This window comes from Panicum virgatum, chromosome 5N (genome assembly GCF_016808335.1).
Source record: "Panicum virgatum strain AP13 chromosome 5N, P.virgatum_v5, whole genome shotgun sequence".
NCBI classification, from domain to species: Eukaryota; Viridiplantae; Streptophyta; class Magnoliopsida; order Poales; family Poaceae; genus Panicum; species Panicum virgatum.
Window position 1 is genome coordinate 12,569,116 of NC_053149.1, and position 140,874 is coordinate 12,709,989.

At 47.2% G+C, this 140,874-nt stretch overlaps 7 protein-coding genes, 6 long non-coding RNA genes and 2 pseudogenes across 15 annotated transcripts; 4 read left to right on the forward strand and 11 right to left on the reverse strand.

The window, feature by feature from the left end:
• The first annotated feature begins 5,281 nt into the window (after positions 1–5,281).
• LOC120676498 lies at positions 5,282–9,412 on the forward strand. The gene is made up of 3 exons (XM_039957817.1): positions 5,282–5,805; positions 7,697–8,116; positions 8,742–9,412. The coding sequence occupies exons 1-3, from the start codon at positions 5,509–5,511 to the stop codon at positions 9,273–9,275; spliced, it is 1,251 nt and encodes a 416-aa protein (XP_039813751.1). The 5' UTR covers positions 5,282–5,508; the 3' UTR covers positions 9,276–9,412.
• A 169-nt stretch (positions 9,413–9,581) lies between these two features.
• LOC120676591 lies at positions 9,582–12,821 on the reverse strand. The gene is made up of 2 exons (XR_005675912.1): positions 12,442–12,821; positions 9,582–9,813 (listed from the first exon to the last, which is right to left on the reverse strand). It is a non-coding gene; the product is annotated as an uncharacterized LOC120676591 (long non-coding RNA).
• Positions 12,822–13,430: 609 nt separating this feature from the next.
• LOC120676504 (flavonoid O-methyltransferase-like protein Os11g0303600) lies at positions 13,431–15,095 on the reverse strand. Its single transcript, XM_039957824.1, has 2 exons — positions 14,198–15,095; positions 13,431–13,979 (listed from the first exon to the last, which is right to left on the reverse strand). Exons 1-2 carry the CDS (start codon positions 15,017–15,019, stop codon positions 13,674–13,676), a joined length of 1,128 nt encoding a protein of 375 aa, XP_039813758.1. The 5' UTR covers positions 15,020–15,095; the 3' UTR covers positions 13,431–13,673.
• Positions 15,096–23,285: 8,190 nt separating this feature from the next.
• LOC120676475 (sugar transporter ERD6-like 5) lies at positions 23,286–27,293 on the reverse strand. Of its 3 annotated transcripts, XM_039957780.1 has the most exons (18): positions 26,971–27,293; positions 26,706–26,768; positions 26,545–26,634; positions 26,318–26,377; positions 26,161–26,226; positions 26,023–26,088; positions 25,862–25,937; positions 25,605–25,669; positions 25,106–25,198; positions 24,929–25,009; positions 24,764–24,848; positions 24,598–24,644; positions 24,457–24,519; positions 24,325–24,384; positions 24,174–24,227; positions 23,993–24,052; positions 23,771–23,885; positions 23,286–23,642 (listed from the first exon to the last, which is right to left on the reverse strand). In XM_039957780.1, exons 1-18 carry the CDS (start codon positions 27,253–27,255, stop codon positions 23,503–23,505), a joined length of 1,569 nt encoding a protein of 522 aa, XP_039813714.1. In that variant the 5' UTR covers positions 27,256–27,293; the 3' UTR covers positions 23,286–23,502. The 3 variants fall into 3 exon arrangements, with proteins under 3 accessions (XP_039813714.1, XP_039813712.1, XP_039813713.1); XM_039957778.1 differs by having other exon boundaries at positions 23,993–24,227; positions 26,971–27,281; XM_039957779.1 differs by lacking the exon at positions 25,605–25,669 and having other exon boundaries at positions 23,993–24,227; positions 25,106–25,179; positions 26,971–27,281.
• Positions 27,294–28,182: 889 nt separating this feature from the next.
• LOC120676590 lies at positions 28,183–29,175 on the reverse strand. Its single transcript, XR_005675911.1, has 4 exons — positions 29,128–29,175; positions 28,952–29,011; positions 28,709–28,823; positions 28,183–28,623 (listed from the first exon to the last, which is right to left on the reverse strand). It is a non-coding gene; the product is annotated as an uncharacterized LOC120676590 (long non-coding RNA).
• Positions 29,176–29,300: 125 nt separating this feature from the next.
• LOC120676593 lies at positions 29,301–33,719 on the reverse strand. Its single transcript, XR_005675914.1, has 3 exons — positions 29,704–33,719; positions 29,508–29,554; positions 29,301–29,430 (listed from the first exon to the last, which is right to left on the reverse strand). It is a non-coding gene; the product is annotated as an uncharacterized LOC120676593 (long non-coding RNA).
• A 124-nt stretch (positions 33,720–33,843) lies between these two features.
• LOC120676584 lies at positions 33,844–35,330 on the forward strand. The gene is made up of 2 exons (XR_005675903.1): positions 33,844–34,167; positions 35,148–35,330. It is a non-coding gene; the product is annotated as an uncharacterized LOC120676584 (long non-coding RNA).
• LOC120676568 lies at positions 34,215–66,960 on the reverse strand (annotated as a pseudogene).
• A 2,865-nt stretch (positions 66,961–69,825) lies between these two features.
• Positions 69,826–71,143, reverse strand: LOC120676522 (pathogen-related protein-like). Its single transcript, XM_039957848.1, has 4 exons — positions 70,890–71,143; positions 70,666–70,798; positions 70,249–70,547; positions 69,826–70,104 (listed from the first exon to the last, which is right to left on the reverse strand). The coding sequence occupies exons 1-4, from the start codon at positions 71,028–71,030 to the stop codon at positions 69,967–69,969; spliced, it is 711 nt and encodes a 236-aa protein (XP_039813782.1). The 5' UTR covers positions 71,031–71,143; the 3' UTR covers positions 69,826–69,966.
• A 40,134-nt stretch (positions 71,144–111,277) lies between these two features.
• Positions 111,278–112,711, forward strand: LOC120676502 (annotated as a pseudogene).
• Positions 112,712–112,908: 197 nt separating this feature from the next.
• On the forward strand, positions 112,909–113,851 carry LOC120674564. Its single transcript, XM_039955728.1, has one exon. It carries the CDS (start codon positions 112,909–112,911, stop codon positions 113,539–113,541), a length of 633 nt encoding a protein of 210 aa, XP_039811662.1. The 3' UTR covers positions 113,542–113,851.
• A 9,537-nt stretch (positions 113,852–123,388) lies between these two features.
• LOC120676589 lies at positions 123,389–124,591 on the reverse strand. The gene is made up of 5 exons (XR_005675910.1): positions 124,458–124,591; positions 124,328–124,372; positions 124,145–124,240; positions 123,648–124,015; positions 123,389–123,564 (listed from the first exon to the last, which is right to left on the reverse strand). It is a non-coding gene; the product is annotated as an uncharacterized LOC120676589 (long non-coding RNA).
• Positions 124,592–124,690: 99 nt separating this feature from the next.
• On the reverse strand, positions 124,691–126,128 carry LOC120674565. Its single transcript, XM_039955729.1, has 7 exons — positions 125,818–126,128; positions 125,646–125,734; positions 125,444–125,557; positions 125,314–125,365; positions 125,154–125,228; positions 124,915–124,964; positions 124,691–124,711 (listed from the first exon to the last, which is right to left on the reverse strand). The coding sequence occupies exons 1-7, from the start codon at positions 125,993–125,995 to the stop codon at positions 124,691–124,693; spliced, it is 579 nt and encodes a 192-aa protein (XP_039811663.1). The 5' UTR covers positions 125,996–126,128.
• An 819-nt stretch (positions 126,129–126,947) lies between these two features.
• LOC120676594 lies at positions 126,948–127,497 on the reverse strand. The gene is made up of 3 exons (XR_005675915.1): positions 127,461–127,497; positions 127,321–127,374; positions 126,948–127,229 (listed from the first exon to the last, which is right to left on the reverse strand). It is a non-coding gene; the product is annotated as an uncharacterized LOC120676594 (long non-coding RNA).
• Positions 127,498–130,116: 2,619 nt separating this feature from the next.
• LOC120676521 (expansin-A8-like) lies at positions 130,117–132,036 on the reverse strand. Its single transcript, XM_039957847.1, has 3 exons — positions 131,910–132,036; positions 131,527–131,789; positions 130,117–130,482 (listed from the first exon to the last, which is right to left on the reverse strand). Exons 1-3 carry the CDS (start codon positions 132,034–132,036, stop codon positions 130,117–130,119), a joined length of 756 nt encoding a protein of 251 aa, XP_039813781.1.
• Positions 132,037–140,874: the final 8,838 nt, after the last annotated feature.

Sequence of the window (140,874 nt, forward strand, 5' to 3'; positions counted from 1 at the left end):
TGACTCTCTTCAATTGATCATGGTGAGCCTCAATTCTCCCAAGAACATTCTCGGCGGTGAAGTGCTTGAATCCGCTTTCGGCTCTAATCAAGCTAGGTAGAGTAACATCCCTAGCCATATACACGGTCAAGAGCTTGTCCACGATCTCACGGTCACCCCACTTGTCACCACCAAGAGATTTGATTTGATTTGTGATCTTATTCATGCGGTTATACATCTCTTTTACACCTTCATCCTTCTTCATGGAGAATAAGCTCAATTCATCTTCCAAAGTTTTGATTCTTGATTCACGTACTTTTCTTGACCCTTGATGATTCGCTAGGAGAGTGTCCCAAGCATCTTTGGCGGTTGGTGCATCCTCTATCTTGTCAAACTCTTCGGGACTCACAGATGTGTGCAGGATGTTGCAATGCTTGAAAGTTCATTTGTAGCACATATGCTTGAATCGGTGTTGGAGTTTCATCTTCATCCGGAATTTCACATCCAACCTCCACAACTTTCCAAAGATCCTTGTGAATTGCATTCATGTAACTGAACATCTTAGTCTTCCATTGGTTATATCTGGTGCCATCAAAGAAAGGTGGCTTGCCCATATGAATTGATGCATTGTGCTCACTAGGTAGTGAAAATGTATAGTCATGAGCAACTCTTCGATAGTCACCTTTGCCTTTTGACCTTGATGAGCTGCCCTTGTTTGAAGAGCGTGAGACTCTTTTCTTGAGATCGGTATCGGAGTCATCACTAGAATCTATGATAACTCGGGAGCTAGACTTTTTCTTCCTTTGCTCCTTCTTCTTTTTCCTCCATGCCTTCCACTCCTCATAAGACATCTCATCATCGGATGTCTCTTCTTCACTTTCTTCTCCACCATTCTTATACTTTCCCTTCTTGTATTTGTTGGATGGCTCTACATTCTTGTCTTTGTCTCTTTTATCACTGGGATCACCTTTTTCACCTTCATTAACCGGATTCTCTGGATTCTTCTCATCATCCGACATCTTGACCTCTCCGGACGGTTAAGCCCCTTGAATGGAGAGTCTTGCTCTGATACCAATTGAAAGGATCTTAAGATGCCTAGAGAGGGGTGAATAGGCAATCTATAATTTAAAACACTTAACAAAAATGTTAGACACAAACTAGCTCGGATACTCCGGGTAAGAGCCTGGATACTCCGGGTTTTGTGATCCGGAGTATCCGGAGATATCCGGAGTCTCCGGGTATGAATGACCTGGAAGAAAACTGCAAGAATCTATGTATGAAAAGTAGATCAAGCTAAAGTAAGAATACCAGGGGTTTCTTAAGATTGATATCCAACCAACAGAACTCACTAGAAATTCAAGAGTGAGTAGATCGAGCTCAAACCCTGGAAAAGAAGTCTCACAAGCAACTAGCAATGAAATCAAGTAAACTAGCACAAAATAGACAAGGATTTGTTTCTCGAAGTTCACACCCAAAGGTGCTACATCTCCGTTGAGGAAGGATTCAAGTGACGGTGCTCAAGAATCCCTATGCTCCTCTTCCAAGGGCGAGATCACCTCTCAACCCCAAGGTTACTTACTATGGATTCCTCGGCGAGGAATGGAGCTTACAAACTTCTTGTGCAGCTCACAATCTTGATTGAGCAATCACAAGCACGCCTAGCCGTCTAGGAGCACAAGGCTCCAAGAGTAACAAACTTGAATCCTGCGGGCTTGACCAAAACCAAGTGCTCAAGAGATGGGAATGAGGCTCACTTGCTCGAATCCTTGCTCTTGCTTGCTTCTCACTCAAATCCCTCAATGGAATCACTCAAGAATGGAGAAAAAAGGAGTGAGAGAGCTCTTTCTTGGCTTAGGTTTGAGTTTAGCTCGTCAAAGTGGCAAGAGAGAGGGCTGAAGGGGTATGGTGGGGGTATTTATAGTCTTCAGCCCAGAAATAGCCGTTGGGCGAAAGGGTACCCGGAGATTCCGGGTATATGCCCGGAGACTCCGGGCAACACAAGTTTTTTAGCCCGGAAATAGCACCCGGACACTCCGGGCAAAGAGGTCCGGATTATCCGGTTCTATACCCGGAGTATCCGAGTTAGGCAGGGAAACTTCGATTTGTGCTCTCTTGAATTGTTTTGTGGCTCACAAGTATTTGTCTAGGTTCTCTTGAGCACTAGTTTCAAGTCAACACCTTTGAATTAAGTCCCTCTTGATAGTACGGCGTCCCTATACTCAAATTTCAAAAATAAAATCTAATTCCATGATTATGCTTGAACACCGCCTTTTTCATTTCCTTTTTGAGGGGCCATACGCCATCACTTGATTCACCTATACATATTCATCACCTGCACACATGCTTAATTACACAATTAAATATACATGTGTTTTGTCATTATTCACCAAAACCCACTTAGGGGCCTTGATCACTTTCAGGCAGCCACTTTAATAAAGAGGCTACCCATGTTGCTTGGCAGCGCCGTCGGCTCGAGTTTACGACTCACCGGACTGATATCGGGTGACAAGCTCTACAGGACCCTCTCAGTAGTGGCGGATGCAAGATTGAGCTCAAGGGGGAGCTCTCCTCTTCTTCTTCCTCCTCCCACATCCCCTTCTCTCTTTCTTCCTTCTCAAATTTGTAGGGGGGGCTCGTGGGGGCTGCAATGGAGTTCTTGGGTGTAGGGGGGCTGGAGCCCCCCCACTCACGCTAGCTCCGCCCCTGCCTCTCAGCCCTCGTCCCATTCGTCATGAGCATGCTCGTCCTCCCCCCCTTTTCGAGTACCTCGAGAGGAAGAAGAAGGCCCTTGCCGCGTCCAGCCAGTAAGTACGACCTTAATTGTTTTTCTTACTTTGTTCAACGGTGTCAAACTGGTAACTGACAGTGCGTGAATTGCAGTGGTAAAGGTGAAGCTGAAGCCTGGCAGCAGACAGCACTACTGCTTCCACTCTGCCTACCTCGACTGATGACTGCTTTAGTGATCGACAACTATCTTTTTTTGAAATAAAACTCTGCTGCTATCTTTTGTTAGTAATCCTAGCGCACAAGGGCGGATCCACATGGGGGCTAGGGGGGATTAAGTCCCCCTACCTCCCTAATACCCATAGATACCCCCCCTAAGCCCTCCTTTGATTTTTGGGATGAAACAATGAAGAGGAAGAGGGGAGGAAGAAGAAGAGAAGAGGAGGAAAAAAAAGAGAGTGGACATGATCCCCCTCTATATTTTCGGGCTAGTTTCGCCACTGCTCGCGCATTAGTTCTGCATGTTTCCTATTTTGCAATGCATGTGCACGAGCAATGACCTGTGGGCAGCCGTGCACGTAGGAGGCCGTAGCGGGAATAGCTAGCACGACCCTAGAGTGATCGGTCGTGGCCACAGCATTGTGAATGTGTGGATGGACGCATTCAGAGCGCGGTGTGCGGAGGTCCACCGAGAGCTTCTGCTCTTTGTATTACCAGAGAATAAAAGGAGAAGCAATGCATACAGAAAAGCTTCTGATTGTTCGCAGCACCAAACCTCCTGTGTTCCAGGTGATCGTGTTGAGTTTGTGTGTTTGAGTTTGTGACTGTGTTCACGAGTTCGCTGGGCGTCAAGAACGCCGGTCAGAACTAACAATTGGCATCAGAGCTGAAAGAGAGGGACCTACGCCCGCGCCATGGCGTCACCGAAGCGCACAGGCCGCTCGCCGACGCCGGCGGGCAAGAAGGTCGTCGGGAGCTGTTCCGGCAGGACTCCATCGCCACGCCTCTCCCCCAGCCGCTCTCCACCGCGCCGGTCGCCGCGTCGCTCCCGTCATCCTCGCCGTTCACGGACGCGGCAGCCGAGTGAGGTCGTCGTCGAGTGCGTCGTCCGGGAGTTCGGCGCCTCAGGGAATCGGCCCTAGCTAACCAAAACGAATTGAGTTAATTTCCTGAATGCCATTAAAATTTTAGCCAATTCCTTCAATGCCATCAAAATTTAGATCATTCAAATATTTAGTATCTTCCAATTTTACCCCTTTGTATTCTTATCCTGAGCCCCGGCCACATCGTCTCCCCGATCTTCATCTGCCGCCCTAGCGCCTCTTCCGTGCCGCAGGCGCAGGGGTGCTCCGAACGCCGAGGGAGCAGTGGCGCCACCGCGTCTGAGACCTGCCCCACCCCCACACGCTCCCCCACGCGCCGAGCAGGGGCGCCGCCTGCCCCACACGCGCGCACAGGGGCGCCGCTAGGTCCACCCACGCGCCGTGCAGGGTGCCGTCAGCCCCTCCCCCACGCGCCGTTCTGGGAGCGCCGCCGACGGCCTGTGCACCCCTCTCTTGCGTGTGTGGCGTGCAGCGAGTGCCGGCGGCGGCCGTGCGCCCCTCCCTCGCATGCCGGGAGGTGCGGCTGCTCCTTGCTGCTCTGGGAGATGCCTCCACCAGAACGGGGTACCTCTGCGAGACCGAGAGGACCTCTGCAGGAATCGACGCCGTCGCCGTCGGGAGGATCCGATACCGTTGGGATTTCACGCAGATCAGAAGGAGGATGCGAGGCAGACAGCCGTGTCCCTGAGGGGCTGTTTGGTTCTCTTCCTAGGCGAGCCTGGCTCGCACCAACTAGCCAGGCTACCGAGGGTCAGGCTGGGCGCATGCAAGGGGTCCATGTTTGGTTACTTGGATGTGCGTAGCCTGGATGAGTTGAGATGATGTTTGTTTACCTGTACGAGTACACGTAACAAATACAAAAGTGCCAAAATTAATACTAAAATAATAAATATTTTATAATATTATGTTATAATAACATTTACTTTATCTTACCAATCCTTAATCTTCTTTGAAACAATTTAAAATAATTTATATGCATTAAACATGTGCTAATAATACCATTAGTTTAGCTAATGCCCGCATGGCGTGAGCCTGCATCCCCAGGAACGACCGATTCTCTCGTTTCCCCAGAGCCAAGCTCAGCGGTGCTTTTTGCATCTGGGCAGTCAGGCTCTGACGCGAGGACAGGCAACCAAACAAGTGAATGTTGCATGCGGGGAGCCTGGTCAGCCTTGATGCAGGCTACCAAACAGCCCCTGAATGAAGCGGAGTAAACTTGTCCTTTCCACTTGCTTCCTATCAAAAAAAAAAAAATCATCAATGGGGGTATATAAGTATTTTCCGCCTTATTTAGTTGTCATTCTAACAGCATCCTCACAGAATGCCATCAGGGATGAAAGTAAAATTTTAGTAGCAATGAAGAAACAGTTTAATTTTGATGGCATTGAAAGAATTGACTAAAATTTTGATGGCACTGAAGAGAATTGACTCAAACGAATTACGATTTGTGGTCACTAATTACAAGAAGTGTCCGTTGGTGACGAGACAGCCAGACTGGTCACAAAAGGCAGCCTACCCTATACACTTGGGAAAGTATATTTTTTTATACTGTTTTAATGCTAGCATTTTATTCCATTTGCAACGGCAACAAACGCAAGCAGAGAGAAGAGTTTCCCAGTGCCTCTAGACTTCTAGAGAGAGATCATCCGCTGCAGGGCAGAGACCACAGAGCAAGGCCAGCTGGCCACACGGCGAGGCGGCAATGAGCAGCATCACCGCCGGCACCTACCCGGAGAGCGTCAGCTCCTGCCACCCTCCCACCCCACCTTCTTCCCCTCCCCATCATCCGGCACCGCCATCAGCCATCCACGGGGCCCCACTGAGGCGGCGGTTCGACTTCGCCGACGCCAACTCCGGCGGCGACCTGGACGATGACGACTTCATCCGCGCCGTGGAATACATTGAGCGGGCCCCGTCGTGCGTTTGCAGGCGCGGTAACTGCGTGGTGGAGCGGGACGAGCAGCGCGGCCGCTGGGTGTACGTCTGCCCGTCGCAGCCGGTGAGCCTCCGCACACACCTCCGTAAAGATTCTCCCTCACACCCCCCCCCCCCCCCCCGGGTTAACTACTGCAGTATTTAGTTAAAATGATGTTCTTGTACTGCTTTGGGTGTGGGAAACGCAGTCCGTGGGGAGGATTTTACTGTTTAAATGGGGGGAAATTTTGGTTCTTGAATCACGACTGTGAAACCTGTTACTGCGATAGAAGAGGCGGATTTGAGGATGCTAGATAATCTGGGGGAGCAGAATGCTGGATTGCAGGGAGTGTTTCGTGGGTTCAAAAGCTCCTGGAGCGGTTTTGCATTGGTTCTGGTTGAGGACTTGGATGGGATGTAGTGGTTCCAGAGTTCCAGGTGAAATTGCTGTTTGTCCGTGTCCAATTTGGCAATAATTTGTCGCTTTTGGCCAGTTTGGATGAAGTTTAGGAGTACTAGTTGTTTTTTTCCAAATGCCTCAAATGGATCTTCCCAAATGCCTCTAATCTACTAATTTTCTTTTGAAGGAATTTAGGACATCTTGATCACCATGTTTGTTTTGTCCTACTTTATAGTGTATACACCTTGGATATAGTATAGTTATTCTTAAATGTATTATAGCAACCGTTTTTATACTGTAGTTATTAGCAGAGGTCTGAAACTGGGTAGTTAATCAAAGGTAGTGTGTTTCGCCAGCTATCTGTCTGTCACTTCAATATGGAATAAGTTCTTGTTATGTCTTCTGCTATTATTACAGGTTTACAAGAGGGTATGAGCAGTAGAGCATTCATGTCTTCAAAATTGTTTCTCTTTTTTTTTCCAATTCATGTCTAATGTATAGCGGTCAAACCTGTGCGGCTGTGCCTGTGCTCTCTTTCAAAGTACATTGTCATAATATCCAACCTTCCCTAATTTAAACTACTACACTTCCTAAACTCCTTAATGCATCTCCTGTGCCTGTGCTCTGTTTTGACCAATTTTTTCTCAACTCAAAGATTTCTAACGGGAAAGTACCATTATCCTTGGTGTTCTAATTCTATAACTTCGGCACACTTATATTAAGTAAAATCACAAGATGATCACATGGCCCTGCTAAATTCGTGTGCTTGCCTCCATCATTTGACTCCTTAATGCATCTCAATCATTTGCCTCCAAGCAACATCTTTTTGTGACCTGAGCAAGTATCTTTGTATCTTGTAAGACATTGTATCAGTATACAACTAATCAGGTTGAGGCACTTTAGGAATTAGAAAGACTTATTCATATCTCTTCTTGGAATCCTATAACACCAAATAAAAAGGTCACCTTTTCACTCCTAAAATGATAAACAAAAATGCTCATCATGTATATATTTTGAAGATATTCCAGGCTTTCGGCAGGTGTAAGGACCAATATAATGATACAAGTTTTCTCTTTACTAGAAATACATATGGCCTCAGATTTCACCATGTTTTTGCAAACAAAAAAAAACTTGGCCAGTGAACAATCACTTATCATGGAAATTTAGTGGCATGCATTCAATGTGATGTTTATAAAAAAAATACAGTGTGTGGCATTTTTCACTGAATCATTTTTTTTCTGGAACACGAAAGAGAGCTGCACATCTTTATATAGAGAAGAAATAATGGTTCCTTATGAACAACCTTCCCATCTCAACTTTGAAGTAAAGTGTTTGCATTATATCGTTTTCTGAAGCTGCAGGTTTATTCCTTATGTAAGATTGTACAAGTTTTATTCAATTGTGTAGAGATGCTCCTGTGAACCCCATTGTGTTTATTTGTTGCTTTATCTTGTTTAAATTGAAGTTTACATTCTTCAGTTTTTCAACATCTTTTGACTGACAATAACTTGCACATTATTTTGACTGACAATATTTATGTTCTTTCATGTAACTACACTGATTTATGTTCTTGCAGAAGTGCAACCACGTTTCCTTGTGTGAAGAAGTAGGTCTTGATCCTGAATTACAACCTACTGCTAGGAATCATCCTAAATCAAGAAATAATTGTGTGATCAACATCTCAAGCAATCATGTGGCTGAACCTACAACAATAATTAATGATGTTTATCTCCGAGGCGCTGGTGCCACAACTCCAAATATTATCAGCCCCCAGGCTACTATTCCTAAACCTCCACTCAAATCCACTTTCCAAAGTGCTGGTACTACAATGCCACTTCATGTTAGTCCAAAAGGCCCAAGTGCTACAGCTGCGGTAAAAGTTCGTCCCCAAGGGGCTAGATCTAATGATAAAAAGCCAATCTGCAAGTGTACTGCCGGGAAGTGCAGAGTATTGAGAGTGGGCAGCGAAGACTACTATGTATGTCCTATACCCAAGGTAACGTTTCCTATGGTAAACACATTCAATTTTCTGTTTATCTGAAAATGGTTTAGTGCACCTTGATATTATTTTTAATAGATATACTTTTTCATATTAATTAGATACTCTGTATAATATAATGCAGTTTTTTGTTTTGGTTAGTAACTTGGTATTAGTCCCCAAAAAAGTAGTTAATTAAATTGTGAGAAATGGTTTCAAATTCGTCTTGTTCGTTTTTCAAGTAACATGTGCTGGCCTACTGGCAAAGTATATGTCATGAAGAAGTGCTCCTGTAATCGTACCATTTGCATAACATAGCATACCACGCCAGCTAACAGTCGGTGGTAGCAGAGGCCTATTTAAATTTTCATTCACTTGAGTTTGGGCCCTAGAATGAATTTCAATCTGAATTTCTGCAACTATACTTAACTTTATGTATACTACATACATGATATTTTGTGATGATTTTTTGAAATATTAGAACATGATATTTTAGTTAATGAGGTTGCGAACACCCTAGGTGGCAAATCTGCATTGGCTTGCTTGTTATCGGAATCTACCGTAGGACCTCTACAGTAACATTCTGTATGGTATTGCTGTTAGTTAGGAATAAATGTGGGTCGTATTACTGTTTACTCTGCAGGGACATGGCGCATGTAGTTACATGATGCATGTAGTTTCTGCTGTTAATGAACCAACACAAACTGGAACAATGGGGGATAAGCATTTGAAGGACAATCATATCGAGAAGGAAGCTAATGAAAGCAATCTAGCTCAAGCAGAAGAAGAAAATGATACAAATGAACCAGTCAATCCTTCTCAACCTGTTGAGAAAGAAGCTCATGGAAACAATCTTCTTCAAACAGGAGATAACACTGCAAATGGGTCAGTCAATTCTCCTCAATCTGATGATGAATGCCCAGTTGATGCCGTCAACAACGAAATCGTACTCGCAGCCCAAGCAATGCCAAGTGCTGAAGTTTGTCAGGCATCACTAAGTATGAAGTGTGAAATGACCGCCGAGGCGGAAGCACCCACAAAATCACCCGCGCCACCTTATGGTACCAGCAGTCCCATTAATCCACGATCAGAAAACCGTGTGTCCCCAACTGGGAGGATATTAGAAGCATTTGGTGAACTGATGATCTCGTTCTGCTCTGGGCTATGTGCCCCATAAGCATTTGGGCTCCTGCTTACTAACCGTAATCGGCTTTGGCATGGTAGTGAAATATATAATATAGAGGAGGGGCATTATCTGCTTAGTTAATAATTTAATGTAGGTCATAATTCATAATATCATTGTACATATATGTAGTAAGTATGTGTGACAGAACCGCCAAGTTAAAACACTTAATTAAGCATAACCGCCGTCATTTGAACACATCAGGCGCATTAGCTTAATTAAGTGTAACTTGACAGCCTGTTTTCAACCCACAGGCCGATCGAAACACACCAGAAGTCTCGCGCGACGGCGAGCGCAGACGGTACCAGCATGATACAATTTTACAAAATAGTAAACAATATTAAGATATTTACAAAATGACTTTTACAAATTAAAGTTCACATAATAGATAATAGCAGCGGTAGAGAGAGTCTAACCAGAGGAAGATTTTCATTAGAAACCAACTGAAATAAAATGAAGTAAAACGATAACTACGGAGACGTGAGGACGTCACATCGAGCCCACCGATGTTAATCCTGGTTAGCTTCTATACCTGAAACAGGGTAAACAACAAACCCTGAGTATACTAATACTAAGCAAGACTTACCCGACTATGGGTATACATAGCCCACTATCTAGACATGCACGGACTTTCTGGCTGTGGGTTGTTTTGCGGAAAAGTAACTGAGAGTGAGTCCTTACTTTCAATATTTTAGCTCAAAATTAGGAATGAGTACCTATTTTCTACTGTTTGCATTTCTACACCAATCAGTGTAAAAAACAATTGATTAGGCACAATCATATTGATCATTTCATTCCCTTTCCATGTTCTTACTACGATGTGACTCGGAGATCAAGGTGCTCATGTCCGAGAGCTGACTGACGGCGAATCGATCCGATTTAACCTTGCAAGGTGGACCTAACCAACACGGCACTGTATTAGTCCCCGTCGGACCATACGGACCAACCCTTCCCCTCCCCACCTCGAACTACAGAACCACCCCACCTACATATAGTCAAGCCGGGCTCAATGAGAGACCACCAAAAGTAAACATATGCATCCCAATTCTCCGCGACTACCCTGACTCGCCCTAAGGGGTGGTGATGAAGTTCTGTACTTTCAAAACGAGGCAGTACTAGGCTTACCGGTTTCGACTACCTCCTACTCCCGGCATGCAGTTAGTACAATTCAAACATGATCAGCAGGGCCAACAACGGTACGGTCCTCAATTGACTCGGACGGAGCTAAGACACCTAGGAACCCTGTCCTGCTGTCCATACCTATACATCATCAGTCATTCCCCGCCCGGTCTCATATTTCCATGTCAATTTCAACAACTCAGGTACTGTATATAAGTATATAACCTATATCTCGCGAGTAACCGGAAATTACTCGACTTCTAAGTATCATATATCTCGCGAGTGTCAAAAAGTCACTCGACTTCTATCGAGAAGTATTAAGCATAGCATTTCTATCGTCCTATACATGCTAGTATAATTCAAGGAAACCTAGGGATCATGCAACTAAGATTCCAATCAACTCCTGAAACGTAATGCACAAGTAATAAATACATATATAGGTGTCATAATTTCAAATAATAGGATGTGCACCGGGGCTTGCCTGGGATTAATACTAAGTCAGTGTTAGTTAGATGATACTCGCTTGGCGAGCATCTTCCTTTGGTCATGCACATCGGGTTCCATCCATCCTGTCATTCGGGATATGTCCACCAACATCGTCTTCGGGTTCGGCTCCAGTAGCACAGTCCTTCATATGGTTCATCTATCGTACCTAAATGAGATGCGATAATGCATATGTATGAATGCATGGATGTGCAACACGCTAGGCATTCATAAAAGTACAACATACTAGCATAAGCACCTAGAGCTATTTAACTTAACCATCACTCAAGCATCTCATAGAAGATGACAAGCACATCAAGCATGCCACACAAATTAACTTAAATTAAACCACTTGCAAGCATCCACCATTCAGGAAATTAGCCAAACCTTCTAGCCAACAAAATTTAACATGATTCACCCAAAAATGACATACTTGATGTATCAAACCATGCAGAAAAGAATGGCTTAAGCAATACTTTTGGAAAGTGAAAGATATAACTAGAAACTAAATAAATGCAAAAACTTAACTTAAGGACTTGATCTAGCAACCAAAATTTACCAGCATGATGAGCTATTGATAAAGCATGCAACAATATTTTGCCAACATTTATTGACAACAGAAAATATTTAATTTAGCCCTAGCAAAACAAACAGAACAAAAATAGATTTACAAACTATGCACATAGCTTTCTGATTCTGAAATTTTTATAGTGAACTAAACATGCAAAGAGTAAGCTACTGCATAAATTTCATAATTTTTGAACATCGAAAACTGCAGATATTAAATAGACAAGCGTAAACAAGCATTAACCATGATTAAATCAATACATTATGAAAACATTAAACAAACAGCAGGTTAAATATTTTTCCTAAGTTCTACATGCCAAATCAAAGCTAATCCAACTGGGTTTACATTTTTACCATTTTTCTACTATTTACTATGCATTTTCAAAGCTTGCAACCACTTAAACTAACATTTAAATTAGAGTAAAAACTATTTAGAAACTGAAAATCAACCTGTAAGGAAAGTTGTAGATCTTAGGACAGGGAATCCAACAAATTTTAGTTTGTATTTTTCTGATTTTTTCTATGATTTACTATGATTTTTCAAAGTTTCAGCCAATTATTGCAAAACAACCCTTCGCAGCACTATTCACCTGAGTCATGGACTTCGCAGAAAGGCCCCTGCACTTCTTTCTATTGTTTCCTGGGGTCCCTAGCCGCGATTTTTGGAACAGAAGAGGCTCAGGGAGCTCGGTTCCGGCGACCTCGCTCACCGGCGGCGAGAGCTAGGTGGGGGAGGAGCAAGAGGAGGTCACGGGCTACCTTGGGGTGGTCTTAGCGCGGCGGAGGGCGGCCGGAGGCGTGCTGCCCACAGGAGCAGTGCACGGCGGCGGTCGGCGATGGCGTGTGGCGGCGCTCCGGTGAGTGGCTGGCGACGGGGCGGCCATGGGAGGATTCAGCAAGGCTGGGGGAGTGGGGGCGCTCGGTGGCGCGGCACAGAGGCGCGTGCGCATGGCTTGTGGTGAGCAGCAGCATGCCGGCATTAGTGCCTCACCTAGCTTCGATTTGAGCCGCTGGACGAAGAAAACGGTGGCCAGACGATGGAGTTCGACGTCGAGGTGGGGCTCGATGGCCATGGATGGCCGGTGGCCAGAGGATCCGCGATTCCCGGCTATACAGGCGGTCGGAGCTCAGTTCCAAGGGGCTGGGGAGGGAGCTAGGGAGGTGAGGGAGCTTCGGGTGCGAGTGATTTGAAGAGGGTGGAGCGGAGGCCAGGGATTTGGCCAGCGGAACGCGAGCTGCCCGAGCTCGTTCGAGCTCTGCTCGAGGAAGAAGAAAGGGAGAGGAAGGAGAGGGCGCTGGGCAGGATAAGGCCGTGGGAGGTACAGGACGAGGCGACGACGGCGTTGACGTCAACGTCGGGGATGGCCAACGCGTGGCGCCGCACGCGAGAGAGGCGATGGAGGGGGAGAGAGGAGCAGCGGCAAGCAGCAGCGTGAGACGCGTGGCGCGTGCAGCGCTCTGGCGGTGCCGTAGCCAATTTGGCTTTGGTGACCCCGTGCAAAATATCGGGGCGTTACAGTATGTCTCTGAATGGTAGCTTTCAATCCCTGCTTGTTCTCTTGTGTCCATGACCCCTCGTGCTTGGCTGGCAACTGGTGCTAAATGTGTCCGAACGTTAGTTTAGTACTGTGGTGCTGAACTATTGAATAGAGTGTTTTCTGGAGTATGTTTCCAGCCTTTCTGCAAGAGAGTTTACAAGTTATGTAAACCTGTCCTGGGAAATTGTGATGGATGGATCGCATCTATTTTCACACACACCCAAAGAAAAACTCCAAACTCTGGTCAAATCGTTGCTACTATTCTGGCAACTTCTGAAATACTCCGCATTCTGGTTCAGCACTCAAGAGTTTCGAGCGGTTGGCTTGAGTGCAGGAGCGGCGGTTGGCTTTGCTCACAACAGGTTTCAGGAACCAACAATCACGTAGAGCAGAGATCAGCTCATTCTCAAGTACAGGTAAAATTTAAAAAAAGGCGAGTACATAGTAATAACTCAAGGGAGCTACTGTTATTCGTTCTTTCCCTTTAAAGGAACATGCAACTGGCCAGACCATGATCGTCTGGCATTAATAAGCCACTGAAGGCGTAAGTACACAGTTTACTTCTTAATTATTTTGTGAAACTGACAGACACAGCTGGGCCATGGCCAGCAAATGATAGATCATAGAATGAATCCACACCACGTATTTCGTGGCTCGCACGTGTGCTGCTTTTTTTTTTTTGTCGCTATGGATACAGCTCGATGATTGAGAGAAACCCCAGGACTGGCCTCTTCTTGTGGTGCCCGAACCCCGCGGCCGTGAATATACTGCGCCACTCGTGCTCGTCGCGCTCCCTGCCCGGCGTCGTCACCAGCATGTTCAGATCGAACGTGACCTGGGCTAGGAACATGACGTCATCGGCAGGAGACCCGACGACTGTGTCTATGATGATCACTTTCCCTCCTGATGGCTTCTCCTCCGAAACAATGGCCTTCTTGCATTGAGTTAGGATCCTGACGCAGTCCTCGTCGTTCCAGTCATGCAAGACGTGCTGCGATATGATTTTTAGACAAAAAAAAACTCATCAGCTGGATCAAAATAAAGCACTGGAACGCGAGGGCCGAGAGCTGGATCCCTCATTTGGCTGTAGACATTCTCTTGAGAGTGTTCAAGGCCGGGACATTCTTTTATCTAAAAAAAATGTTTTAATGCATGCATGGTGCGTGAAGTAAGAAGGGTTATAACTAAGTAGGAGGATGTATATGTGACCTTGAGCAGCACAGCGTCAGCAGGAGGGATCGAGCTCATCATATCACCGACTATGTACTGAACGCCATCGGACGGCTGGATGTGGCCGATGACGTGGGCGAGGTCCAGCACCGAGCACCTGACGTGCGGGAACGCCCTCGCGATGGCCCTCGCCGTGCTGCCGTTCCCGCCGCCGACGTCGACCAGCGTGCCGACGCCGTCGAACACCTCGCCGCACCGGGTCACCACGAAGTCCATGGTGAGCTGGCTGTCGGCCCCGAGCCCGTCCATGAACACCTTGTTCACCTCCGGGTCGCGGCGCCACGCGTCCCACTGGTCCGTGCCGTGCGCCATCCGGAAGGGCGTGTCGTCGCCGTCCGGGCCGCCCCGGAACCACTCCGACAGGCGCATGGCCGCGCCGACGTGGTACCTGTTGGTCTGGGCGAGCACGAACGGCGCGAGGCTGGCCGTGCCCGTGCACCCGTTGGCGCGGGCGCCGGCGCCGGCGTCGTCCACGAGGAGGCGAGACAGCGGCGTGAGGCGGTACACGCCGCCGCTGCTGCCGGCGTCCCCGGCGGGGGCGGCGTCGAGGGCGAGGACGCCGGTCACGACGAGGAACCGCATGAGGCGAGGCAGGTGGGGCTTCCTGGCCTGGGGCACCGGGAGGGTGGCGAGGAGGTCGGGGAGGGAGGCGGCGCCGCCGCGGCGGTGGATGGCGGTGGGGATCCCGAGCTCCACGGCGCACTGCAGGGCCATGGACTTGTGGTAGCTGTAGGTGAGGTTCCAGAGGTCGACGTGCGCCTGCACAAGCTCTGATGGGCTCGAGTTGGCCTTGGCCGCCATGCGTCGTGATTCGATCGGTCCTGGGTTTGTGTACTGCTGCCTGGATCCTTATGTGTTGTGCTGTGGAACAGTGGAAGTAGTGCGAGTCCCCCATGCCCTTTTTATAGTATGTAAAGCGTGGAAGGATCACATCATGTGATGCGGATGGAATGGCGTCGTTCCGCTGGACCGCTGCATCTAGACGGAATCCGGCAACAGTGAGCTGATGTCGAAGGGCTGCCTACCTACGTCCCCCATCGAAGCCACCAGCGGAATTTGCATGACACCCTACCCACTGTCAGGGCATAATTAAGATCCAATAAAAATAATTATTAAACTAAATAACAAAATATAAATTATCATGTTTTGATTCATTTTTAGCAAAGGTTGTCCTAAAAATTCAAGGAATTCTAAAATCTTTCCATTTTTAAAATCTCAAAATTCAAATTCCTTTATGTCTAATGTAGCACATCTAGCCAAAATAGATTCCTTGTCTCTTGTAGTACCTCCCACCCTCCAACTATTGGAAAAGTCTGTATTTCAACCTCTAATTTTAAAATCAGACATTCTACACCTCCAACTATTCAATTCGTTTGGAAAACAACCCTAAGTTCAACACAAGGTAGTTTTGCGACAAGATAATTTTCAAATTCTTAGGATTTTACACATCTCTCTCAATTAAACAATGCAAAAAGCATAGTTAAGTATTGTCTAAAAATTATGATATTTTACTATTTTGGACGTGCCTTTAGTTTTGTTATTGGCTCAGCATCCTGTAGAGGTTTGCGTGATTTCCACTGCAGCCCGAAACACTAGATTAATTGACATGGAACATGCCGGACCCATCACTTAGGTCATGTTTAGTTCTCAAAAAACTTCCTACATTATCCGTCGTATCGAATTTTCGGACACATATATAGAACATTAAATGCAATTGAATAAAAAATAACTAATTACACAATTTAACTATTTCATACAAGATGAATCTTTTGAGCATAATTAGTCCATGATTGGACATTAATTATCAAATAACAACAAAATGTGCTACAGTACCAAAATTCAAACTTTTTTTGCGAACTAAACACAGCCATACACGAAAAAGTTTGAGTTTTGGTACTGTAGCACATTTCATTCTTATTTGACAATTAATGTCCAATCATGATCTAATTAGGTTCAAAAGATTCATCTCATATGAAACAGTTAAACTGTATAATTAGTTATTTTTTCAACTATATTTAATGCTTCTACATGTGTCTGAAAATTCGATGTGATGGGTAGTGGAGATTTTTTGAGAACTAAACATGCTCTGATTTGCATTTCGGTAAACAATGTTGTATGACTACATTTTGTTGTGCGCGCGAATATTCAAGTGCCATCAGTATCTGGAGGCCGCCCCGTGCTAGCAGAACGTACGGAAGCGAATGATATTACGGTACTTGTACATTTTCACACTACACTTTGGCATGTTTGGATAGTTATTATGAGAATCTGGGGCATGTTTGGACGTGCTTTTACTACACCAAATAAAATTAAATTCCAAATTCAAACGATTCAACGAGCACAAGACATCGATTTACTGCCAATAATCTTTTTTTTTTTGCGAAACGATTTACTGCCAACAATCGGACGCGTACAAGAGGTTTGTTCTAGTCATCTAATTAATTCCAAGAGCACTCAATGCTTGTCACTCAACAGTGAGCTGATGCTACGTCCTAACTTGGGCCGTAGCGTGGTCCACATCTCTATCTATGATTTTTGAACCAAAAGAGGGCCAACCAAAATGGCCCCGTCGCGGCCAATTTCCGGCCGTCGAATCTGCCGGGTGCGGTCAATTTCCGGCCGTCGAATCTGTCAGTCGGACGATTCGAATCGTGCGTGTCTCAGTCGGACTTGAGCAAAATCAACCAGCGGTCCGGCCTCCTATTTCAGGAAAATTTATGAAAAAATTCTCAACTTTTTTTTAGAATCAACCAGTAGTCCAACAGTCCAGGTTTAAGGAAATTTGCAAAAAAAACCTTAAATTTTCATAAAATCAACCCGCCATTTTGATTCTCTCTTAAATTTTTTTGAGAAAAACCCGCAAATTTTAATTAAATCAAACCACCACCCGTACTATCCGTTACTTCTACACGAGCAACATTATACGCACAATTTGAACACCAAAATACGCTGGAATACAAAATTGCTCAACATAGAATTTGATCAAGAATTCAAAACTACAACTTTATTCTAGAGTAAATTTTAAAATTCAAAACACTTTGCAATTCGTTTGCACAAACATTTACATGCGACCCATTGCACCTACAATTTGGACACCAAAACATCTTAAAATAAAGAAATGATCAACACAAAAGTTGCCTAAATTTCAAAATCTATAACTTTACTATATAGCAAAGTTTTGTAAATTCAAATCGTTTTCTTTCAACATAACATCTTATTTTGCTAAAACTATAATATCATATCAATGTTCTTCTATGGTTTCTTATGCTACCTCACTAATAATGCGTCATATTTTAATATAACCACTACTTCCTTAAAAAATAATATGTGTATTAATTGCAACATGATTTCATAAATACATTAAATTTCCAACTAATTGTGATCTGTCCTCCCTAATAAATTATTTTCCCTATTCTTTCACTGTAAAAAATACAAGAAAAAATATCATAGCTCTATTTTGATAGCCAAAACAATATATTACTTAAACGATAGCGTCACGATAATAGATTTTCCAAAGTATTACCAAGTGCAACAGAGAGTTGCAGATCATAACACCTATGTGAAAATAATGAAGCGATGGATTTATCTTAACTATGTTGCTTAAAAAAACTACAACATGCATAAACTAAAGTTTGTATCAACTACAATACTATGACGTGGGAATTGGGATACGGGCTTTGCGCGCCAAAGCCGCGGACTTCTCTAGTATAGACTATCCGGGCACCGGACGCCGCAACAGCGTGTGGTATTGTGGTGCACGCTTGGGCTGACCGCGAAAATATCCGAGAGCTGAGATGCATTTCTGAATTTTCCCATCGATAGAGATGCCATCTGTGAGCCGTCACGTGCTATTGTATTTTTTTTTGCACGGTAGTGTCTTTGACGCATGTACATATTTATGTGAACGGTCAATCTGAATTTTCTTTGATTTTTCTTTCTTTTACTTTTTTGGAACCTTTTATGCTCTTCGGGATTTTAGCTCCATCACTTGCGAAGCCCTGAATAAGTGATACTGCCTGTTTGCAGGCAACTACTCCCTCCGTTCCAAATCAGCAGTCTGTTTGGTAACACTAGCTCCACTCCACTAAAATCAGTTCTACTTCATAAAAAAATATCTAAACAAATCAACCAGCTCCACTCCACTCCATAAAAAAGTAGCTCCACTCCACAAAAATGTGGAGCACCTCAAGAAATGCTCCACCAAAATATGAAGCAGTAGAGTTGGGAAAAATTACCCACCAAACCATTCATTACATATAGATTTTACTATGCATCAGGTCATAATATATACTCTAGGTGTATAGCAAAATATATGCATTTAAAAAAACCATAACGACTAATAATTTATAACTAGGAGTCCTCAAATTCCGTGGCAGGTGCGCCCGTGTGCTTTTGAGAACTAAGTGATGATGAAATTCAAAGGAGCTGCTTGTGTAAGTGAGCCATGTTGCTCTCTGAATCTGATTTTGTTATGAGTGTCATCGTGCAGTTATCGTCGTGCTCAAGCCTGATGCAAGAGCAGGTGTCTCTACGGAGCAGGATGCACGAGTCCTTTTTTTCTTTTCGAAGGGACAACTGGGGGGGGGGGGGGGGTAAGAAGCCCACCTGAATTTGTCATTGAAAGGGGTCACAGAGTGCACAAAATTTGGTTAGAGCTACAGCAGGGGAGGGAGGTCTGTGAAACACGAAGATGTTGCATGCATTAGCGGTGTTTGAGGCGCACCATGAGGTCAGTGGGTCCACGGATAAAGTTTCTTGGAGCCCTGTGAACCAAACAAGCAGATGGAGGTGGGCGTGCGAGGCCGCGGGTGTGGGCAGGAGGTGGGGCTGCGGCGGTGCGCCCACGGGCGAGGAGGAGGAGGTGGGCATGAGGCAGCGCCGTTGCGGCCGATGAGAAGGAAGAGAAGAAGCGCGGCGCGCGGAGCAGCAGCGCAGCACGACGGAGGAGCGAGGTGGAGAGGGGCCATGGGTGTTGCGGCGGAGCGGTGCGGCCGGGCAGGCGAGCGGCGGCCTGGCAGGCGCGGACCGCGGAGCAAGAGGAAGAGGACGCAGCAATGAGCGTTGTGTTGATCTCTAGGCGTTTGAATTATACAGAGTACAACAATGCATATAGCCATGCTAACCAACTGCTAACAAGCTGCTAGTCTACCGGGTGTACTCCAACTAACAAGGAATCAAGGATCGTGCAACCGTAGGAACGGGGGTCAGGCCAACAGCCATCACCCAACTGATATGTAGCGCCAACACCCCGCTGCAGTTGACGCGTCGCCATCGAGACGCAGAGGCTGTCCCAAAATTGGCCGTACGGCGAAACCGGTAGCCCTCATCGCATCTGCAAATTATTGCTACGCTGTTGGAACATGGTGATCTCGCACCTCGCCGATGGCAACCTTGTCATGGCGCCCCGGGATCTTGGACACATAAATAGCTGACATCACTAGTACAGAAAATGTTGTACAGGCGGGTGACAAGGCATCCTCACGGGCGTTTCTTGACCAGCCACTAGTCGTGGGTCAGTAAAATGGACGTTTTCACAGTCGGTTTTTTCACCGCCGGTGTAAATAAAGGCTTCCCAGAGGCCGTTTGCCAGACGGACCGCCAGCAAAAAGAGGCAATCAGAGGCTGCTCTGGTTCTTGCTCCACCTGTGAAAGTGGCATAATACAGGCGGTTGGTACATATCACCGCGTCTGGTAATTTTTTCCCACCGGCGGCTTATTTTTTCACTGCCTCTGGTAACACTTTTACAAAGACGGCTGCTTGTTTTTGGAACCCACAGGCGGGTGGCAAGCTGTAGCCACCTCTGGTTGCAGAGGCTGCTCATCAGAATTCATCCAATTAATCGGCAATATTCAGATCTGCATAGAAATAAACCATATTTACTTCCAATAGATAAAGTTCCACACTGACCCCATTTTCCTACTGATACTTACACATTACACATAAACTCTGACAACACTGTAGCTACTCATCTAGAAGCCCGACCGCCGAAAGATATTGGGCATGGTTGATATCTACAATGGTGGCCCCCATGCATGTGACTCTCCAAGTGCAGTAATGTAGGAGAGCAGTTAAAATGGCTAAGTGGGGGTGGTTCTTAACCGTGCCCAGGATGGTGATGCAATGAACTTCACCTCTGTGCAATGAACTTCCACTACTATATACGAAAGGGTTTTTAGGATGGGTAAATATGTATTTTTAAGCAGTTGCAATACCCGCACTTAGTTTTTACAGCTAAAAGTACTATTTTCAGTGGTAGGTAAGGCCTCCATGTAGCAGAACCATCTAATTTATTCTGACTTAAGAGCGATTGATCATCTTCTTACAAAAGATAATATAGCTAACGCTCTTAAGACGGAACAGTTTTGGCAGCCTGTCAGGTTTTACCTGAATCATCCACCGTACAACCATGTCTCAGATATGCGTACAAGATCATTTTGCATTGGAGCATAAGATATTACACACAGACGTTCAATATAGATCATAAAAATAAGATAAGATTTATTACATAATAAGCACAACCCTTAATGCATGCAAGGATTATAGAGTTTCAAATGTGTAGATCCGGCTAGTTAACATGCAGTCTTATCTCACAAGAGTTTATAAAAACATTCGGAGTCGGAGGTGTTTGAACTCATCATACACTTAGGGTCTTGATGTCTTGAAGTTCTGACTTCGAGGCTCCTCCGAAGAAGCTGCTAAACACACACATGCCACAAAGACTGACTACGAATGTACTCAGCAAGACTAACCCGACTACATAGATATAAAGTTAGGAATCAAGAGTATGCAAGGCTTTTTAGAGTGGACTGGCTTTACTGATATAAATACCAGATAATATATAACTTCTATTCAAACAAATAGATCCAATTACTAGTTAAATTGAAAGATAAACTTTAGTTGTCACACTCATCAAGATACATCTCGGTTCATCAAGCCATAACTTTTATCAAGGTTGCACATAATTAATTTACGATGTTTAAGCAAGATCAAGCGATTTTCATAACAAGAAGTGTGGCGATTCGAATCGATTGTACACCCTGCAGGGGATCCCTGATCACATGCCACGTATGAGTTTCCGGTAAACCATACGTGGCAACCATTTACAAGGAAGATACTAAACCCTAAATCAAGCCTACCAACACCCAGATTCGCACCCCGTGCAGGACCTCTTGTGGGGCTGATCACAACAGGAGGTTCAGGATACAACCCCGCCACCATTTCCACTTCGAGTGGGGTATAACTTGATTCAAGAATTTAGGTCAACAAAGTTATTGGGCTTACGGGTCCCACTTGTCATGTGTTTCCTTGATTGAATGGGATGGACCTTTTGCTAGTATCTTGATTATTATTGCTTTTAAGTAGAACACTTTTAGAGAACTTGGTTTAATCTAAACTAGTTGAAAAGGTGGTATAGCTGTCCTTATATCATGGAAGGTATACATGCATCAAATGGTCTGATCATGCAACTCCTAGACCTAAACATTCAGATGCAGTACACAAATTACATGCAGGAACAACAAGAAGAAATAGAATTCCTAAAAAACAGGAAATTGCTCGAAAAAGAAAACAGGAGGAAATAGAAGGGGGGGGGGGGGGGGGGGGAGCCGCGACTACTCATCCCTCAGGCTACAAAGCCGGAATCCCTCCACATATTTACCTCCAATTCAACCCAATAGACTGTTTCGGCCCACAAAGCTTCAATTCATCCAAATAGACTGTTTCAGCCCACGACTCTATTTTCTTCCACTCCCGCACAACAGCATGCTCACACGTGATTCTGTAGATGGCTCTTGATTTATTGTACAAGCATGCATGCTGCATGCTATTACTTCTGTAGATGGTTGTTGATTTTATTATGCATGCATGCAGCCTATGCTTGGTTACGGAGTAGGTTTTTCTTCTTTTCATTTTCTTTATTCTTTTCATGCCTTTCCTTGATTCTCTTTTCTTTTCCTATTTCTTTTATTTTTTTTCTTCTAAACCTGCATATACAACATCTTTTTTTCTTTCTCCTTTTACTTATTATACTTATTTTTCTTTTGTATTCTTATCTTGATTTTTTCTATTCTTTTTAAAAACTAGTTTATGCTTCTTCTTCATTGTTTGTATGATGTATTTGTTTTATAATTTGCATGTTATTAAATATATATATTTGATTGGATTATTTATCATGTAAACTATTTATTTTCAATGAAGAATGATACAAAATTGTTTGTTCACATTTACGAGCAAGTCATACTCAATGTATACTAATTTATAATTCTAATTTGTTCACATGTAAACTATTGAAGATTCATAATTTGGTATATGAAATAATCTATTTTCTTTATATACTAACTTGTTTAGCACGTGTATATATGCTTATAAGATTTTTCAATGTAGATGAATTTATTCTGCATGTAAAACTGTTTTTCAATGTGTAATTAATTTATTCGTAATGCCAATTTTTTGTTCGATTTGTAGATTAATTGTTCGGTGATATTAGTTCATTTATTCGTGATACCTATTTTAATTATTTATCCTATAGAATTAAATGTTCGTGCTGTTTAACATTATTGTTCGTAGTACATTATTTTTGTTCGTAGAAATAATTATTTGTTCGTCTTGTCAAAATATTTGTTCCCATTAGCTGAAATATTTGTTTTTAGTATTAAAAAATATATTTTAAATATCTTACAAACATAAGCAAGTATGGTCTTGTTTTGAAGTTCTTATTGTAAAAAAGATAATGGTATAATCGGAATTCAATTTGGATGCACGGTTTAAGATTTATAAATTTATTAGTATGAACTCTCCTTTTGCGTATAGGTGACGTTATCTCTCCACCTGCATGCATGCATAATACTATTTATGGTACTACTTCAACCATGTAAAACGTGGAGAAATCTATATCTGGTTTATTAGGCTGATATTTAACGGCCCATTTAACATGCGATTCTTCAGGTGATGGTGTGCCGACTGCCGAACCATCGCCTGAAGCGATAGGTAATCGCGCCAAGAGAGAGATGGGCAAAAAATCCTAAAAAATGGTGGAAAAAATGGAGATATGCTGCAACAAAAGGGATATGTATCAATGTACATTTTCCTTAAAGAAAACGAGTGTGTTCTCTTTTCTGGTGATAGAAATGAGATTTGAGCCAAAATCAGTGGCACCCAGTTTGCAATACAGTATGCGTATGTTATTGGTAAAATATGATATACAAACTCCTATGTCTACAAACAACAGTATCCCAGACAATCACCCGAACGTTACATATTTGGCTATCTAAACTAGACAAGCAAATCATTTGTGAGAGGTGCCCGCTAAGGACGAGTTCATGGAGGCTTGAATCTCTTCTAGGGTTCTTCCTTTTGTTTCTGGCACTAGCCGTGCCACAAACACAACTGTGAGGCCACAGATGCTTGCGAAGATGAAGAATGTGCCTGCATTCCGTACATACACGAACAATACATAATCAAAAGTAGCAGAGATGAAATTTTGCTGTCATTAATATTTTTGCTGGTGCTACCACTTTGACCAAAATTATCTTATGCCTGCTGCATTTGCTTACCATAAGAGTTCCACACCAGGAGAAAGTTGAAGGCATATGAGACGATCCATGAGCTGAGCCAGCTTACTAGGGTCACAAGGCTTCCTGCTGCTCCCTTCATGTTTATGGGAAATATCTGCATGTCCAGTCCAGTGATCAATGTAGTCAAATTCATCTGCTGGTTCTGAATATTTTGTTTTCAACAGAGATACCCTGTGTCTTTACTTATGGCAGTAACGGTACCTCTGACATTATAACCCATGGTATTCCCCCCATGCCCAGTGAAAAGGATCCACCAAAAGTCTGGTTTAAAATAAAAATCTTCAGAACAATAGTTTTGTGTATGTCTGTTTGAGAGAAAAATGCCTGCCAAAGCCAGCAATGTGTTCAGGTCCTTAAACAATAACCAGTCTGTACTCTGTACCAGAATGCCTGCCAAAGCCAGCAATATGTTCAGGTCCTTTCCCCAGTGATGTTCCTGTTCCATATAGAGGAAATTAGCACTAACTCATCATGCGAGCAAACTGCAAGTTGTTGATCATATCAGGATGAATTCACTTCCAGAGAATTCAAACCTTAGCTAAGAATGACAAACCAACTAGTAGGCAACCCAGGCATGTTCCAGCTGCAGAGATCTGAAATAGTGCAGCATACATATTACTGTGGTTGTAACTCATTATTAACTCTGAGTATAGATTTTTTTTTACCATCAAAAGTGGCCTCCTTCCAGCCTTCTCCATTAGAAGTACCCCTAATCCCGTCATCGGAATCTGTAGTTGTCAAAATCTATTATACACCTAAATTCAGTAAGAAGCATAGGAGCTGGCTAGGGTTCTTGTTGAAGAGACCTGGACAGCAACCATAGCAAGCATTCCTGTGTTTCCTGACGAAAAACCTGATTTGTTTCATGAATACTTACTAATTAGTACTAAAGAGCAAAACGGTGTAAAAATTCTCTTCTCATGAACAAAATAGGTTTTATGCGAGTTAAGGAAATAGATTATCATTCATTACCAGCTGAAACAAATATTTCACTGGCATAGAAGCAAATGGCATTCACTCCCCCAAACTGTTGAAGGGCCATTAGCCCAACTCCAACCTGACCGCAGAGCTGGTTTGTCAGGAAACAACAGAAAAACATGTTCCTAATAGGAAGAAAGACATATTAAAGGTACTTACTGTAACAGCATGAATATAATCCTTCTGAAACAGGTCCAAAACCTTTGACTTTGGTAAGTGCTGAAGCTTTTCTGTAAAATCCTGAATACCAAGATTACAGAATCATCAAGAGTTTTGTTTAATATACGGTTAAGTTGAATGTTTATATTTATTCTCAAGTAGGCAAGCACTTCATACTTTAATTTCTTCAGCTTCCTCAGACATATCAACTCCCTTTCCCCTTAGCTTCTGCAACTCTGCCTGAAATGCACCTGGGTGTCCAAACCTTGCCTGAGATACATGATCTTCATCAAGCATTATTCCAACTTCCAAGTGGTAAACTTGTCGGTTCTAGCTAATGATATGGATCTTTGAGAAACTATGAACAGAAGAGGAGACTATTTTACACTTTTATTGTTTGGTATCTATGCAAACCTTACCATAACTGCAGCGTTCTAAATTTGTGCTAAAAGTTAAATATTTATATGTAAAAGTTCAAAATCTGCTCCCTTACTTATGATCCTTGTGTGATGTTTACATGAGTAGATCTCCATGATCAATATTAAGAAATGTCTGACTCTGATTGTCAATGTCATCTTTAGTTCTAAACTCGAAATAAGAGAGGTGTTTATCAACTTGGATGGTAATGAAACTAAATATTCATCAAACAATTAGTACTTAAAATAAAGCTACTAACCAGCCATCTAGGGGATTCAGGAGTCACAAGAAGGCCAACCAACTGCAGTAAACATGGTGCCACTCCTATAATAGGAAAGTTAAAATTTGTACATAATGGTATGGATTAAATTTCTTGGTACATTTGTGCATGTATTTGGAGTCGATACAGTTAAAGGAAAAAGGGGAGTCAGCTAAAAATTGGTGCCATATCAGTCTAGAACCTATTCTCATTTTTGTATGAATAGTAAAAAGGTACACACTAGCAAGCTATATTACCGATGATTGCCAAGGTACGCCAAGTGATAAAGGTCCCCAAAACATAAGCAAGAGATGCCCCGCAACATATCATAAACTGCATAAATAACGGGACTCTTTTCTTAATATAAAGCTCTGAACAAATCAGTGATGACACTCCCTTGATTAAGTACAGTACAAACCTGGTTTACAGTTGCGAATCCTCCTCTGAGATTCTTTGGTGTTATCTCTGATATATAGACTGGAACCTGTTCAGATGCTGCAAACTTCAGACTGAATTCGTCCATAAAGGTAACAAGTAGTAGCTTTAGTGTAATCACCACATATGAAAGAAGGCCAATTCCACATCCAATTGAGACCCGTCCGATGTCAAGCCACCAAAAGTTCTATGGGAGATTACACGAAATCACAGTATTACACTATAAGTTGTACTAGAAGGAATTGAAGAACACACTCGAGCATAGGAGAGGGGTCAACCTGGGAAAATGTTATCAGGAGATATCCAAGAATGCAGAGAAGATCTGATATTGCCATTGTCTGCATGCCGCAAAAGGCAAAACAGAAGAAGTCAAGCACACCTTTGTCAGACAGAGCCCAGTGAGAACTGGAGATCATAATGATCTCTCTGCTGCCTATCTGGCTTTTGGAACATGCCAAATGCGGCAAGCTCAGCCCACAGGATTGAATTGGGGATCAACACTTACAAATCTTCGGCCGACACGGTCTGCCACGGTACCACTGACAATAGCTCCTAGCATTGCTCCAATGGTTAGTATCGAGCCAAAGACAGAGTACTGCATATGGGCATGCTAAGAGTCAGTTCCGAAAACCCAGTGTCCAGTTGTGCCTGTCAACAGGAGGGTACCTCGGCTAAGGAGAGGTCGAGATCACGCATGATGCCCGGCTGAGAAGGCGACGAGTAGCCCACCTGAAGCACGCAAAGAAATCGAAACTAACTTCCCCCGGTCCGTGATTATTGACAATTTACCAGAATAAACCCACTATTAGAGTACTAGTAGTTCTTTCTTGTTCTTGTTCAGATAATTGTCTACCAGCTTGGCCACCTACTCCACACATGCGGAAAATTTGCAGCATGCAGTAGCAGCTACTGCAGGGGAAGAGCTGATTACCGAGATGCCGAACTCGAAGGATCCGGCGACGGCGACGGCGGTGCTGGCGACCACCACGGCAATCGAAGAAGAGGAGGAGGAGGCGGACGCAGCTCCCCGACGGCCATCGCCGCTGCTCCCGGCGGCCGTGGCCAGGAGAGGCTTCTGCGCTTCTTGATCCTCATGCTCCATCTGGGCTCTGGCCGGCCTGGGTTCTCCCTCTCGGTCGGCCGTCCCTCGCTTGCTGTCTGTGTTTGGAGCTGAGGCGCTGAGCTGACGAGGACGACCGGCGTCCGGGCGGTGCATCGGTCCGGTAACCCAGCAGTGACCGATAGTCCGATATGACTGACGCTTGTCTGTTTCTGGCTTGTTTGGTTTTACAGCACGTTTCCTTAGCGCACGCAAGTCGAGAAAAAAATCTCACATACATAGTATACTAAATGAAGTCTATTTACAAAAAAAAATTCAGGCATAATGTAACTTTTCGCGACTAATTTAATGACGGTAATTAATCGATGATTTGCTACAGTGATGCTACAATAATCATTCTCTAATCGCGCGGTCAAAATCCTCATTAAATTCTTCAGGGTCACTAACGCGGGGTTCTAAAATTAGTTAGTTTTGTAAACTGACTTTATTTGATACTATAATTAGCGGTTAAAATATCACTATTCACTAGCACGCTACAAATCAAACAAGGCCACTCCCCTTGTCCTTTCTTTGTCATCTTTTGCATTTCGTTTTCTTAATGCTAGTCGCCGCTTTTTTAATGTTAATGGGAACAGCCATGATTTGAAAATTATTTCTGCGGGGAATTACCATCATAGCACTGCTTCGAATGATTGCCAAAATACCATTGTGGCCACATTTTATTGAATGACATATTCAATTACAGTAGTTCCATATCTTGTGTGGCCTAGTTTTTTTTTACGATCGTACCTGAGTACGTTTTTCATTTTATAGGAAATTGTGTGCCTAGTTGAAGCCTCATACTTCATAAGGATGCTTGTATTTTTCTTATATTTATTTAGAAGAAATAGTACAAATGCATGTAAGCGGGTGGTTGTTGCCGTGTTGGTGCGAATTTGATATATCCAACTAAAGAAGAACAGAGAAATCTGATATCCAAATTGTTGTACTAGTTTATTTTGTCATTGTCCTTTTTAGAACATTTTGACATTGTCCATCGCGCCCATGTCCCGTAGCAGTATGGAATTTCTGTCAGAGTTTAGAAGCAACATTTACATGCTGGCAGACTCTTGAAGTGAGCGATCTCCTCTTGTTAGCATCCAGTAACATTTCCAAATTCCAACTCTTCTAGAAGCCGGCTAGGTTGCATGAGTTCTTTGCTTCCAAACCACTAGACTCGTGACAGGTTCAATCAGTGACAAGCTGTTTTGCTGTTCAAAATCTAGTGTGCATATGTTATTGGGAAATATAATGTACATTTTTTTGTGTACAATAGGCTGGATCCCTGGCAAAAACTAAACATATATATCCAGGGAATATGCTATTTCAGACAAAAAAAAGCTAAAAATCATTTGTGAAACGGCGTCAAGGACGAGCTCATGGAGCCCTGAATCTCTTCTAAGGTTCTTCCTTTAGTTTCTGGCACTAACCGCTCCACAAACACAACTGTGATCCCGCAAATGCTCGCAAAGATGAAGAATGTTCCTGCATCGTCCAAGGTATACACAGACATACATACATCAGCATACAATTCGACCAAAATTTTCTTCTGCTTGCTGCCTTAATTTACCGTAAGTGCTCCACATCAGGAGAAAGTTGAAGGCGTATGAGACGATCCATGAACTGAGCCAGTTTACTAATGTCACAAAGCTTCCTGCTTATCCTTTCATGTTTATGGGAAAGATCTGCATAATCAGTGAAGAATGTAGTAAAATTCAGATCTGTTGCGGGTATTCTTTTGAGTCTACCAGTTCTGAATATTTTGTTTTGGTCAGTAATCTTATGTTTCTTCAAGTTACAGTAGATAATGTACCTCCGACATTATGACCCATGGTATCCCCCCCATGCCCAGTGAAAACGATCCAATGAAAACCTGGTTGCAAAGGGCAAAAAACTTCAGACCAACAGCTCCAAGTGAATGTCCGTGAGAGAGCGACCTCTCTGCTGTTAATGGAGAATACAGAACAGCACTCAGGTTGCAGTATGTACCAGAAGCCCAGCCAAAGCGAATGCTGTTCCTGTTCCAGGAAGGGAAATATCACTGGTTGAGCCTAAGAATGGCAATGGGGTCGACCTCCTTACAATGACACAATCGATATCAGAAAGCCCAAACCTTAGATAAGAATGACAAACCAACTAGTAGGCATCCCAAGCATGTCCCAGCAGCATAAATATTACTGTGGTCATAATTCATTACTGACTTTCAAGTTCCAAGTATAATTATTTTACCATCAAAAGTGGCCTCCTTCCAACCTTGTCCATCAAAAGCACCCCTAATCCGATCATTGGAATCTGAAAAATCAAAACTTCAATCATATGCCCAAGTTCAGTTAGAAGCACATGAGCTTGCTAGGGCTTGATGAAGTAACCTGTACAATGGCCATGGCGACTGTTCCTGTGTTTCCTGACGAGAAACCTGATTCGTATCAGGAGTGTTAGTGTAGTGCCCCAGTGTGATCCGTGGTAAACATTTCTCTTCTAATAACAAAACTGTAGGTGATCTAAGGCAATAAGTGTTAGAACTTTTAGGATCTTTAACTCAAAAGAGAACCACATAATTCATACCTTGGTCATTAGGACCTCCCATCTTCTCCCTTTTCTTGTACTTGTTCTGGCCTCTGTGTATGTATGGGTTGTGTATGTGTGTCGGTGACTACCCCGGTGATGACAACGTCTGCCGATCGGATGCCCTAACGGGGTCTCACCCCTTTCTTTTATAGTCGTTGCTCACCGGGGGGGACCGACATAGTTGGGTCGGTTCCCGTCCCCGATCAGGACGGTTCGGGGTGTTTCCACCCCGTTCCATTATGTTTTTCAATTCTTAATTCTTTATTTTACTGTACATTCACTGTTAAGCTTACTGTTTAAGCTTTACAGATCATCACAATCCTAACATTCTCCCCCTTGATCGTAAGGCTTAAACTTATAAGTCCATTTTTCAACAAAATGACATACCAAGATAAAAGGATTACAATGGTCAATTATACGTACCATTGAACCCAGTTACTATAGCATGCCACCTCATATCAAATGAACTTCTTTAACTTAGGAGCTCCAAAACTTACTCTTTATCGTTATACAAAACTTATGGATTCATTTCTCAAAAGACGGTACACCAGATCAATCAATCACTGCAGTAAATTAAGTACCACAGGACTAAGTGACCATGATTCCCGTTCAAAATCAAAATGATTCCTCTTAGGCTCATGGGGAGACGGTGCTAGAATTAGTCCCAGAGTGCAGTTTATTTTTCATATACATTCATATATTCTTATGAACTTTATGTGCGCACTTCAAAATTGAAAATCAAATATATTTCCAGAATCATAATTTTGTCCCTAAATAATAGGCTGCCAATTAGTTTTTTTATGCCAGCAATTTTTGCAAGGCAAGCTTCTTAAATTATGATACTCAGCACTTATATCTTAGTACTTACCTCTTACATTTACTGAGCATCAACATTAGTCTTATAAAATGCTCAACACTTATGTCTTCAATACTTATTTGTTGAGCACTAAAACTTAAAATATTAATACATCATTAAGGCCTTGAAACATGTAATGTTTGATTCTGGAATAATTCTTTCACAATGTCTTGGGCCTGGCAATACCCTTTGACATGTTACTCGAGTGGAACTGCACTCTTTACATAATAAGTTCCGGGATAAATTTTTTAAGAAATTTCTTATTCTCTTAAAATAATATGGGTTAGGGACATAAACCCATATCAAAACCTTTTGGGATTAAACATGCCACGACTTAATCTGCATCTTTAATCATATCTTGAATTGGGTGAAACCATTCCACAATATGGCTCCCACACAAAGGGTGCAACTTTTGTGGACATTAATGCGCCTTTGCTAAGAAATATTATTGTCCGAACCTCTCATAACTTGATGGTTACCAGACTTTCTTAAAAGTGAGCATATAATCCCTTAGTGCCATATTTATGGCACACAAATTACTTTAGCACTTATGCCGACAAGACAATATGTTTTGAACAATTTTTCAGGAGTCCAGTCCTGGACTTATGTTTGCCAGATATTCCAGTCTTCAAAATTTTAAGGGCATATCATAACTTTAGGTATATACATCACTTATGTCTGCCACAACATAAGAAAACTTATTGCCTTTAATGGGAGCAATCATAATTTTGGGGGTAATATTTAATACTCCCATTTTCTGAACCAATCTTGGCGAATCTTAATTCTCAAAGAACATAAGGAACATCACCAAGAATAAACTTAATTCCCTGAGGATAAAACTCATTCCTTATAATATACAATATCCCTATTGCTTATTGTCAACAAGACATTGACTTAATCCAAAATTTCTTATTGAACTTTATTTCATCATTCTAAATGATTATACCCTCAAAGTAATGTGCAATAATAAGCACTTCTTTTCTTTAATATATTTTATCATAATAATTAATTCTTTATTTTACATGAACCTTATCTAATGAACATAAAATTGTATCTTTCATTATTTCATTTCATAATCATATTTAGGCATTGTCTCCATTAGAAGAAAACTTAACATAAGTGTTAGAAACTTACAAACTTCCATTCCATGAGATGAAAAAGATTCTTAAAACTTATATCTCAGTTAGGAGGCAATTATGTGGGGCTTATTATTAAAAGATGACTAACTTAGGCCATTAGCATTAAAAGATAGGTCTAATTATACTTTAATCACTTTTGTCTTAAAACAAACATTCATTCTTAATAACCCTTAATGTCATTAACTAAAACTTTAGATTCAATGAATTATTTTTAACAATATTAATAACTATATTCCTTCTAAAATATAATGGAAGCTAAGTAACAAAATCAAGATACTAATACAAAAACCCCACATATACATAAGTATCTTAAATTTTAATATCTTTCATAATATAATTATGTAAAGGAATTACTTAAAGAAATGAAATATAGACATACCTGATAAAGTATTTCCTTCTTTTATTCTTAGTGGGAAGTTCAACTCTCCCCCTCGAAATATGGACTAAGCGATAGAGTCATATTTCGATGAACTTTCATAACAAATATTTCTCATTATTGGGATGAAGGATACGAAAACTTTATACTAATGGAAAAGATTTCCAATAGCTTAACATTAACCTCCTATCCACTTTTAACACTTGAGGGCTTTATCTTAAAACTTTCATATTCATGAGGTCAAAATATCATCATACTCATAATTTTTTATGAGCATAAATTTATTTGAGCTTCAATCATAATGCTTTATGATTGGCAACATGATAAAATGAACTCAAAAGGTTCCAATGACCCTTTATTTCTTACCTTTATTCTTATGATCTTTAGGCTTTGAGAATTACTTCTCCATTATTGCCAGAGAAATTACAACATAATTGTACCAAGGGATTTACTCCCCCAGATCTTTACTGGCATTGATCATAAGATAGATTTCTTTAGATTGCTCCCATTAGATATTAATAGACAAGAAATCCATTAGATTTCTTATCAATTTCTTAATTAGCAAGGCTTCTCTAATAGGAGCTTATTGTGTTTATCCATGCAATCATAATTAATGACCTCATGAACAATGTATTCTTATGTATTTAGTCTATTTCTTATTGAGGGTACTTAAAACAGCCAAGAAAATTATGGCTAAATTCAAAATATCATCAATAGGGATACTTTAATTGATAATTTTGACAATATTTAATCATTCTACCTTGCATCACCTTTGGGCTAAAACAAAGTAGAGCTTAACATAAAATAAATATTAATTATTCTTCATCTTATTATTATAGGCATAAAATTTCTTATGCAAATATTAATACTCAGGGAATGTTATATCAATATAATCAACTTTGATCATGCTTGAGACTTGGAAACTTAATTGATCTGGGAATTAAATAATGACACATGGCTATAAACAGCTTTGGTCATAATATAGTCATAAGTCACATATATAATCATAAAATTTATCAAGTCTCAAGAACACTTTAATCAGAAGCATTTATTTGCGGAAGCGTAAACATTAGTTGTTAATATTCTCTTGTGTTTACTCGAACCTTTTGCTTTTAGCATAATTCCTCAATAATACATCAATTATTCTTGTGGCCTTATATATATAAGAAAGGATCCATAAGCCATTCATGTATTAAGATTTTCCCAGATCATTAACTTCTTTTATTGATCCAATCCACATCAGCTTTGGCCAGAAGTAGATAGAAACAATAAAATTCTGTGAACAAGTATTCATTAATCAGCTTTGGCCAGAATAACAAATATAAGTCACACTTTATTTGACTTTAATCTTCTTTTACTGATCTAGTCCACATCAGCTTTGGCCAGAAATGGACAAGAGCAGCAAAATTTTGTGGTCAGATATTCATCAATCAGCTTTGGCCAGAATGACAAATATAAGCCATACTTAATTAAAATTACATGTCTCTATGTACATCTTTTATTGATCTAGTCCATATCAGCTTTGGCCAGAAATGGACAAGAACAATAAAATTTTGTGAACAAGTATTTGTCAATCAGCTTTGGCCAGAATGATAAATACAAGCCACCTTTATGTAATTTGAGACATGTGTAATGAAAATAACCTAATTTCTCCCGGCCGCCCCCCTTAAAACCCTAGCCCATTTCTCTCCCTCCCCTCTCTCTTCTCTCGGCAGCGGCGACGGGCGAGCAGGGCGGCGGCGCGGTCGCACGCACGCACCCCGAGCGGAGGGAACCGGCGGCGCTGCCGAGCCCCACTCGCCGGATCCGCGTGCGGCCCTCGCGGGCGCGTGGCTCCGTCGAGCGGTGCTCGACAGTGCCCTAAAGCGGCCGCCCGCACCCGCATGAGGAGGTCCACGGCGGCGGCGACGAATACGGCCGGTCCGGCCCGGCGACTGGCACCCAACGCCGGCGAGCACAGGGAGGACAAGCTTCGAGCCAGTGTGGCAGGGACGGCGAGGCCGCTCATGGCCATGTCCCCGGGCGCGCGCTCGCAGTTGGGCAGCTGCCGCGGCAGCACCGAGGGCAACAACAACCACCGCGGCCCTTAGGTATGCCCTTTTGCCCTTCACCACTTGATGATCGGGTTAGGGTTCTTATTTTTTTGGGATTTGGCCGGTTCTAGTAGGTTCTAGGGTTACGGATTTGGGGAATTTCATTAGATTTTTCTTGAATTTGATTTCCCCTTCTTCTCCAATGCTTAAACCGAAACCCTAGGGGGGGCTTAGCTTTCTTCTCATGCCTCGAGATGACATGATTTAAACTTAATTCAATTAATAGAGGCACAATCATGAACCATATGAGCTTAACAGGGGCATTTTAGCATGAACACGAAGAGCAACTTAAATAGAAACACTTAATTAGGCATGATTAGCATGCACAGAACACTAATTGGGTTCTAATTTGAAGCCAACCTGGCTCTGATGCCATTGTTAGAACTTTTAGGATCTTTAACTCAAAAGAGAACCACATAATTCATACCTTGGTCATTAGGACCTCCCATCTTCTCCCTTTTCTTGTACTTGTTCTGGCCTCTGTGTATGTATGGGTTGTGTATGTGTGTCGGTGACTACCCCGGTGATGACAACGTCTGCCGATCGGATGCCCTAACGGGGTCTCACCCCTTTCTTTTATAGTCGTTGCTCACCGGGGGGGACCGACATAGTTGGGTCGGTTCCCGTCCCCGATCAGGACGGTTCGGGGTGTTTCCACCCCGTTCCATTATGTTTTTCAATTCTTAATTCTTTATTTTACTGTACATTCACTGTTAAGCTTATTGTTTTAGCTTTACAGATCATCACAATCCCAACAATAAGTTGTCATTGTTCCTTACCGGCCGAAATTAATACTTCACTAGCATAGAAGAGAATGCCATTTACTCCCCCAAGCTGTTGAAAGTCCATTAGCCCAACTCCAACCTGACCACGGAACTGATTTTTTTAGAAATAACAGAAATATGTTACTTCTATGTAGAACAGTGTATTTTTAAGATACTCACTGTAACTGCATGAATGTAATCCTTCTGAAACAGGTCCAGCATCTTTGACTTTGGTAGGCGCTGAAGCTTTTCTGTGAAAACCTGTATATTAGATTATAGAACTCATAAGGCCATAAAGTGGTACATGAGTTGAAGGATTGTTGTAAACTCAAGTGGTTTCATACCTTTATTTCTGAGGCCTCTTCAGATATATCAGTTCCGTGTCCCCTTAGCTTCTGCAATGCTGCCACAAATGCACCTGGGTGTCCAGATCTAGCCTGAAATACTTCGTTTCTTCTATCAGATTTCATTTTGAGAAGGGCTTATACTCTTTAGCTAACGAGTATGGAGCTTAGAGACAAGCAACCATGATCATAAGAATAACCTCGATTGGTAATATTTGCACATTTTATTATAACTTTGAGGAATGAGAGTACTCTATCCTGCTTGTGATGAGTGAATTGTCAACCGTGCGGTGTGATCGTGTGCTTGGTCATTGGATTGTAGGTACACGGGCGTCGAGCGTCGACGGAGAGTTGCCATGGAGGAGCTCGGGCCGGACGGCAGCTGTGGCGTCCACTCCTGGATCGAGGACGCAAGCGGCGACATAAGACGGGTTTCTTGGTTTGCGCCACAAAACCAAGGAGGCGGACGGCGGTTGAAGACGCCAAGTCGTGGAGGCACGGGCGTCGGTCTCGGGACTGACGGAGGCGACGGGCGTCGACGGCGTCTAGGGCCTCGCTGCGGGCGAGGAGGTGACGGGCGTCGGGCGGCGTCTAGGGCCGTCAGAAGGCCGAGGCGGGAACGACGTCTAGGGCCACGGCGTGGAGGCGGGAATCTTCCCGCGCGTGGAGTTTTGGCGGTTTTCTCAAAACCGGCCACTTACCCGGGTTTCGTGGACCCTCCAAAACCGCGGACCGGAGCTTCATCCACACGGCGGCATCACGGAGAAGACTTCGACTCGAAGAAAGAACCTCGACCGTCGGATGAGTCCTTGTATCTTTTTATGGTTTTGCCCCTACGGGCTTTCTAGTGTTTAATTGAGTCTAGGGATAGTTTAGTGTTTTGGGGTGAGAGTTGTTGGGGTTAAAAACCCCCTCACCCCCTCCCTCGCTCTCTCTCTCTTTTTCCCTGCGTCCTGGACAGCACGCCGTCCCCTCCTGGTGCCCCTCTCCTTCTTCCTGTCCCTTCCCTCTCCTCTCTAGAGTTAGGGATTTTAGCCATGGATTTTTGAGTTTTTGTACGTGAATTGACTGGGAAAGGAGGCCCTTCCCTCCTTGTGCCCTCGGGGCGTTTGTTTTCGTTCAATTCAGTACGTTTCATGAGCTCTTTGTGATGGATTTTTTATTTCCATTTGTGTGTCCATGATGAACGAATTTGTGGTGGTTCTCTGAGCTCTTTGTGTGAATCCACGCTCTATTGCCTAGCCCTAAAACCCTCTGATTCACGAGCTCCTTCGAATTGAAGTTTTGATGTTCTTGAGAAAACCCCAATCTTGCTTAGGATTTCGTCGATTTCTCCCAAATCATGGAGTAATTCGTTGATTCCTTCCGTGGACGTGTTCACAAGTCCCTTGTGATCATGCCTGCAAAATTTGGTGATATTTGGACTTGATTTGGCCACTCGATCATCGAGTTCTTGGAAGAACGCAGGCTGAAAAACATTTCTGGACAGAGTTCATCAGAGCACCGGTTAAACCGACTGGCAGTACCCCAGGACTGGGGTACCCCCTCTTGCTGTGTCTGGGCAAGAGTCTCGTAGTTATCCTTAACTACGCTCTGACGACCGAGCAGCCGGACCCCTGTGGTACGGAGCCCTACTTACCCGGCAAACGGCCCCGGATCCGCTCCCCGCTCGGGGAAGGTCCGGTGATGCCACATGTCCCGGAGGAGTTAGCCCTCAGCCAAAACAGCTGGGGCCCCCGGACCTCCCAGGGAGTACCGGACCCCCGCCGGGTCCCGGGCCCCCATATACTATCCGGACCCCTCAGCAGGGAGGAACCGACACCCTGCCTGGGGCTGGTCCGGAGCCGCCACGTGTCCGTAGGTGCGGGCACGTGCGCGGGGCCGCGTGGCTTCCACTGGAAGACTCGCCTTCCTACCGCATACAATGCGGTAGGCGGAAGTGTGCTCTGCCACAGCAGAGCCTGAAGCGGCTTTTGCCAGGTTGCACTATTGGTCGCGTGTTACCAAGGAGCGCAGAGCAGTCGCTGGCGTCGCCCACGCCGCGTATATCAGTCTACTATGCCAGTTGGACGTGACGGCTCGGCCCATTATGACGGCTACACGGTAGCCTCGACAGACTACGCCGCAAGCTACATTGCCCTAACGGGCGCCTCGCCGATGGGACGATTGAGAAACCCCCCTCGGTCAGAGAGTCTACAGGGCAATGAAGCGTATCCGAGAAGAGATTCTCAACCGTTGTAGCTCCATTGAAGCTTCCTACGTAGTTGTAGCAGCACTGCCCAAATTAAACCAGCTTAAGTGCGCTAACTATCATCTTAATACTTAATCAAGTTACTGTGCACTTAAAACGGTGTAATCTGACAGGCTGTCGGGTAAATCCCGATTAAACTACTGTACTCAAGGATCACAATTGCACTAATAGACCCGTACGAAGACGAGCACAGGTGATACCGGCATACAGAAATCTTCAAATTAATTTACAACATAGGGTTTACATAAAAGCTTTAAGTACAAACGACAGAGTTCAAAACACAGCGGAAGTTTAAAAACTGAGTTCGAAATACAATACGATAACCACGATGTGATGCCAACCTGCACGGGGAAGACGGGGCCCACTCGACGGTCCAACCCGGAGGAAGCGGCTGTCCAATCCAGGACGCACAGGCCTCCTCGAAGTCCGCGGGAACACAACCTGCTCAGAAGGGTTACAACAACAACCCTGAGTATACTAATACTCAGCAAGGCTTACCCGACTCTGGGTATACGTAGCCCATTACCTAGACATGCAAGGCTTTTTGGCTCTGGAGTTCTTTTGCTGAAAAGCTGCTAGAAGTGAATCCTTACTTTCAATATTTTAGCTCCATTTAGTACAGCGAGTATTAACTAAATTCGCCTAGACATCTAGAGCACACATGGTGGATCAGATTATTCTTCAGAACAACAGATAACATTCCGCCTTCACCTTTCAAAGCTTATTCCACTTCTTACTACGATGTGACGCAGTGACCAAGGTTCTCTTAACCGAGAGAGACGGCGAATCGATCCAATTTAACCTTGCAAGGTGGACGTAACTCACACGACACGTGAAAACCCCGTCGGGCCACACACGTCAACTGTTCCCATCATCACCCCGACGTCTGAATCACGCCTGCCAAAACCCGGGTGAAGGGTCCCTCACGGCGAACTCCCAGAGAACCCGGAGGCGACATACTATCCAACACCCGCCATCATTCCACTCCCAGAGTAGCAGGTCGCGATTCAAAGTATTGTTGCAAATCAGGTAATTAGCTTACCAGTTTCGACTACCTCCTACTTCCGGCATGTGGTTAGTACTGTTCAAACTCGGTCATCAGGGCCAACAACGGTACGATCCTCAATCGACACAGGCGGAAGTTCATTTTCTCATCTATTCCATATCAATACTCCAACTCATTCCCGCCCGGTCTCCAATTCCATTTACTCATCAACTCATATCGAAACCATAGCTAAGGAATCAAGATCCTAAAACTCGCGAGTGACAACAATCACTCGACTTCTACCGAAATCCTACTTAGCAGAGCATTTCTATCGACACCTGCATACTAGTAAAGACTCACGGGTACCTAGGGAAAACATGCATACTATGGTTCCATACAATTACGAGAACATAAATGCACAATTACTTAATTAAACATTAATATACGGAATTTATGGGTTATGCTCCGGGGCTTGCCTTGCAGGTCAGCGGGGGGTCTTCTGGAGCATGCTCAACGGCGTCCTCCTGCTGCTCTTCTGCTTGTGGCTCCTGGACCGGTTCAGCGATCAACTCGTAGGCGACTTCATTCGCAGTGTCTACACGAATAAAAAAATATGTCATGCAACCGTTAGGACACAGTGCGATGCATGAGTGCTCAAGATGCGATGCAATGCGATATAATGCAAAATGAGCCACAACCAAGACCGCCAACAATAATTGAGTAACCACAACAACAAGGCTAAAGCCGAAAGGGTGTGGTGCTGATGATTGGTTCCAAGACTTCAAAACATTTTAGCCTGAAGTGTTTCCTTCAAAATAACAACTACTAAACTTGTTTAGGGTAGCATGGATTAAAATAGAGGCTTGCTTTGTTAAGGTTACACACGCATGAAAATAATTAACTACAACATTTATATAAAGCAAAGAGCATAGCTAGGGGCAAATTATAAGCAAAACCCTAACTTGCACACATGATCTAGCAACAAAATTAACCAGCTCAAAGTGAAAGCAGTAAAGCATGCCACCCAAATTTTTCCAACATTTATCGACGATCGAGAGTATTTATTTTAACCCTAGAAAAGAAATTTAACAAGAATAGATCCACAATGAAGCACATAGGCTATGCACATGAAAATTTTTCAGTGAACTACACATACCAAGAGTAATTTACGGAATAAATTTCAAAATTTTTAGAGTAGTGAAACAACAGGTACAAAATAAACTAGCTCAAGCACAAACCAAATTTTTAGCAGGGGCAAAAGTGACATTTGACATGCACGAGTATTTTTCTTCTGAAGATCTCAATTTTAGAAACCTAACAAAACTGAGTTTGCATTTTTAGGATTTTTCTGTGATTTAACAAGTATTAATGAAATATCAGCCGAAATAACTAAATAAAATTGAAAAACACAAAAGATAAAGGGGGGCGCTGACAGCCGGGCCCCACTTGCCAGTGGGCGCCGTTCCAGCTCCCAGGCGTCTCCCCCTCCCTTGCTCTGCCCGCGCGGCGGCTGGCGTGCGGCCAGGCCGACCGCGGCGGCGCTGCCTCGCCGGCGGTGGCCGGCGGGGCCCCAGGCGGCTGCGGGGCGCGCGGCAGCGGCTGGCGGGGAGCGCGCAGGGCGGCCCGCGGCATGCGCGCGGCTATGGCGGCGCGGCCACGGCGGCGCGGCCGCGCTACGGCGGCTGTGGTGCCGGAAAACAAAGGGAAACCGGTCGAGAAGCACGAGTAGACCGCGGGGATGCTCACCGCGGCTTGGTTTGGGGCGGAGGATGGCCGGGAGAGGGAGCTCGACGTGGGGGCGAAGCTCGGTGCGGACGGCGATGGCGGACGGTGCTCTGGAGGTCGATTTGGTCGGGGAGCGGCTCAAATCGAGCTCGAGGAGGGTCGTGGATCTTCGGGGTGAGGCTAGGGAGCTCGGGCGCGAAGGGTTCGCAGCGGGACAGCGAGGAACAGCCGGCGCGGCGAGCTCTGCTCGCTCTGCTCGGCTCGTCGTGCACGCGAGCTCGAAGGAAGAGGAAAGGAGCCTGCTGGGAAGCTTCCAAGGCGTCCGCGAGCTGAAGAGCGGCGCCGGGGCGCGATGGCCGACGCATGGAGGCTCGCCGCCGACCACAGTCGCCGGTATGGCGTCGGGGCTGCACAGTTTCGAGCACAGGAGAGGAACAGTGCACCCAATGAATTAATTTGACTCGAGTTTGACCACCTAAAACTCAAAATTTGATATGGGAACATGAAATTTGGCCAAAATAAAAGTTGTAGAGGAAAAGAAGATCTACAACTTTCGTTTTGGGCGAAAGTTGATTTGGAGCTCGGATCATTGAGAAAAATGTAGCCGAACACGGCTAAGACAAAGCTTAAAGCGCGGACTCGGTTATCGCTAATGACGCGCTTAAGCCAGGATTAGCGATTAAACACGTGGTTAGCGAGCACGATTAGCACATGGGTGTTACAGTAGTATATTATACATCCTTGTTGAGCCCACCTGTCGGGGTCCGACGCCTGTGTACGCGTCCTCCTTGCACTATAAAAGGGGGACGCCCGCTAGAGAAGGACTCAAGCCTGGCTGGGCAGAGGATAGACTCATTCATATTAAGAGCAATACATCACACAGTGGATGTAGGGTATTACACTCCGGCGGCCTGAACCACTCTAAATCCGTGTATTCTTGCGTTCTTGCCCCCAAGCTAGATCGGCATAATCGCTTTGCACTTTCCCGAGTACTTCACCTCGGGGAATAGGCGGGTGCGTTCCGCCACCCGGCTGTGGGTACCCCCAAAAGCCCACGACATTTGACGCCGTCCGTGGGGATGGTGCAGGCGTTGGCTAGATCTCCAAGCTTCTGAGGCTGAGCTCATCCTCTGCAACGGCGACGAGAAGCTGAAGAGAGGCATGGCGTCATCCACGCCGCATGCCACGGCACCGAGACGACGATGCCCTCGGTGCGGCGGCGCATGACAGCGGCGCCTGCTGTGCGTCGCCACTGCGACACCTCAGAGCCGGCGCGGCGGCGCGCAGCGGAGACACCCGCTGTGCGTCACCCTACAACACCTCAGTGTCGGCTCAAGGTTTTCTCTCAAGCAACCACCAGGGTTCCCCTGCGGCGTCATGGCGTCGGCTCAAGGCTTTCTCTCAATATGAAGCCTGGAGCCGACCGCTGTGGCCCGGGGGAAGTTGATCGTCGTCTCCTCCCTCGCCAGGACCGAGTCTCTCTCGGTGCTGCTGCAGATAGGACCCCGCCACCAGGCGCGGGGGCCCAATGCCAGCACCAAGGTCGAGACGGCGAACGACCGCCCTTCTCCACGCTCCGTGCTCATCCAAACGAGCACCCAGCTCGTGATGAGCGGTCATCGGGCTGGCTTCCGACGGCAGACGACGACAGCTGGGCCACTCCCATTCAAAGCCAAAGAATTCGTCTCCATGCTACCTAGGCATATGACAGTTCTTAGGCAGGGAAGGGCCCCCCAAGCTCCCGAGGTGATGCTGGATGATGCTGAATAAGCACGTCCAGGGCGCCTCTGCTCCCAACAACTGAGGAATCTCCAAAATGGCAGTTCCACTCCGGCTGGAAAGTGCATGCCTTACGAATGACAGCTGTAGGTTACCACTAGATAGGATTGAGTGTGTTTCTCCTTTTGTAATGATATGGTGCCTACGTGTGGTCTAGAGCAGTAAAGGTCCACCCTTGTAAACCCGACCTCTGGCTTCATCGCACAAACAGGCGACACCAGCAAGTGGTCCAGAGCGGTAGAGGTCCGCCCTCGTAATCCCGACCTCTGATGTACACCACGAATCAAGTAATGAAGGAGATTCGCTTCCTCAGTCCTATCTTTACATTAACTTAAATGGCACTTGTCCATTCAGCTTGCACGTTTCCTTCCTCCGTACGGAGTCTTTTATTGTCGCTAACAATCCAAGTTGAGTTGCTGGCTTGTGGACAGGTTGGGACATCCCTTCTAGCTGGGAGGCGGTCCAAACTCCTAGGGACCTGCACCGGATAAGTAGTGCTTGTACCCTGGGGTGGAGAAGTTCTGCGTAGCCGCTTAGCCTGGTAATGTACCCTAAGACTACGCACTTCACTACCCTGTTACGAGTGCCCTAGTATCCGAGGCTGTTGTACCTAGGGCTCCGGAATCCTTCCTAGTATAAGCCATGGTTTCCTATGCATTGCCACGAGGACCGGTGACGTATCTCATTGATCGTTGGCAACAACTCAAAGTCCACTCCGGTGGCCCGCTCTGGCGGAGACCGCTCGCCACGGTCGCTTAAAGTCCACTCCGGTGGCCCGCTCCGGCGGAGACCGCTCGCCACGGTCGCTCAAGTCCACTCCGATGGCCCGCTCCGGTGGAGACCGCTCGCCACGGTCGCTTAAAGTCCACTCCGGTGGCCCGCTCCGGCGGAGACCGCTCGCCACGGTCGCTTAAAGTCCACTCCGGTGGCCCGCTCCGGCGGAGACCGCTCGCCACGGTTGCTTAAAGTCCACTCCGGTGGCCCGCTCCGGCGGAGACCGCTCGCCACGGTCGCTTAAAGTCCACTCCGGTGGCCCGCTCCGGCGGAGACCGCTCGCCACGGTCGCTCAAGTCCACTCCGGTGGCCCGCTCCGGCGGAGACCACTCGCCACGGTCGCTTAAAGTCCACTCCGTTGGCCCGCTCCGGCGGAGACCGCTCGCCACGGTCGCTCAAAGTCCACTCCGGTGGCCCGCTCCGGTGGAGACCGCCCGCCACGGTCGCCACAGCCAAGTCCGGGGAAGTGATTCTCGCTCCCTGAGCGGTCCGAGGTCCGTGTAGCCGCTTGGCTTGGTTCCATACCCCAAGCCTACACCTTCGCCGCCCTATGGAAAGCGCTCTAGTACCTGAACCTGGCAACAGGTGTTCCGGCCTCCAAGGGGTCCGGAGCACCCGCCTCGACATGAGCACGCCGACACAGCCAAGTTACGTGGAAACACATCACGATAGTGGTCCCACCCGCGGGTTCGTACCTCTCCCGAGGTAGGCCCGGGGGCCACTGTCGGTACCCCAGGACTGGGGTACCCCCTCTTGCTGTGTATGGGCAAGAGTCTCGTAGTTATCCTTAACTACGCCCTGACGACCGTGCAGCCGGACCCCTGTGGTCCAGAGCCCTACTTACTCGGCAAACGGCCCCGGATCCGCTCCCCGCTTGGGGAAGGTCCGGTGATGCCACATGTCCCGGAGGAGGTAGCCCTAAGCGAAAACAGCTGGGGGCCCCGGACCTCCCAGGGAGTACCCGACCCCCGCCGGGTCCCGGACCCCCATATACTATCCGGACCCCTCAGCAGGGAGGAACCGACACCCTGCCTGGGTCTGGTCCGGAGCCGCCACGTGTCCGTAGGTGCGGGCACGTGCGCGGGGCCGCGTGGCTTCCACTGGAAGACTCGCCTACCTACCGCATTCAATGCGGTAGGCGGAAGTGCGCTCTGCCACAGCAGAGCCCGAAGCGGCTTTTGCCAGGTTGCACTATTGGTCGCGTGTTACCAAGGAGCGCAGAGCAGTCGCTAGTGCCGCCCACGCCGCGTATATCAGTCTACTATGCCAGTTGGACGCGACGGCTCGGCTTCGCCCATTATGACGCCTACACGGTAGCCTCGACAGACTACGCCGCAAGCTACATTGCCCTAACGGGCGCCTCGCCGATGGGACGATTGAGAAACCCCCCTCGGTCAGAGAGTCTACAGGGCAATGAAGCGTATATGAGAAGAGATTCTCAACCGCTGTAGCTCCATTGAAGCTTCCTACGTAGTATATTATACATCCTTGTTGAGCCCACCTGTCGGGGTCCGACGCCTGTGTACGCGTCCTCCTTGCACTATAAATGGTGGACGCCCGCTAGAGAAGGACTCAAGCCCGGCTGGGCAGAGGATAGACTCATTCATACTAAGAGCAATACATCACACAGTGGATGTAGGGTATTACGCTCCGGTGGCCTGAACCACACTAAATCCGTGTGTTCTTGCGTTCTTGCCCCCAAGCTAGATCGGCCTAATCGCTTTGCACTTTCCCGAGTACTTCCCCTCGGGGAATAGGCGGGTGCGTTCCGCCACCCGGCTGTGGGTACCCCCAAAAGCCCACGACACCGACGCTTGTGCTCATTGTCGTTGGATAAACCGGTGCTCTTTAGTCCATTTTGAGGTCTCTCTGGACAACTGCACCGGTGTTCATTTTGGATTTTGTCGGTTTATCCGGTGCACTATCGTCGGTTGAACCGACGCTATTTAAACCGTAGCGTCGGTTTAACCGGTGAGTGCTTCTTCTCTGCTGCCGGCTCTGTGACGTCGGTTGAACCGGTAGAGTATTTCTTCACACGTCGGTTTAACCAGTGTTAGTATACCGTGCTCGTTCTTGTGCTATTTCTCGTGTTTGCTTCTGCGCTTGATCCCACTTGTTCCTAAGGTTGTTTTGTGTTGGTGTAGCTTCTCCATAGCTACAACGCACTTCACCTAGGACGTTAGGGTTGGGTGTTTATTTGGGGATCATTAGCCGAGCTTTTTATTTGCAAGAATTTTTGATCGGCTCCCATTCACCCCCCGGTCGCCTTTTTGGTCCCTCAATTGGAATCAGAGCTTGGTTAAGATTTTCAGTACCTTAACCGGTTCGAAAACCACTTGGCGACTGTTGACGCTCCTTAGCGCCCCGATTTATATACCGCAAGCGCACGGTTTCGTGTAGCTTTTCCCTTAGAGTATTCCCCCAAGGTTTATCAATCCACGGAACCAAAGAGACAAGAAACAATCTAATAGCATAGAGATTCCTTTGTGTGAGATGGTGAAAACGAATCTAATCTACTAAAAACACGACAAACACCGAAGGTAGCAAGAGAAAGTTAGAGATAACCAATCTAGATCACCTAGATCATGCATATGTTGTAATTCCAGCTAGATAAAGTGAAGTAAGATAGATGTGAATCTCAATGAAAAGCCTCTTTAAACCCAAAATCTCCAATCCGATCCCTCGATACCCAACCTACTAAGTGGCAATGGCTTGTCACGACGCCACCCCTTTCAACGAGATACCCTGAAGCAAGTCGAACCCCCTTTGGTAGTTCCGCCATGAACCTCTAGCCACCATGACTACATGATCATGCTAAGCGATCTATCTCGATAATAGATCTAGGATGAAGCGAACCCAAAGAAAAGAACGAAATCGAAAGAGGAGAACATGGTCGCTAAACATTCGGAAACACAAATAACTTCACCATGAATGATAGTACATCACAAGATCACAACCGGGGCCCTACCTTGATCTTGATGATCCTAGCTCCAGAACTCCGACGTGGTCTTCCTTGCAAGGTTCCCACGTCGGCTAGGGCAAACCCTAGACAACTAGCACGACCCTCGGCTCTCCGAGAGGTGTCCCTCTATCTTCTCTGCTCCTTGGCGTCGTCTCCCGAATTGATCTCTGCATGAACCTTGGGGAGGGGTCTTTAAATAGCCTCAGGGAACCCTCAGTCAAAGGGGAGGTCGAACCGACCTAAAAAAGGTCTGGGCCGGCCGGCCCAATGAGCCTAGGCCGGCCGGCCTAGCACTTTCCTTCGCCGGCTCGTGCTCAACTTTCTCCCCAAGCCTCCTGGAATCTTCTAGAGTTTATGTCTTTCACGATTGTACCCCTTTAGACGTCGTTATCTTCGAGATTTCTTCGAGGAGAAGGATAGGATGAAAAATCCTTCCTTAAATATCTCTTTGCTTTGCTTAGCCCCGAAGTATCTTGATCTTATCTTGTGGGCTTTGACTTTTGGGCTTCATTGGAGGGTTGATGTGCATGAATGGGCCTCTAATCATCATGGCCTTTGATCCTTTGTTCGGGCTTTGGCCTTCGTCTTTCTTCGTGTAATCGCGTGATCGTGGGCCTCGCCATTTCATGCTCCAAAATTGGTCAAAAACCTGCAAAAACGAAGTACCTCCAAAATATATTTGTAAACGTGAAAATGACCAATAATTGGGCCGAGGTTAGGATGGTTAGTGATTTTGATATTAAATTAATGCCATTATCAAAGTTAAACATGGGATAAAATGGATACTTAAGGAGCGCCAATATTCCCCCCATGCTTAAACCTTGCTCGTCCTCGAGTAAGTCTTTGATAAAAATCAGCGCTGCCTTTCAGTGTCCAATCCCTGCACTTGATCATACACGAGAAAACACAATGCTCCCAAAAATATTTTGCAGTTAATAATTCAAGTTGTAACCAGCTTTTTCAATGTGGAAGGTAGATACAAGTTAAATGCTTCCCCACAGTTATTAAGCACATGCTCTCAAAATTAAACAAGTCTCAGAATTAAGAAAGTAAGTTCCATAAGTAATGCTAAACCAAGATCAATAATTCAAACCTCATTGCAATTTGCTCATGGAAACTCTCAGCTCATCTTGTCTCTCAATCTTGCTAGAACTCTCTCCTTTCTTTCTCTCATATGTATGTGTGAGGCTTTATCTGGAGCTCTGGAAAGGTTAGTCCTAACAAAATATATTATAATCAAGATATTATCAAAACAAGAAATACTTCTTATGGATTTACCGAGACTCGTCAAAAAGACCATTGGAAAATAATTTTCTTTATGGAGAGGGAGAGAATGGAACACACACTTTAGATGGTGGACATGTGCAAATGGCAACGGTTGATCCCAAGGCACAACTGAAGTCCTTGTTATCGGATTGCACATGGTTGGAATAATTGAGTATAAAATAATCTTCAAAGTATCTGGAGTTTAATGAAGCAAACGGGACCGAGGAACTTTTCATCATCATTCATTTTTTTCTTCATCTTTTTTTTTCTTTCTTTCTGCTCCTCAGAACCATTGGCAACACAATGCACTTACTCCACCTCCCCCATGCTTGAACTTTTGCATGTCCTCAAGCAATGAAGTGATGATAACTTGATGGAGTGAGTGCACAAAACTTTTATCTATTCTCTGGACTCAACTTTGGAATTCAATGGAGCATCTCCTCGTGAAAGATTGAAACCAACAGAGGAGGAAAAGGGGTAGGCCGGCCGGCCTAGGGGTGTTGAGCCGGCCGGCCTACTGTCTGTGGGCCTCCACTTCTTCGGATTTTTCTTCTGCGAACTCTTTGATGCTTCCCAAGCTTATGTTTTACTGAATTTTGCTCTTGATTCCACTATTTTGCCGTCGAAATAAATATATACTCAATATATAGGTTGTGGTCAAGGAGGTGTTTCACAAAAAAGATGTTTTTGGTTAAGGGTAGATATCCAGCGAGGTTTGCGATGTTCCCGGTATAGAAACTCACAATGCATGGATAGAATGGCTAGCAAAAGAGAGATACGCAAAAATACGGAATGGTCAGCTTCTTAGTCTCGTACCAAAGAAGATAAATCCTGAATTAATTCACCTAAAAATAATTCTTACTCTATGATTTGTTATGATATATCATTTAGGCTTGTAGAAGGGTAGAGCAATTGCAAAAGGTATCATTGACAAGGTTAGCTCAGAATTAAATCCAAATTAAATTTTCCTTGACAAGCTTAAGTAAGAGAGCAAGAGTAAAAGATATGGGTCTTAATTTATCATAACCTCCACAATTGAATTAGCCGGCATTTAATTAATTTTCAGATCATGTTAGAGAGAGCATTAGTTTAATCATGCATAAACCAAGCACAAGAAAGTTGACAAAGCGGCAACGATCATCATATTTTAACATGGCACAAACTTTCTGTCATCATTACTAACCATAACATTAAAGCGTAGGTGATGCATTTATTTATCATGGTGATGAAAACAAAAGAAAGCAAATTGCATACATGCTGAAATAAATAAAACAGAAAATTGCTACGCACACACAAGCTTGCACACATGCTGAAAATAAATGAAAAGAAATAGAAAATCCAAACCACACGTGCGAGCATTTTATTCATGGTCATGCCGTCGATCAATCTCTTTGATTGGCTCTTGCGTTGTATCCTTGATCATAATACTGCTGAAATGCTCCTCCATTAAATTGTTCCGGTGGCGCCAGGCCTAGAAGTCCCATTTGATATGCGATTCCCGCAGTTCCATCTTCTAGTTGGGTTGTATGCCTCCGGATGGCATCTATATCTTCCATGTTTCTTCTCGCATAAGCACCCATAATTCTCATTCCTTGTTCTGGTTGAGGGAGGTCAAAATATTGTGCTACAAATGACGGGTCGGGCATCTCTCCTTGATATGACGAGGGTGGGTAGCCGTAGTTGCTAAATGGTGGGGGTGCCGCCGCAGCGTGCCCCCATGCTTGTTCTTGGCTTCCTTCCCATTGACTCATCCATCCTTGTTGGTATCCCTGTCCACTTGATGCACCTTGAAATTCATTCCTCCAATAAGCAGAACTTGGCGGTGGAAGATTTACTTCCAAGTCTTCTTGTTGTGCCGATGCCGATGTCCCTTCAATTAACCTTCCTCTTTTGGATTTCTTCACTTTTTTTTCCCAATATTTTCAACTCGCCAATCAGTCATCCCTCTTGCAAATAATTTCAGCCTTTGATCGGGGAGGGAAATATCCATCTCAGAAATAGTAAATCCCTTCTTTTCATCCCCTCCGATATAATGACATTGCCTCAAATGATCAATCCCAATATCTCTTCCCGGGACATAAAATTTTTGGATCACTCGTAACCTCGGATTCATTGCTCGGGCTATCATTGTGAGATAACATCCCGAACCAACTTCTCCTGTGCCGGATGATGCTTCACAAAGCCACCTTTCAACCATGATGTTGGTGGGATCAATTACTTGCATCTTCACCAATACAGCATACATCCAATTTAATTCTTGGTCGGTGACCTTCGATTCTCTCATCCTCCCGAGAATTCTCTTGCTCAACCAAGAGTGGAATATTTGGAGGGTAACATTACTTATATTCTTTCTTTGGCGGTTGACATTTTTTGCTATTTTTGTCCAAAATTCATCAAGCTCTCCATCTTCAATTTGCACCATTTCATATGCATTATTTTTTAATCCGAGCAAGCTTCCTATTTCTCCATAGGTGATTACTTTCTCTTCATTCTTGAGCCTAAATTTCAGACATGGAACTTCTTCATCATCCACCACTTCCGTTGATTTTTCTAATGTCATGAACATCTAAAGAGCCACTTCTTCTTGCATATCAACCGTGACACCGTCGGAAAATAACTTCCAACCGATATTCTCCAATAGCTCATAGAGGTCATGATGAAATCCCAGCTTCACCAATGCTTCATCATCAAAATCATAATTTGCTTGTAGTCTTCCCTTCATGAACTTGAGCCTTTCTTCTTCTTCCTTCGACAAGATAATAAACCCATATTCTGAATTCTTGGGCTTGTATGGTGGTGGTGCGGATGACCTCGTCGAACGCCGTGGAGGAGGTGGCATCCCTTCGGTGAATCTCATGGAGGAGCTTCTCGGGTCTCTCATTCCACCAAGGAGCAGCATGTCGCTCCTCGGTGCGGGGTTGTCTTCCTCCATGCTCCGCGGAGACTCGGAGACCGAGTGCCTCCGCGAAGAACTTGCCGATGCGTCGGATGTTGATGAACGCGTCCTTCTCCTCCCGGCGATGAACTTCATGAGGCCACTCATGGTGACTCCTTGCTGCACACAATCAAAAACAAACACACCGGGGGTTTCTTGCCGGCGGGAGAACAATATATCGAAGAGTGGAACAAACTAGGAATTGTGGTGAATTTTCTGAGATTTTTGGAGTAGAATTTGGTGGACGAATTTTTTCAGAGCTCTAACTGACGTTTCTGGGCGAAGAATTTGAAGAACTTAAGCAAGGAACTGAGTGAGGAGTATACCTGCCAAAGGAGAGCACCAGAGGGCTTAAATAGGGGCCAGGCCGGCCGGCCTAGGGGATTTCTGGCTCCTCTCAACTTCAATTTTCTCTGGTGGCTTCCTGGTGCAATTATTTGCTTCTGTCCAGTACATCTTGTATGCTTTGCACCGCCCAAATCATGTGAACCACTCCTTCTTTGCCTTTGATGTCCACTTGCAATATTATTTCTCCACTTTGTGTCATTCACCTTGTCCCATGCTTAATCATTCATCACATGGTGCCATCTTTGCTGAAAATCACTTGTCCTTCCCATGCATGGCTGCTCCCTCCTTTGAATTATTTGCATGTGGTGGTAGGTAGAGAGCACTACTCTTTCCCGTGAACTCACTTTGATCAATGGATGTTAATCAAGCACATAAACCCTTTCCAAATCATGCTTAGATGTTTAATCTTCCTCTAACTTCGAAATTTCAGAATTGACTCAAAGCATGCAATGAGTTTAAATGAATAATTAGAGGGGAATTGAAACATCTTTACATTTGTAAGTCGAAAAATATTTCCCGACTACATTAATTTTGGTTGTACCGGAACCATTCACTTTCATGAATTGATAGCGAACAATCTCGAATTCAACCGTGGGTCTTGGGTTTAGGTTCTAATTTTTGCCAAAATGAGAGAGAGAATTTTGAAAAAGAGAATAATTAAGGTTAGGAAAATTCTAGTCCTATGATAATGAAACTGAAAATTCTCTCTATGTTTGTGCGAACCTACGCATCAAGAATTGAAGCAATATAAACATAGCGCAGCTCTTCTCATGTGTTTTATCTCAACTTGGTCCGGCCGTCATGGACAGGACGGTCGCCAAAAATAGGTATGGAATTTTGGATGTGGCTTTCTCAAGAAGAGGCAAATAAATCATAGGATGGCTCATGTCATTGGTTTAAAATGAGAAATAACATCGGAATGACTGAGCGAATAAAATCTAAATCGAATTGTTTGACCGAACTACCAATTGTTCAAAAGTATATCATGTTCTTGCGTAGCAAAATTCTCGACTCACTTACCTAAACTTTTCGCGGGTTGTCCTCCCGGCAGCTTATTCTTGACTCGACGTACGGGTTGCCTCCCGCAAAGCGCTTCGTTTATAGTCTATAGCTAGACTTTCTTCTTCTTCACTTCGGACCAACGCTCGGTGATGGCGCTGCAGTCTTGGGTACCCACTTCCGCACAATCCTTGGTGCGGGTTTGTCTTCTACGTTAATCGTCTTTTTGGTCTTCACAGGCGGGCTTTTAGCTTTCTTCTTGACAGGTGCAACGATCTTCTTTGTCGCGATAGACGCGACGACTTCTATCTCCTTCTTGTTCGGCTCCTCTTCTTTCTTTGGCTTCTCCTTTGTGACACGGCGGTGAGGCGGAACATATTTGACATTGATCATGTTGCATACCTTGAGGCGTGGACGAAACTTGAATTCGCTTGTGATGCCATTGATGTCGAACTTTATCTCCCCCTTGCCAACGTCGATGTTTGCCCTTGCGGTCTTGAGGAAAGGTCTCCCAAGTATGAGAGGCGCCTTGCTCCCTTCTCCCATATCGAGAATCACAAAGTCAACGGGGACTAAGTGTTCTCCAATCTTCACGGGCACGTCTTCGGCGATTCCCAAAGGATAGCGAACGGAATTGTTCGCTAACTCTAGGCACATGGCGGTGGGCTCCGGCTCCGGTAAGCGTAGCTTCTCGAACACATTCTTTGGCATGACGCTCACACTTGCACCGAGATCACAAAGTGCTCTTTTGAACATAAGAGATCCAATGGAACATGGGATGGTAGGACATCCGGGGTCCCTTTTCTTTTCAGGAGCTTCATTAGCGATTGCTGCGCTACATTCCTCGGTTAGCTTGACAGTGCTTGGCGGTATCTCGCGCTTGTTTCCCATGATGTCTTTGAAGTAGTGAGAATACGTCAGAACTTGTAGAGCGTCCAAGAGCGGCATATTGATGCTTAACCTGCGTACCATGTCAACAAATTTGTTGAATTGCTCATTTTCATGTTTACCTTTGCGGTATCGTGGCCTTGGCGGTAGAATCTTTGTGTCTATGTCATCTAGCTCAAACTCTGGCTCTTCGGTGACTATCTCAGGCATAGGAGTAGGTGCCTTCTCCTTGATGATGGTCTCCACTTCAACTCTTGGCTTAGGCTTCCTTGCTCCTGCCGCATGTTCGGGTTCTTCGATCTCCTTTCCTGAGCGAGTTTGAATTGCCTTTGCCGTCTTCGGACTTTGAGGTTGCCCGGGCAATTTTCCTTCGTTGCTAGATAGGCGTCCGGCGAGCTGGGCTACTTGTGTTTCTAGCATCTTCATCATGTTGAGTACTTGAAGGTTAGAGCTCCCGACCTCCGTCACCTTGCCATCAATGTTCTCCAAGATCTTATCCATAGCCTTAAACTTGGTGACGGTGTCCTTGTTGATCTTGCCTTGCTCCTCCATGAACTCTTTCAATTGTATACGAAGAGGCACCGAGTTTTGAATGGAAGAGCTTGCATTAAATTGGGGTCTACCTTGCCCGTAGCAGAAGTTGTTCGGCGGAATCCATTCTCCCTTCTTCATGTAGTCGAGCATCTTGGCTTCCTCCTGACAATTCTTTTGTACATGGCCATACTTTCCACATTCTTCACATGTAGACCTTGCTTCGGCCGCCTTCAAATCGATAGCTTGGGCTTCTCTCTTTTCCACTTCCATCTTCTCCAACCTTCTCATGAGCGAGTCGATCTTCCCTTCTAGCACTTTTTCGTGTTCCACTTGTAATACACTCTTCGCGGCGCCCACGGCTTGGAGTGGTTGTAGGCGCCCCGATGATGCCCATGCGTCATTGTCCGCCACCTTCTTGAATAGCTTGAAAACTTGAGTGGGCGTGAGCTCAATGATAGAACCTCCGGCTGATGCGTCAATGATCCCCCTTGATGCAGTAGTGAGGCCTTGATAGAACTTCTGGACCACATCCTCCCTTGAGAACTTGTGATGAGGTACGGCGCGGATGTAGTCGTTGAAGCGCTCATAGGCTTCCGCAATAGTCTCCGTCGGGGCTTGCGCGAATGTTGCAATCTTGTTGCGCAGAATCTGGGTCTTGCCTGGCGAGTAGAACTCCGTCATGAACTCTTTTATCAAGGACTCCCAATTTTGCACCGTGCGCGGTGGTAGAGAATGAAACAATTGCAGCGCTCTCCCAAGTAGAGAGAACGGAAAGAGCCTCGCTCTTATTTGATCTTGAGTCATCCCTTGCATGTCGAAGGTGCGGCATAGTTGGAGGAACGCTTGAAGATGTAGATTAGCGTCTTCTTTTCCAGTGAAGGGCGAGCTTTGCACAATCCTTATGATTGAAGTCTTGATCTCGAACAGAACTCCGATGTTGTCGAGATTTTGGATCGGCAAGTCCCGAACGTCTGGAGTGCATAGCTCTCCGATCGTACGCTCCGGCTCCGGTAGCGCCATCCCTTGGTGAAGTGGCGCCTCCTTTGGACTTGTTGGTGGAGTTGCTTGAGGTGAAGACGATGAATCGTCGGCTTCAACTTTTGGATCTACTAGTTCCGGCTTTCTTGATCGTGCTTCTCGTCTCCTTTGCCTGTAAATTTTTTCTGGATCATCCACAAAATTTTCGGGTTTGTTGGAGAGGCTCCCGTCCATCTCCTGTTAGGGGTTAGTGAAAAAGAAAAATATATACGAGATCTAAAAGATGAATATACAAGATCTAAAACATAAAAGAAAAATAAATCAAAATAAAGAAAACTCTAGATTAGATTGATTTTCGTGGAATAGATCCGTTTTTTTATAGTTAGCTTAGAAAAATAAGAGATCTAAAAAAAGGTCAAAAATAAAAATCAAAAAATATTTACGAATGCAAGTAAGATTGGATCTTAAATCAATGGTTCCCCGGCAACGGCGCCAGAAAAGCTTGTTGACGCTCCTTAGCGCCCCCGATTTATATACCGCAAGCGCACGGTTTCATGTAGCTTTTCCCTTAGAGTATTCCCCCAAGGTTTATCAATCCACGGAACCAAAGAGACAAGAAACAATCTACTAGCATAGAGATTCCTTTGTGTGAGATAGTGAAAACGAATCTAATCTACTAAAAACACGACAAACACCAAAGGTAGCAAGAGAAAGTTAGAGATAACCAATCTAGATCACCTAGATCATGCATATGTTGTAATTCCAGCTAGATAAAGTGAAGTAAGATAGATGTGAATCTCAATGAAAAGCCTCTTTAAACCCAAAATCTCCGATCCGATCCCTCGATACCCAACCTACTAAGTGGCAACGGCCTGTCACGACGCCACCCCTTTCAACGAGATACCCTGAAGCAAGTCGAACCCCCTTTGGTAGTTCCGCCATGAACCTCTAGCCACCATGACTACAAGATCATGCTAAGAGATCTATCTCGATAATAGATCTAGGATGAAGCGAACCCAAAGAAAAGAATGAAATCGAAAGAGGAGAACATGGTCGCTAAACATTCGGAAACACAAATAACTTCACCATGAATGATAGTACATCACAAGATCACAACCGGGGCCCTACCTTGATCTTGATGATCCTAGCTCCAGAACTCCGACGTGGTCTTCCTTGCAAGGTTCCCACGTCGGCTAGGGCAAACCCTAGACAACTAGCACGACCCTCGGCTCTCCGAGAGGAGTCCCTCTATCTTCTCTGCTCCTTGGCGTCGTCTCCCGAATTGATCTTTGCGTGAACCTTGGGGAGGAGTCTTTAAATAGCCTCAGGGAACCCTCGGTCAAACGGGAGGTCGAACCGACCTAAAAAAGGTCTGGGCCGGCCGGCCTATTAGGCCGGCCGGCCTAGCACTTTCCTTCGCCGGCTCGTGCTCAACTTTCTCCCCAAGTCTCCTGGAATCTTCTAGAGTTTGTCTTTCATGATTGCACCCCTTTAGACGTCATTATCTTCGAGATTTCTTCGAGGAGAAGGATAGGATGGAAAATCCTTCCTTAAATATCTCTTTGCTTTGCTTAGCCCCGAAGTATCTTGATCTTATCTTGTGGGCTTTGTCTTTTGGGCTTCATTGGAGGGTGGATGTGCATGAATGGGCCTCTAATCATCATGGCCTTTGATCCTTTGTTCGGGCTTTGGCCTTCGTCTTTCTTCGTGTAATCGCGTGATCGTGAGCCTCGCCCTTTTATGCTCCAAAATTGGTCAAAAACCTGCAAAAACGAAGTACCTCCAAAATATATGTGCAAACGTGAAAACGACCAATAATTGGGCCGAGGTTAGGATGGTTAGTGATTTTGATATTAAATTCATGCCATTATCAAAGTTAAACAGGGGATAAAATGGATATTTAAGGAGCGCCAACAACGACCATGGCGAGTCTTGGTAAGATCCCAGTGTTTTCCGGCGAGGACTACGCTTATTGGAAGGTTCGCATGCATGCCTTCTTGCAAAGTATGGGAGCCGAGGTCTGGGATATTACCAAGAACCAGGCGTACGAGGTGCTTGCCGTTCGGACCTCTCCTCTTCAGGTGTCCGGGCACGAGGCTAACGCCAAGGCTATCAATGCCTTGTTCGCTGGCGTTTCTCGTGCGGAGTTCTCACGCGTCCAGGGTTTTCAGGAAGCCCACAAAGTTTGGATGTGTCTTGAGAACTACCACGAGGGCACACCTCAGGTCAAGGCCAGACTGTTCGAGACTCACTAGCGTGAATATGGTAATTTCACACAAGGGCTGGGTGAGAGCATTGTCGACATGTTCAGTCGGTTTCAATAGATTGTGAACAAAGTCAATGCGAGCAGATCTGTTGATGCCCTTAAGTACACAGAGCATGAGAAGGCCCTCAAGTTGCTCTACGCACTTGATCGCTCTGTGTGGGATCTCAAGGTGAATACGATCATCGAGTCTGCAGGCTATGAGACTCTGACCGTGAATGAGATTTTCAGCAAGCTCAAGGCCACGGAGGTGGATAACCAGACACGAGCCAAACTCAATGGTGCCCCTCCTTCCAAGAGCGTCGCTCTTGTGACTGGCCCAGGTGGATCGAGCTCTAACGCTAACTCTGCTCTTGGCTTTTCTCTTGCCTCTCTGCCCTCTGTTACAGATGAGCAGCTAGAGACGTTGGGCGATGACGACTTGTGCCTTCTCATCAGCAAGTTCCAGCGTGTCTACCACAACCGGCAGAGGCGGAAGAACCCTGGGTGCTACCACTGCGGCGATCCGAACCACTTCATCGCCGAGTGCCCCAAGAAGTCCGGCGGTGACCAGAACAACAACCCCGACTACTACCGCCACCGAGACCGTGACGAGGGAGGCTCCAACAAGGAGCGTCGGCGCCACAAGCATCGCAGTCGTGACCGGGGAGGACGCTTCGACAAGGAGTCACTCAAGAAGCATTTCCAGTACAAGGCCAAGAAGCGGGAGAAGGCCTTCCTGGCGCAGCTCAGCGACCTCGACAAGAGCTCCGACACCGACCGCTCTTCTTCACCGACCTCTGACGACGACGACAAGAAGAAGAAGAAGAAGCGGGACAAGGATGCCACCGGCTTCATCGGCCTTTGCTTGACGGCCGGTCGGCGCAAGGGCTTCTGCACCTTGGCGGGTGAAGCAAACAGTGCTCGTGCGTCTTCGGGTGAACATGCTACACCGACGCACGTCTACTCTTCTCCTGTATCCGAGAGTGATTCAGAGGTAAACTCCACCATCGACCTCCTTGATACTGAGGTTAGGGAGTTGTACGCCGCTCTCGACAAACAGAAGAGGCTGCTTAAGGAAGCAGCTAGAGAGCATAGAAAGCTTAGGGCTGAGCTGTCTTATGCTAGGGAGAAATCTAGTGAGGATGAGTGCGCTGGCTGCATATCTCACATGAATGATCTTGTTGCTCTCCGTGCCAAGTATGATGAGAACGTCGCAAACTTGGATGTTGCCAAGATCTCGCTTTCTGACGCGTCTCACGAGCTAGCCAAGGCCAAGCATGAGCTTGAACTGGTTAAGAACACTCCCATTGTTAGTGATGTGCTTGAATGCGATGAGTGTCCTATCTTTAAGTCTAATCTAGCTTCTTTGCAGTCTAAGTTTGCCACTATTGTTTGTGAACTAGAGGAGCTTAGATCTAGGCCTGTTCTGCTTGGTGCCTGTAAGCTTTGTCCCACGCTTAGGTCGGAGCTAGATGAGAAGAACGCCTTGATTAAGTCTTTTGGTAAGACTAAGGTCAGGGAGTCTAGCCCACCTATTGATTGTCATGTTTGCCCTGGTTTGATCTCTGATTTGGATAATCTTGCGGTAGAGAAAGCCAACTTGGAGAATGAGAATATCTATCTTAGGGCGATTCTTAGTTGAGTTTCTGCTAGTGAGCCGCAGTTGGGCATGATGATCAAGCAGTTCAAGCGTGGTGATGGGTTTGGAGTCGGTTACACATACACGAAGTCAGATTTTGACAAGTTGTATGGTAAGATCGGCAAGGCTGCTGGAGCTCCAAGTGCTCTGAACACTGCTAGCACGAGCACACAGCCTTCACTTGTTGACCCCGTGGATGGTGTGCTTAAGGAACCATCAAAAGCACCTCCACAGAAGCAGGTTTGGGTTCCAAAGCCCAATGAGCTGAGGAATCCCCTCGATACGCTCCCTGCTGCCACAGCCCAGGTTACCCAGAAGAAGGGGGCTGCTCCTCCCCATCCGCAGGCTAGGCCTCCACCTCCCAAGAGAGATGTGAGGTACCACTGCGAGTACTATGACAGAGAGGGTCACCTGGAGGAGTTTTGCTTCAGGAGGAAGCGGGCTGTGAGGCGTGAGCAGGAGAGACGCAACTCGGACATGTACTCTGCTCGGGTGCATGGTACTCCTCAGCGTGGTGGTAGTCAAGATGCTAGGGCGCGCCGTGTAGGTGGAGGACAGGGAGACGGAGGTATTTACCGTACTCCAGCGGGTGGTCGCTTTGCCGGTCGTGCTCCTGGTCGTCCTCAGTACGGCTTGGACCACGGGACCGAAGCTTTGGAGGAGGTTACGATGCACCACGCTTTCCTCGCGGTGGTGGTCATCAGCCTCACGGTAGACGGGACAGGGGACACGCTTTTGATCTTGCTAACCCTTCTGTAGAGCAAATGGCTCGACACTGGTTTGCTTCTCACTTTGCTAACTCCAGTGTTGAGACATTTGCTCACTCTTTGTCTCACTACTGATGTGCAGGTCGGAGGCTTGGAGAACAGGTGGATTATGGACTCCGGTTGTTCGCGCCATATGACTGGGAATGACAAATGTTTCTCCAGCCTCACCCCAACGCGCCACAAGGAATACATCATTTTTGGGGATAATGGTAAGGGCAAGGTACGTGGTGTTGGCGCTATTAGAGTTTCTGATCGCTTCACCCTGAGAGAGGTTGCTTTGGTTTCGAATCTTGACTTTAATTTGCTCTCTGTTTCGCAACTTCTTGGTTGATTTCTCTGGAACTCCTTTTGGCCCTTCTCGTTGCTTATTGGCTGGTCCTTCTTCTGATATGTGGAAGTGGCATAGGAGACTTGGACATTTGAGCTTCGACTTGTTGTCTAGACTTAGCTCACTTGGCCTAATCCGAGGATTGCCCAAATTGAAGTTTGAAAAGGACCTTGTTTGCCATCCGTGTCGCCATGGGAAGATGATTGCTACTTCTCATCCGCCTATTAATCAGATAATGACCGCTCACCCTGTAGAGTTGCTACACATGGACACAGTAGGTCCTTCTCGGGTGATGTCAGTTGGTGGGAAATAGTATGTTCTTGTGATCGTGGACGATTTTTCTCGTTATTCTTGGGTCTTTTTCATGAGAACCAAGGATGAGGCTTTCGAGTTTGTTCGATACTTGATCTTAAGGTTGAAAAACGAGCTACTCCAGTTCATGAGAGCAATTCGCAGTGATAATGGCACAGAATTCAAGAACACTCGTTTTGACACCTTTTGCAGTGATCAAGGGCTCGAACACCAGTATTCTTCCCCCTACACTCCACAGCAGAATTGAGTTGTAGAACGGAAGAATCGGACACTAGTTGAGATGGCGAGGACGATGCTCGACGAGCATAGGACTCCTCGAAAGTACTGGGCTGAGGCGGTCAATACCGCTTGTTATGTGTCCAACCGCATTTTCTTGCGTGCCTTCATGCACAAGACTTGTTATGAGTTGCGATTTGGACGCCAGCCCCGTGTTGATCATCTCAGAGTTTTCGGTTGCCGGTGTTTTGTGCTGAAAGAAGGAAATCTTGATAAGTTTGAGTCTCGCTCATCTGACGGCATTCTTCTCGGTTATGCATCTCATTCTAGAGCATACGTGTGTTGCTTATTGATTCTAACATCGTCAGAGAGACTTGTGAAGTCACTTTCGACGAGACTGCACCGTGCAATACTTATGTCTTTGAAGTTGCAGGAGAAGATGAGCTCGACACCTCCATCTTTGAAGATGAGGAGGAAGAAGCTGCGGAGGGTGATGCTGAGGCTACCACGCGTGCTGTGGACCAAGCAGCCTCCGCCACGAGCTCGGACGATGACGACGGCCCCGATCCAACTACATCTACTTGGTCTTCCCCAGCTGCACCTGAGGAGGTACCAGCTTTGGTTGAGGAGGAGGCGACTTCGACAAGGGAAGCACCGCGACACATTCAGCATCGTCATCCCCCTCAACAGATGCTAGGTGACCTCAACGAGTGAGTCACACGGTCCAAGGTAACAAGTATCGCTGGCTTTGCTCATTCAGCATTTGTTGCCTCTTTCGAGCCCAAAGATGTTGGACATGCACTTTTTGACTCCAATTGGGTCAATGCCATGCATGAGGAACTTGAAAATTTGGAAAGAAACCAAGTTTGGGTTTTAGTCGAGCCTCCACCTGCTTGTAATCCCATCGGAACGAAGTGGGTTTTCAAAAACAAGCAGGGTGAGGATGGGTTGGTTGTTCGGAACAAAGCTCGTCTTGTTGTCCAGGGGTTTTGCCAAAAAGAAGGTATTGCTTATGAGGAAACTTTTGCCCCAGTTGCTCGTTTGGAAGCTTTTCGGATCTTTCTTGCATTTGCTGCTTCCAAGGGTTTTAAAGTTTTTCAAATGGATGTGAAGTTTGCCTTCTTGAATGGTTTTATTGAAGAAGAGGTGTATGTGAAGCAACCCCCTCGCTTTGAAAATCCCAAGTTTCCAAACCGTGTTTACAAACTTCAGAAAGCTCTTTATGGTTTGAAACAGGTGCCTAGAGCTTGGTACGATAGGTTTAAAACCTTCTTGCTTGCTCAAGGTTTTAAAATGGGATGTGTTGACAACACTTTGTTCATCATGCACTCTGGCTCTGACTTTCTGTTGGTTCAGAATTACGTGGATGATATCATCTTTGGTGGCTCTTCTCACGCTCTTGTTTCCAAGTTTTTTGAGCAGATGTCCAGGGAGTTCGAGATGAGTATGATGGGTGAGCTGCAGTTCTTCCTCGGGCTGCAGATCAAGCAAACTCCTCAGGACACGTTCGTCCATCAAGCCAAGTACACCAAGGACTTGCTGCGGAAGTTCGACATGAGTGACTTGTCACCTCAGCCGACTCCGATCAGCACTTCGACGGCGCTTGATGAGGACTTGGACGGTGAGGCGGTGGACCAGAAGGAGTACAGGAGCATGATCGGCTCCCTCCTGTACCTGATGGCGACGCGGCCGGACATTCAGTTCGACGTCGGCCTCTGTGCGCGGTACCAGGCTTCGCCGCGCACCTCCCACAGGCAGGTGGTGAAACACATCTTCAGGTATCTGAAATTCACCCCTGAGTTTGGTCTTTGGTACTCTGCGGATTCTTCTCTGGTTTTGGTGGGCTTTTCTGATGCCGATTTCGGTGGGTGTCGGTTGGATTGCAAGTCGACATCCGGCACTTGTCAATTTCTCGGTACATCTTTGGTGTCTTGGTCCTCTCGCAAGCAGGCTAGCGTAGCGCTTTCCTCCACAGAAGCTGAGTATGTTGCCGCTGCTAGTTGTTGCTCCCAGATCCTTTGGATGAAACAAACCTTGCAGGATTTTGGACTGAGTTATGATAGGATTCCCATTTTTATAGACAACATGTCTGCTATTAGCATTGCAAAGAACCCTGTCCTACACTCCAGAACCAAACACATAGATATCTGGTTCCACTTCCTGCGAGATAATCATGAGAGAGACCACATAGACTTGATCCATGTTCCTTCAGAAAGGCAAACCGCAGATATCCTAACCAAATCTCTTGAGCAGGACATCTTTGCTCGCTTGCGAGGGGAGCTTGGGGTTTGTTACCCCTTTTGATCGCTGACTTTTCTTTGGTTAGCTTTGTAGGTCTTGTTTGCTTTTCTCTTTGGTTTCTCGGTTTGGTAGTTGCATTGTGCATATGCATTGTACATTTATGCATTTTGCATTGCTTCACTTGCACTAGCATTCTTGTATACATTGCTATGATCCCCTAGTTCTTGCTAGTGTGAGTTTATAAATGTGATCATGTATAATTTGCTCCACTGTGTATATGACTTCATCTGAGTTAAGCTATTTTGATTTGAAAATTTGAAAACATTGTCACCCTATCTTGGCTACTAGCATGTTAGGGCGTGTTGATATGCTTTGCTATCTCATTCATGCTAGTGTAGCCTCTCGTTCAGCATTTCATACTTGACATGATCTAAAATTGATAAAATTGCTTGAATTGTGCTTGAAATGGAATGGAAAGATCCAGGTGGGATTGCTTGTCGCACTGATCGAGCTTTCGGGACGGCTCACTTTGCATTTGTGAGAACCCGGGCAAGGCTGTGCATGACTGAAACGAGTACCTTAAGCTTCTGATTGCCTTTGGCATAGGCTTGGTCTCGTTGCTAAGTAAAGCATGACAAGCTTTCAATCCCTGGCATTAAATTGCTTGATATAATGAAATTGCTAAATCATTGTTTACAACATGCTTTGGATGTTTTTGGCTCACCTGTATGAGTTTGATTAGCACTGTCTTTCAGTCCCTACTTGCTAGTGTTAGATCAAGGGTGATGCTTTTATTTCTCCTAAACTGGAACTTGCCTAGCTCTAGACTGATTTGATATACCCTGTTGAGCTAGATGCAGGTCTTATTTATGGATGTACACGTGCTTGTGACTAGTTGTTGCTCATATCATTGTATCCCTGAATGTTTTCACTTGCACCTCCTGCATCACATTCATTGCATAGCATATATTCAGGGGGAGTCTCAGTTTCAGGGGGAGCTTTAGGTTTGTTAGGCCTTGATGTGTGCATGTGCCAACAAGGGGGAGAAGGTTAGTGATCGAACAAAAACTTGTTGTGCACAGGGCTTTGAGAGTGCATACATGTGGTGAGAGTTGCACTGGTAAGGGGGAAATGTATTTCAGTGGGAGTTTCTGCTTTGTTTAGCTCCTGGTTTTCCTTTCGCTTCTGGCATGACTGTGTCGAGTCCTGCCTCTGTCTTTGAGGAGTCATGCCTGTGTTTGATCGATTGCGTCGAGTCGTTGCCCTTGTCTGAGGGAATCGATCTTTACTTGGTCAAGTGACTTGTTCTTGCTTCTTTCGAGTTTTTGTCACTTGTTCAAGTTCTCTCTTGCTTCTTTGTTCACTGTTTTTTGTTTCTCTTGGTTCGTTTGTGGTGTGTTGACAATGCACTCATCAAGGGGGAGATTGAGGAATGAGAGTACTCTATCCTGCTTGTGATGAGTGAATTGTCAACCGTGCGGTGTGATCGTGCGCTTGGTCTTTGGATTGCAGGTACACGGGCGTCGAGCGTCGACGGAGAGTTGCCGTGGAGGAGCTCGGGCCGGGCGGCAGCTGCGGCGTCCACTCCTGGATCGAGGACGCAAGCGGCGACAGAAGGCGGGTTTCTTGGTTTCCGCCACAAAACCAAGGAGGCGGAAGGCGGTTGAAGACGCCAAGTCGTGGAGGCACGGCGTCGGTCTCGGGACTGACGGAGGCGACGGGCATCGACGGCGTCTAGGGCCTCGCTGCGGGCGAGGAGGTGACGGGCGTCGGGCGGCGTCTAGGGCCGTCAGAAGGCCGAGGCGGGAACGGCGTCTAGGGCCACAGCGTGGAGGCGGGAATCTTCCCGCGCGTGGAGTTTTGACGGTTTTCTCAAAACCGGCCACTTACCCGGGTTTCGCGGACCCTCCAAAACCGCGGACCGGAGCTTCATCCACACGACGGCATCGCAGAGAAGACTTCGACTCGAAGAAAGAACCTCGACCGTCGGATGAGTCCTTGTATCTTTTTCCGGTTTTGCCCCTACGGGCTTTCTAGTGTTTAATTGAGTCTAGGGATAGTTTAGTGTTTTGGGGTGAGAGTTGTTGGGGTTAAAAACCCCCTCACCCCCTCTCTCTCTCTTTTTCCCTGCATCCTGGACAGCACGCCGTCCCCTCCTGGCGCCCCTCTCCTTCTTCCTGCCCCTTCCCTCTCCTCTTTAGAGTTAGGGATTTTAGCCATGGATTTTTGAGTTTTTGTACGTGAATTGACTGGGAAAGGAGGCCCTTCCCTCCTTGTGCCCTCGGGGCGTTTGTTTTCGTTCAATTCGGTACGTTTCATGAGCTTTTTGTGATGGATTTTTTATTTCCATTTGTGTGTCCATGATGAACGAATTTGTGGTGGTTCTCTGAGCTCTTTGTGTGAATCCACGCTCTATTGCCTAGCCCTAAAACCCTCTGATCCACGAGCTCCTTCAAATTGAAGTTTTGACGTTCTTGAGAAAACCCCAATCTTGCTTAGGATTTCGTCGATTTCTCCCAAATCATGGAGTAATTCGTTGATTCCTTCTGTGGACGTGTTCACAAGTCCCTTGTGATCATGCCTGCAAAATTTGGTGATATTTGGACTTGATTTGGCCAGTCGATCATCGAGTTCTTGGAAGAACGCAGGCTGAAAAACGTTTCTGGACAGAGTTCATCTGAGCACCGGTTAAACCGACGCTTGTGCTCATTGTTGTCGGATAAACCGGTGCTCTTTAGTCCATTTTGAGGTCTCTCTGGACAACTGCACCGGTGTTCGTTTTGGATTTTGTCGGTTTATCCGGTGCACTATCGTCGGTTGAACCGACGCTGTTTAAACCGTAGCGTCGGTTTAACCGGTGAGTGCTTCTTCTCTGCTGCCAGCTCTGTGACGTCGGTTGAACCGGTGGAGTATTTCTTCACACGTCGGTTTAACCGGTGTTAGTATACCGTGCTCGTTCTTGTTCTATTTCTCGTGTTTGCTTCCGCGCTTAATCACACTTGTTCCTAAGGTTGTTTTGTGTTGGTGTAGCTTCTCCATAGCTACAATGCACTTCACCTAGGACGTTAGGGTCGGGTGTTTATTTGGGGATCATAAGCCGAGCTTTTTGTTTGCAAGAATTTTTGATCGGCTCCCATTCACCCCCCTCTGGTCGTCTTTTCGGTCCCTCAAACTTGTAACATTAAGCCATAAGCTGAATCTTTTTAAACTAACAGGAACTTCAAAGTACATTCTCTTGCATATGATCCTCATATGATGTCAAATGAGTGATCTAATGAAACTATTAAGTCTATCAATGCCACCAAAAACTTGTGCCTTCTAATAAGAGAGATTTTGTCAGCTACAAATGGATCTCGAAAAGCAACTTACCAGCCATCTGGGGGATTCAGGAATTGCAAGAAGGCCAACCAGCTGCAATAAACATGGTGCCACTCCTACAAGAGAAAAGCCAGCATTTATCGTTCATGTATATTAGTATTCTTCAAATTGCATAATTTCGAAGCAGATATTGTTAGGAAAATAAATGACAATTAAAATTGGTCTGATTTAGACCTAGTAAAATTTATTGTCATTTTTATAGGGACTGTAGAAGGATAGATCCAAACAAACTACTTTACCAACAATTGCCAAGGTACGCCAGGCGATAAAGGTCCCAAGAACAAAGGCAAGCGACCCTCCACAGCATATCATAAACTGCATGAACGGAGGAGTTTTTTTTCTCCTTTTTCTTTGAGATAAAGCTAACTCTGAACAGTCAGTATAAAAGTCTAATTTGATTGAGTTCAGTACAAACCTGATTTACCGTTGCGAAGCCTCCTCTAAGGTTCTTTGGTGTTATCTCTGATATGTATACTGGAACCTGTTCAGGTACAACAAAATTCAAACCAAATTCATTCAAAAAATAAGAAGATGGAGTTGCTTATTGTAATCACCACATATGAAAGAACTCCAATTCCACATCCGATTAACACCCTTCCAATGTCAAGCCACCAACAGTTCTACAGAGAAATATGTGAAAGCAACCTATCAGATGAACTAAGAAGTAAAAGATACATAGGGAAAACGACGAGTGGAGTGAAACCTGGGAAAAGGCTATCAAGAGATATTCAAGAGAGCAGATAACATCTGATATCGCCATTGCCTGCGTTCCGCAACGTTCAAGAGGTTATGCGCAAATCGATAGAAAGCATATCTACAAATGAAATTATCACTCTGGCAGTCTGGCTGGCTGTTTTGGCTTTAATTGTAGAAGGTGAAGTTTGCTGGTCTGGTTAAAACTTACGCCTCTTCGACTGGCTCGATCTGCTATGGAGCCACTGATAATGGCGCCTAGCATTGCTCCGATGGTCAGGATCGAGCCGAAGACAGAGTACTGCATGCGATGTGCACATGAGCAGATCAGGTGCTTAAGCGTGGGTTCAGTTAAGTCACCAAGATGAACCATCGTTTACATCAGGTTACCTCAGCTAAGGAGAGGTGGAGATCACGCATGATATCCAGCTGAGACGGCGAAGAGTAGCCGATCTGCAGCACACAGTGTAGTAGGAAACCGGAATCAAACATCAATTTTTGTGAGAAAAAATGTGAAAAACGGCAACAGGAAACCATCACGCACAGACGCAGGGCTTACCGACAATCCAAACTCGAAGGACCCGGCGACGGCGACGGCGGTGCTGCCAACGACAACCGCGATCGAAGAGGAGGCGGCGCTGCCATGGCTATCACCGCCGCTGCTCCCGGACACCCTTACCAAGAGAGGCTTCCCGGCTGCGTCCCGTCCCTCTGGCTCCATCGCACCGGCCATGCATCGGTTTCCCTGGGTCCCTCCCCTGTCCCTCGCTTGGTTTTGTTCCAAGCTGCTCTGAGCGTGACCAGTGGACGACCAGCGGCTGGACGGCCGGATAGGTCGGGCAGTGAGTGACCAACCAAACATGCTGCGTCCAGTCATGCAGATGCTTTTGCCTCCTTGTTCCTCTCTTATCCTTTCTTTGCCATCTGCTCTCGATCCTCCATCCCATGGAGAATTTGGTGCTTATGATGGAAACAAAACTTGGGCTCTGTTTTCTGAAGGAAATAAGACCACTTTGCTACCCAAACCCCAACAATCCACTTTGTCTGCTCAATCCCTGCACAAATTTTCAACTCATTTCACCCTCAAACATTCAGTAACCGATTTTACCCGGCGGTTTTTGGCAGCATAGCATGCATGGACATGGTTTTGGCATCTGCTCCGTCAACCTCAATCGGAGCACCATCGTCGCATGCAACGCAAGGCGCCAAGGCCCTGTGCAACTGCAGATTTCCAGCGATTACCGGCCAGTCAGGGAAGGAAGAACCAGTTTACGGCCGACGGAGGCGGAAGGGAAGCTGCGCGGCGACGTGGAGGAGGTGATGGGGCGGGTTGCGCATTTGATCGAGCAGTTGGTGGGCGCGGGTGTCGGGGTGTAGACGTGTAGTAGGACGTAGGAGAAATGGATAGGCATGGCCATGTCGCAGCGCGAAGACAATCGCCTGCGGCGACGATCGCCTTGCTGCACCGGCAGGAGGTACTCGGTAAGGAGACGCAGCCTGCGCTTCAGACCTCCGGCGGGAGTGGGAGGCGGTGGCGCGGGCTCGAGCGGCGGAGGTGCCGGCCGCCGGGCGCGCCGCCTGGTTTGGTTTGCGGCTCAATCCGCTCAGCGCGTGCGCGTTCGCCATGTAGCAGGAGCGGACGCCGCTGTGGTCGGCGCTACCCGTCGGCGTGGGCTACCACGTGCTGGATCCGTGCGGCGCGCGCGTGCTTCCACGGCTGGCCAACGCGGCGGCGGCATCTCTGTTCCTGCTCCGGCGGCAAGCCGACGGGCAGGAAGAGGGAGAAGGGAGTTACGATTTGTCAGGCAACGTAGCTTAAGTTGGTGACGTGGCGACCGGATTGTAACTCAAAGTACATAGGAAAAGGAGTTGAATTGGTCAAAACTGCCTCCACAATGCGATGCCTAAACAAGCTTAAAAATAGAGTCGTGACTACTGCCACGTCTTGATGTTCAAGCAGCTAAGTGTTTTGGGTTAAAACCATTGTAGTGGTTTGGATATTATGTTAGTTCTACTTTAATTTGGTGAAAAATGATTTCTCTTGCAATCAATTCGATTTGGTTTGGTTTCACAAGAAAAACGATTTGCTTTGGTTTGAAATATTAAGACCACCGAGCGTCTACTCTTTTAAGGTTCACATGTAAATCTAGCCACACTGTTTTGCACAAAGTAACTGTCAGTCATAGTGAGTCATCTCTAATAAATTTCAGTCAATTTTAATAAAAATTTATAGTGTGAACACGAGATTTTATTTTTGGGGTCCGGGTCTTGACGTGAGACCCACGTGTAGTTCTAATCACGCTGCTTTGCACAGAGTAGCCGCCAATCATTCAATCAATTTTGATAAAAATTTATAGTGTGAATGCAAGGTTTTATTTCTGGGATTCCGGCTCTTGATGTAGAGCTCATGTGTATTTCTAACCATGCTATTTTGCACAGAATAGCTGTCAGTCGTACTGAGTCATCTCCAACAAATTTCAGTCAATTTCGATAAAAATTTATATTGTGAACGCACGATTTTATTTCTGGGGTCCGGCTCTTGATGTGGGGCCTACATGTAGTTCTAGCCACACTGCTTTGCATAGAGTAGCTGCCAGTCATACTGAGTCATCTCCAACAAATCTCAATCAATTTCAATAAAATTTTATAATGTGAACGCGAGGTTTTATTTTCAGGGTCCGGCTCTTGACGCGGGGTCCACGTGTAAGCCACACTACCTTGCGCAGAGTTTATACTGAGTCATCTCCAATAATTTCAGTCAATTTTGATAAAATTTTATGCTCTGAATGCGAGATTTTATTTCCAAAATCCGGTTCGCAACACGAGATCCATATTTATATATAGTCATATAATTTTACATAAAGTATTCATTTCAATCTATTCTTCTAGCAGGCTTAAATGGGGTGGTGTGGTTTGGATTTTACATAATATGGTGTGGTTTAGAGTGGTTTATATTGGCATATTTAATGAAAACAGTTTGATGCGATTTTGGTTTGATCTTACACCACCAGCACCTTAACTGAATGTGGTCCTAATTTTTGTAGTATTTTGGTACATTGCTTGCTTTGGTTTGTGTATCCGTTTATCGATGTCTATTAGACGTGGACTAAAACTAAAGTTTAGTCATGGTTAAAGTTTAGACGTCTAAATTAGTTGGTTAAAATTAATCCTGTCCTGTTTGGATGTGCGGGCAGAACATTAGCTATTGTACTGCACGGTGAGACATTTAGGTAGAGTATTTTTGCTATCTGCTGCCAGAAATTAGCTATTATTAGCTAGGTTTGAAGGGCTAATGTATTAAATTTTAGGTCGAGAGTCGGTTAATTTGGATCCCATGTTTAACCCCACGTTTAGATTATCTAGAGCTAACTTTTAGTTGAATAAAAATTAGCCACCGGATCCAAATAGACCCCGTGTGGCAGACACTCCTATGGGCTATTTAGCAAATGGAAAAGTTCAATTTACTCTCTTGTATAGCTAAAGTTTGAATAACCCTCTAAACTATAACATGGTTCAATTTACCCCTAACTTATACAATTTAGTTTATTTTATCCTATAGTAGAATTTGTCTTTTTTGTTTCTTTATACACAAGTCAAATTTTAATTTCAAATTTTGCAGGGTAGCAGTGGATTTTTCATTACTAATTTTCATATAATTTTGAACTCCAATGATTAATTTATTATTAAATATTCTAACATATCAAAATAATAATATAAAGTTAGGATGTATTTTTTTTCTAATATGTGTTATGATGTGTACTATCATCTTATAAAATTTTAATTTAAAACTCTATCTATGCATGGCGAAATGAGAAAGGTAAATTGTATTAGGGGGTAATTTGAACCAAATGGTGTAGGGTAAGGGGTAAAATAAAATAAACGATAGTTTAGGGGGTTATCTGGACTTTGATTATAGTTGAGGGGAGTAATTTAGATTTTTTTCCTTAGCAAATTAACAGACTTTTATAAATCCAGTTTTATGGGAACGTATTGATTATGTTTGAATTCTTTTTCATATGGACATATTGGTACAATCAAGTGACAAGAAGGATGCAACATATGAAACATATATGGTGAGTAGATTATTAAAATAAAGATATGGTGAGGCAAACTTTGAACGCAGTGGTCCTTAGTTTTCCTCTCAATAATTGGTGGCGGCACATTAATAAATCATTTCGGGGTTGATTAGTAACATTGCACATTGTTACGTCATTTCGCCTTTCTAAAACTCAGCCTTGACTCCTTGAGCTGGCACCGTGACGTAGTGATACGGAGCAAGGATTGTGTGCCAGACAAACACCAAATTTTGCGAGAACAAAACAAACTTCTTCATCCAATTTCACACTTATTTCATGCTACGCGGACTTATCATCGATCAGAAAAGCAGAAGCGATACACTGAATTTGGTCATTCCAGAGTTCGAACACGCTGTTCGATGCAGACATTCAGTTTCCCTGCATCACGGGGCAGCCTGAGCCTGAGCCTGAACCTGACGCTGCATCGGGCGGGCTCAAGAAGCCGGCCAGGAAGTTGCCGCGCTCGTAGAAGTACTCCGACTTCTCCACCTTCATCTCCTCGTCAACCTAGCAAGCATCGCAACATTTCGCAGAGAAATTTCAGTGGATGCTCTGTTTCCATTCCGCCTGATCTTTGAGCAGAAGCAGCATCGATCTAGAACGCAGAGGCACCGATCGATGCTGGCATGCTGAAACTGCAACTCAACTCACATGGAAGATGCAGACGCCGACGAACTCGACGCGCTGGCCGTGCGGCGGGTGGCCCTTGAAGGGGCCCTCCATGTACCCCCAGTGCCGGAACTTGAAGGCGATCTTGGGCGGGCCGCTGTAGACGTCGAGCACCTCGATGGCGAACCCCCGCGGGAAGGCCGTCAGGAACGTGGCCATGGCGGAGTCGAGCGTCTCCTCGTCCGGGTCGAAGATGCGGTGCTCGGGGGGCAGCTTGGTGCGCAGGAAGGCGTTGTAGCCGCCGATGGCCATCACCTCCGCCCGGCTCAGGGCCTTCATCCCTGCAGGCGAGGCGAGCGACACACCGGCGCCTGCGTCAGTGGCCGGGCGGGATCCCATGGCTGAACTGGAACTAGAAGCTCCGGCGGCGGCGACCAGCCGGCCGGGCATCTTGCTCACCGTTGGTGCTGGCGGTGTACTTGTCGGAGTTGACGGTCTTCTGGTCCTCGGGGAGCACCTTGTGGACGAGCTCCATCTCCCAGGTCTTGAGCAGCCGCTGCACCTTCTCCTCCAGGGACCCCTCGGTCCACACCTGTACAGCACCAGCGACCAAACAATCCATCAGGCGAGAAACGGAAGCCATGGGTGAAGCAGACAGAGCTGATGTCCCTGTAGTTCCCTGCCTGCGTCCTCTCCGCCTCGAAGAGCTTGTTGACGACGTCGTAGTTGGGCGGCGCGCCGTTCCTCCACACGGTGCCCCTCTCGCTCTCGCCGTGGATGAAGGAGCGGTACTTGTCCCCACCCACCTCGGCGGCGGCCGCCATTGCTGCCGGCGGCTAGCTCAGCCTGCCTCTGGTCTCAAGTGACTTGTTAATACTATTTTGGAGTTGATGGAGTATGTTGGTAGCACGGCGATAACACAAGCGTGGCTCCCTACTTACAGTCAGTGGCGGAGCCAGGATTAAAACATAGAGATAGCCAATTTATTAATACCGACAATTAGAAGGGGCCACACTTTATTAATAAACAATATTAACAATGAGATTATGAGATTTTATGTGTAGTTATACCAATGTTAGGGCCGCCCCCTTTGTCTCCGCCCCTGCTTAAGGGAGACCAGATTAGGTAATGGAAACAACGTTATCTCGTGCGGCGGCCGCCGTCATGATCATGAAGGCCGGCAGGGAAAAGTCACCGGCCCGAGCCGTCACTGTCGCCAACGCGCGGTGAGCCGGCCGCCTCTGCTCGTCCTCACGGCGGCGCTTGTCCCGTAGCTCCGAAAAATACTTGCTCCTGCGCTGAATTTTGCTCAAAGCGATTATACTACTAAAAAAACGAACGATTTGCAACAACGTTCTATTTTTTTAGGAGCGAATCAAAAAGTGATCTATTACTACAAATGGGGTGAGATCACTATATCTTTTAAATGTAAAAAGAGCATTTCTAAGGACGGATAATTCTATCATCCACCCCTAAAATGCATTTTAGGGATGGATGATGGTATAGCCCGCCTCTACGAATCGAAAAATTCATAACTTTTCATATGACCGATGAAGTCAAACTTTATATCATAATTGTAAAGAATGATGAGATCTAAAATTTTAATAGTCCAAAAAATTATTATAAATTCTCTAATAGCTATAACTATATAATATCTCATATAACTCAAGTCATATTTTGATGTTTCCACAATCTTAACCTTCATATACACTGAGATATATTAGACATATTTTTTTGCTTTTATAGTTCACATTATAGAAGTTTTACTTTTTTTATTTGTTTTGCTATATGTAAAGATTTAAATGAAGCCTTGGATATAAAATAGAAAAATATATTTAGGGACGGGTGGTGGCGTCACCCGTCCCTAGAACGTCACCCACTCGTACAAATCAAGATCAAAGTTAATATAAAAGAATATCATATCCATAGAGTAGTAAGGTGGCAAGGAAGGTAAGTGCGTGGCTTAAGGTGGCAGGGTACATATTTTGCCAAAAAAAAATTGTAGCTCCACATTACAGGGTTAGTGGTGGTGGCTGGCTAGAATATTGTTTCTTTTTATTTTTTCTACCTTTAAAAGTAGTAATTTTTAGCTGCGTAAACTGGAGACTAATATTCGTCTCTAAAAATATGTTTCTATTCATCTCTAAATTCTTTTTTATGTAGTAGTGATATTGTTGCTAAAGAGCATCGCTAGATCAGGACTGAGATACCAGCAGGTCGATGCGGTAGTTGACGAGACGGTGAAATTTGGGTGAAAAGTCTTTTGCCGAAACCACGAGGATGGTGCTAGCACTTAGCACAGTCTCGAGTAGCCTCCACCAATTAAATTATGGCGTGCTTCTCGACAGCGGCAGCCGCGGTAGGTGAGGCATGGTGAGATGAGATCACCAGTGACGCTACGAGCTTGCCATGAGCCCATGAACAAACAAACAAAGCTACTTTTTTCATTTATTAGTCATTTAACTTTTCTAGATACATCGGTATAGAAAAAGTATGCATCTTGAAAAGCCAAATGACTAATTAATTTAGAACGGAGGAAGTAGCTACTTTTTTTTGTGAAAAGCAAGAGCACTGCTGAATCATTTAAGAGAGAAAAGAATTTAACAGGTTTACAAATAGTGCGATATTATATAAATGGATAAAACTCTCAACACTAACAAAGAAGATAACATAAAACTACGCCCTTTGTCTCTGCTTGGTGTTGTCTTGCAGCAAACTAAGCACCTGTGCTGGGCGAAGAAATTTGTTGTCGAAGATCCATCGATTTCTCACTTTCCACATACCAAGTTGTGTACATCAACGCCTCTGCAAGGGATCTCGTCTGCTTGAAGGTCTTTTGTTCCAGCTTATTGCTCCACCAGCTGTCCATGCTCTCTTATCATTTCCCACCAGTGCTGTGACTAGCTGATTAGTCTACTCGCCTCTCACAAGGAACCAGAGTTCCTTAACAAAACTACACTGCAGGCACAAATGAACAACAGTTTCAGGTTCCTGGTCACAAAGTGAGCACAATTGGTTGCACTCCCAGCTCCTTGCCAGCATCTTATCTGCTGTTACAATTTTGCTTTGAACTAAAAGCCAAGCAAAGAATTTAACTTTTCCTTCAGCATGTCCCTTCTAGATGATTTTTGCATCGAAGGTGCAGTTGAGCCAAAGAAGCTGAGTTGGAGGTGTGTATTCCCCATTTCCTGTGCATTTCCAAATGATCTGATCCTCCTGATCATTAAGCTGCACATCTTGTACCAAGCCCTACAATTGCACAAACTCAGCCATCTCCTGTACTGAATTCATGCGCCATAACCATAAACCCCTGGTCCAGGTCCAGTTCTGATCCAGAATATCTTCACATACTGATTTGTTCTTCCTCCAAGCTAGCCGGTAAAGATTGGGTACAATATCTCTCGGTTCTTTGCCAGAACTGTGCTCTATTTCCATTGCCCATCACAAGTCCACAACACAAGTGCTAGCTGGAAAAATTTGCTTGTCAATTTCATCACAAGGAGGTGTTCCAACCCACGGCCTGTCAGGCTCGACCCACTCAAACCACAACCAACGCAAACGGAGGGCTCTGCTGAAAACTTGAAGATCAAGAATACCCAGCCCTCCAAGGTCTTTAGTCAACACTAATTTTTTTCCCATTGTACTAAGCAATGCCCTCCCTTAGCTTTCTTCCGAACCCCGTCAAAGAAAACTCCTCCTTTTTCTGTCAATTCTGAAGAAGGCCCACTTATCTCGCGGGATCAGATGAGACAACGAAAACAACGTTATCTCGCGGGCGCCGCTGCGGTGGCCGTCACTCGAGTAGCCTCCACCAATCATCGCGTGCTCCTCGCCAGGCAGCGCAGGCGAGCCATGGTGAGATAAGATCACCAGTGACGCCATGACCTTGCCATAACAGGCAAAAGCTACTTATCTCCAAGATGGAATGCGCAGTCTAAACGCTATTGTTATTATTTTTGTTCTAGGGGGAGGATGTAACTGTGCATGCAGCAGTCACTCGGTAGCTTAGATAGAGGCAGCCCACGTCACACACAGCCAACGAAACTTCCGGCTGCGACAGCGTTACACCCCTGCAGTTTCGCTGCACGTACGGCTGTAGTATAGCTCGCAGGCGCCCTGTGTGTTAGTTGGTGAAAAAGTTTGGGTTTTGGTACTGTAGCACATTTTGTTGTTATTTAATAAATAATGTATAATTATAGACTAATTAAGTAGACTTAAAAGATTCAGCTCGTGCTAATCAGTTAGACTGTGTAATTAGTTATTTTTTAACTACATTTAATGCTACATGCATGTGTCCGAAGATTCGATGTGACGGGTACCGTGCAAAATTTTTTGGGAACTAAACATGGTTGAGCGAATGTGCAGCTGGGCATCAATGGATTTCCTGTTCCCGAATCCCGATTACGATTAGGCCTGCTAGTGGAGCGGGTCTGTTTGGGTTTTTCGGGTTAGGTACTGAGATGGGTTTTATTGGTATGGGTGGGAACGGTTTTAGCAGCTATCGGGCTGGTTGGGGTGGGTTGGGCCTTCACTAGGTGCGGGTTGGGCGGTGGGTGACTCCCAAGAGTCCTCCCCTTTCGCAGGGAGGCTCCGCCCCCATCCGCCACCCTCCATCCTCCCGATCCCGCCGACTGCGCTCCTCGCCAGCCATCCTCCTCGTCGCCCTTGCAATGCCGCAGGGCGCAGGTCGCCCTCCTCGCCGGTCATCCTTGCAAAGGCCGCAGGGCGCAAGATACCCTCCTCGCGGGTAGTTCGACTGCCCTCCGGCGCCGGCCGCCCTCCTCGCCGTCATCCGCACCGTCCGCCCTACCTGCCGTCCCATCCCGCCCCTCCGCGCCAGGTGATTGATTTCTTTTTGCCCCATTGACGCCCCTCCGATCCTCCCCCATCTCTTCCTGGATTATGCCATATGTTGTATCAAATGTTGTACTGCTAATGCTAATTCTCTGATCTCTTGCAATTGCGAGCGCCTTGATTGTGCATTCATGACTGTTGGGAGACCCAATGGTGCTGTGTTGCTAAGCTAAGTACAAGCAATACTCGTGCACTAAATTACTTCTACTCATTCGATGCAATTCTGGACCTTTGGGGTGCGGCATGCTAAATTGATGATCAAGGCGAGCCTTTGAAGATTACATTGTGGTTCTCTAGGTTTCATGCGCTCATCAGCAAAGAAAAGGATCATCACTTCTACTACTGTGTGTGTTGGTGTGACAGCTGTGCGAGTTTATTGTGATGCTTGCATGCTTGTTTGTCTTAAACCTTGAACATTGTCTGTATTTTCAAATTTGAAATTGGTAGTATGTTTCGTTCTATTTAACCTTGAGTTTATTGTGATGCTTGCATGCTTGTTTGTGTTAAACATTGAACATTGTATTTCTGTCACAGCTACTTCCGGATTGTGTAAAGCTATGTGTGTGAGCTTTGAGAATTGAGGATTCTTTTAAGAAAATTGTGTGGCTATACGCACAAACAAGCTCTCATTTTCGTTATTACTGGGCTACGAGCTATGTTTGGGAGAAGAGATGTCATCTACAATAAATTAATGTCATGACAGAGCATATGCATGGCCAAAATCTGCTTTTTGCAAAACATATGCGGCGGTGTGCGTAGGAGGCGGCAGCAGCGGACAATGGTGGGCGTAACCCATGGGCAATGGCGCGGGTTGGAGTGGCTTGGTAAATTAAATTTATAGATTGGGTTGGATTGGTCATACATTTTAATTATTGGCTGTGGCTTGTGGGTAGGGGCGGATTTCAACATTCACTATCGGGCACACGGCAAAGATACAACACACAGTAAAAACATATTTTACTGTGTGTTTTTTTAGCGCACGGTAAAGTCGTGCTTTATCGTGCGTTTTATTTTGGCACACGATAAAATAATATTTTTCCCTTCTCACCTCTAAATTTTTTCGCAATTTTGTCATGTATTCTGAAGGTAAAAAGGACTGTTTCAAACATGCTTTGCCATGTGCCAGATTAAGGACACATGATAAGTTTTTGCCGTGTGCCCTAGATCTGGCATATGACAAAATGAGATTTAAATTTTGTAAACGACCTTAGATGGAGAAACGGTCAAAATGAAAATTGTAGATCTCAAAAAGTTATGAAACTTTGTAGTTGTCAATTTTTTATTTAAATTCGTTTAGAGTCTCAAACAAACAATTTACACCTGGTTTAGTATAATATATAGGGAAAGAAAATAGAGTATGGACACAAGTGAGTGTGTTGTGCAGTAGTAGAGAAGGTTACACGTGAGAGGGAGAACACGAGTTTGAATCCTGTCGGCCCGTAGCACGCGAATATTGCGCGAAAAATGCCGAAACCTCCGACTTCGTCGGAACGGGCGGGTGGCTGGACAGTGGCGTCTTCTCCAAATTAAAATATCTTTTTGCACTTTTTAGAATTAATTTTTTTTATTTTTCTGAAAAATTATTTGCGAACTGTTTTTGAACATACGATAAAAGTTTTGTCGTGTGCCCGAAAAAGAGCCCACGGCAAACGTGATTTTACCGATGCTTATTTGTTGTGTGCGCTTTGCCGTGTGCAACACAAAACAAAACCTGTATCGTGTGCGAAACGCAAGCAGCTTCCGTAGTGATTAGCAGGGCTATACGATCCGCCACTGGGAGTACGTAGTTTCAATGGATTTCCTGTTCTCGAGTGTGATGGGATTCGATTTTCTGCTGTTCATAGATAATGAGATCGGCCGCTGTTGGGAGTAGTAGTGGATTTGAGAGGTGCTTCATGAACAGAAGAAGATAGACAGGGATTGGCAAAGAGAACAGACCTGTCTTGAAAGTGTTGACAGCCAAATTTGGCACCTGCCGAGGCCGACCGGTCTGACCGGTCGACGGTCAGGTCGACCGGTTAGACCGGACTGATCTGTACAGTCCGAGTAGAATTAGGTTTTTGTAAAGAATTCTCATGTAATCCTACTCGTGAAGAGGTACGTCTTCCTCGGCCTATAAATATAAAGGCTAAGGCCAATTGAGGGATATTCCAATCGAATCAATACAAAAATCGCATTACTTTTTATCTCTCAAACCCTAGCCTTTTCCAACTCTAGATTGCTTTCTTCCTTCGTCTCGACGGCGTTTGAAGACGTTCTGAGTGGCCTGCCGACCTCAGAGCAACCCTACGTTCACGAGCTCCGACGGAGTCCCTCCCGAGCTCGCTGTTCTAGGTTTCCGGCAACGCTCTACTTGCACCGGTTAGACCAGTCGGCGGCATCGGTCAGACCGGCCTGCCCAGGGTTTCGCGGGTGTTGGTCGTTTTGACGATCGTCCGCGCGTTCTAGCGCATTCGAGTGTGTTGGCGCGATTCTGTGTCAACATACTTTTTGGTGACTCCGCTGGGGAAAAGATTAATCTGGTTTTAAAAACCGATCTAATCTAAATTCTCCGGAAAGATGGGTACTCATGGTGAAATTCACAACGACAACGTCATCAAGGCGACCATGGAGGAACTCACTGAAGACGAGCGCAGGGCCTACCTCATCACTGAAGAGCACCTGAAAGAGCAGTTCCTTCAAGGATTCAAGAAGGAGCGAGGAGGCCTATTCAAGAGGGTCGGATAGTTAGTGATGCCATCATTCAAGCTGAACCAAGACAAGGTCGAGGTACTTCTTAATGATCCCTCTGAATTAGTCAAGCAATTCTCTCTTATGGTAGATTCGAAAATATCCGCCGCGCAAGTAGCTGTAGGAGAGAGTTTTGCTGGGCTAAATGATCAAATTGAGGCACTCAAAAAGGGCAAAAGTGTCGACGATGGCATTTATATTCCAGAAGCGAATTCGGCTGGCACATCTGCTACCCATGATCAATTCTTTGGGATGCCGCTGAACTAGTTTCCAGAGCAAACACCGTTGCCATCTACTATCCACGCGCCACCGGTCCCACCGGTCTCCTCGACCGGTCAGACCGGTGCGGGCGGTCAGATCGGTTACACGACCGGTCAGACCGGTCCAACGGGTTAGTGTCCAGTGCCCTCTGCACCGCACGCTTCTATTCTCGGTTCGGCCGTCCCTAGCCGAACCAATGAGATAGTGATGCATGCCGGGCCTCATACTACATCACAGCAGAGATCTGGACCTCACCGAGGGCCGATTCCTAACACAAACATGACTTACACCGGTCCTACCACGCAACATGTTTCGTCCTCTTCGCATGCATCGGCCAGCGGTACTTATCAGGCCGATTTCAACAGGTTTAAAGAGGATTTGGCCGGTGTGCTTAAATCTAAACTTGGGATTGATATGGGTGGGTCGCATTTGTATCAAAAGTCGTATCCTCTAGAGTTTGATTTCGTTTCATATCCTGCTGGTTGGCGCGTTCCTGAGTTTGTGAAATTTAATGGTGAAGATTCTCGTACGACTTGGGAGCATGTTAGCCAATATGTCTTGCAATTGGGAGAAGCAGGTCTTAACGACAGTTCGGACGATGAGGAAAAGGGAGTGTACGCCGCTGAATTTGTTTGGCCATCAAAGGACAAACCTTCTATGTGTCCTTCGCTTAAGCCGGTTCAAAAGAATCGGCAAAATGAGATGAAATTTACTTTTGATGTTTCCAAGTGCGATAGGATTTTTGATGAATTATTTAAACATGGAAACATTCATTTGTCTCATGCTATACCGTCGCCGGAAGAACTAAAAAGGCATGCATTTTGTAAGTGGCATAATTCTTTCTCACATGCTACTAATGATTGTAATATTTTCCGTCGACAGATCCAATCGGCTGTAGATGAAAGAAGATTGGTGCTTTCTGAGATGCAAGTAGACAAGACTCTCTTCCCTATCCATACTTTGGAACTGAATAATCCAAAGGTTCTCCTTCGGCCGGAGCAAGCCGAAGGAGGTTAAGGGAAGAATGTGGTGATTGGAGATCCAAGGCCGATGAATGCAAATGGCAAGATTCTGGCCCGAGAAGTCGTTGCTGAGAAGACTCCTGATGGGAAGCCGACTTTGAGGATTTTTGTTAATGCTCCTAAGCTCGGGGGGCAAGCAAGTTCCTCCAGTCAGCCTGCTGTCCAGGCGCAATCGGTCAGACCGGTAGCATCAACCGGTCAGACTGGGTACAACGACCGGTCAGACCGGCCCAGGGAGCAGCCCCGAACTGTCAAGCCGAAACGTCCGGAAGAGGGTACTTGGAAAACAAATGTGCCAAAACTGCAGGGTAGACGTACAAATCAGGGATCTACCTTTGGACAGTTATTGAACAAGTACATTAAGGCCGTTCAACAAGATCGGCCATTAAAAAATAGACCTCATTCACCACCGCGTCGGGGCAATGCTTCGCCTCCAAGGAGGGAATTCATCAGGCGCAGGAGTGATTATCCTCAGTTTCCTCCACATAAGGTGTATGCTACTATGCCTTGCCCCCCACCGGCGTCAAATGCAGTTAATCCGATGTGGGAACGTGAGGGGATTTGGCTCCAGTGCTTTCCAATGCCATATCCACCACCATATCAGAGGGAGGAAAGATCAAGGACGCTAGTACACGACCGATTGGGAGCACACCAGTCTGGTCCAGCTCAGCAGGCGCCACCGGTCAGACCAGTCCCCTATGACTGGTCAGACCGGTCTCAGCAGAGACCGGAGCAATTTGTTCCTCCGCAGGTTGAATACCGCGTGAAGGAAAAGAAATTAGAAGTGCAATCAGAAGCTACTCCAGAGAAGGCTAAAGCCGATACTGTTGTTCAGATCGGCGAGATTAAAGTGGTTGTATAAGATAAGGGTAAGGAGCCGATGGTGATTGATAAATCAGCTACTTCTTCTGCTCCTCCTGTCCAGAAACCTTTTACTGCTAACAATCATGAGGCTAGTGGCAGCAAGGTGGCGGACAAATACCATCAACCCCGTTGGTGTCCCGAGGGATTGACGCATACCCAGAAGAGGAAGCTCCAACGTCTTCGTAATAAGGAAAAGAGGGAGCAGGAGGAAAAGAAGGAGAGGGATGAGTACTTCAACAAGTACAGGCCCATGATCCCTCAAGGCAAAGTATGGCAGGCCAATACGATTGACCAGCCATCAGAAGAACCGGTCAAACCAACCACGGCAACCTGTCAGACCGGTTCTCTCGACCGGTCAGACCGCCCGGAGCCACCGTTCAGACCGGTTGAGCCCTGTGCAGAGAGTACAGCTGAATCAGCGGTACCTGTTTTGGTTTCTCGAGTTGATGAAGTGGAACCAGCTCCTCCAATAACGGAAGAAGAAGAATTGGTGGATTATGAGGCGTCCCCGGAGCGCAACGTTGTGCATATGTCTTCGGATTATCTCATAATTCCTGAAGAGGAAGTGGCTCATCTTCAATTTGGGCCTCGTGATGCTATGTTCCAGAAGCCCAAGGAATCGGATAGCCACTTGAAAGCTCTCTACATGAGGGGACATCTTAATGGAAAGCCGATTTCTCGCATGTTAGTGGATGGTGGGGCTATTGTAAATCTTATGCCCTACTCATTGTATAAGAAGCTTGGCGGGAAGGACGAGGAGCTGATCAAGACCAACATGACGGTTAGCGGTGTAGGTGGAGGTAATCCCATTGGTGCCAAGGGAGTTGCGTCCATGGAGTTGACCGTTGGAAGTAAGACGCTTGCCACAACCTTATTCGTCTCGGAAGTGCAAGGTAACTTCAGTTTAATACTTGGGCGTGATTGGATTCATGCCAATCAATGTGTTCCGTCTACCTTGCATCAATTTCTTATTCAATGGATCGGTGATGAGGTTGAGATAGTGCCTGGTGACACTTCTTCCTTCATAGCTACCGCCGATTCCAATTCCATTGGTGCCAATGACAACGTCAAGTGCTTATCGGGCTTGGATTTGTCCGATTATGAGCTTATCAGTTGCACCAAGGAGGGTTTTGTTCCTGCAACTTTAAAGCCGATAGAAAATCGGCTAAATCAATTAATGCTATAAAGATGAGTCCAACAGGCGACTCAGGTGCAACCGGTCAGACCGGGTCCCATGACCTGTCAGACCGGTCCTCTTCGGATCGGCCATCAGAGCCGACCGGTCAGACCGGTGGGGTCAGACCGGTCTAACGCAGAGTGGCTCCAGCAACGCATTGAGCACTATCGGGCGCGTACGAACGATATGTGCGTAACTATTAAAGAATCAGAAGACATGGACAAGCTGGGCCAAGGTTTTATGTCGGCTGATCCTTTAGAAAAGGTAGATTTAGGTGATGGTACTATTCCTAGGCCAACTTTTGTAAACAAGAATTTATCGGTTGAGTTTAAAGCCGATTTGATAAAGTTATTAAAAAAATATATTGATTGTTTTGCTTGGGAGTATTCTGAAATGCTGGGATTGAGTCGTGATCTTGTTGAACATCGCTTACCAATCAAAGCTGGTTTTAAACCTTATAAACAACCGGCTAGACGTTTCAATCCTAGCATTTATGACCGAATTAAAGAGGAGATTAATCGATTATTAGATGCCGGTTTTATTCGGTCTTGTCGTTATGCGGATTGGATATCTAATATTGTGCCCCTTGAAAAGAAAGATTCGGGCAAGGTTCGTGTTTGCATTGATTTTAGAGATCTCAATAAAGCTACTCCCAAGGATGAATATCCTATGCCTATAGCCGATATGCTAATTAATGAAGCATGGGGACATCGTGTTATTAGCTTTCTTGATGGTAACGCGGGTTATAATCAAATATTCATGACCGAGGAAGATACGTCTAAAACGGCCTTTGTGTGTCCCAGATTTGTTGGTTTGTTTGAGTGGGTGGTTATGACTTTTGGCTTAAAGAACGCCGGTGCAACTTATCAGAGGGCTATGAATTTAATCTTTCATGATTTGCTTGGTGTTAGCTTGGAAGTGTACATTGATGATATTGTTATTAAATCGGCCAGTTTGGATTCTCATTTAGCCAATTTAAGACTTGCTCTTGAAAGGAAGCGTCGGTATGGTTTGAAGATGAATCCACTCAAATGTGCTTTTGGAGTATCGGCGAGAAAATTTCTTGGTTTCATCATTCATGAGAAGGGCATAGAGATTGATCCTAAAAGAATTGAAGCTATGAGGAAAGTTGAGGCTCCTACTTGCAAGAAAGACTTGCAAAAGTTTCTGGCCAAGGTAAATTATTTGAGAAGATTTATTTCTAATTTGTCCGGAAAGATTGATACTTTTACTCCTATTCTTCGGTTGAAGAATGAAGCCGAATTTACTTGGGGGGCAAAACAGCAAGAGGCATTTGAGAAAATTAAATACTATTTGTCTTTGCCGCCGGTTCTTAAAGCACCGAGGAGAGGTGTTCCTTTTAAACTTTATATAGCGGCCGAAGATAAGGTTATTGGAGCTGTTTTGACTCAAGAGACCGAAGGAAAGGAGTATGTTGTTACTTATATAGGCCGACGACTTATTGATGCGGAAACAAGGTATACTTTTATTGAAAAGTTGTGCTTGTCTTTATATCATACTTGTACTAAATTGCGACACTATCTACTATCTAGTACATGCATAGTAGTATGCCAAACTGATGTGATAAAACATATGTTGTAAAAGCCGATTTTGAGTGGTAGAATCGGCAAGTGGGCATCTGCTTTGATAGAATATGATTTGGCTTGTGAACCTTTGAAATCTATGAAAGGCCAAATTGTAGCGGATTTCATTGTTGAGCATCGGATTAATGATGAGCATGATTTAGAAATCCGCCATATTTTTTGCACACCATAGAAGCTTTATTTTGATAGATCGGTTTGTGATGATGGGAGAGGGATTAGTACTATTCTTATATCTTCAAGTGGTGCTGTTTTTGAGTTCTCAAACCGATTAGAAGAATATTGCACAAATAACCAAGTTGAGTATGAAGCATTATTATTCGGGTTGGAAATTTTACAATCCATGGGCGTGAAGCATGCTGAAGTTTTTGGTGATTCACTTCTCGTTGTGCAGCAAGTATCCAATGTATGCCAATGTTATAATGGTTTATTAAATGCATATCTTGATAAGTGCCTCGAAATTATTTCTTCTTTTGATGAATTCGTTATAAGACATTTTTGTCAAGAGAAGAAAATGGATAGGCTAACGCTCTGGCTCAACAAGCATCTGGTTATAATGTTAGAAAAGGAAAATTTAACATTAGAAAACCGATGCAGATGATAGCCGAGTTGCAGTTTCTGGACGAACCGGTCAAACCGGTTGACACAACCGGTCTAACCGCCCAGACCGGTCTAACCGATCAGACATCAGAAAACACTGATTCGGCCATGAAAAAAAGTCGAAGATCAGGATTGGAGAGTTCCTATAATCTCCTATCTTAAAGATCCTGGTCATAGTGCAGAGAGAAATATTCGGCGTGCAGCGTTCAAGTATATTTTAATTGATGAAGAGCTTTATCATCGAACCGCCGAAGATTTGCTTCTCAAGTGTTTGGACTCGGATCATGCTAAGGTTGCTATGGGAGAAGTTCATGAAGGCATCTGTGGTACTCATCAATCGGCTCATAAAATGAAGTGGTTGCTTAGGAGATCCGGTTTCTATTGGCCTTTCATGATTTCAGATTGTTTCAAGTATTATAAGGGATGTGAAGAATGTCAACGGTTTGGAGATTTGCAATTGGTACCTGCTGCATCACTACATCCTATCATTAAACCATAGCCATTCCGAGGTTGGGGGTTTGATTTTATTGGACAAATTAATCCTACATCTTCAAAGGGGCATCGCTTCGTGTTGGTTGCTACGGATTATTTTACTAAGTGGACCGAAGCGGTTCCTTTGAAGAACATGACACATAGAGATGTGATTGAGTTTATAACGGAGCATGTTATTCATAGATTCGGTATTCCTCAAACTTTGACTACGGATCAATGCTCTTCATTTATATCAAAGGAGGTACGCACATATATCGAATCTTACAAGATCAAGTTGCTCAATTCATCTACATATTATGCTCAGGCCAATGGACAGGCCGAGTCAAGTAACAAGATTTTGACCAAGCTTATTAAGAAGAAAATAGAAGAAAATCCTAAGAGGTGGCATGAAGTATTATCCGAAGCGTTGTGGGCTCATCGTATATCTCGTCATGGTGCTACCAAGGTTACTCCTTTTGAGCTTGTGTATGGTCAAGAGGCCGTTTTACCCGTTGAGGTAAATCTGGACGCTTATAGATTGGCTAAGCAAAATGAACTTTCTGCTGTTGATTATTATAATTCAATGATGGATAATATTGATGAGGTGACCGATAAGCGTATGAAGGCTTTAAAGGAAATTGAAAGGAACAAGCTTCGGGTTGCTAGAGCTTACAACAAGAAGGTAAAAGATAAATCTTTTCAGGTAATATTACCTCTTGGAAGACAATATTACCTCTTGGGATGAAAGACAATAAGTTTGGTAAGTGGTCGCCAAGTTGGGAGGGTCCATATAGAGTTGTTAAAGTTATCTTTGGGAATTCCTACATGATGGAGACGCTACAAGGAGATCGACTACCTAGAGCTATTAATGGGAAGTACTTGAAGAACTTCTACCCAAGCGTGTGGCAAGATGCATGAAGAAAGATGGCCGGTTTATAAGAATCGTCCTTAGCAGTATTTTTTAGGCCATAGTATTGTATAGAATATTTCTGTTTTGCTTTTTAGTTTGTAAACTCACTAAAAAAACAGGGGGCATTTGTTGACAGCCAAATTTAGCACCTGCCGAGGCCGATCGGTCTGACCGGTCGGGTCGATCGGTTAGACCAGTCTGGTCTGTACAGTCCGAGTAGATTTAGGTTTTTTGTAAAGAGTCCTCATGTAATCTTACTCGTGAAGGGGTACGTCTTCTCCGGCCTATAAATATAAAGGCTAAGGCCGATTGAGGGATATTCCAATCGAATCAATACAAAAATCGCATTACTTTTTATCTCTCAAACCCTAGCCTTTTCCAACCCTAGATTGCTTTCTTCCTTCGTCTCGACGGCGTTTGAAGACGTTCTGAGTGGCCTGCCGACCTCAGAGCAACCCTACGTTCACGAGCTCCGACGAGGTCCCTCCCGAGCTCGCTGTTCTAGGTTTCCGGCGACGCCCTGCTTGCACCGGTCAGACCGGTCGGCGGCACCGGTCAGACCGGCCTGGCCAGGGTTTCGCGGGTGTTGATCGTTTTGACGATCGTCCGCGCGTTCTAGCGCATTCGAGTGTGTTGGCGCGATTCTGTGTCAACAGAAAGCAAATCAAAGCAAGAACATCTAACGTGTAACGATCTGGAGCAGTTTAACCACTGCTTAAATTAGCTGCATGTAGAATAAGTTTCAGCAAATCAAATAAAGTTTGGTGTTCATGATCATCGACCACTTTCAATTCCTCTGCCAAACCAAATCTGAGGACCAATGGTGGTCATCCTTGTATGACGTGTGATTGATAACATCGTGTGGATTTGATGTGTCTCATGGCTTGTGATGTGCAGGTGTAGAATGCGATATGCCGATCGTCGGCAAGAGGTGAAGGTTATGCGAAAGATTCATACTGAAGGACTGTGGTGAAGGATAGACGCGAATAGGCTCGGTGAAACGAAAAGTTCATACCGAAGGACCAAGACGGTGAAGGGTGGACGCGAGTAAGTCTGAACCGAGCGACCCGAGGAGACCGGACGGAGTCATGACGGTCCACATGGTGCACGGAAGAATAAGAGTACATGGTGATGAAGACGGCGTCGGCCAAGTCGGCGAGAACGATGGCGAGTCAATTAGGTGGCCCGTGCGGCGGGTGCGCGCGAATGACTCGAAGCGTCAAGGCTTGACGGGAGGTCGGACACGCGTCGACATCGACGGTTTAACCGGTTTAACCTCAAAGCCGAGGAGTCAGTCATGTCGTGTGGTAACGTGCGAGAGGGTTTGACCGGGCGTGAAGATTTGAGTTCTTGATTTTAGTTCTTCGTGTTTTATTTCTGCGATTTTCGAGATATTTTCGTGTGATTTTTGATTCGCAAGTTTTACTCCACCGTTTCGCGAAATTTTTTATGGATCTGTTAATCCATGTCATTGTGATTCTATAGCTCAAGTTTCATTCCGATTCGCTTTGATTTGAGTGAGTTTTTTTTTAATTTGAAGTTTCGGATCCTTTTGTTCGTCTCTTTTCTTCTCTGTTCATTTGTTTCCGGGAGTTTTCTTCGATCAGAGGAAAGAGCAGCGCAGCTCACGATCACGAGCGGGGCGCGGGCCACGGAGCATGCAGCGCGCGGCGCTCGTCCAGCAAAACTCGGCCGGCGCGCTCGCTCCGGCGGCGGCGGCGGCTCGTGCAGTGGCCGGCGCACTCGGGTGCGAGCCAGCCGGGCGGGCGGAGCAGGCCTCGTGCGGCTAGCGGGCCGGCTCAGCGTCCACGGCCCACACGCAGGCGAGCAGGCCAGATCGGAGCCTCGTGCATGCCACGTGCGTGGCTCAAGCCAGCAGACCGGCGGGGTGAACAAGTATGCATTTGCAGCAGTGAGCTCTCTTGGCTTGTTTATAATTCTTCTCTCATATTAATTTAATTCCTTCTCATCTATCTAAACTATTTGTTTAGATTTTGCTCATACTAATGCCTCGTGAAAATATGCATACTTAATTGAGTTGCGTTGTTTAGCTCTTGAACTTAATTTTTATTAGTCTTTACATGTTTAGTTTAGGGGTCTTTTTTTACGATAATTAGTTAATCTTTTTAATAAGACTTTTGATCGCCTTTTTGTTAAGTTTTGCTTCCGCTTTAAACTTTGCTAATCATTGTTGAATCTTCGCTTGTTTAGTCAAGTGAAGCTTTTTTTGGTAACTTTGCTCAAGTCAATCGCTTCGATTATCTATCTTTCTTGTGTCAAGCTTTCGGCGCTCTGGTAATTCCGTGCTTTCGCTTTGTGTTGTGCTTTGTTCAAGTAGATTGGTTTTTGCATGCTTCTACTTCCGCTTTGCGTCGAGATTTGCCTAACCGTTCATAGGGTGAGTACATCACGAGTTGTCTTGTGTCACTTTGGCGGTTAGAAGAGAGAAACATGTTAAGCTGAATTGGGACATATGCATTGTTATCGTCGAGGAGAATTTTTATTGGGCTTCCATTCACCTTCCTCTTGTCGCCTGTCCGATCCTTCAAAATTAATTCTTTTTTACCAGTACAATGAGGATTCTGGCTCAAGTTTTAAAAGATACGCAGATACAGCCAGAAGAAAGTGGAGCATGTGGCCAACAATTCAAGCCTGACTTAGTTGACTTCACATAGGAGAAAAGTCTGCGTTTCAACGTAGGCAAAAAGCAGTTTTTGGAAATAAACTCGAAAATATCAGCTCCAAAAGTTCCCTAAACTGATGCCCAATATTTCCGCACGCCCAATCCTGACGGAAATCCAAGCCATTTTTGCCCACTCGGTTGCACTCCCAATCGCTATCATCGCTGAAGTTGAGCGGATCGTGCACGATTTCTTCTCCCTGGACGCCAGTTTTGCTCGGCCTCTGTCCTCCTCCCACAACATGCAACGGATAACCCCTGTTCGTGTGCTGTTTTGGCTGGGCTGGTCGCTGGCGCAGCTGGTGCACCTCCCCCGGTCCCACCAGCCAGCCGCTCCCGAAGCCAGCGCTGGCCGTGCAGCTCTGCTCAGGCCGCCATTGCTTGCAGGTGCTGGAATGACTAGTGAATGTTGGGCTGCGAGTTGCTAGCAAGGCTGCCTACCTATTTTGCTCGAGCAAAGTGCGGATGGGTGAGAGTAGTGGCGCATGGTGCTCGGCTTGAAACTTCAGGTATTGATTGCTAAGATGGAGAGAGAAATAGAGATAATGAAGGAGAATCTCAAGCTATACTTTGATTGGAAGTAATTAGGAGGAGAGAGATAGCGTTGGTGGTTCTGGTACTTGGCTGGCTACATGGATTTGGAAGTAGCGAATGGGGGAGCAGAGGTCGATGGGGAGCAAGCAGGAGGAGCAGGCATGCTTGGCCTTGATGGCTGTGGAGCTCGGATTGGGAAAAGAGGAATGATGAGTGCTAGCTGACGAGTAGGTGCTTCGGTAGAGACAAAAGGGAGGGGATTGTTCGGCTGAGCTTGAGAAGAGGAAGATTAGGCTGATGCTGACTTGCTTTGTGGAGAAGAAAGAAGAAAGGACGGAGGAAGAGAGGGTCTTCTTTCCTCTCAATAATTTTTGTCAAGGTCTAAAAACTAGTTTTTTAGTACTTCAATTTTTAGACACTCTTGGATATGCTAAAAGCAACTCCAGTAGTGCCCCTATTTGGGTGACTAAACCATATTTTCGTCATTTTGCTCAAATTTTCATCTCCTGCAGGTATCCTACTTGGGTGACTAAGAGCAACTCCAGTAGAACTTCTAAATTTGGGTGAGCAAATACCTATTTAGAAGCACACTTCTAAATTTTACTCACCCAACTATGAACCTCCACTCCAGCAGACTGAGTAAATTGGCCTTTTATTTTTTTCAACTGACATCTGGCCCCACCTGTGATTCTCTCACCACGCCACACACTCTCCACTCGGTGGGCAGCGTGCATCGTGTCCAAGGGGTGCAGCCTGGCGGCCGTGTCCTCCGGCGAGCGCCCCCTGCCGAAGCGCAAGCACCCCGCCTTCGCCGGCGGCGGCGCCGCCCCTGCCGCGCACCAGCACCAGCACCACCACCACCACGCCGAGCCCGGCGCCGCGCGGTGCCACTGCTCGAAGAAGCCAAAGCGGAGCCGGCACGAGCTGTCCCGCCGCACGGTGCGCGTGCCTGCTGCCACGGGGCCCCACGCGCCGGCGACCTCCGAGATCTCTGGCGACGAGTACTCGTGGCGCAAGTACGGGAAGAAGCACTCAGTGCCGGGCAATCAATCGCAGCCGCGCCGGCCCTCGAAGAAAAACAGGCTGCAATCTTTGCCCAAGATTCTCGCAAGGCCGGCCGGCTGCCACCAGCATCGTAGCCATGTCGGGTTCCGCCGCCGCCGCCAACGGCGCCGGACACCGCGAATCTCCCGTTCAGATCCCCCCGCCCCCAACCCCCCGCGATCCGATCCTTCTTCCGTGTGTCGCGCGGCATCATCCCGTCGGGTGCTCGAGACTCTGCGGATTCTTGCGTGCTTGCGAGTCAACCTGGACTCCCCTCCCGTCAGGTTTGCTAGCTCTGCCTGCCGCTGACCCCGGAGAAGGAGAAGGGGAGGGAATAGCGCGCGGCCGCTGGCGATGGATGTCGGAGGTGTCAACCCGGACTGCCCCAACGCCGCCAACCCCTTCAACCGCTGCGCCGAGTACTGCCCTGTCCCGGCCCCCAAAGCCGCCGCGCCCAAGCCGTCCCCACCTCGTCCCAGGCCGGCGCAGAACGGGACCGGGCATGGGGACAGCGCGAAGCGGGTGGTTCCCGCTGCCGCCGCCGACTCGGATGAGGAGGCCAAAGCGGAGGGGGCTGTGAACCCGGACTTCCCCGTCCCGGCCCCACGAGCGGCGGCCAAGTCGCTCCCGCTCCCGCCGCCGCCTCCGCCAGGGCCGGGCCATGCGGCGCAGAATGGGACCACGCACCGCGACGAGGAGCCGCGGTGCCGCAGCCACCGGTCAACCTCGGCGTGCTGTTCGAGATGGAGTGGCGCGTGCTGGAGTCCACACCGGCGTCGCCGCCGCCATGCTCCCAGGCGCCGGCATAGTCGCAGGAGGACGACAGCGAGCAAGAGGAGAACTGGCGGTCCGCAAGCTCAACCGCCACCGCGGCCAGATGGAGGCCGCGCTCAAGTCCGCCGTCGAGACGCTAGGGCGGGGGCGCGGCCGGCGGCGGCTAGGGCGGCCGGCGGCGTGGCACCAGCGGGGGCGGGGCGGGGGTGGCGGCGAGCGGCTAGGGATAGGGGCGGCGGCTGTTGCTCGGAAGGAAGTGAAAAAAAAACGTGGAGACCACAGTTGGCAGCCCAAACAGAGGGCCATCAAATTGAGGGGGGTGGGGAGAGAAATTTGGAAGGGACTCTAAAATGACAGCCCATTTGCTCTCCCTGCTTGTCGGTGTCCTAACCCGGGGGCCCGGATCCCAACTAGTAAATGCTGTGTGTTTCCTCGTCCCAAATGTTGATGCAAGAGGCAATACAGTAACGCACGGGTTTATCCTAGTTCCGGCCATGGGGCCGTACGTCCAGCAAGAGGGTGTGCGAGGGCACTGTATTATCTTGCAGCCGGAGTGCTTGTAGTAGGGGGTACAAGCGAGGCGAGAGAGGGAGGGAGGCTCCCAAGTCTCTGCTAGAAGTGGAGTTGAGCGTGACGAATAGCGGTGTTGGGGCTAGAAGCGAGTGTGTGTTTTGTGGGCGGTGTGATGCCTAGAGAGCCGACCGATCCCCTTAAGGGAAGCCCACCTCCTCCTTTTATAGACGCAAGGAGGGACGGGTACATGTATAGGGGATCGCGGAAGTCGCCGTTTCTCCCCGAGCTGTGGGGATACAATAGTCGAGTACTGTGGGAAGTACACTGTGGGGTATGACATCGGGCATGGTGGTCGTCCTGGGCATCGTCCTTCCTCGCGGATATCGCGCCGGCGTCCCGCCAACCCCAGCAGGCGGCGTGGGCGTCGCCGTAGGGTGTACTGTCCTCCAGACGTGGCGTGATGGCATTTCGTGAGCCCTGCAGGTCAGGGTCTTGCGTGTCTCGGTGGTGACAGGGCACGTGGAGATCCCGGACCCCCTGGACAAAGTGTCGGCATGCGCACTAAGGAGGTTCGAGGGTCGCGTGGAGGTCCCAGACCCCTCGAGGGGGTGGTCCGGGCCTCCGGCTGCTAGCGCTAGGCGTCCCTCTCTGAGGGGCTCGTGGTGACACCGGATCCCTTCCCGAACAGGGGGTGGGTCCGGGGCCATACGTGTGATGAGGTGGAGTCAGGACGGCCAGAGTTTGGCAGAATAGTAACGGAACTGTGCCGAGCGCGCTTCATGCCGCGTCGCAAGTCCTACAGTGTTGCCACAGCGTCCGGGATGGCGGAGCAAGGACCAGAGTTGGCGGATGGGACTCCAGTCACAGCCACTGTGGGGAATGGCGGCCTGACGCCGTCTGTCCTGGGTGCTGTGTAGGAGTGGTTGGCAATTAATGCCTCCGTACGACGGGTGGGTGAGCGGCAGGGCCGTTTGTCCCTTATGCCGAGGGGTGGCCTCAAGCGAGGCGGAGATGAGGTGCCTGCTCGAGGGTAGGTCCGCTACCTTCGAGCGAGGTGGAGATGATTTGCCCGCTCGAGGGTAGATTCGCTACCTTCGAGCGAGGCGGAGATGCGGGGCGCAGTCGAGGGTCTCGATGGGAGCCCTCGAGCGAGGCGGAGATCGCTCCGCGGGTTTGAGGGAGGATACAAGTGGGCCACATGCTGGGCTTCTTTGAGTCCTTTCCTTTCTTCCAGATTGGAAGGAGGCCGTGGGCCCAGTTGCCTAACGCATGTTTTATTTTTTTAGGGTGATCTTAGTACCCCGATTAGGGTGTCCCTAATCGTGGTATCCGACAGTAGCCCCCGAGGCTTTGGTCCGCGATTTTCCCCCTTGAAGTGACCGGTCGGTGCTGCACACCCGCCAGGCGCACCTGGGTGCCAGCCCTGCGGATGTGATGACTCGTCGGTCGGGGTAGTGCGCTTGCGGGGAGAGTACTTCGAGGCACATGCCTTTTTTGGTTCGTTCCGAGGACGATACGCATGCACGTGTTGAGTGGGACTGGGCGACAATGGCGCATGCTGTTCAGCAGCTGGTGCTTTCGTCGCGCTGGCCCGCGCTCAGGGCCTCGGCCCCGTTTTCTCTGGTCGCCTTGCGACGCGCCGTTCAAGGGCAGTCAGCCTGGGCCGATGCTGTGCCGCTTAGCGTCCAGGGACTCGGCTTTATTTTGTTCGGTCGCGTCTCGGTGCGGTAGCCGAGGGCATCTTTTGCTCGTGGAGTGCCGCGCCGTCACGGGCTGTCCAAACCTTCGCCCTTCGACAGGCTTGAAGCTTGGCGCCCGACGCAGCTATAAATAGGGGTTGAGGGACTCCTTTTCCTCTCCAACTTCCCTGCTCTTACTTCCAGCATCGTCTAAGTCTCGTAATGTTTTCCCTTGCCTTTTGCGACCGCCCCCCAGATGGGGTGGCCTGGCGTTTTTAAGATTTGATGCTAGAAGAATGCTTGCGAGCGGCGGGAGAAAGCCAGAGAGGGCGTGCGCACCATCCCTCAGCTTCAGTGGGATCAGCAGAAGAGCATAGGGCCCTTGGGGTCCTGCTTCTGCGATGTTCCCTAGCCTGAAGGGGGATGGAGACGCCTGACCATGGCGTTAGTGCCAAGTTAGGCGGCCGCTCTTCGCATCGTCCCCCCGGCAACAAGGTTGCTCTCGGTGAGACAGTGCAGAGGGTGCTGTCCGCCAGTTCGAACCCCCACATGGTCTTCGGTGGAGGAGATGCTAGGAGAAAGCTTGCGAGGAGCGCATCCCACTGGACCCATGCGGTCTGGGGGCTGTTCCTCGCATCTGAGCAGCCTGGCCGCCATGTCGGCCAAGAACTCGGTGCTCTTCACCAACGCTCGCTCCTCCCCAAGACAGGGAAAATTGCCACGCAGGTGGCAACGTGTTTGTATTTTTCGACAGCTTCGCGCTGGTAACCCTTTGTAATCTTTAGTTGCATCGAGCAATAAAGTCCCTTTCTTCTTTACGGGGAGGATGACCTAGGGTATAGGGATATACAGAGGGTTACAGATCTCGAATATGTGTGAAGTTTCCTCCGTGGGGGCGCGTCAGCGCACCCGCGGGTGTAGCCCCCGAGGCCTTGGAGGAGTGTTTGTACTCATCCAAGGGCTATAAACGTCATCCCACTGGGTTGCTTCACTGGGGTGGCCGTCCAGCGTCTTTTTCAGCCGGCATCGGCACTCTTTCAGCCGCCCTCGGCATTCTCAGTGCTGGTACAGCGACCCGGCGTTCAGCTTAACCATCAGGCGGGCGCGCGTTAATAGTAGGGGATTTGGTTAGACACACGGAACTTTACGATCGACGGTCGTCGACTTATTCGAGGGTGCGGCCTGAGCCGCGGTGTGCGAGGAGCCCCCGAGCCCAAGCCTGTGTGAAGGCGTTCAGGGGAACCCTCAACTTTGATTACGACCCTCGTCGCCCTTCCGCATGGAGGAGGGGTGAAGCGCACCACACTACCCATGCCCGGGCCGCGAGCTATGGCTGCTTCTGTGAGCTATTAGTGGGTAGTTCAAGCGGACGTCCGTGCCCCGTTTGATAAGGGTCGGCTCGTGGTCCATGGACACGTCACATAAAGCGTTTGCGAAGGTTCGCTAGGCGGGGCTCGGACCCGTTCGATAGGGTCCGAGGGCTCGATGCTCTCCCTCGATGGGATCCCCCTACTAGGCACCCTCGACTAGCCTTGAGCACTGCGTAGGATGTCTCGAACTCCGCGTTCGAGGGTAGCTTGTACGGCACATCCATGCAGTCCCTGACTCTGGTGATCTGGGGCGCCTGTCGAACCCTCGACGGGCCAGGCTTCGAACCCCTGATCAGTAAGGCCTCGGAATGTGATCCCTTCGAGGGCAAAGAGCCCCCGGGAGGAATATTCCATCACAATTCGCGAACGGTGCGGAGTTGTGGGTCACGCGAGCGAGTTTTTCGCCGGTCGTGGGTGACGTGGCCCGGTTCGTGCGGTGCGGTGCGGTGCGGGCGGCTGACGGATGGAACAGCGCAACAGTCGCGCCGCGCCCGTCGGTTACCGCGCCATAATTATTGCCGAGTGCGCGTGTGGGAGACTCCGTGCTCGTGGGACCCGGCCGTCAGTGATAGCAAAACCTCCCGCATTCAATGCGGTAGATTTCGGCCGTGGCGGCGGATCCATTCGTTGTGGTGAATAAAAGCGATGAGAAGGGGGTTGTTTCGAGCTCACCTGGCCATTTGCCTTCGCCTCCCCTGCCCTCTTCGCCTCCCCTGCATTTTGATCACGTAGCCGAGAGCAAGAGGAAGTAGAGGAAGGAAAGCGAGAGCGCACCTTAGCCACCGCAGAGCTTGCCTCCCTGCGTCCCCCCTTGGTCTGAAGCAATGGCGGACATCCAGGAGCCGTTGCCGTGGGGGAGATCCACCGCCACCGAGGCAGTTTTGGAGCAGCTAGTCAAGGACAGGCTGCTCCCGCTTAACCCCGACTCAGGGGCGCCAGTGTGGATCTCCCCGCGGCCAGAGGAGACAGAGCCGAATCCCCCCGTGAGCTACGTCGTGAGCCTTGTGAGGCATCACGAGTGGGGATTCGGCGTTCCCGTGGGGCGATTCATGCGGGCGTTGTGCGACCATTATGGAGCGGAGCTGCACAATTTCAGCCCCAACTCCAACTCGCAAGCGGCGGTCTTCGTCGCCGTCTGCGAGGGATATTTAGGGATCGAGGCGCATTGGGATCTTTGGATCCACCTCTTCCGCGGCGAGCTCTTCGTCGAGCACGTGCGGAACCAAGCAAAGAGGTACGCGCGCGCAGGAGGCCTGAAGCTCCACTTGCGTCCCAGCCGGAAGAATTTGTACATCTCCAACAAGATGACAACAAACAATGCCGGGTGGTCGCGAGTGTGGTTCTACCTGCGCAACTTCAGCAGCAAGCTCCCGGCGTTCACCAACCGGGTGCTCCGGGAGAGGCCCGAGAAGTGGGATTGGGGGGTATCGCCTCCAGCGCAGCAAGCCAAGCTCAAGGTCCTCACTGACGCGCTGGAGCGCCTGGATCGAAGAGGGTTGACGGCGGCTACCGTCATCGCCAATTTCCACCGGCAGAGGGTGATCCCTCTCATGGAGAGGGTCCTGCCGATCTTCAAGCTCACCCCCGGGGCCTGGGCCTCGGGTTCGAGGACGTTGATCGAACTGCTCCCCCGGGACATCACTGCCCGGAGGGCGAGGAGCGCGGTGGCAGAGTTCCCCAATGACCCCGAAGATCTTTGGAGGATCAAGATGCGCCCCGAGCCGGGGTACATTTCTCTAGTGAGTCTCGATTCCGGATTCGTTGTTGTCTTGTGCTGTTCCTTTCCCCGCCTCCTGACTTCAACTTGGTTATATTTGTAGGGGTTGAAGTGCCACCCCTCGAGGCCTCCGGTCCTGGAAGAACGCCAAATCAACCGCCTGCATGCAGAGGCGGTGAAGAGGCGGAAAGACGCGGCGGAGGCGACGGCCGAGAGGAAGAGGAAGAGGAAGGAGAGGCACGACAAGGCGTGCAAGATTGCATAGGCGGACGGGAAACCGTGGCCTGCTACGCCCGAATCCACGGACAACGAGGAGGAGGCCTCGGATGCCGAGGCTCACCCCTCGGGCGACGACGAGGCGGTGGCAGCGGCGGGCGCGAGTTCCCCGCCGGTTTATCAGTGGGATGGCGGGAGGCGCCAGCGACGGCGGAGCGGAGATCGCCCACGCCGGCGGCGGGTCGAGGGTCACCCTCGCCGGCGGTGGGTGGAGAATCGTCTGCACCCGCGACAGAGCGGAGGTCGCCTCGGCCAGCGACGGACGAGGGGGTCCCCGCGCCCACGATGTCGACGGGCGGCGATGGGTTCGCGTCGGGCGCAGAGGCGTCCACGCAGATGGCCTCGAGGCCTCAACCTATTCCGAGGGTGAGACCCTCGGATCAGGCGTCGAGGGGCGTTGATGTGCCGCGGGCCCGAAGGAGCGGCACGGGCAAGCGCAGCATGAGTGCCCGGTAAGTGTCTCTGGTTTTATTTGTCGTGTTTATTTGATTGCTCCCCCAATCCTGCTAACCTCAACCTTCCTTCCCTGATTTCCAGCTCCGGGGCCGCTGCCAAGGACACAGTCCCGCTCGTGCTGGTCAAAGCCCTCAAGACCGGGGCACGCGCCACACCGCACACAGCGCCGCAGCCTCTGCCCGTCGTAGATATCGTGGTGGAGGCCGCGAAGCTGCGGGTGGCGATGGCTCGAGGGACTCAAGCAGCGCAATAGGCTCTAGCGCCGGGGTACGAGGGCGACGCTGGCCAGAGCGGAGCCGAAGCAACCACTCCGGTCGACGCCACGGAGGATGCCAGCCGGGGCGGCGTAGATGGCGCTGCCCGGCCGGTCGTCGAGGAAGGATCTGGTGGGGGTGCGCAGGAGCGCCCCGCTGGCCAGGCGGAGGTGGAGTCCCTCGTCCCCGATCCCCCGAGGGCTGGGGTCGAGGGAGTCGTAGAGGAGTCGGCGCAGAGGGCGCCGATGATGGAGGAAACCCGCGTCTTGGCGCCCAGAGAGGCCCAGAACGTGGGTGTTGTTGCGGTAATGGTGGCACCGACGGTGATGGCGCAGGCGGCGACGGATATCGCGATCCCGGTGGTGCAGCTGCCGGACCCACTACTGCGGCGAGCGCCACCGACAAGATCGTCGAGTTCACGTCGGCCTGCCCGGAGGTGCTCGACGAGGGGGCATCCGGGGGGCCCCAGCATGGGGCAATCATCCGGTCCGTGGTCCCCCCGGAGCTTCTCCGCAACGAGCGAGAGGAGGAGGCCGTCTGGCAGGCGCAGTATGAGGCATGTTCTCAGATTCAGAACCACCTCGAACGCGCCCTGGCACTCCATCAAACGACGGATTACCAGATCAGCCAGGTAAGCAGCTCCTCCGCGAGAATCGCTCATATTTTTTGCCCTGATTTTGCTTGTTTTACCCACGTCTTTCCTTTCACAGCGGCTGAAGGATATCTCGCGCAGAAAGAGCGCTGAGATGACCCGGCTGCACTCCCAGATAGGCTGGCTTGGGCAACACAACGCCGAGTTGGTGCTCAAGAACATCGAGGCCAACACCAGGATGACGGATCTGGGGGCGCGCCAGCGGGCGCTGGAGGAGGAGTTAGCGCGGGTTACCGGCGAGCGTGATGTCCAGAGGGTCGCAGCGGAGCAGAAGGCTCGGGAAGTCGAGGAGCAGACTGCCGAGCTGCAATAGCTTTGGACGGCGCTTGAGAAGAAGGAGACCGAGCTTCTCCAGAAAGAGGTGACCGTCGTCACGCTCTCCGGGACCCTCCGGGAAAAGGGCAAAGCCCTCGAGGAGAAGGAGGTGGCCATCCAGAACGTGGAGGCCGCCCTCAAGGAGAAGGAAAACTCCTTGTCCTCACTAGAGGAGGCCGCCCGAGTCCAGAGGGAGGAGGCACAAAAGAGCATCGTGGGTAAGTACTCGAATTTTCGCTGTGGTTGGATTTTATTTTTTCGTAGCTAAACTTGATTCCTTTTTATCAGAGCTGAGGCAGAGGGTGGCGGACGAGACCGCAGCGAAAGAGGCGGTAGGCACCGCGCTCATGGCGGCTCAAACGGAGTACGCTGACCTCGAGCGGACCGCCGTGAGCGTGTGCCAAGAGCTCGAGGGGGAGGGCGCTGTATCTGGTAGCTCGGTGATCAGCCACCTGCGAGCACTAGGTGGCCGGATCACTGAGCACGCCAAGAGCACCTTCCGCCTCGGTGTCCTTCGCGCCCTCGCCGTGGCCTCGACGCACTACCTCATGGACCTGAAGAGAGTGTCGTCGGGGTACGTGGTTCCAGATGACGCCGACGCGGATGCTGCGTCAGCCATCATGGATGACGCCGACGCAGCCGCCGAGGAGTTCGCCGTGGCACTCGCCGAGAAGCTCGAAGCCGACATCCCCCCGATAGCTGAATTCGACGCTGCCGCAGATCCACAGAGGGGGATGACAACCTGTAGATAGGCTAGGCCTCGAAGCCCATGTAATAGGTTAGTGTTTATTGTAATCGCACTTTTATATTTATGAATATAAGAAATTCGTTATCATTGAAATCGACTGTGTGGCCCATCGAGGCCTCGTGCGTTCGAGCCTTCGTTTTCTTTACTTTATTTCCGTGTTCTCGTATACGACTTAGATAAACTTCTGTGAGGAGTTTCGCGTTCATAAGCAACGTAGGCGTGGGGTGGTGAGGGGGTGCCGTATCCCGGAGGTGTAGGCGGCCCCACGACTCGGCCAGCCCCATACCATAGTTGCTTATGCCTCGCGTCCGTTTTTTTCCAAGTATACGAGAAGTTTAGAGACGAGACGGAAATATTTCGAAAAAAACGTTGGCAATTTTTGGGGACGTTCGGGGGTTCCTCCCGTAGTAGCCCCCGAGGGAGGCTTGGCTTTGCCGAGGGTAAAGCCAGGCGTACCTCAGTGTTCGTGCGCGTCCGAGCCCTCAAGGGTCCGGAAGGTTCCCAAAAATAAACAAGTAAATCGTACTTCTTTATTATTTTGGGAAATCAAAAATGCGAGTACAAACGATGTACAAATAGCTCGGAATTCTAAGGATAGAAGCGACGTAACTGCTGTATGTTCCAAGCGTTGGTGAGGACTTCGCCTTTGTCGTTCGCCAGCTTGTATGTGCCGGGTTTGAGCACCTCGGCGATTATGTACGGGCCCTCCCATGGCAGTGAGAGATTGTGGCGGCCCCTGTTGTCCTGTTGAAGCCTCAGCACCAAGTCCCCCTTGTTGAGGTCTCGGCGCCGGACACTCTGCGCTTGATATCTTTGTAAAGACTGCTGGTAGCGCGCAGAGTGTAGGAGTGCCACATCTCGAGCCTCGTCCACTTGATCCAGTGAGTCTTCGCGAGCTCGTTGGTTCTGCTGCTCTTGGTATGTCTTGAGCCTTGGCGATCCGTACTCCAAGTCCGTGGGGAGTATGGCCTCGGTGCCATAGACGAGGAAGAACGGGGTAAAGCCCGTGGCTCTGCTTGGGGTCGTCCTCAGGCTCCAAATGACCGAGGGTAGCTCCGTGAGCCACCTCCGGCCAAATCTATTCAACTTGTTGAAGATTCTCGGCTTCAGTCCTTGGAGGATCATGCCATTGGCATGCTCCACTTGCCCGTTCGTCTGTGGGTGTGCCACAGCCGACCAGTCCACACGTATGTGGAAGCTATCGCAGAACGCCAAGAACTTCTTGCCTGTGAACTGGGTGCCGTTATCGGTGATGATCGAATTCGGGACACCGAACCTGAAGACGATGTCGGTGAAGAATAGAACCGCTTGCTCGGATTTGATCTTGCCGATGGGTCGAGCCTCAATCCACTTGGAGAATTTGTCGACTGCCACCAGCAAGTGGGTGAAGCCCCCGGGCGCCTTCTGCAGTGGACCGACGAGGTCCAGTCCCCACACAGCGAAAGGCCATGTGATGGGGATTGTCTGCAGAACATGCGCGGGGAGGTGCGTTTTTCGAGCGTAAAATTGGCAACCCTCGCAGGTCCGCACGATGTCGGTGGCGTCGGCAACTGCGGTGGGCCAGTAAAAACCTTGCCGAAACGCGTTACCCACGAGGGTACGTGGTGCGGCATGGTGACCGCAGACGCCAGCGTGGATGTCGCGGATCAGCTCCTTGCCCTCGGGGATGGGGATGCACCGCTGGAGGACTCCCGAGGGGCTGCGCTTGTATAGCTCGTTGTCAATTAGGACGAAAGACTTGGCCCGCCTAGCGAGGCGCCGCGCCTGAACGCGGTTCGAGGGTAGGACCCCTCGAATCATCCAGTCAATGTACTGGGTGCGCCAATCTTGCGAAGTGGGGGCCTCGTTGATCTCCATTGCTTCGGCCTCATCCATAGAGGTGGTCTCAAAGTCAATGTCCATGGGCTCGGCCTCGTCCGCCGGGGGGTTCCAGCCGGAGGGCCCGGCAGTCGAGGGGCCTGGCTCCGTCGGATCCTTGAATTCGACGGAGGGCTTGGTGATGTCGCGAGCGAAGATGTTCGGGGGGACGGTGGTCTGCCCCGACGCGATCTTGGCTAATTTGTCGGCGTCATCGTTGTACTTGCGCGGGACGTGATTGAGTTCTAGGCCATGAAATTTGTCTTCGAGGCGGCGCACTGCTTTGTATTATGCCTCCATCTTCGGGTCGTGGCAGCTAGACTCTTTCATCACTTGGTCGATGACAAGTTGAGAGTCACCGCGCACGTCGAGGCGTTTGACGCCGAGCATGGTGGCGATGCGGAGGCCGCTGAGGAGGGCCTCGTACTCCGCCATATTGTCAGGCGCAGGGAAGTTCAAGCGTATTATGTACCGCATGTGGTCTCCGAGGGGTGAGATGAAAAGGAGGCCAGCACCGGCGCCGGTTTTCATCACCGACCCGTCGAAGAACATGGTCCAGCATTCGGCCTGGATTTGTGGTGGGGGCAGCTGAATGTCCGTCCATTCAGCCACGAAGTCGGCCAAGATTTGGGACTTGATCGCTTTGCGGGGGGCGTAGGTGAGAGTTTCTCCCATCAGCTCCACATACCATTTGGCAATTCTACCCTCGGCTTCCCTGTTGCGGACTATCTCTCCCAAAGGGAAAGACGAGACCACGGTGACGGGATGGGCCTCGAAGTAGTGGCGCAGCTTGCGCCGAGCCAAAACCACTGCGTGTCTTAGTTTCAGACAACACCTCGCTGATGTAGTACACCGGCCGTTGGACGGGCAGAGCATGGCCCTCTTGTCTTTCGACAACGATCACCGCGCTTACCACTTGGGTCATCGCAGCTATGTACAAATAGAGGGGCTCGCCATCCGTGGGTGGTGTGAGAATGGGGGCGTGAGTGAGCGATGCCTTCAGCCTGTCGAGGGCTTCCTGAGCCTCGGGGGTCCACGTGAAGCGCTCGGTTTTCCTTAAGAGCCGATACAGGGGCAAGCCTTTCTCGCCGAGGCGCGAGATGAACCAGCTGAGGGACGCTAGGCATCCCATGACCCTCTGTACCCCCTTTAGGTCTCGGATCGGTCCCATCCGAGTGATGGCCGAGACTTTGTCAGGGTTGAGTTCGATGCCCCGCTGGGAGACAATGAAGCCCAAGAGCATGCCTCGAGGGACTCCGAACACGCACTTCTTGGGGTTGAGTTTTACCCCTTTGGCCCTCAGGCAATCGAATGCGATCCGGAGATCAGCAACCAGGTCGTCCGCCTTCCTGGATTTTACAACGATATCGTCGACATATGCCTCTACGTTCCGCCCGAGATGGTCTCCGAAAACATGGAGCATACACCGCTGATATGTAGCTCTGGCGTTTCTGAGGCCAAAGGGCATCGTAACGTAGCAGTACATGCCGAAAGGCGTGATAAAAGAAGTCGCGAGCTGGTCGGACTCTTTCATCTTGATTTGGTGATAGCCGGAATAAGCACCAAGAAAGGATAAAAGTTCGCATCCCGCAGTTGAATCTACGATTTGATCAATACATGGCAAAGGAAAGGGAACCTTCGGACATACTTTATTTAAGCTAGTGTAATCTGCACACATCCTCCAGTTTCCGTTCTTTTTCTTCACTAATACAGGATTAGCTAGCCATTCGGGATGGAATACCTCCTTGATGAACCCAGCCGCCAGAAGTTTCTGCAACTCCTCGCCGATCGCCCGGCGCTTGAGCTCGTCAAAGCGTCACAGTCGCTGCTTCACCGTCTTGGAGTTGGGTTGGATATCAAGGGAGTGCTCGGCGACCTCCCTCGGTATGCCAGGCATGTCCGAGGGGCTCCACGCAAAGATGTCTGCATTGGCACGGAGAAAGTCGACGAGCACCACTTCCTATTTGTTGTCGAGGGTGACGCTGATCTGCAACGCCTTGTTGTCGGGGTGGCTCGGGTCGAGGGGCACCTTCTTGATACCCTCGGCGGGTTCGAAACTCCCTGCATGTCGGTGCGTGAAGTCCAAGGCCTCGCTTGCCATCTTGTCGAGGGTGGCTGCGAGGGCCTCGTCCTCTGCTTGAGCCTCCGCGTGCTCAACGCACTCGACGTCGCACTTGTATGCGTGCTCGAACGAAGAGCCGATGGTGATGACGCCCTTCGGACCCGGCATCTTCAGCTTGAGGTAGGTGTAGTTGGGGATGGCAATGAACTTGGCATAGCAGGGACGACCAAGGATGGCATGATAGGATCCTCGAAACCCCACCACCTCAAAGGTGAGTACCTCATTGCGGAAGTTGGCTGCCGTACCGAAGCAGACAGGCAGATCGATCTGGCCGAGGGGTTGGACGCATTTTCCCGGCGCAACGCCATGAAATGGCGACTTGCTGGGACGAAGCTTGTCCAGTCCAATTCCCATGAGCTCCAAGGTGTGGGCGTACATGATGTTGAGGCTGCTGCCCCCATCCATGAGCACCTTGGATAAGCGAGTGTTGCTGATGATGGGGTCGACAACGAGCGGATACCGTCCCGGATGTGGGACGTAGTCGGGGTGGTCCTCGCAGCCAAAGGAGATGGTGTCCTTCGACCAGTCGAGGTAGGATGGCGTGGCTTTGGTGACGGAGAAGACTTCCCGGCGCTCACGCTTGTGCTGCCGAGAGGTCATGTTCATCGTTGGTCCTCCAAAGATGAAGAAGGCGTTCTCCACCGGGGGAAACTCGTCATCTCCACCTTTGTCGCCAGCGTCCTTCTTCTTGTCCTCGTCGCGATGCGCAACGCGGTTGTAATACTTCTTGAGCATCTCGCACTGCTCGAGGGTATGATTCACCGAGCCCTTATGGTAAGGACACGGCTTCTTAGGCATGTCATCCAATAGGCCACCACCGCCTCGAGGGGGTCCTCGAGGTCCTTTGCCGTCCGGGGCGGCAGCGAAGGCCTCCTCGGAGTCCTCTACCTACCCCGATCCGCGCTGGTTCGGTGGGACCGGCCTCTTTCCCCTCCTCCCCCGCTTTTGTTTCTTGGCGGGGGCATTGGGCTTGGCATTGCTGCCCTCTGCGGGCGCATCTTCCTTGCGCTTGTTCGGCTTATCGTCGAAAATAGCACCAACAGCCTCCTCGCCGGCGGCGTAGTTGGTGGCAGCGTCGAACAGCTCGTTGGTGTTGGCGGGTCGGCTTCTCGCAAGCTCGTGCACCAGGTTCCTGCACGTCATACCCTCGAGGAAAGCGTTGATGACCTCGACATGGGTGACGCTGGGGAGCTCGGTGCATTGCTTGGAGAATCGCCGCACGTAATCGCGCAGGGACTCGTGGGGCTTCTGGCAACACCCTTTGAGGTCCCAGGAGTTCCCAGGGCGCACGTATGTGCCCTGGAAGTTGCCCACGAAGATCTTGACTAAGTCGGCCCAGTTGTGGGTCTGGTCCGCGGGCAAGTGCTCGAGCCACGTTCGTGTGGCGTCGGCAAGGTGAAGAGGAAGGTTACGGATGATGACCGCGTCGTCTGTCGCACCGCCCAGCTGGCATGCTAGGCGATAGTCGTTGAGCTAAACTGCAGGATCTGTCTCGCCCGAGTACTTGACGAGGGTGGTGGGCTGTCGAAAGCGCGGGGGAAAAGAAGCGGTACGAATCTCCCGGCTAAACACCCGGGTGCCCGGAGGCTCCGGTGACTCGCTCCTGTCATGCTCGGGGTCAAAACGTCTACCCCATCGAGGGGTGTATTTCCTGCCACCGATGATGTAGCGGGCGTCGCCGTTGTCGCCATGCCCGCGCGTGTCGTGGAGTCGATCCTTTACGGGGGGTTTTCCGATGCGGTCGTGCACCGAGGGTGCCTTCGCACCGGGCGCTACGGCTGGCTTGCCCTACCCTGCTGGAGGAGTGTGCACGGAAGCCTCATGGTCCTGGTGCGCAGTCCCACCAGTAGGCTTCGGTATGATCGAGCGTATGCGAGACGCTGAGCTCTCGGCCTGCTGCACAGCGGCTTGCTCGATGAGCACCTGTGCCTCGCGGCGCAGGTTTTGGCCTGAAGGCATCGATGGCTCAGGCATGGCTTGGAGTAGGTAGGCCACAGCGACGAGTTTTTCGCCGGCCGTCTTTAGTTCAAGAGGTTTATCGACGTTGTCGTCGGCCAGGATGCGTTCCCGGGCAACGTGCGCCGCCACCTGGGCATGTGCACCATGGGCGGTGCGCTGCTGCTCGAGTGCGGTGCGCAGCTCCTGTGTCTGCCGGCGTTGCTCGTCGAGCTTGGCTTGAAGCTCTTTGAGCTGTGCCAGCTGAGCTTGCCGCGCCGCCGAGCTTAACGCAGAAGAAGGGGACGCAGGCGACACCACCGGTTGGTTCGCCTGTGCGTCCGCCCTGCCGTCCCTGTCGTCGCCCAGGGCGTTGTCGTTTTGCTCGTCCGCAAGATCGGCGATGAAGCACTCCCGAGTGGGATTGTACTCCCCCTCACTGGAGTCCTCAGAGCAGCTGAGGCAATAGGCCGTCGCGAGCTGGAACGAGCGGAAAGCGTCGGGGTCGCGGACCCCGGAGTAGTCCTCGGCCTTGAAATTGTTCATGAAGAAGATGATGTCATCGGCGATCGAACTCGCCGTTTCGGGGTAGGATTCGTCGGGAGACGATGCGATGATGTTGCGGATCGACAGAAGATGATGACCCGGCAGATCCTCATACTCGGTGAAGTTAGTGCTGATTGAAGAGGCGTAGGTGGCAGCGTTGCGCATCCCGAAGGGAAAGGGCGACGGCGAGGTCGAGCCCCCCCCGAGAGGCACTGGTGCTGCAGCAAATGATGATGCCGGCGCAGACGACGCCGAGGCACGTGATGACGAAGTGGTGGCCCCGTTGGCCGCGATGCTTAGTTGCGACATGCCAGCCTCAACCCACGTGGCGGAGCTGTGGCGTGCCGCACGGCGCCGCTCCGCGCGTGCTTGTCGTGAATGCTGGCCCGAGCGCCTATTGCGTCGGGCTGGTGAAGTCGGAGTGACGGGGTTGCGTCTGGGCGAGAGGAGCTCCATGAGGTAACCGTTGCCGGTTGCTCTGAACTCGAGACTCCTGAACCAGATCACGTATCCTGCTGGGAGAGGATCCGAGACACCCATAGGAAATGGGTTTGGTCTACCCGCCATCCCTGGAGATCAAATGGGAACAAGAGAGAAAATGTCACGCAGCGCACCCCTACCTGGCGCGCCAACTGTCGGTGTCCTGACCCGGGGGCCCGGATCCCAACTAGTAAATGCTGCGTGTTTCCTCGTCCCAAATGTTGATGCAAGAGGCAACACAGTAACGCACGGGTTTATCCTGATTCCGGCCACGGGGCCGTACGTCCAGCAAGAGGGTGTGCGAGGGCACTGTATTATCTTGCACCCGGAGTGCTTGTAGTAGGGGGTACAAGCGAGGCGAGAGAGGGAGGGAGGCTCCCAAGTCTCTACTAGAAGTGGAGTTGAGCGTGCGAATAGCGGTGTTGGGGCTAGAAGCGAGTGTGTGCTCTGTGGGCGGTGTGATGCCTAGAGAGCCGACCGACCCCCTTAAGGGAAGCCTGCCTCCTCCTTTTATATACGCAAGGAGGGACGAGTACATGTATAGGGGATCGCGGAAGTCGTCGTTTCTCCCCGAGCTGTGGGGATACAATAGTCGAGTACTGTGGGAAGTACACCGTGGGGGATGGCGTCGGGCGTGGTGGTCGTCCTGGGCATCGTCCTTCCTCGCGGAGATCGCGCCGGCGTCCCGCCAACCCCAGCAGGCGGCGTGGGCGTCGCTGTAGGGTGTACTGTCCTCCAGACGTGGCGTGATGGCGTTTCGTGGGCCTTGCAGGTCAGGGTCTTGCATGTCTCGGCGGTGACAGGGCACGTGGCGATCCCGGACCCCCTGAACAAAGTGCCGGCATGCGCACTAAGGAGGTTCGAGGGTCGCGTGGAGGTCCCGGACCCCTCGAGGGGGGTGGTCCGGGCCTCTGGCTGCTAGCGCTGGGCGTCCCTCTCCGAGGGGCTCGTGGTGACACCGGACCCCTTCCCGAACAGGGGGTGGGTCCGGGGCCATACGTGTGATGAGGTGGAGTCAGGACGGCCAGAGTTTGGCAGAATAGTAACGGAACTGTGCCGAGCGCGCTTCGTTCCGCATCGCAAGTCCTACAGTGTTGCCACAGCGTCCGGGATGGCGGAGCAGGGACCGGTGTTGGCGGATGGGACTCCGGTCACATCCACTGTGGGGAATGGCGGCCTGACGCCGTCTGTCCTGGGCGCTGTGTAGGAATGGTTGGCACTTAATGCCTCCGTACGACGGGTGGGTGAGCGGCAGGGCCATTTGTCCCTTATGCCGAGGGGTGGCCTCGAGCGAGGCGGAGATGAGGTGCTTGCTCGAGGGTAGGTCCGCTACCTTCGAGCGAGGCGGAGATGATTTGCCCGCTCGAGGGTAGATTCGCTACCTTCGAGCGAGGAGGAGATGCGGGGCGCAGTCGAGGGTCTCGATGAGAGCCCTCGAGCGAGGCGGAGATCGCTCCGCGGGTTCGAGGGAGGATACAAGTGGGCCATATGCTGGGCTTCTTTGAGTCCTTTCCTTTCTTCCAGATTGGAAGGAGTCCGTGGGCCTTCGTGGGCCCAGTTGCCTAACGCGTGTTTGCGTTTTTTTAGGGTGATCTTAGTACCCCGATTAGGGTGTCCCTAATCGTGGTACCCGACACTGTTAGAGATTGATTTTTGATGTTCACCGACTAAATCTTCGTATGGTAGCCCATTTGCTCTCTCTGCTGGAGTTGCTCTAAAATGATGGGGTAACTAAATTTCTTCTCTCACCCCCTCGATTTGGTCACCCTCTACTTAGACTAAAAAAGTAGGGTCTACCATTTTTTAGTCTATTTAGTCGGTGCTGTTTGAGTAGAAATTACATTTTGGGTTATTAAACTTGAAAAATGGGTGACTAAAATGAGCTGGAGTTACTCTAAAGTTGTGGCCAATACATAAGAGGCCGTCAGCCGAATGGGTGGAAGCACCACAGCTCAAGAGGGGAAAGCCATGGCTGCATCGAGAGTCCACATCACCTGCGCCCTTCTCCTAATCGGCAACAGTTCGATCAGAGTCTTGAATAATCCATAAACTCAGATTATTACAGGAACGGATTGAGTGATTATTAGTTAGACAACTTTGACTTTGGTTTTTTTATGTATTTTGTTATGAGAATCTGTTTAAGATCCCTTCCCTTGCGATGTAGTAAACCAATCCTGATCAAGCACGCACGGAGGACACTGGTGAGAATCTGAATTTGTACTGTTGTTTCTCTGAAATAAGAATGTGCATAGTGTTGTCTTCGTCTCCATATTATGGCTGTGATTCTGACTGCAGGTCTCGTGCTGCTGGGGCAGGGGCAGGGGCAGGAGGGCATGGAGGGCGCCGTCGCCTGCCCCCAGTACTGTCTGGAGGCAGTGGCGGAACCAGAATTAAGTTGAACCCCGGGCCAAGTTTTAAATATAGTTGTGATAAAAACTAGACGTCGACAAACTCATAGTTCAAAAGATACACGAAAACATAATGGAAGTTCAAAAGATACACGAGAACATAATGGAAAGATAAAAAACATACAACAAGTGTCTTCGCGAAGTAGTATATTTATTCTTCTTCAGTAATTTTTTTAGACTTCTTCAGCAATTTTTTGGGCCGAACCCCGGGCCATGGCACGGGTGGCCCGGAGTGTACATCCGCCACTGCCTGGAGGTGGACTAGTGACCTGCCCGTCCTCCGGCGCCGAGAAGCTCCCGGCCAGGTGCAACTGCTGCATGACGCCCAAAGGCTGCACGCTCCACCTCTCCGACGGCACGCAGCAGACCTGCTAAAGCTCTGAATCCTGAACCGCAACCTGCTGTATGCCTTCGCAGGTCTTGGCAAATAAGGTTTTATTTGTGTGTATCATCATGCGTACTTATGCGTGATCATCCAGCCAATTTGCACGCACATCTCTGTATAAAACTACTACTCTCCTTTTCACCTTGGAACGATCTCTTTGCGGTGGGTCTAAATAAATCTGAACCCTTGAATATAGAAAGATAAAAAGTATTTTATGTTTCCGATAAGTTAAACAATTTCAAATTGGACCAAATTTATACAAAATAACGTTAATATTCAACAACGCTCTGCGATCTCATTGGGAACACGTGTTCCAACTACTCGCTTCGACTTGCCAATTTGCCATCACAATATTACACACTACCATCGAGAACACATGTTCCAACTACTCGCTCACAAGTCACAACCAGGGTTAACAAAACCGTTGGGAACCGGTCAAACCGGTCCGGGCCGGTTACGGTTTCGGCCGGTACCCAACCGGCCCAAATTCAAAATTCAAATTTGAATTCAAAAAATGAAAAATTCCCAAAAACTTCCTAAAAATACTTCAAGTTGCGACAAATCTAATGGTGTCAAATTTTTTCAAATATTCGTTCATTTAGTATACTTTGCGAGCATTTGAAGTTAAATAAAAAAAATATGCATACAAAAGTATACAAATACAATGTAAAAGTAGTATAAAAGAGGGTTGGAGGGTTCATTTAGGCTAAAACATGTTATATAAACATTCATTTAGTATACTTTGCGGGCATTTGAATTTAAACCAAAAAAAAATTGAATTTGGCCGGTTACCACTCAAACCGACCGGTTACCAGTCAAACCGGACCGGTAAACTGGTCAAACTGGTCGGTATATCGCTCGGAACCGGTTACACATGCGATTTTGAATTTGATTTTGAATTTGATCGGTTTTAACTGGTAATCGGTCAGACCGGTCCGGTAAACCGCTACCGGAGGGCGGCGGTTTCACCGGACCGGTCGGGAAAAAAAACCCTGGTCACAACTCGACTTGCCAATTTACCATCACAGTATCTCACACACGTCCAAATCACCTCAGATCGGTGATCCAACAACCTGTGTAGCCATCCACCCATCCTTGGCCTCGTTTTAGTGTTTTACCAAGCCTTGCACACTTTTTTCAGAACACCACCTGATGTGGAATGTGTTGGCTCTGCTGGGGCCTGGGGTACCAATAATTCTGACCATCTTGTCTTCCTCCTCCGGCTTCGGCTCACGGCTCATAAACAATCCTCCTGCAGGCTTGCGGCTCCAAATTTTTTTGTCCATCTTCTGTCACGTGGTGAGGGTAAACGCATTTAAAATTCAAAAGTTGGTAACTTTTTGAAGGCCCGCGCCCCCGCCCCACTTTACCTACTCCTCGGTTCCAAAAAAAAAACGCAACTTTCAAATTCCGTGGGTTCAAACAAGTTCAAATTTTACCAAATTCATACAGAATAAAATTAATATTTATGTTACAAAATAATTATTATTAGATTAACCATGTAATACATTTTCATATTAAATTTATTTAGAGATATAAATGTTAATAATATTTTATTATAAACTTTATCAAATTTTAAATTATTTAACTTCTCGAGAAATGAGATTTGTATTTTTTGGAATAGAGGGAGTATGCGTTTCGAGGGTGCGATAAGACTATTTTTGTTTCTCTGAGAACGTCTACGGAGCTAGCAGTGGTCTATACTGGCCGTATGTATAGATGGCCATTCGGGCCGCTCGGCCCGGCCCTAGCCCGTTCTTAACGGGATGTGCCTAGCTCGGCCCAATATCTCTGCGGGTCGTGCCATGCTAGCCCACGAGCTCCCTGACAGCCCAGGCACGAGCCCACGGGCCTATTTCCTGCTGGGCCAGCCCGACATAGCCCAACCCAACAACAGAGGTCGGGCCGCCCGAAGCTCATCGGAGATGGAGGGAAGGGGACTAGGGGAGACGGTGGAGGACTGGAGGCGGCGGTTGGCGGCCGGCGCCGCGGAGACGAGGTGGCGGCGGCCGGCGTCGCGGAGACGAGGAGGCGGCGGCCGGCGTCGCGGAGACGAGGAGGCGGCGGCCAGCGGGGCGGAGATGAGGGGGCGGCGGCCGGTGCCGCGGAGCCGAGGAGGCGGCGGCCGGCGGGATGGAGACGAGGAGGCGGCGGCGGGCGGCTGACGGGGCGGAGATGAGGAGGTGGCGGGGTGGAGTCGCGCCGTCGCTGTCTCGACATCTGACGGGGGGCGCTGGCGCGCCGCGCTGCGTGGACGGGGTCACGGGGGGAGCCGGGGAGGGGGGAGGGGGTCGTTGTGCACCTGTGCGGACGGGGTCGGGACTCGGGAGCTAGGGTTTGAGTTAGCGGGCCTTCGGAGCGTGGCCTGTGGCCTATGGCTCACGCTGTGGCCTGTGGGTTGGGCTAGGGTGGCAGCCCAAGCCCGGGCACGGTTGACAGGCCGTGTTAGCCCGGGCACAGTGGGGAGAGCGGGCCGAACCGTGCTTGGGCCGGGCCAAATTGACCGTGTTTGGGCCGAGTCAATGAGCTGCGGGCTACATGGACAACTATAGCCGTATGCAATCCGACGTGGACCTACTAGCTAGGTAGCATAGTGTTTGGTTTTAAAGTGAGTTGGGATGAACTTATCATATCCTGTGTTTGGTTCACATTCGGGACAGAGCTATCCTAGGAAGCGAATTCACTCCGGTGAATATTCACTCTGGAGATGCAGGATGGCTCGATCCTGCGAAATCAGTGGATCGAGCCATCCCACTTCGACGTTGTTTCTAGCTGTGACGTTGGGTGAGCGCTCAAGTGCGGTGGAACGAGGTGTGGCATGCGAAAGTGAAGGTTTCGTGTATGCGCAAATGTTGTCGTCAGCATAGGGGTACATACCCACCCGGCGTCCCGGACGTCCTCGGCGCCGTCCGGGGTGGTTGGTGGGTGGGGGCGGTCGCCGGCGTGGTCGCCGGCGGCCGGGGTGGTGGTGGGCGGCGGGCCTTAGGGATTCGGGTTCCCGAGGGTGCTGAGGTCCACCGGTGTTCGAGGATTCGGCGGCGGTGGCGGTTCATCCGGCGGCGGTGGGCGAGGGGGTGCGACAGCGCCCCCGGCCGGGCGGGGCGGGGCGGGGCGGGGCGGGACGGGACGGGCGGCGGCCGGCGGCGGTGGCAAGCTAGCCGGCGGGGTCGGGTGGGTACCTACCCCTATGCTGACGGTAACCGCGTCCGTCGTGTATGCGCGTCCGGTGGGGGTGATCGGTGATGTTTTAGCGCGGGTTGCCGCATGTTCCGCGTGTGACGCGGACTGGCATCTCCGTTCTCACACCGTGTGATCCTTCTGTATGTCGCGGATCGCATGCAGGAGCCGCAGCGAGGGCTACCTGTAACCTACCTCAGATCGGAAACGGGCGAGCAGCGGGCAGCTGTCAGCTCAGCTGTCCACGTGGGCTAGCAGCGTGTGCCACCAACGTTCGGACAACGGGACAAGCCACAAGCCAAGGCCGGAGAACATGCGTGCGTGTGATGCGGGCGACGAGGACGCTCCTCCAATCGCCCACGGTGGCCGCGCTCTGAGCGGGTAATGGGTACTTTCCCGGCGCGGTTATAGACCGCCGCCGCGCCGCGCGTGTGGCCACGGAGGTTTCACGCGCCCGCTTGACGAATCTGCAGACGAGCTGCTCGCTCACGTTCTCTCTGTGACCAATAGTGATTCTTTGGATGAACAACAAGCTGCCGGGCAGCCAGGCAGGGCACGGCCGAAAACGCTGGTCCCACTCCTAGGTGCCCCCCCCCCCCTCCGAGATCCATTGGAGAATATCTCTAAAGTTTTGAAAGAAACTCCCATTGTCTATTTAAACTGCTTGCCCCGAAGATATGGTAGCAAAGTGCCGAGTCCCAACACCTCTCGTTCTCCATCAGCCTCCGTCTCCACCTCCCCTGATAGGCCGAGACATGTACATGGACAAGTTGGCATCCAGCTGCTTCGTCCAGCACGGAGCACCCTCCCAACGCTTGAAGCTCTACGGTCTTCAGAGACCGCCCACTTCGCTGCTCACGTCCGGCAGGCGATCCGTTCCCGTCGTCCGGTGCGCCGCGGCGGCCAGCGTCGACGTCGTCGTCGCCAATGGCAGCGGCGGCTTCGACTTCGAGCGCTACCTGTCGGCCAACGCCAAGGCCGTCGACGACGCGCTGGACCTCGCCCTACGGGGCCTGCGGTGCCCCGCGTCGTTGAGCGCGTCCATGCGCTACTCCGTCCTGAAGGGCGGCAAGCGCCTCCGCCCCGCGCTGGCCATCGCCGCGCGCGAGCTCGCGGGCGGGCCGGCCGCCGCGGCCACCCCGTGGCCTGCGCCGTCGAGATGATCCACGCCGCGTCGCTCATCCATGACGACATGCCGTGCATGGACGACGACGCGCTCCGGCGCGGGCGGCCCTCCAACCACGTCGCCTTCGGCGAGCCCACGGCGCTGCTGGCGGGGGACGCGCTCCTGGCTCTCGCATTCGAGCACGTGGCCCGGGGCTGCGCGGCCGCCGGCGTCCCCGCCGACCGCGCGCTCCGCGCCGTCATGGAGCTGGGCCGCGCGGCGGGCACGGGCGGCGTCACGGCGGGGCAGGTCGCGGACATGGAGGGCGAGGGGGACCCCTCCGTGGGCCTGGCCGCGCTGGAGTACATCCACGCGCACAAGACGGCGCGGCTGGTGGAGGCCGCGGCGGTGTCGGGCGCCGTCGTCAGGGGAGCCGGGGACGCCGAGGCCGAGCGCGTCCGCCGGTACGCGCACTTCCTGGGCCTCCTGCTCCAGGTGGTGGACGACGTGCTGGACGTGACGGCCACGTCGGAGCAGCTCGGGAAGACGGCCGGCAAGGACGCGGCCGCCGGGAAGGCCACGTACCCGTGGCTGCTGGGACTGGACGGCGCTCGCGCGTACGCCGGCGAGCTCCTCGCCAAGGCCGAGGCGGAGCTCGACGGCTTCGACGCCGCGCGCGCCGCGCCGCTGCGGCAACTGGCCCGGTTCATGGCGCACCGACAGCACTGAATGAAACGCTTTCTGGGCCCAAGTCTCTATGGGCTTTCATGTGGACTGTAGTTTTAGCCCATTCCTCCGAACCCACTGCAGTTAGCGGCCTACTGAATTTTCGCTCGCTTCCGGCTCCGGCCCATCAGGGACTGCAGCAGTGGGCTCTGTACTGAGAAGGGCTATGGGCTTTCTGCCGAAGCTTTTTGTGACAGTGCCGTTCGTTGTTCCGTCACGAGTAAACGATTGTGCTAACACGAGCGCAAAGATTCTTCGTCCAGTGCCGATCACCCACCTCCACCCTCCATTCGTAAAAGCGAGGCGATTACGCCATGCATGAGCACGACCCGGCACATCTGCGAATATATTCTCGGTTCTCCTCCTGCACAAACCAACCTTGAGCTCTCGTCGAATCAACTCGCCACTCCAAGCTCCCACTTCGCTCGGAGCTCCTCGTCAGGCCGCGCGCGCGCAACCATGGCTGCCCGTGCTGCCGCCGCCGCCGCCGCCGCCGCCTGCGACGCCGTGCGCGGGGCTCTCTGCGCCGCCGCGTTGCGGGTGCGGAGCTGCCGCCGTTCCATCTCCGCCGCCTCCTCTCCCGGGGCGCTCGCGGCCGGCCTCGCCGCGCTCCTGTGCTGCGGCGCCGCGGCGGCGGCGTTCCCGCGCGCGGCGGCCTCGCTCCTGCCGCTGGCGGCGACCACCGCCCTCTGCTGCGCGGCGGCGGGGCTCTTCGCGGCCGAGGAGCAGCGGGGCGCCGTGGAGGCCGTGGTGCTCGTGGGCGGGCGCCGCCAGCGGGGGAAGCCCGAGGCCGGGCTGGTGCAGGTGATCGGCGAGGCCAACGCGAGCGCGTACGCAGCCAGCGGCGGGGGCGTCCAGGTGGGGTGCTTCCTGCGCAGGTCGGCGTGGCGCGGCGTGGACGAGGACGGCGAGGAGGTCGTCTTCGCCGGCACGCTGGCGCCCTGCCTGGCCGGAGGCGTGCCGCGGCTCGGACACGGCGCGCTGGAGGAGGAGGTCGCGGCGATGCGGGTGGACCGGCTCGCCGAGGGCGTCTGGAACAGCTACTTCGGCGGGTGGTCCAGGTGGCACGACATCGACAACGCCGCGGTCTAGGTGCTGCTGCTGGCTGCTGCTGCGGCCTGCGGGTCAATTCAGTTCAATCGGGTCCATGTGGGCCGCGGGAATTCCTTTGGATAAACCGAAGCTTTTTCTGTGAAATTCCTGCGGTTTAGAGTTTGTTGCTGTTGGCTGCTGAAATTGTTCGACTAAAATTCGTCCAAATTTGGCACGATGGTTGATGGTTGACGGTTAAGTAGGGTGGTTGGCTTACTAGGTGAATCATCACTTAATTAATCGGTCGTGCTCTGACGGGCCCCCACCAATTTAGTTTCCATCAACCATGTTTGTTGGCTGGTTCTTGTCATCGTTTCATTGTCGATGGAGACGGCAGCGGTGAGCGAACCGGCTGCCGGCTGCTCTACCCTGGTTCGATGATCTTGTATGGTCCGTGGGCGGTTCAGCGATACTAGCGCGTAAACTTGTCAGGTAGCTAGGTGGTGCTTTCTACTAGCTTAAATTTGGAATCTTGCGAAATTTCGTCAGGCCCAGGAGATGAGGATTCATTGGAAACGCAGTGTTGCGGTTGCGTTGGCCGTGCCTGTTTTGCCAAGCTACCTAGCAACATGGAAGGGTCCGTCTATTGCTAACTTGAGTGATTTGGCACAGTCCAACACTCAAGTGTTTTGGCTGTTTGAATCACCCAAAAAAAAATCAAAGAAAAAACCGAGTGAAACATAGGACCTCCTCACTTGAATTTCATAACCATTAGATCTGAGATCAACGGCAGCCATATAATTTCAGAAAATAACTGAACAAAATAAATAAAACAGAAAAACTAAATAATTTCATAAATACAAATAACAGAGAAAAGGAAAAACCATATAAAAGAAAATATTACAAATAAACTAAAATAATAAATCAAAATATGTCAAAAAAATTCTATAAATTACAGATGCCAAAATAAAAAAATGGACTTACGCCCAAAAGGGACAAAAATGACAGTAGTTTGAATACTGTAATTTCAAATAAAATGAACAGTCAAATAATACTAAAAATTCAAATAATAAAAAATTCAAAAAATGAACATGGAATACAAATACTAAATAATAAAAAATTCAAATAACAATACTAAAAATATAAAAACTTATGACAAAATTTATCAAAATACTTTTATGGAATACAGAAACATGGACTTACGGCCAAAATGAACAAAAATGACAGTAGTTTAGAGGCTGTAATTATCAGTAAAATGAACAGTCATTACGAAAAAAGGGGGCGCAGTATGTAATGCCAAACACATGTGACAAATTCAAATAATCAAAAAATCAAAAGACAATATAAAAAATGCAAAAACTTATGACAAAATTTATCAAAATACTTCGATGGAATACAGAAACTCAAAATTATTTTGTGGGGGGGGGGAGTAAACCCCACAGATGCCAAAAACAAATAATAAACATGGACTTACGGCCAAAATGAACAAAAATGACAGTAGATTGGAGGCTGTAATTATCAGTAAAATGAACTGTCATTACAAAATGAATATATTTTTATGTAATCCCCAACATATGACAAATTAAAAATTTCAAAATTCACCTAAATAAAAAAGGTTGGAAAAAAAACTTCTACGGATAACAGAATCTTGAAAAAATGTTGATGCACTGAGTAATCCAAACACAGGTACCACATATAATAATTAGAGAAGATATTACGCCGAAAATGAACTTAAATGACAGTGGTTTAAAGACTGTAATTTTTAATAAAATTAACTGTCATTAGAAGAACAAATTTCTGAACCGTAGAAGTAAAAAAGAATATAGCCCTGATTATATTTGAACCAGTATCCACAATCCAAGCTGGTGGCACTGGTCAAAAAAAGGGCTGTAGATACAACAACAAAAAAGGATAATGAAAGTTCACTGAAATAATGATTGTGGACATGTGGGGACAACAAATAAAAATTGAAAAGAAAAAGACATACTGTAATATCATATAATGAAGGTCTTAAAAATAGAAAATGCCATAGTAGAAGCATGATTAGATCTGATTGTTTCAGTGGCTAAAATTAAAAAGTACTAAAAATTTTGGAAGGGCAGTAGTCACAGCTTTTTGGTCAGCTCCTTCTCAAATCATCTTGGACACTCTTGGATGTTGGTTGACATCATTGAGATAAAGCATGTAAGCAATGCTGGAAACAATATCAAAAAAGATCTTGTCATCACCAACCCTGACATAGTGCCCTCGAAGTCTTTCAGCCTTGTCCTCGTCAGGGCACAAAATGACTCGTCAGGGCACAAAATGAAACCAAAATTCCGTGAAGGATCAGCAGCAACACGATAATCTAGGACTTGCTTTGATCCAACATGACACTGCAAAGCTCGGACAGTCAGCATATGGCGATCAGTTTGCTTGGTTTCCTTTGACCATGCCAAAACAAGACAGCTTTGGGGGCCTTCTTCAATTCCAAGATAAGTGAAGTTTTCACGGCTCATGAGAACAAGCTCCCTTCTAAAAGCATCAGGCTTAAGTTCAGATAACTGAAAAAAACAGAATCAGAACTCAGATATGTTTGTGCTATTAAACTACAAGACATTAAAATACTCAAAATTGATATTGGGGGGATTCTATAGAATTTCAGACTACCAAGCAGCAAATAAACAAAATCATAAATAAAAAAAATTGATATTGACATGAAAATTTCAAGCCTAAAAAATCTGGATTGGTACAAATTCAGAAATAACATACACCTGTTAGTAATAAAAAAAATGGGCAAATACAGATATATCAGATTACTGAAATTGTGGGGCCAACACTGTGTCAAACACACATATGAAGAAAAAAATGGTATTTAATGTCTGATATCACCTCACATTTCAGTAGTTACACCATGTTTATATATAAATGACATTACAATAACCACTGGAAATCTGGCTAGCATGAACTGTAATTATAAAAAAAATTATAGTGAAGGGGAAATAAGAAATATTACAGTGAAGGAAAATGAGAGGAGCAGGAAAAGAAATAAAATTTTACCGAGCTCTTATTGCAAACAAGAACCAATAATAAATTTTAAGAGTGTATCAACAATTTACAAAGCCATAAGTTATAAATTTAAAACCACTGAACACTTGTTCTCCATTTTAGTATAAACATGTTCTCTTGATTATTATACAAGTCTAGCTAATCACATGTGTAGATCAGGGCTAAGTAGACAGAGAACAAAGTTATAGTAATATTTCTATAGTGCAAATGCAAATATAACAAAAGGGGTACAAATTATTCTATGTTGAGCAGAAACAAAAGGTTGTTTGGAACTCATTGCAGCCAACCAAAACTACAAATGACAAAATGCCAAGGTACTAGAAAAATGTTCTATGGTTCCAAAAGAACTAAATATAATCTGGTTTCCAAAATTTGCAAAAACCAGACTAAACAGCCCTCAAAAATTAAAACACAAAGATGAAAAATTATTTGTAGAATACACAAACATGAAAATTTCAAAGCCTAAGAAATCTGGATTGGTAAAATTCAGAAATAACATACACATGTTAGTAATCCAAAAATGGGAAAATACAGATATATCAGATAATTTAATTTGGGGGGGCCAACCCTGTGTCAAACACACAGATGGAGAAAAAAATATAAAACTAGAAATAGTGGATAAGATCAATGAACTAGAAAAAAAAGACATGATAGACTGCACTGTCATATACTAAAAATATGCAAAGGTGAACATCAGAAAAAAATGGAGGTCGGGGATTGGCTGCAAAATACCTTATTGACACACCCTATCGTAAAAACTGACCTGCTGATTTGATCACAAATACTTGGACTGAACAAAATCTGTCTTATTAACCAAAGCAAACAAATCAAGAGTTACAGGGAGTAAACATTGAAAATGACACCAGGTTAATCAGTGTAAAAAATATAAGTACGAGCAGTAACTACTTGAAATGGGGGGAGGGGGGGATGCACAGCATAAACATCAAAATACAAAGGTGAATGCGATTGAAAGATACTTACAACAATAAAAGAAGAAGGGAGAGAAAAAAGGTGACGAATGGGGAGGAACAAAGAGCCATACCTCGAGGTTTCCTCCGGGAGTAGAGAGGCAGGAGAAAAAATGCGATAGAGAACAATAAATAGGAGGTGGGTGGTAAAGAAGAGAAGTGAAGAGACGCCGGAGGTGAAGAGGCGGCACAGGAATCGAAGAGACAATCTCAACTCAGTGGGCTGTTTTTGCCTGTGGGCCGCACACTATAAAGACAAACACAGGCTAACTTTGAGGGCCATAAGAAACAAAGAAGAAAAAGAAAAAAACACATCCAACAAAACTGGGCCAAAATGAATTAAAAAGAAGTGGGCCTGAAAAGTAACGACGAAGGAAAACAAATGAGCAAAAAGCCCGATTGGGGTGAAAGTGTTTGCGAAAAAAGCCCTCGAAAAGATACTGGGCCAAAAGAAAAACCATAAACCCAAACAACAAATGGAAAGAAAGGAGAACCGGGACTTACTTGGACACCACGATAGCTGTAGTCCTGGAGAGAAGGAAACGGAGGAAGAAGGGAAGCTTTTCTGTTGGGATCTGGCGGTGTGTCCTTCCTTGGGGAAGAGGAAGATGAATCAGGAATCACAGGAGCCGCCAGACCAAGGGGTCCTGAGCATGAAGACAGCAGGATCATCAAAGGACGATAGAGCAATCTACAAGAAGACAGGAGCACATGTCAGGGGGGGATCACAGGTAAGTTTGGCAGATCTTGATCTCTTTGACAAGTAAATCACAACAAATGGGTGCAGGACTAGAAAAAGTATGAACATTGTAGCAATAATTAACATTGAAAACTAGAAAAACTGAATGCAGAAAAGAATTGATAGAATTGAGAAGTTAATTTTTTTAACAAGAAACACAATCAAAGTCAGTTCTAACACAGGGTTCAGATTTTGACACCCAGATGCAGACAGGAGCATCAACACAGGCCCAGAATTTACAAATGCTGCAGGCAAACTCAAATCACCTATACTGATTCAGGAAATTTAGACAAAAAAATGAACGAAAAATATAATTCTAATTAGACTCTGAGAACTGTTTATTATTGAACAGATTGAATACTATCAAGAACAATATGGAGTGAAGCAGATTGAAAATTGTTCGTTATCAGAAGATGTGTTAAGGGTTGTAGGAGATATGAGTCTTGAAAATATGATTAGCTCCGAACAGGTAAAGGAAATAGCCAAAATTGGTACTAATTAAAGAATAAAAATTAAACAAATTATAAATAATTATAGTGATAATGATTTTGTGAACAGGGCTTCTACATAGGATTGCTGCTGGAACAAATCAGGAATTCTCAAGAAGAAGAAGCTAGTACACAGGTAATAAATAATAATAATAAATTCAATGCAATTCCTAAAGTTATAGTTGCAAAATAATTTGAAATGACAGTGAAACTAACAATGTCAAAATTATGCACGTGTGACTGTATGTACTAAATGCAGGCAATATCTTACACGGATCTGCTGACAGGGGACTACAGCTACGAGGTATGAATGTCATACATACATTGTCAACATTACACAGGGAATATATGTACAGAGCTTGATTTTTAAAATGGAATTTGAATTTACATGTAGGAAACTGAAAACATTAACCTACAAGATCTTGGGACGAGCATGACAGACACAGGCAGATATGAGCATGGAACCAGAGTAATAGATGTATCAACAACAATATCACAGGTATTGGCTAGCTTTACAGATCTAAAAAAATAATACTCAAGAATAAAAACATCAAAAATAATAAAAACACAACAATTACTTATTTGTCAAGCAGAGCAAATACATAGAAGGAGAAGATATTGGAGAAGATGAAGTATACAATGATGATGGTGTATGCAATCAAGATATCTTTGAAAACATGCAATTAGAAGAGGTAATTTGAAAAAAAATCTTTTCAAAAATTAAACATATGTAATTAATTGCATTTGCAGATTTGAAATGAAAAAAAATAACAGTAACACAATCTGAATATTTGCATGTAACTGAGAAAGACAACATGAACACGTCGGATATGAATGGGGGCTCAGGCGAAAATGGAAATGAAGAAGAAGTAAATGGAAGTTAGAAACTCACGGAGCAAGAGATAGAAGAGTTCATTCGCAAAGAGCAGCAAGCAGCATCTGAAGGAAACAATGCAGATGTTGACAGCAAGTACACACCGCAGATTGGGATGGAATTTAAAGATAGGAATGTAGCTCACCATTTTTTCTCATTCTATGGATTCCTTGCGGGGTTTGAAGTTGTGGTTTCACATGTTTCTAGAACATCTGCTAAGAAGAACAACAACGAAATTTATAAACAAGAAATGAAATGTCATAGATATGGGAAGCAAACAAAAAAAGAAGTGCAGACAGAGGTGGCAGATGAAACATTGCTATGTGAGGCAAGTAATGATGACAAAGCTAAACGGAAGACAAATGTGCAAATCAGAACTGACTGCAAGTGTGTGATGGTGGTGAAAGAAATATCTAGAATATGGAAAGTAATCAGGCTAGATTTAGAGCACAACCATGAGCTAAGTCCTAAAGACAGAAACCAATTATTCAGTGGGAAGAAGTATATGACTGACATGGAGAAATGAATAATAAGGACTTTAAATGATAACAATATTCCAACAAGAAAAATGATAGCTATACTCTCATACCTAAGAGGAGGATTGACAGCTCTCCCATACAAAACAAAAGATGTACATAATGTGCGAACAAAAATAAATAGAGAAGTGACAGGCAATGATATGACTCAGGCAATGGAATATTTCAGGAAGAGGAAAATACAAGATCCAACATTCTACTTCAGATTTCAAGTGGACAATGACATGAAAGTGAAAAATATTTTCTGGAGAGAAGGAATATCATTAAAATGGTCTGCAGAATATGGGGATTGTGTTAGTTTTGACACAACTTATATGACTAATAGATATAATCTTCCTTTTGCACCGTTTGTTGGAATAACTGGACATGCACATACATGTTTGCTTCGTTGCGCCTTTCTATCTGATGAGACAGTAGAAACATTTAAGTGGGTTTTTGAAACATTTGTTGAATCAATGGGAGGCAAGCATCCAAAATCAATCATAACTGATCAAGACAAAGCGATGAAGTCAGCGATAGAAAAGGTTTTTCCAAACTCAAAGCATAGAAATTGCTTTTTCCATATCAAGTCAAAGTGCTACAACAAAAATCTGAGATGCTTTGCAATCAATAAAGGACTGCCAGAGAAATTTGAGGATACAGTTAACTTCTCAGTTACAGAGGATTAATTTGAGATGTTATGGCAGGAAATGATTGCAGAATACAAACTGGAGAATAACAAATATTTTAATAAGATGTGGGAAACAAGAAAACGGTTCATACCAGTGTACTTCAAGAATGATTTCTTCCCATTCATTCAGAGTACTGGAAGAAGTGAAGGGACAAATGCTCGGTTCAAGGATAACGTGGGACCTACATACAGCATAGTCAGTTTCCTGAGGGAATACCAAAGAATTGTGGATACAATAAAGAATAAGGAAGAAATTGAGGACAATTTCAATAAGCAGAAAACACCAAAGGAGATGTTGTATGGATACACTATAGAACAGCAAACTATGGATTTGTATAACAGGAACATATATATCAAATTTTCAAATCAACTTAAGCAAACAGAATTGTACAAGTACAAGGAAACTGAAAAGGGGAGATGCTTTGAAGTGTGGTATAAAGCAAATCAGATCAAAAAGAGAGAGAGGATAAGAAAATATATAGTACTTACTGACCTTACAGAGGGTTGTGAAGATTTCAGTTGCATCTGCGGAAAATTCAACAAGGATGGAATCCTATGTGCTCACATCCTAAAAGTGATAGTAGAAGAGGAAATTAACAAAATACCAGACAAATATTTTATAGATCACTGGAGGAAAAAAGAAAGGAAATATCATATTCAGGAAGATAGTGATGGGAATAGTACACATGAATTGCTAAGGTTCAACATGCTGTCAAGAAAAGCTGCAATATTGACATCAAAAGGAGCAAAAATAGAAGAAGGGATGCAATACCTGGATGAAGAATTTGATAGATTGAACAAACATTTGGACTTCTTGATGCAAGATAAAGAAAGACAAACAACATCGATGATAACTAGAGAATCAGAAGTACATCAAGGTGAAGAAAGAACAAATTCAAACACAACAGAGATAGTTATTCTTCAGGAACCAAATAGAATATAGCAAAAGGGGAGACCAAAAAACTCAACAAGGTTAAAACCACTGGTGGAACAGGAAAGGGCTAAAATGGCAAAGGCAGCAGCAAAAAAGAAAAAAACCCAACAACAAACATCAAGTAAGCTACCTGTGTGAACAAAAAAAATATAGTCAAATAAAACTATTATATGAAATATACTAAAACTAATAGTGTTTTGTAGGTCCAGTTGCAAAAGGCAAAATGAAGATGCGTAGGGCGCTTCAATAGGAAACTGAAAGATCTTGACAAAAAAAAAAGGAAATGGAAAGGGAAGGAGAAAGAAGGCATGAAGCAGAGCAAGTTCAAGTAATATAGAGATCATAGACAGGAGATAGTGTTGTTGCATCAAGATTCATCTACCCTATTACAAAAATAGTTGTAAAACTCAGCACTGCAGGCTTGCAAAAAAAGTAAAAGACAATACTTTGAAATGAACTATGCTTGTACTAGCTTATATATGATATTACTACTCGATGGACTGTGCTGTCATTTCAAAGGTCCTGCAAAAAAAAAGATGGCATTAAAAACAAAATTAAAACAGGGAGTATAAAAAGACAAAGAAAAAGACAAAAAAAATTAGAGAGAGGGGGCAAACAACCTTTTTGTAATGAGTAACACGATGCTTCATTCCAGAATTTTTTGGTTGGAAAACTAAATCATTGGCAATCTTGATCCTTATATTAGGGATGTCCTTTTGAGTGAATAGACAACGTAGTGCAGATCTTGGTGAGGTCCAGTGTTCAATGAACATCATTGTGTAGATCCCGGAATCAGTGCTGTGGTGCAAAAATAAAATAAAACGAAGTGAAGTTCAATATACATCTCTAATAAAAGTTACACCCAAGATGAACATAAATTACACCACTATATACACTATAATTTATAATCAAATTGACTGTCATTTAAAAAAAGAGAAAAAAGGCTGCAAATGCTTGTGAGATAGTATGACACACGAATATAATAGAAAAAATAAAAATAGTAACTAACTTGTTATCAAGAGGTTGTTCGGGGACAACAGGGTATACAAATTCATATTCACCAAAACCCATGTTAACTTGCATGTACTTGTCCCAATGATGCTCAAAGGAGGATCTCTGTGTAAAAAAAAAGAAAGAAATATCATTAAAAGGTATATGTGAAAATCATAAGTGATATCGAGAGAAAATAAAAAGGATAATAGCAACAAAGAATACTAACCAATCTGTCACGAACAATTTCTTGGAATTCATCATTTTGTTTGTAGAATGAATCAAGAATGACATACTTTCTGTCCTTTATATCGACTATGATTACAAACCAATGGCCTTGAAAGCGTGTTGGAAAGAACAGCTGAAAAGTAGACCAAATTCATAAACAAAATGATAGAAAATTGATAAAAAATGAATATAGAACAAATTAAATTCAAAATTAACTAAAGTATATAAAAATACGAACCATGTTTGAGTGATGAAGAGGTCTAGCTTTGGAAGATTTAGTAAAGGCACGATACAAGATTTGTTGATCTGCTTCATTATAGTCCTTTAACAAGTTATCCTAACAAAAAATTTGAAAAAAGGAATATTGAATCAAAAGAAAATAATTAATAAAATGGAAAAGAGAAAATGCTTGAAATTTTTGATAACTTACAGCAATGTTTGAGAAGAAGTAATGCCTCTTTGATATGTCAGGATGACCATTGGGCTTGTGAAACAAACTGAAGCAGAAAGCAGAAACAACAAATGACTTGACCAAACCTCCGGGCTTCAATGAATCACCAAGAGACCAAAACGTGCATCTTACTCCGAACATATTAACAGCATCCTCACTAAGAAATTGAAAATCATGTTAAATTCAGAGGTAGCAGCAAACGAAAAACTGAACAAAAGAAAAAAGAAGTTGACTACTAACCATTGGAACTGAGATGAAGCCAATTTGCAAATGATATTATAATTCTCAACCTCAGACTTAGTGACAACAAATTTATTTGAAGAAGTGACAAAATCAGCATTGAAGATTGAAGCTGGTTTGGCAAACCTCCTTGGACCATGAATAGGCAATTTGCCACCAGTTGTTGAATCAGAAATCCTGTAAGGCTGGGAGGGCATAGAAAGCTGATGATTCAAATGATCAGCAGAAGAACCACTGCCTGCAGAAGTATTTGCATTGTTTCCAGATTTCAGAAGGATGGAATTATATATCTCATCAGATCTTCTAGTCATATGAATAACAGTATCAGATAAACTTCTTTCATCAATGATTTCGACATCTGGGCAGGGCTGAAGAACAAAAAAAAGATAAAAATAAAACACTTAATTTTGAGAAACAAATAATTAGAAAGTCAATACAACAACAATTACATGATACAAATATATATTGCAGGAACCCAAGAAAAGAAAAGAACATACTTTAGAAGAAGATTCTTTCTTTTCTTTCAAACAACTAAACTTTTTACTTGAAGATGAATGAGGAGTGAAATCCAAGGTTTACATTACAATAGGAGTCTGAAACATGAATAAAAAAATGATAGTTAAAAATAAATAATATATTTATAATAACAATTGAAGAAGGAAACCAAGAAAATAGCATACTCTTTGGGAGGAAGCAGGACAAATATTCTCTTTCCCAGGAAATTTCTACAGAAAAAATGGAAACATTACAAAAGGGGAGTTAAAAAAATTAATAAAAAACAAATAATTTGAATTAAAAAGAAGCTCATACCTGACGAATTGAAAATCTACGCATTCCAGGAACTGGGGAAGGAGAAATCGAATCGGGAGCATATCTGTTTTCAATGTCAATCATGATAACATCACTAGAAGAATCACCATCGACTTCAGAATTATCTGACTTCTTCAAACATTTAGAACGATCAGAATTTGATGATTCAACAAGTGGTTTCATTTGAGGGGACTGTCTTGGTTGAGGAGGAGGTGTGGATTCATATTTTTGGCTTAAAGACCGATATACACGATCTACAAAATACATAAAAAGACAAGAAAAATCAAAATGAATAGAACAATTAGATGTACAGGTGGTATATAAAAAATATGAACAGAAGCTTCAAATATCGTGCCGATGATGGGATGAAAGCTAACATGAACATATAGCTATTAATCAAATCGACTCATTGGCAAAAAAAAGGGTAGTCTGAGTGGTAATTACTATTAAAAAGTACCAAAATGACAGGAGCAATAACACTGTAAAAATAGATAAATTCAACTGTATCTGAAAAAAAGAACTATATGTGAAATAAATATGAGTAAAGGAAATATAGAGTGAACAAAAATATAAGCTGCTCTAGGAATAACTCAACTACATGATTAAAACAATATGATGCTGAAAAAATAATAGACACAAATCTTGATGGTAGAGAAAACACTGTCTTAGAAAAAAAGGAGAAGAAAAGAAACTTACGGGTAGGAGGATAGCCAGATTGTTGTGGGACAAATCTTGGGGTAGTTTTATGGGCAGATGGAGGAGTGCATGAATCTAACATATGAAGATGGAATGAAAATTAACTGAAAATAACATAAATACTGAACATTAAAATATAACTAAATCAAAGTTAACTAACTGTTTCTAGTCAACTTCTCCATGACTCTAGCAACAACAGATGGAACATCAAGCTGAAAAAAAGAACAACCATAATAAGGTTTTTATAAAAATTAAAAATTGAATGCAAAGAGTAGTGAAAAGAAGATTACATTGGCTTTCTGAGTGTTGATATTTGCACGAGACAAATTAGGAGTGGGTAAAGTAGCTGGTTTTTTCAAATCACGAACAGTAGTATCACCGGAAACAGAAGGAGAGGATTTGATCTGATAGAAAAATAAAGAGAAAGCAAAAGATTAAGATTAACTAAATATGAATAAAATAGAACACAAAAAGGGAAACTAGATAACTAACCTGACCATCACTAGTAATTGCAGCTGAAAAGGAGTTATCATATTCATTGAAGGGTTGGTGTTGGGAGCAGAAGACATGATCAGAGACATCTATATAAAATAAAAAATAATTAACAAAACATAAATAAAAACAAGGAAAATGAGAAATAAAAAAGGTAAAGAAAGAAAATTACCTGCATCTTTAACAGTAACATCATTAGGAGAGTTCTGATGTTGGGAAGCAGCATTAACATCTTGAGAACTGTACTCATCATTATTATCATCATCAGTGGCAACAGAATCAGCAACAAGCTTCATAAGATATAAAACCAACTGTTGTGATCGGGTATCAATGGAGTAAGCATGAGTCATCAGTTTACAAAAACAACTTTTCAGACTATCAGGAAGGGCATTAACAGAATGGACATCCAAATTAATGGAGACACCAGAATTGAAACAATAATTTTGAATGAGATTGCAGATATCGATCTTCAAATTTTCAGGAAGGGTACAGCCAGAAACTGCGTCAAGCTTCTGTTTGAAATCATCACCAAATGAAAGGGGGGTAGGATTGGCAATGAACCTAAGATCCTATAAAAAAATTATATTGGAAAGTATACAAATAGAAATATTAAAAAAATATAACAACAAATTGTGAAAATAAGTGAGACTAGAAAGAAAGGTGATACCTTAGAAAAACATGTACGAGAAATGTCAAGAAGCAGATGATACCCATAACAACCAGGAGATTTCGAATCAAATTCAGCATTATCTGTAATCATTGAGCCTTTCCAAACACTGATATGAGGAATAGACATAGGGAAGTGACGGGCACCAAAATCAACATGATCCAAGTACAAAACCTAAAAAAAAAAAGAAGAAAACACTTTAACTAAAAAAATAGAGAAAGCAAAACAACAAATGCGTGAAAAAAATAAGGGGCCTATGGATAAAAGATACTTACAGCCCAATAATAAAGGCAGACAGGGAGAGTTCCTCCATCAGAATGTTTACCCTTGTTGAAGCTTTTGATACCATCAAGCAACCAATCTAGAACAAAACCACACCAATCCAGATCCTTAGCATTGCCAATGTCTTCGAAAATTCCAAAGTACTTATGGCTAGGGGTCACTGATGAGTTTGAACACAGAAAACTATGTAGTGCCACCAAAATAAAACACATGAAAACCTCTTCATCTGACAACACTTCATGATCAATGATCTTTTTAGAGAAGAATGAGACAGGTGGGATTTTCTGTTTCACAAACTTAGACAAGAGAATTGATTTCCCAAGAGATGGATCTGAAGGAAAACACTTGTCGGACAATGGCAAACCAAGAACCAAATGGACTGATTCTTTGGTGAGAGAGATGACTTTGCCATTGAAAACAATATCAGCAGATCTGTGGTTGACGTGTCTAGCTACCCACTTCACAAATTTGTTTGGTACAAAACACCTATCAAAATGAAGTAGACTGCCAAAACCAAAGTCTTCAATAACCTTCCTATTCTCAGGGGTTAATGACTCAACAACTGATGAGAAAGTAGACACAGAAAATCTTGTGAAAGCATCTTTGCTGAGCTTGACAGAATTAGAATTAGTCTCCTAAGCAAAAGGAAAAATAAAAAATTATTCTATGATGAGCAAGAAAAATAAACACTCAAACAGAATTGAAGCAAAGAAAAAAGAAAATAACCTCACGACTAAGAGACAATGCCAGCTTCCTTTTTAAAATTTTGATCTCTGCAAACTGAACAGAAATAAAAGGAAAAATTGTAAAGTGCTAAATTAAAATAGTACGAACATAAAGAATATAAAAAAATAACATGTACTCACATCCTTAAGAACTTCCTTATAAGCAGCTCGTTTAAGCCTTTCGTGATCACCATCATAAGAATGCTACGTAAAATAACATCAAAATCCCCATCTTACTATTACATAAATTATAATACATAATAATATTTCTGCAAAAAAAATGATAGCAAAAAAGCTTACATTAATCCCATGAGAACTATCTTCAAACTCGATGGAATCACAATCTTGAGAACTATCGATATTGATACAAGCATTGGACCTCTTCCGAACCATTTGAAAAGAAATAAAAAGAGCAAACATAAACAAAGCGACTTTGATATGACAAATGGACAAAACAACAGTTACCAAAAGCCTGCCTAATAACACAGAGTAAATACAGGACACTACAAAGTGAATGATGTGAAAAATAGTTTTTAGCACACACTGATATTGATTTGGGGACTTCAATTTACAACATAATTGCTGAGGCGATGGTTTCATCAGACCAAAAATGAAAACAATAAAATAAGTAATTTCAGATACAAAATGAACAACATTTATAACCAAATTAAACAGAAGTACTCTATGCAGGCGACATAACGAAGACGATATTCCTACTATTACGGTTGCAGTGACAAATAAAAAAACCCTAGCAAAATCAAGCACACCAACGAAGAATAAACACAAATTAGTAAGAGGAGATATCTAGAAATTCAGATCTAACTGACCTAAAAACTCTGGTGAAAAAATGAGTGTAATAAGCAACAGCACAAATAGAATGCCGTTATCCGCAGCAATAGCAAAATGGGGGGTGGATCTAAGAAGAATAGCAGAATAAAGCAGGATGAACAACGGCAAAACAATCACAGACACGAGATCCACATACATCAAATCAAGCTAATCACAAAGTAACTAAAGGGGGAAAATGAAGCTCATATGTAAGGGAGAGAGCGAGCAACCCTCCCCGCTAGCCTGGGCGTCGCACCCCGCGTTTCCTCCAACCCCTACCCCCCTAGTGACCAAAAGCACTAGTGGGCACCCCCAGGGCTCCTCCAGACATCCAATCCAGCAGTGGGGTAGCGGCAGCGCCGCCGGCGAGCGGCAGCGCCATGAAATCGACTCAAACAAACCTCATAAGCCAGACGCAAATCAGAATGGATGGAAAATCAGACAACGAGAGCAAATCAGACAACGAGAGGATGGATCGGCATCCAGATAGAGACGACGAGAGCGAAAACTCACCTAGAACTCACCGATACCTGAAGAATCACCTGTGCTTAGCTCGAGCGCAAGGGGAATCGCCTCTCCGGGCGAAAGTAGCAGGGGGGAACTGAAAAAAGGAAAATTAAATGTATAATTTAAAGGAAGCAACGGGAAGGGAACCGGAAAAAGAGGCGCGGTTACGAAAAAAATTAAAAACAATCTGACAACTCAGGTCCACATGGCAGAGGTAACCGAAGCGGGATGGCGTCTAGACAGAACGAAGGGAGGAGATGGACGGGGAATCAAATCGAACGGCAGCTAAAATCGAGTGAGAGATCAATCAGAATCACTCGAGTGACAAATAGCTTAGGAACTGAGAGTCTGAGAGTATACCATTGGTGTACGGTGGTCACCTTTGGAGATAAAAAAAAATTAAAACCCTACATGATCGAGATCAACTCGTACAAAATAGTATTTGATATGCATGGGGTTCCACTGCGAGTATCGGATTCCTACTTAGGCATCTCTCTCTTTGCTCAGGAAAAAAAGGCACGCGTGCTTTTGCATTGCCTCACGACCGCGGAGCGGATTGTTGTGACAAAGAAGCCTCACCGCAGCGGACCACGCTTGATGATTGATTCGTCACCACACGGCGGGATAATTTAGGAAGCGGGAAAAATCGACCGGGGGGGCTCGAAGCAAATTTCAAACGAAGATTTTTTTTTGTTGCGGGGAACGAAGATTTGAAATTGGATTTTGCAGAAGGTTTGGACGGTCGTACCAGCTCCGGTTAGGACAAGAACCAAACTGGGCCTAATCCTCTATCGTGTTTAACGCTAGGGCTCTCTTGGCGGCGAGGCTCGAGGGCCGGCGCAGGGAGTTGGGCCGCAGACTGGACATATCCCCCGGTTTCCGTTTCGGCCACGGTGAGGTCGTTTTGGGGCCACTCAATATAATGGGCCTTGTCCCCGTCGAAAAGATTTTTTTAATTTTTTTAGAATTACACTAGGCAATTATGTCCATGCATTACTACGTATAATTATCAGATAAGTATTGGTGTCTGGTGCGTTAATCTGTAGGGATCTACATGATCGAGTCGTAGACTAAGGGGATTGGTCCGACTCGCATAAGACCCATTTGTCAATAATACGAAACGGATCAAACCAAACGGACCAAACTAAAAATTTAAGTGAAAACCCTACTCGTTTTAGAAATAGGTATAAATAAAAATTGTATAGTACACAGCGTAGAACATTTTCTTCTCTATCTTAAACGACAAAGCCGAGCTCGCGCAAATTCTCAAAAAAAAAAAGAACCGGCGATCCTGTGCCTCGTCGACTCGACCTATACCTGACCAGCAATAATGCATAAATATACTACACATTTTTACGACATGGAACAAAAGAAAAAAAAAGGAGAGACAGCAGAAAAGATCACAGCATCAGAGCCGGCGATCATCAAACGCGCGCCGTCGTCAGCACTCGTCAGCAGGCCGTCAGTAGAACTGTGCATTGGACGTGTAGGTGCCGCCGAACCACCACCCGGCGGGGGCGACGTCGTAGGCCGTGACGACGCGGCCGTCGTCGGACCGGAGCCGGAACGAGAGGCTCTGCCCGTTGAGGTAGGCGTTGCTCTGCCAGTTGGCGCCCCAGTTCCGGGCCATGGCCATCCAGCGCGTCCGGGCGCCCCTGACCCAGGCCTGCGCCACCACGCCGCTGCCGCCCACGTTGGCCACCGTCACCAGCTCGAAGTAGCTGTGCCCGCCGACGGTGAACCGGACGCCGCCGGTGCGCCGGCACGGCACGCGGCGGTAGTGGACTGGCACGATGCCGGCGCGGTACACGGCGATGGCCTCCCACCACTGCTGCAAAAAATGTTTTTAGGGGTGGGTAAAAAGTATTTATAAGGACGGGCGCGGTACTTGCCCCTGTCTGTCGCTCCTACAAATCAGTTTTGTAGGGACGGGTAAAGGACATGTCCCTGTAAATATGTTTCCAGGGGCAGATCAAAACATCAACTGCCCCTAGAAATGTATTTTCGGGAGCGGGTCACAAGACCGCCCGCCCCTACAGATCGCATAAAGAAATAAAAAAATTATTGTAGCAGGCGCCGGCGCGGCGTGCTCAGGCTCCGCCGTGCACCTGCAACCTGGGCCCTGGCACGTCTCGCTCCACCTGCTGCGGCCCTGAGCTCGTCGCGCCGCCGCGGACCGGAGCTCCTCGCGCCGCCGCCGGCCCGCGTCCGCTGCAGAGGCCCCTGGCCACGCCCACCACCATGCGCCCGCGGCAACGCCGGCGGAGGGACGAACGAAGATGCCGCGCCGTCGGAGCCGCACCATGCCCAGGCCGCCAGATCCGGTGGCCCACGCCGCCAGATCCGCACCATGCTCAGGCCGCCGGAGCCACGGCCCTGCGCCGCCCCTGGCCGCCGAAGACGAGCCGTCGATGCCGCACCACGCCCAGGCCGCGCCGCCGCCGGATCTGTGGACATGATAAGAGAGAATGAGCCCTCGCCGCCGCCAGATCTGTGGACATGATAAGAGAGAATGAGAGAGAGAGGGGCTCACGGGAAACGAGAAGATAAGAAGAGAGAGGTGCCCATTCCTGTCGCTCCACTGAAATTTTTTAAGCCGCGCTCGCGTGTTCAAATTTTGTAGGGGCGGCTGATAGGGTGACCCGCCCCTAGAAATCATATTTTCAGGGACGGGTCATCCTGTCACCCGCCTCTGAAAATAGTGTTGTTTGTAGGTGCGGCTGATATTATCACCCGCACCTAAAAATATATTTTTAGGGGCGGATCAACTGCTATATTACCATCGCACTCTTTGTAGGAGCGGGTTACTTTTTGATTCGTTCCTAGAAAAAAACGAGATGTTGCTGCAAATTGTTTCTGTAGTAGTGCACGCCGGCTGCGCCATGTCGCGGCGCGGCGGGTTGCACCAGCCGCCGCGGTCGCCGGGCAGCGCCCAGTTGGGCGGGCAGAAGTTGGTGGCCGTGACCGTGATGGGCGAGGTGCTGCCCGGCCTGCAGTACCGGGTCCTCGTGGCGTCGCAGGCGATGGCGAAGCAGGCGCCGCACATGGCGCCGCCGTTGAAGAGCGCCGTGCTCAGCGCTGCCGTGCGCGTCCCGTACCCCGCGTCGTACAGGTTGCCGTACCCGCACGCGCCGCCTGGTAGCACAGATGTGTTAGCATTCGTAATCTGATGATCCATCGAACGCAATGCAAAGACAGACATGGCAGGGATCGATGGATCGATCGAGAGCAAGAGCAGCGGGATGCTTAATTTACCCATGGTGCCGGAGGCGTCGCTGCCGCCGTAGAAGGTGGCGAAGGCGGGTGTCCATTGAGCCGCCGCCACCGACGGCCCTCCGACCAGGAGGAAGAAGGTGCACAGGGGCATCAGCATCTTCGCCATGTCAGCTAGCTGCTGCCAGTGCTTGGTGCCGTACGACTGGGTGTGTTGGTGCCGAGGAATCCTCTCATATATGGTGTACGTCGCCTCTGGATGGTTTGGCCGGGATTGACTTCTGCGGGCGCCTGCATGTTCGTGTTCAACTGTTGATGACTGGATGGATTACAACCTTGGATAAGAAAGAGTTCTCGGCGGCAGTGGCCATGTGCGCGCGCGTCGCTCGCTCAGCACCCACCACCCGGTGATCCATCCCTGAGTAAGCGCTCTCGCGGCCTGATTCGGCACGCGCGCTCCATGCATGCGGTGATGAATAATGGAGGAGATGAGATCATCAGCAACTGCGTAACGATCATGCCATGAACTGAACCCCGGCCCGCGCGTCGTCAGGCTTCTGCAGTTCGCACACTCAGCTGAATCCGAAGCCGCATTTCTTCGAGCTGCACGGAAAGGACAATCTTCCGAGCATTTGCCGTCGTGCAAGTTCTTGCACTTTGAATTTGCAAAAAAAAAAAAAGAAAGAAAGGAAGGAAAAAAGGAATAAGGTCATTGCGCTTTTATGATACCAAGAGCATTAAATCATACCCATCTCGCAAAAAAAACTAAATCATACCCATTTAGGTTCTGTTTGAATCCATCCAGCTAATTCATTAGTTGATTAGCTGCAATCAGAGGCGGAGCCACCGGTGTCAGCTCTACTAGACAGTGTTAGCTCCTTCCGTGAACAGTGTAAAACAGTAATTTACTGACGAGTAGTCAGGTACACGTAGCTCCGCCTCTAGCTGGAATTAGTTACATTTGAACCAGCTAATTGGATAGTTGCTATTTAGCATGTTAGAAGAGGTTTAGCTGCGTGTTAGAAGGTTTAGCTGGCGGATCCAAAAGGTCCTTAGTGCAATGGCGAAGTGGTTGACCTTTTGCAGTGGGAATGCTGACGATCGAGCGCTGGATGGAATCAACAAGTTGTGGCATGATTTCAGGAGCCTACGCACCTGACGGTACCATCCGAATCCGTCGGCCAAATAAATTCTCCGGTGGTCACGCGCCACAAATTCCTTCCCCCCTGCGAGCAGTGTGAGTGTGTATATGCTTCCAGGCAGTTAGGTGAGGGCGGGCATGTGCTCTCACGGATTACACGGCTTCCAGCCTTCCCCAGGTCAAAGGCAAGCGTTCATGCATGCATGGACTTGTTCTCCAAGCACTACCCACTTGGTTTAATTAAGCGATCCGTTTGCCAACCATCGTAGAATGATAATCATGGAAGCTCATTCGCAAAACCGTGTGCACATGGATCCGTAAAGGGGATGCTTGCACACGGCTGTTCATGCTACACGCCAATAACAGAAAAAAGAGACTGCACATTCCGTCACTAAATACCAGGAATGGTATTTCCACCAACCACCAACAAAAAGAAGAGGCAATTTATGAACATTTTGTCAACTTAATTGGACAGACACAAGAGCGTTCACTTGGTCTAAACTGGGAGCACTTGGGATACCACCCCCACGACCTACACAAACTAGAGGATCCTTTTGACGAAAGTGAGATTAAGCAAGTAATCATGCAATTACCTTCTGAAAAATCACCAGGGCCTGATGGTTTTATTGGCTTGTTCTACAAAAAATGTTGGTCAATCATTGGACATGATCTAATTGCAGCATTACAAGCTTTCCACTCCCTGAGAACACGAAGAATCGAGTTGATTAATGAAGCGAACATCGTCCTTCTTCCGAAAAAAGAAGGAGCAACTAATCTATCGGACTTTCGCCCGATCAGCCTCATCAACAGCTTCGCAAAAATAATCACCAAATTATTGGCCGACCGATTGGCTCCACGGATGAATGAGCTGGTTTCTGGAAGCCAAAATGCTTTTATCAAAAAACGTTGTATACATGAAAACTTTGTTTATGTACAAAGTGTGATCAAGGCTTTACATAAATCAGGGCGACCGGCCCTCTTTATAAAATTGGACATCTCCAAAGCATTTGATTCTTTGAGCTGGGTTTCCCTTCTCGAAGTGATGAGGGCGTTGGGTTTTGGCCAAAAATGGAGGGACTGGATCACCACACTACTTGCAACTTCATCTTCAAAAGTATTGCTCAATGGGATACCCGGGAAAAAATTCAAACACGCTCGTGGAGTACGCTAAGGCGATCCACTGTCACCACTACTCTTTATCCTAGCCATTGACCCCCTTCAAAAAATAATAGAGCTAGCAGCCCAAAGAAACATAATTCACCAGGTCCTCCCAAAGGCAGCAAAATTAAGATGTTCCCTATATGCAGATGATGCAGCCCTCTTTGCAAACCCGGACCATGAAGAATTGAGTCGCATTGGCCAACTGTTACAAGTCTTTGTGAGATGTTCGGGACTAAAGGTCAACATGAACAAAACAGAAATATTTCCGATTCGATGCACCGAGGACATGATATCCAACACTTTGATAGATTTCCCAGGGAAAGTTTCCTCATTCCCCGGCAAATATCTGGGCTTACCACTACACACTCGCAAGCTCCGGAGGGTAGATGTGCAGCCGCTCCTTGACAAGATTGGGAAGAGATTACCAGGGTGGAAAGGGAAAATGTTATCAACGGCAGGAAGAGAAACGCTAGTCAAAAGCGTGCTTACATCGCAGCCAATCTATCATCTAACAGTGTTCCCAACCCAAAAATGGTTGATCAAACAAATCGATCGGATGAGAAGAAGTTTCCTTTGGAGAGGAGATGAGCCAGAGAAAGTGAACGGAGGTCATTGCCTAGTGAGATGGCCTTCGGTGTGCACACCAAAAGACTTGGGGGGACTTGGGATACTCGACCTTGATCGGCTAGCAAGGGCACTCAGACTTAGATGGCTTTGGTTCCAATGGATAAACGAAGAACGGCCATGGCAGGACTAGCGATCCCTTGTGACAAAACAGACAAAGATTTGTTCCATACCTCCACGATTGTCAAAGTGGGCAAGGGTAACAAAGCACTTTTCTGGCATTCGAGTTGGTTGAATGGTTCATCACCAAAGAATTTAGCACCACATCTATTTCAAAAATCAAGAAGAAAAAATATTTCGGTACAAAAGGCGCTGCATGGAAATCACTGGATAGACCTAGTCCGCCCATTGACGACGGGAGTGGAAATCAGAGAATACGCAGAGTTGTGGGAGGTGATTCAGCTGCAAGCAAGAGACACCAATGCAGATGATGAGATTACTTGGCGACGGACACCTAATGGAGAATACACAACAAAAAGTGCATATCGTATTCAGTTCATTGGCCGCACCAGAACGTCATTGTTCCACCCAATTTGGAAGGCTAAAACCGAACCAAAATGCCGTTTTTTCGCTTGGCTCCTACTCCAAAAAAAGATCTTGACAGCAGACAATTTAGCGAAAAGGGGCTGGCCACAAGACACGCTATGCAAGCTATGTAATAGTGAACCAGAAACGCCGACACACTTATGCAAAGATTGCAGTTTCACGAGAGCGAGCTGGGATAGACTCATAAGTTGGCTACAAGTTGGGAGTCTACCACCAACCACGGTTACGACCAATCTGAAGGGGTGGTGGAAAAAAATGCAGAGCTGGTTTTGAAAAGCATAACAAACCTTTCTTCGATGGCATTATCATTTATTTTTGGTGGAATATTAGGAAAGAACGCAACAGAAGAACCTTCAATCAAGTATCAAAGTCAGAAGAGGAAGTGGCCCTCCTAACAAAAGAAGATTTCCAGCAGTTCAGTTTAGATTTTTCTTAGTTGTTGCCCCCGGCACCCCTGATTAGTTGATTTGTTTGTTTGGTTGTTAACCCCCCACGGTTTCTTTATTTTTTTCCTTTGTTGCAGTGAGTTGCTTTCCTGGGGGTTTTTGTTTTGTTTGAGGGGGCTCTTTGCTCTCTCTTTTTTCTCATCTTCTAATAAAATTTCGGCAAAACTCTTGCCGTCCGTTCAAAAAAAAAAACCGTGTGCACACCACGCTATCATGCATACTCAAAAAAAAATCAGATCGACCAGGGTACACTAAAAGCACCTCCAGCAATAGTTCCTACTTCGAGCTCCTATTTTATTGAGTGGGGGTTGTCCCAACTATCTAGGGTCGTGTTTATTTTTTTTTGCCATCAACTCCAGTAACAACCCCTACTTCTATTATCACACGTGGGAGCCACTTGTCAGTCTCTCATCCACCCTTTCCATTAAGACATGTGGGGCGGGTAGTCAAGCTTAGCTCCTCCTCCTCTCCTTCCTCCGCTGCACATTCTCTCTCTCTCCATGGGCTGGCGGCTCGCCATGGAAGCCTCCTGCTCCCATGGCCGCGAACCGCAGCACGTAGCCCTGGCACACTCCTGCTCCCGCGGCCGCAGGGCTCGCGTAGGAGTAGATGCTGTCGGGCAGGCCGCGCATCTCCTGATGGCCTCCTGCTCCCACAGCTCATGTAGGAGCAGACGCCACTGGGCGTGGCGCGCATTTGCTTGTTAGCCTCCTCTGCGTCTGCCTGATCTCTCTGCGGGAGGACAGGCGCGATAGCAAGATGGCTGGCGGGGAGGAAAAGCGTGGCGTCGGTTCCTAGTCTTCTCAGTGGTGGCGGCGGAGAGGACGGGCGTGCTGGCTTGGAGGAAGGACACCGTCCGCTTGGTTCTGGTCATGCATCGACGGGCAGCGGCTCCCTCTCGCGGACCCAGGCGCTGAGAGGCCAGATTCGGTAGGGAGGCATCATGCTCAGGCGCTTGGCGGTGACGGAGGAGGTGGCGGCACGAGGAGCTTGAGCGGAGGTGAACTGTGCAGGAGAAGCGAGGCGGGCGTTGCGTGGAGGATAAATATATAGAAAACACAGTCCGAGTAGGGGCCTTTCAGAGACCTGTGGAAGATAGGGTTGGGAGGGAGGATTTGGGTGCATCCCTACTCTAGGGATACGAGTAGAGCCCTGCTTGAGTGGGTTTCTTTTTGACCCCGGCCTCTACTTTTTGAGTAGGGGCTGAAGTAAGACTTTGTTGGAGATGCTATAAGCATGCAATTCCTGTTGGGATTTCAGACCAATTGATTGGTGCTGCCATGATACTTTTTTTTCTAGACAAATTAAGTATGCTACCATCATGATGCTTGATATCCGCTGCTTTGATTATACTGAACTAAGACATCTGATCCAAATTAAAGCTTTATTATTTTGGTGCACATATACAACACAACTGCGAAAACTGCGCTAAGAAGATGAACATTCTGAATGAGAGAACAATGCAATTTTGTTTAGCGCAGACTGCCGCGATTTCCTGGATAATCCATCTCTATCTACATGGGTTAGTGGTAGGCAAACAAAGCAAGAGTCAGTGGTTTCAAGATGTCCGAAAAAATTTCTCTCCGTTCATTAGACTACTTTGCAAGTCAACGTGTGTGGTGCCTAGCTACACACATCGCCTCCGCTCTCTTCGGGAGTTGCTGGGTAGCAAAGAACATGCATGCCAAAATCCGTGAACCAAGGGACGACAAAGTCAAATGTATATAATATAAACATGGCCAGGTTTCAGGTCAGACTGCTTACCATAAATTGAATCAGTCCCCGAAAGCAACATGTGTCATGCGTCCTAGTACGTCGGAGCATGCACTGGTGCCAACGAGCCACGACCTCAGCGGCGCAGAAGCAAATCGCTACCGCAGGTCCGCAGCCTACGCTAAGTTTTAAAAAGGGCAAAGGGCTGGCAAACTCAGTGTGTGCATCTACAACTCCGGATGTTCAGTAAATAATGGAGCTTTATTCGACAAAAAGTATGGCATGACTTCCTAATATAATGGAACACCAGATTAACGAAAGGGCACAGGATATAATTCCCCGTTCCTTGCTAAACTCCAAAATTATTAAAACACTAAAGAGACTCTACCAATGGCGTCCACATGAACATAAGGCGCGGCTATTAAAAAAAAGGGAAAATTCGATTCATGCCACCACAACTCCGTGAAATTGGGTTTCACGTTGAAAATCATGCCACTCAATGGCATGGATTTCAACATGAAATCAAAAATCGTGAAATTGTAGTGGCATGGATCCAATTGACCCTAAAAAAAAGGAGAAGTCCAAATTACACCCTCAAACTATCTATCGCAGAAATCCGATTTTCAACTTTCAACTACAAAACCGAATAATATAGACCATCCAACTGCTGAAATCGGACAAATTTGGCCATTGGAATGGTTTTCAAGGTGGTTTTGTATTTTTTTAAAATAAAATTTTTAGCTAATTTTAAAAAATAAAAAATATTTAATCAGAAAAAATAAAACTAGAACCATATTTTTTTCTAAAAATATAACGTAAGAGTAGGGCCCTCCCTACATACCCATGGGAGAAGGGGATCGGGTGGGAGAAGTAGAGACCTCTCTAGAGTAAGGATTCGAGTAGGACCTCTGCTGGAGTGAGTTTTTCGCTCTCGATTCCTACTTCATGAACAGAGGTTTCAGTAGAAGCATTGCTGGAGATGCTATAAGAAGAATAGAAGATAGCAAGCTACAGTGGCATGCATGTATGTGCGCCACCACGGAAGCAAGCTACTGGAGTATCGCATCTACCTACGGACGCCTCTCGCTACTACAAGATTGCGAAGCTTTCTACCAATAGGATTTTTCGTGCGGAATTACTTCACCTATCTACAAGCAGCTACCGTGACGTCTCATCGATCCGACTCGCTGCCATGCATCGACTATCCACCCCTACAATGACTACGCATCAGACGGGCGCCCCTGATGTTCCAGCTACGCTACACTGGCTTATGGACTGATGAGGCGAGGGATGATGCCAACGTCATCTACACCACCACACGTGCATGGAGAACGGAGGAGAAGACTGAACAAAATCGGAGGGACTCTGGCAAGGTAGACTCACAGAGGTAATTAAGTGGGCAGTGGCGGAGCTAGAAACAAACCGTAGGGGGGCCATTTTGCCTAACTTATGCAAGGTGTATATACATACATATGGTTAATAATATTTTAGTCACATTCAACAAAATACAAGTGACCATGGAGGCTATCACCTTATCACACAAGTCATCAACAAAATAAAGTAACCCATAGAACTAACATTGGTTAAAATTCCACTCTCCTTTCCTTCAAAGCTCGGAACTCGGAAATTATATCGTTGTAACTGTAGTGCTCAAGAATTTCTCCTTCTATTTTTACTAGCAAGCTATTGGAAAGAAATTCGTCTTCCATCTTATTGCGCAGCCTTGTTTTGATGATCTTCAAGGTTGAAAAAGCACGCTCAGCGCTGGCTGTTGAAACTGGTAGAGTGAGAAGCAACCGAAGCAATCTATCAATCAAGTTAAAAGTCCCAGCACGCCTTGAGGCAACAAGATGTTGACAAAGGTCTACTATTGTTGCAATGTTTTTCAGATCGTCACTGTTAGAAGCATCAATAACAAAATGTCTCAACTGGTTCTCTAATCCAACCCGTTCTTGCTTGTTAAAATCTGCTGGATAGTACTTTTCAACCATTCTGCAGATCTCACTAGCTTGGAAAGATGCAAATCCATTCTTCGGCACCAATGTAGCACTAATGGACAAAAGACCCAACACCTTCTCATTGAATTTCAGATTTAGTTCTGTCAACTGAGTGTCAATTGTGGCCCGAAAAATCTCAACACGAAAATAGCGTTCTTTGGTAAAATGATCAGGCTGACGACGAGCTCGGCCACCACGCATAATATATGTTTGTTCCATGTCTGGTATATCAATTTCATGGGTCACACAGAAGTCAACAACCTTGCAAAAAAATAGTTCCCAGCCATCATCTGATCTCATTTCCTCTAAAAGAAATTTGGTGGATTGCACAATATGAACTAAGAAAGCACAATTTTTGCCATCATGAACCTTCTTCCATGTGTCAAAACCTTGTACTGTGAAGACATCAAAACCACTTCTTCTCTTTATATTCTTACTGGAAATGAAGCAAAGAAGACAATATGCACGGTGGTTGCTCTCTGAATACTCTAACCAAGAAGGAAAATCACTGAACCAACTAAACTTGAAACGACGCTGACACCCTTTTGGTCCAGAAGCCTTATAATTCTGCAATTTAGGTTGCATTGGGCCTAACTTCAAGTATGCACTCCGTACTTCATCTTGTTGATTGCTAGGATATTCCCAAATTTGTGGACGCAGTGCCGGATCTCGTTCCAGGAATTCAAGTCCTCGAAATACAGTAGGTCTAACTGATTGTTGTTCTTCATCTTGTATTTGTTCCAATCCAATTAAGGGGGCAAGAACTGGAGGTTCCTCTCGATCCACAATCGGATCATCCCTTTTCCTTCTGAAAAATTCATAAATTGGTTTCTCTTTAACCATTGATACCTAAAATTCGTACAACTAATCCAATCAGCAGGTGCCTATCAGTTATAGGTAAAACAAGACGCTGTTTTTGAAGGTGGAAAGCAAGGAACGGATTAACGGAATACGCAAGTACTAAAGTAGCCAATAAGAATCAGCCTAGTTACCTGTTGTTGCCTTCTTGCTGAATGCAGAATGCGGATGATGCTGAATTTTGCTGATTGGGGATTGGGGATTAGGGATTGGGGATTAGGGATTGGGGCAGTAGTGGATTGGGGAAAGCGGATTCCGATTGATCTCGCGACCAAATGCAGCGGCCGGCGAGCAGCAGACGATGGAGACCGCCGGACCTGGCGCTGGCGGCAGCGGAGGCGGAGGTGGAGGCGGGGGGCCGACGTGGCACGAGCGACGCTGCGGCCGTCGCCTCGACGTTGCGGCTGTGTGCGCCGTGCGGTCTGCCGGTCTGGCCCCTTATGCCTTGTGGACAAACGAGATGGCCAGATGGGCCTTCTGTGATTTTATTTGGGCCAGGGGGGGGGGGGCACAGCCCAGTT

Excerpts from the sequence above, each read along its gene's own strand:
- LOC120674565 (XM_039955729.1), bottom strand. The coding sequence starts at position 125,995 with ATGACTCATGCTTACTCCATTGATACCCGATCACAACAGTTGGTTTTA. Across the intron at positions 125,558-125,645 it reads CAATTACTAGTGATGGTCAG|ATCAAATCCTCTCCTTCTGT; the intron begins GTTAGTTATCTA and ends TTTTTCTATCAG. Across the intron at positions 125,229-125,313 it reads GGAGAAGTTGACTAGAAACA|ATTCATGCACTCCTCCATCT; the intron begins GTTAGTTAACTT and ends TTCATATGTTAG.
- LOC120676522 (XM_039957848.1), bottom strand. The coding sequence starts at position 71,030 with ATGGCGGCCGCCGCCGAGGTGGGTGGGGACAAGTACCGCTCCTTCATC. Across the intron at positions 70,548-70,665 it reads GTACACCGCCAGCACCAACG|GGATGAAGGCCCTGAGCCGG; the intron begins GTGAGCAAGATG and ends CCTCGCCTGCAG. Across the intron at positions 70,105-70,248 it reads TCGGCGTCTGCATCTTCCAT|GTTGACGAGGAGATGAAGGT; the intron begins GTGAGTTGAGTT and ends GATGCTTGCTAG.
- LOC120674564 (XM_039955728.1), top strand. The coding sequence starts at position 112,909 with ATGGCTGCCCGTGCTGCCGCCGCCGCCGCCGCCGCCGCCTGCGACGCC.
- LOC120676504 (XM_039957824.1), bottom strand. The coding sequence starts at position 15,019 with ATGGCGGCCAAGGCCAACTCGAGCCCATCAGAGCTTGTGCAGGCGCAC. Across the intron at positions 13,980-14,197 it reads CTGACGCTGTGCTGCTCAAG|CACGTCTTGCATGACTGGAA; the intron begins GTCACATATACA and ends ATCATATCGCAG.
- LOC120676498 (XM_039957817.1), top strand. The coding sequence starts at position 5,509 with ATGAGCAGCATCACCGCCGGCACCTACCCGGAGAGCGTCAGCTCCTGC. Across the intron at positions 5,806-7,696 it reads ACGTCTGCCCGTCGCAGCCG|AAGTGCAACCACGTTTCCTT; the intron begins GTGAGCCTCCGC and ends ATGTTCTTGCAG. Across the intron at positions 8,117-8,741 it reads ATGTATGTCCTATACCCAAG|GGACATGGCGCATGTAGTTA; the intron begins GTAACGTTTCCT and ends TTTACTCTGCAG.
- LOC120676475 (XM_039957778.1), bottom strand. The coding sequence starts at position 27,255 with ATGCACCGCCCGGACGCCGGTCGTCCTCGTCAGCTCAGCGCCTCAGCT. Across the intron at positions 26,769-26,970 it reads CCTTCGAGTTCGGCATCTCG|GTGGGCTACTCGTCGCCTTC; the intron begins GTAATCAGCTCT and ends TGCGTGCTTCAG. Across the intron at positions 24,228-24,324 it reads GTTTGTCATTCTTAGCTAAG|GAACATCACTGGGGAAAGGA; the intron begins GTTTGAATTCTC and ends TATATGGAACAG.
- LOC120676521 (XM_039957847.1), bottom strand. The coding sequence starts at position 132,036 with ATGGCGAAGATGCTGATGCCCCTGTGCACCTTCTTCCTCCTGGTCGGA. Across the intron at positions 131,790-131,909 it reads CGACGCCTCCGGCACCATGG|GCGGCGCGTGCGGGTACGGC; the intron begins GTAAATTAAGCA and ends CTGTGCTACCAG. Across the intron at positions 130,483-131,526 it reads GCCGCGACATGGCGCAGCCG|TGGTGGGAGGCCATCGCCGT; the intron begins GCGTGCACTACT and ends TTTTTGCAGCAG.